The sequence below is a fragment of the Anthonomus grandis genome, chromosome 22 (genome assembly GCF_022605725.1).
Source record: "Anthonomus grandis grandis chromosome 22, icAntGran1.3, whole genome shotgun sequence".
NCBI classification, from domain to species: Eukaryota; Metazoa; Arthropoda; class Insecta; order Coleoptera; family Curculionidae; genus Anthonomus; species Anthonomus grandis.
Genome location: NC_065567.1, coordinates 35,406,505 through 35,550,683, shown reverse-complemented (window position 1 = coordinate 35,550,683; position 144,179 = coordinate 35,406,505). Strand labels below are relative to the sequence as shown.

At 32.9% G+C, this 144,179-nt stretch overlaps 5 protein-coding genes across 7 annotated transcripts in view; 4 read left to right on the top strand and 1 right to left on the bottom strand.

The window, feature by feature from the left end:
* LOC126748911 (proclotting enzyme-like) overlaps positions 1 to 4,346 on the top strand; it is an 18,140-nt gene extending 13,794 nt beyond the window's left edge. The window contains exons 2-7 of the mRNA XM_050458452.1: positions 1,572 to 1,879; positions 1,942 to 2,450; positions 3,153 to 3,288; positions 3,644 to 3,785; positions 3,843 to 3,988; positions 4,087 to 4,346. Coding sequence (XP_050314409.1) covers positions 1,572 to 1,879; positions 1,942 to 2,450; positions 3,153 to 3,288; positions 3,644 to 3,785; positions 3,843 to 3,988; positions 4,087 to 4,239 — 1,394 coding nt within the window. The 3' untranslated portion in view covers positions 4,240 to 4,346. The remainder of the gene's footprint in view (positions 1 to 1,571; positions 1,880 to 1,941; positions 2,451 to 3,152; positions 3,289 to 3,643; positions 3,786 to 3,842; positions 3,989 to 4,086) is intronic.
* A 19,944-nt stretch (positions 4,347 to 24,290) lies between these two features.
* LOC126748926 (heart- and neural crest derivatives-expressed protein 2-like) lies at positions 24,291 to 55,325 on the top strand. Its single transcript, XM_050458469.1, has 5 exons — positions 24,291 to 24,499; positions 32,525 to 32,692; positions 38,481 to 38,644; positions 40,233 to 40,445; positions 53,614 to 55,325. The coding sequence occupies exons 1-5, from the start codon at positions 24,418 to 24,420 to the stop codon at positions 53,704 to 53,706; spliced, it is 720 nt and encodes a 239-aa protein (XP_050314426.1). The 5' UTR covers positions 24,291 to 24,417; the 3' UTR covers positions 53,707 to 55,325.
* Positions 55,326 to 77,392: 22,067 nt separating this feature from the next.
* On the top strand, positions 77,393 to 88,687 carry LOC126748502 (solute carrier family 41 member 1-like). The gene is made up of 7 exons (XM_050457771.1): positions 77,393 to 77,619; positions 81,554 to 81,872; positions 84,828 to 85,007; positions 85,547 to 85,838; positions 85,970 to 86,153; positions 86,752 to 86,791; positions 88,047 to 88,687. Exons 1-7 carry the CDS (start codon positions 77,609 to 77,611, stop codon positions 88,527 to 88,529), a joined length of 1,509 nt encoding a protein of 502 aa, XP_050313728.1. The 5' UTR covers positions 77,393 to 77,608; the 3' UTR covers positions 88,530 to 88,687.
* Positions 88,688 to 98,058: 9,371 nt separating this feature from the next.
* On the top strand, positions 98,059 to 114,838 carry LOC126748949 (uncharacterized). Of its 2 annotated transcripts, none has more exons than XM_050458502.1 (10): positions 98,059 to 98,298; positions 106,851 to 107,159; positions 107,220 to 107,528; positions 108,128 to 108,385; positions 108,521 to 108,725; positions 108,943 to 109,077; positions 113,509 to 113,672; positions 113,766 to 114,004; positions 114,155 to 114,407; positions 114,553 to 114,838. In XM_050458502.1, the coding sequence occupies exons 1-10, from the start codon at positions 98,250 to 98,252 to the stop codon at positions 114,789 to 114,791; spliced, it is 2,160 nt and encodes a 719-aa protein (XP_050314459.1). In that variant the 5' UTR covers positions 98,059 to 98,249; the 3' UTR covers positions 114,792 to 114,838. The 2 variants fall into 2 exon arrangements, with proteins under 2 accessions (XP_050314459.1, XP_050314457.1); XM_050458500.1 differs by having other exon boundaries at positions 108,125 to 108,385.
* Positions 114,839 to 115,144: 306 nt separating this feature from the next.
* On the bottom strand, positions 115,145 to 137,496 carry LOC126748863 (dual serine/threonine and tyrosine protein kinase-like). 2 transcript variants are annotated; one of them, XM_050458374.1, is made up of 12 exons: positions 137,056 to 137,496; positions 128,239 to 128,411; positions 127,727 to 128,053; positions 127,472 to 127,670; positions 127,222 to 127,403; positions 126,907 to 127,144; positions 126,229 to 126,659; positions 121,484 to 121,824; positions 116,543 to 116,789; positions 116,218 to 116,467; positions 115,717 to 115,872; positions 115,145 to 115,554 (listed from the first exon to the last, which is right to left on the bottom strand). In XM_050458374.1, exons 1-12 carry the CDS (start codon positions 137,171 to 137,173, stop codon positions 115,487 to 115,489), a joined length of 2,730 nt encoding a protein of 909 aa, XP_050314331.1. In that variant the 5' UTR covers positions 137,174 to 137,496; the 3' UTR covers positions 115,145 to 115,486. The 2 variants fall into 2 exon arrangements, with proteins under 2 accessions (XP_050314331.1, XP_050314330.1); XM_050458373.1 differs by lacking the exon at positions 115,145 to 115,554 and having other exon boundaries at positions 115,561 to 115,872.
* Between the last annotated feature and the right edge of the window lie 6,683 nt (positions 137,497 to 144,179).

The following is a 144,179-nucleotide window of genomic DNA, read 5'->3' as shown; positions in this document are numbered from 1 at the left end:
GTTCTCAGCGACCCTTTCATTGGCATGACGGCGAACAAAAACTCGCCTCTTCATTCCTAAAACCTCGAATTTCGACTCGTCACTCCAGAGAACTTTCTTCCAGTCATCAATGATTCATTCTTTGTGTGATTGGGTCCACTCAAGTCTTTTCTTCTTATTAACATCCTTCAGTAGCATACAGCTAAACGTCCTTTAAGACCAGCATTATAAAGTCGCCGTTTTACTGTCGAAACACTGACCGCTTTTTTACGCTCCTTGTTGATTTTTGCTGTGATTTCAGGGGCGGTAAGGCGTCTATTGCGTTTGCTTGTAATTATAATATTTAAATCCTCCTTTGAACTTGTTGCCTTTGGCCTTCCCGATCGAGGTTTGTCGCTAATAGTCCCTTCTCTGGTGAATTTCCTAACATTATAATCGACAGTCCGCCTTGGAATTCCCAAATCCGTCGAAATTTGACGGTTAGTCTTTCCCTTATGAAGTCCAATGATAATACCTTTTGTTTCTACCGATAACTCTCTTGTTTTAGCCATTTTAAAGAATGTTGAAAAACCAGCAAAGAAACGGTGACAATCGTAAATAAGCAAGCGAAATTATTTACCAATGTTACACAAAACCAATTATTGAAGACTGAACACCTTTAAATGTTTCAAATTTCATCGGAAACGAGCTGTAAACAGATTAGCTAGTTTTTTAGAAGAAGTGCATATTTTCACTACATTGTTTGTTTTTTGCAAGACTATTTCTAAATACTCAGTGTTTTTCAACGAACCATAGTTGATAGGTATGCTGTTTAAGCATATATGCAATTTACAAAAAGAATAAATGGTGGGCGAATACTTTTGAGCGGTAGTTTAGGTATACCCTTTTACACAGAGAGTAATAACCTATACAAAGCAAGCATTATTTGACTGAAATCTTCTACATCAAAAATAAAAAATGACTTTTCTACTTAGCAACATACAGGCCTTGAAATTGTAGCGACAATAGTACAGTTGAAAAAATATATACCCTGTTACTAATGTCACTATGACTACTTAACTCTTTTTGTGGCTCCATCTATTATCATTTTTTTCAGAATGAAACTTTTGGCGGGTCTTTTAAATTTATTATTTATTAATGGTCGATAATAATCTATACAAAAATTATAAGTAAATTTGTCATTTAAATTATGAGCAAATATAAAATAAATGAGATGTTGTTCTAACGGAGTTCTATTGAAATCAATAGATATTGCTCAATATAGAGCTGTCTCAACCGAGTTGAATCTTTTATAAAGATAAGCTGATTTATTCATTCATCAACATCATTCAACACAAAATCGAATCGATAATGCTTTTTTATTTGCACTTCTACATGTCGCTTCACCAACTGCTCAATCTTCTCTTTCTATATACAAATATATTACAGCTAATTGGAGAAGGCGTAATGTTCAGTTTCAACCTCCACCCTTATTAATTATTACTCTATAGTATATCTAAAGAATTTCTATTGTTAGTTAAAAGGGATTGAATTTGAAGGACATGGCTCTAAATGAACATAATAGTTAGCCTTTACTGTTACTTTTATTTCAGACTCATTAGAACTTCAACATAACATTAAACGAGATGGAAAACAAATTTTACTAGAGCCAGCTACTTTCTCGTTGCTGAACTATGTGTCTACAATACCCCAAATCCAGCCTCTGCCCCAACCGTATCAAGCAAATGAATTCAACATAGCAGCCCCTGGACTTTGTTACAATAGTAGAAATGAACTGGGAAGTTGTGTTGCTTTTAAAGAATGTTATCCTTATTTCCAATCTGCTAACGTGGGTAACTTTGACATGTGGATTTTGGGCATGTATGACACGTGCAGCTACTATTCTCCCCAAGGACGACAGGTAAACTAAAAAGAAATATACAACTATCAGAACACCAGATTACAAAGAATATTTGTTTGTAGGTTTTGGGGATTTGTTGTTCAACCGCGAGTCAACCTACACAAATCACAAATCGTCCACTCGTGATAGAGGAAAGTAGCCATCAACCCGAAATTCAAAATAATAACGAAGAAGCTCACCAAAGTGCAAAGATTCCAAATTGGCCCCCACCACTTCCAACTCATCCACCAGATCATACTATTCCTCCTCTACCAACCCATCCTCCTAGTCCCAGTTATCCAGGTCTGCTCACTACTATGCGAGTATCAACCACTCGCCACCCCTTAGGATTTATAACTACAAAACCTTCGACAGCAAAACCAACAACGAAAAAACCACCATCAGACGTAGGATCTGCCGCCTGTGGTGCCAAAAATGGGTTCCAGGATCAAGGAAAAATCGTTGGAGGACATAATGCTGATTTAAACGAGTGGCCTTGGATTGCGGCTCTTTTTAATAATGGAAGGCAATTTTGTGGTGGCTCTTTGATTGACAGTACTCATATATTGTCAGCTGCTCATTGTGTTGCACAGTAAGTATTAATGAAATTATATGTATAATGATTAAAATGCAAAAGATGCTAACTACTTTTAAATTAGTATAAGATGCCATATTATCAGCTAGATTTTGATATAGTAGCAGTTGTTTCAATTTTCCATCATAATCCATCTCTTTACTTTTTAACAGTTACAATATATTCTGGCTTTAAGTAAATTGAGATCATTATTATACCAACCTTGACAAAGATTCTTGGTAACTTTAAATTTGAGTCTACTGAATTAGGTGATTCAGTAAATCCGTAAGTAATATTGTCGTAAGTACTATTCTGATTAGCGCATAGCTTCCTTATTGTCTAAATTTCGGATGAGGAACACTTGGGTGTTCTAGTTATGCGTAAAATATTTGCTGCTTTAAATTGAATTTCCTTAACCTCATCAACTACCCTTAAGCTGATTATTATCTGTCGTTAAGACCAGATCTGTTAAATTCATTAGTGGAATACTTCTCAGATATTGCTTCTTCTTAAGGTTGTCATACTTCCTTATTAATTTCTTCGAAGAATCAATATTATACCATGTTCATTAAAGTTAAGTTAATTACATGCCTTAGAACGTCTGGAGGGTCCCTGTGGCCTTACTTCTATGAAAGTTATCATGCATCCTGATGAAGCAATAAACAATATTCCATATATCGTCATTAAGTCTTGAATCTTTTTTAATTTTCTCATTTTCAGTATGAGCTCTTGGGATGTTGCTCGACTTACAGTCAGATTGGGTGATCATAACATTAAAACCAATTCTGAAGTAAAACATGTGGAAAAACGTGTGAAACGAGTAGTGAGGCACAAAGGTTTTGATTCAAGAACACTGGTAAGTTTACTTATTAGGAAATTAGGTGGTGGGTTTTGCAAAGTTTTTGATAAATTTCATAAAATTATTCATTAGTCATTAACAAAAACTTCAACAATTTATCTCAGCAAGTTTACTTGGACCTACTGGCTTCGGCTCAATTCATTCACTAACTTACTTCTTGAATTGCTTTATTGATTTGTAGAAAAAGAAATATCTCTTCTTACGATTGCTTCTTCAGATCTTCTCAATTTCAGATTAGGTTTAAATACTTTTTTTCTTCTTTTTTTTTGAAACTTCACATTTTCTTCCAGAACATAACTCTAATCTAACTAAGCTCAATCAAAATATTTAATAATAATCAATATTTTTTCAGTACAACGATATTGCCATATTAACATTAGACAGTCCAGTAGAATTTAATTCTGTGATTAGACCAGTGTGTCTGCCATCAAGTGGAGGAAGAGATTGGGCAGGATCAACAGGAACTGTTATAGGGTGGGGAAGCATCAGAGAAAGTAAACGGTCTTGCAGAAGTTAGCTGTATTAGTTTTTCCTGTATCAAATTATTTTAGGTGGTCCACAACCATCGGTTCTCCAAGAAGTTAATATTCCTATATGGAGTAATACAGAATGCAGACAAAAATATGGACATGCCGCTCCAGGAGGTATTGTAGAACACATGTTATGCGCTGGACGAGCCAATAAGGATTCTTGTAGTGTAAGTCTATTATTGTTATTTACCAGTTTAGACTCTAATGGTTCAACTTCAACTTTATATTGTACTGCTCTGCCTTTAAGCAAATTTTATTTCCTTAGGGAGATTCTGGTGGCCCTCTTATGGTAAACAACGGTAGATGGACCCAAGTTGGTATCGTGTCCTGGGGAATTGGATGCGGAAAAGGACAATATCCTGGCGTTTACACACGAGTTGAGAAGTTTTTGCCTTGGATTTATAAAAATCTGAAATGAGCAACTAGACTTTTCGCAAATTACGAAAACAACTTTACTTAAGTATACTTAATTAAATTTTTCTGTGAATTCGATATCTTAAGACTTAAATATAACTTTTGATAAAATATTTGGGTTTTATTCAAATGAAAATTTGTATTTAGCTTTCAGTAGCATTGTCAGGCTTTTGGTCCCATCAGCTGAAGCGGACTACTCGTCAGCAGGTCGATCAGTAGTCAGAAAGAGCAGAACAAAAGAAAAAACTGTCTCAGTATAACCTCTTAGAATATATCCTTGTGGGGGATATGTCATAGGATCAGCGCAACAATCAATTTTAAGGTTCTCCTCATTGATGCACATTTAGATGGTATCCTTGGTCGCTTGCTACGTAGCCATGGGGATATCAACTGAAGTCTTATCCACCTATATATGCTTCAATTTTCTTATTCATTTAAACGTGTTTGCACCTGACGTGAATCGACACCAGCCTCAACCTAACTCACCCTGATTGGGTTTTAACAAATAATATGAAAAAATTAACTCAGCGTCCTGATACATAAGCACATGCGTTCAACAGTACAAATTCAAGGTTTTCCTTTTTTTGTCACAGTCTTGTGTTTTATCACACAAGTCGTATGCAAAGACCCTAAAGTTGATGAATAAGATACAACGAAGAAAATTCAACGACCTGTACCATCCATATATATTTACCAAATATTGCTTGAAACGAATTATTCAATAAATAATAATAAAATTAAACAATCCACGAAATAAATAATAGATTAATGAATAAATTTAATGAAAAATTATAATTTTTCCTAAAGCAATATTTATCAGAACTCTGTGATTTACTACACGATATAAGACATCTAATAAAAGAGGAAAAAACAGACTATTGAAGAGGTGAAAGTGAAAGAGATTAAATTGAAGACATGGATAAAACACTTTGATAATACCCTCAATGTAAACACATCAAGAAAAGAGATTCTACCAAAATGACGATAACATTGAAAATAAAGTAACAATAGAGGAATTTCAAGCGACAATATAAATAATAAACTAATCAAATATAGGGGAATGGACAACAGGAAGAACTCACCGAGCTGGTTAAAAAGACAATTAGATCCGGAACCAGACGAATGGAGAGTAAGTGTATATCAGCATCTACCTATACATAAAAAAGAGAGAAAAGTAACCCCAATAACTTTAGAAACATAACGCTACTAAGCTCGGACCTTAAGCTCTTTACTAAAATCATTGCTAATAAGCTCATGGAAAAGGTGCCAATATCAGCAAGAATTTAGGTCCAATAGATCAATGGTGGCTGCAATATTCATATTACGCCAAATGATACAGACAATTTGATAGAATTTATTGTCTGTTTTGACAGCATTCGGCAACGAATTGTACGAAAAACAAATAAGTTTGTCTTCAAGGACGCGTGAACCAATTTCTTGAAAGCAACCTAATTGAGCAGGTATAAACTTATGCCTCTTTCTAACACAGCTAAACCTGTTAAGCTATAATCTCCTTTATCATTCGGTGACACTCCCTTTGTGACCCGTTACCTTAAACTGTTATCTGTCACTAACTATAATACGAGTATTATTTATGCAAGACTTGTCTTTCTCCGCTACATTACATATTTTTAACTCCGCTCTACGCATATTGTTTTTGTTGTTCATTTTCATTAAGTTTTGTTCATTTTCGTTAACTTTGTTTTATTGTTACTGTTGCCTACTATAACTGGTGCCAAACGAGAAGTACGCCGATATCCTAATGGCATATGGTACAGCTGATGGAAATAGACGAGAAGCAAAAAGAATTTACCAAGACCTAATCGTCATACTTATGAAACGACCTTTAGACGCTTAAGAGCAACTGGTAGTCTAAATCGCCGTGAACCTGGAGTTCGCAGACAACGTAATGTTGCTGATGACGAACGAATTCTGGAAGCTCTTGACGAAGATCCCACAACGAGCATCCGGACTGTAGCTGCCAATCTAAACCTAAGTGTATGGAAGGTCTGGTTTTTTCTTCATGCCAACGGAAAGCATCCCTTTCATTACACTCCCGTGCAAGATCTTGAAGAAAACGACTACCAAAGACGCATTCAGTTTTGCCGCCTCCTGCTACATATGGACGTGGATAACCGCGATTTCTTGAAAAACAAACTGTGGACAGATGATTCCAAGTTTTCAAGGGAGGGAATTACCAACTTTCATAATTTGCATTATTGGGCCCCAAAAGAAGAAAACCCAAAAATGAAAAGTCGTGTCCTTTCAAAGGAAATTCTCAGTAAACGTTTGGGCATGCCTAATTGGTAAAACCCTTATTGGTTTACATTATTTACCGGATAATTTGAATGGGAATAATTATCTAGATTTTTTATTAAATGATCTGCCCGAACTCTTGAACGGGGTTCCAAATTTTCTCAATAAAGAACAAATGACGTTCCAACACGATGGGTGCCTAGCGCACTGGAGATTGGCGATCCGGAAGCACCTAGACAATGCATTTCCCAATACTTGGATTGGCAGACATGGCCCTATCCCATGGCCTGCAAGATCACCGGACTTGACGCCGCTTGATTTTTACGTCTGGGGCCGTGCAAAAGAACTTGTGTATTTCGAACCTATAAATAAAAGGGAACAATTGATAGGAAATTAAAAGATGAATGACGCTCTTGTAATAATGAGACGGGAACTAACATTACAGTATACCACAAGAGAAATAAGAAAGCGATGTTATGCGTGTATTAGAAATAATGGCCATCAATTTGAGCAAGACTTATAAATAAACGATTTGAAGTAAAAAATATGTTTTTTTTAATCAACCTGTAAAGGAAAGGGTCATGGAAACGAAAGGGCACAATAGGTTTAGCTGTTTTAGAACGGTGAAAGAGATAGCGTAACAGATTTATCAGTGTTAGAAAGAGACATAAGTTTATACCTGCTCAATTAGGTTGCTTTCAAGAAATTGGTTCACGCGTCCTTGAAGACAAACTTATTTGTTTTTCGTAACTTAAATAATTATTTTTGTTACATGTGGCACATCGTTAGAAAGACTATTAACTAGAGAAGTTTTTTAACACATTTTAAAACCATACAACTTTTTTATTATTATTTTTTCCATTGTAAAGTTGACGTAACATTTATTTTTCTATTGATTTGAGGAAGTTTGTTACTCCACTATTAGTTTCTCTTTAAATATTTTTCTCAGTTATTACCTAAATCTGAATAAGACAACATTAGTCGTTAAAATAATATTAATTGTGCGCCATTTTGGCCAAAAATTAACAAAAAAAATGAAGGTTAAAGTAAAAAAACAGGGAAAATCTAATAAAAAAAGGAAAAAATATATTAATTACCTTAAATTTGAGGAAAAAAAATACTATGCGTTTTAAATAGCCAGTAACCTCACTTATTCACCATTTTCGTTTGGCTACTCACCTTCCAAACACCCTGTATAAATGCCGTGATATGCTCCCTTGGTGAGAAGCGAATCACCCTGTATTATCCCTACCCTGTGTTATTTCTATCTCTCTTTAAATATATAATCCTTTGGTTTCGTATATTTATTCAAATAATTTGTGGCTAAAACACAATATATAAGGCTAATGATAAAAATGGAAAAAAAATCTATCATATGCTTTTGTGAGGTCTGTGTACACAACATCAACCCGCAAGACGACAGAAAACCAGCCAATAAAAACATGTAATTTAATTTGAAAAATATGAATAAAATAAATTGAAGAACATTGTTGAACGTTGTAAATTGAATTGTGACAATAAATTAATTAAATAACGCCTAAATTAATAACGTTTTAATTTTTCTTAAAACAATGACGATCAGAACCCTGTGATTTACTTTGTCAGATGCCTTTGTAAAGTCTGTGTACAAAACATCAACTTGCTTAACAAAAAACAACCAATAGAAAATATACATGGTAAACTTTTTTTTAATATACCTGCCGTGAGATTTATAGAGTAATAAAATTTATTTTCCCATGCAGCTGAGTTTTTATTACGCTGTAAATTCCATATTTATGAAGTAACATTATTTTAATAACTTTTTTAGTATCCAGTTTGAAAAAAAAACAAAAACAGAAGTTTTTATTTTTAGATTTTTGTTTGAGATAGCTCTTATAAAGATAGATAGATAGATAGATATATAATAAGGGTTATAATACATATTCTTGCATGAGTTTTTAAGCTTCTCTACATGGGGAAAATCTTTAAAAATACCTTCGAAGAAGTTTAAATCTAATCTTTAATTACCTATAATTCATGAAAAACGTGTAATTTACTACATATTTCTTTATAGTATGAGTTTACTAAAGAGCGACGATCAACTAACGTCGAGAAAAACAACATGATTCTTGGATAAGTACTTACATTAAATTGACATGGGCATCCTTTACTAAAAATTAAGTGTTAATTTACCCTTACAGTACCGAGATAAAAAAAATTGAGTTTGGGGTTTATATTTATTTTACGCCGATAAAGTTGGGTCAAAAGGTACGGAAAATTATTTTAAAAAATATTCGAAAGGGTTAAGGAAAAACATCTACACCACCCATGTTTTCGTTGTATGATTTAACAACAGCTGGGCATGCTATGCCTGAACGTTTTTTTTTCTGTTTTATTCCATCTTTGTACCTCAGTTTCCGGCTGTCTTCCAAAAGCTGTGGATATCATTAAAACAGAGTTATTATCTTTCCACTTTGTAATGCAAAGTTTATTATCGGTTCTAACAACTTCTTCTGACTCTCCCCTATTCATTAAACTGTCTTTTTTTAAATCAAACCCTTTCACTCTGTTGGACATAATTGTAGCAGTTGCATCTATATTCAAACTCGTCAATTTGTTCATCAAAGCAATAGTTGAAAAGTATCTGTCAAAATACAGGTAACTTTATATTATTGAGGGTCCCAAGCCTAAATCCCTATCTTTTAGTGGGGTAGTATTGACCTGGTAGATTTCAAAATCCAATACCAGTCCGTCGGATGTCGTAAGAACGAAATTCTTCAGTCCCACTAGTCTATGGTTTATTTTTAACAAATTGTCGAACTGGACATCTTCCCGAAAAAGAAATCATTTGTTCGTCAATAAAAAAAGCTGTCATTTCTTTTCTTTCAATGGCTTTACATCTATTGCGAACCAAATCAATTACCGGCCGTATTCTCCACAATCTATTTTTTTTCCTCTTCTGATACGCTAAGATTGTCAACGACATGTAAATTTATACGTATCATGTAAAACCTTTGTCGGGTCATGACCCCATCAATTAATGGGAACTTATATTTTCCATTCCAATACATATGGATCCTTGGAAGATGAATACATCCCATCAAAGTATTCATTCCGAAAAATTTATTTATTTCTTGGGAGGTAAAGTTGTTTTGTTTTACATTTTGTTGCAAGAAATACTGGGAAGTGAAATTTGCGGCTGACTCAAAAAAATCATCATCCAAATATTTAGCAAAATATTCGTTTGGACTTTTTACGATGGATGGAGTATAGTCCTCTTTTACAGGAAAATCCTTGCTTCTAAAGTTTCCATGCTTCCACTGGAGAGTCTGGAAATGTATGAGGGGTAAATCATCTTTTGAATCTGAAGAGCTATCAGCTTCATTTGGTGCTACACTTGGGATCTTTTCGTGAATTTCAAACTCATCTTCTTCATCCTCGAACTCTATATCCGACTCAACTTCGTCTAGAAGTTGGAACAATGCCTCCTCCTCATCCCTTAGATGGTCCAAATCAATAATTTCCTTACTTCTTGCTATAACAAAGAATTAATTGTATCTAACTTAATTAAAACCAAACCACGTTAACTCCCGTGGCTCACAATTGTGATATACATAACAAAACCATTCTTGGAATCAACAATTTTAAAGATATTTTCAATCTCTAAAAACAATACACTTAATTGAAGTTTATTATACCTATTTAATATTAAGCACTTCTTTTTTCCCCTAAATTCTATAAATAAATAATAACTTACCTGCACGAGCCATTGTTGAAAATAATCTGAAACTTTTCAGGTTATGACAAGAATGCACTCCCGGCAAAATAAACGATTTGCGCGTGCACACGTATAAAATGCACTATTCACAATCATGTCGCACGGTTCTCCACCCAGATTAAACATTTTTTGATCCTTATAACACTAGTAAATAAGGAAGTCACAATTGTAACATCGGGTAGCGTAAGGGTTAATAGAGGATGTTTTTTTTATTTAGTAATTTTTTATTGGTTCTCTTACTAGGTACTCTTCTTATAGGAAACTTCCCGTTTTCTTCACTATTGGACCTCAAGGGTCAGCAGAAATATGGCTGCCTAATGCCTAATGATGACTATATGGGATTTTATGGAGACATTTAAAAATGTACTTAATAATGCAATTTAAGATAGAAAAGTGTTGAGAAAAATTACTAAAACCGGGTTTTTAGGGCTATAAAATCAAATTACGTTGTAAATAGGTACTTGGGTAAAAAAACAATCATATTTGCGTTTTTTCGCTTTCAGCTTTTTACCGAAAAATTTTGTTTGTTTTTATCCTATTTCCACCTGATATAAAAATTATACAATATTTCATTAAATTTTTGGACCTTATTATGAGGTCAGTAGCTTATTTTTTAAACTGGCGCCACTCATACACATGTTGAAGAATTCTCACATTACTAAAACGCCACTTGAAAACCACTAGTGATATGCTACTTTAAAACATACTCGGAATATTAATTTACTTATCTCTAGCTTTAAAAGCGTCTTAATATAGTTTGGGATGCTTCTTGGGAAATATACATGATGTATATACAGGACGTGAGAGATTATTAGATCAAAAAAGTTTAATAAATAATACAAAAAAAGGCGAAAAAATGACAATTTGAGAGTAAAATCGACTACTTAAAAAAATATATATAAAATAAAAAAAAAATTGGAATAATTACAATTGGAGGTTTTTGCTAGATATTGTAAATATATCGGGAAAATTTCATAAAAATAAAAATAATAAAATGTCAACGAAAATATTTAATTCTTTTTCTTACAGTGTTTTTGTTAGATTTTTTATATATAATAATTTAAAAAAAAGATATTCAACAAATTTTAAGTACGGATGAGAGAAAGCAACAAATTTAAATTCCGCGAAATATATTAAAATTAAAATTAATCATCTCACAAAAAATATAAATACTATCAAAAGACATTAATGAATAAATTGAAGAATTTTGTTAGTTCTTGTGAATTTAATTGTAAACATTTTATGAAAAAGTAAGAGTCTTTGGAGATGTTAATAGTTACGAAACTAGACACCGTAAATAATTTATACTAGTAGATAAATGCAACACTAGTCCAATACTTAATTCAGTCATATAGGTAAAGGATTAATTCGGATTAATAAATCACCTGTGATTATTAAAACGTGTTATAATTTGAACCAGTTCAAAAGCTTTTGAGAAAATTCATTTTAATCAAGGCATAGTCAGTTTTTTTGTTTTTTCTTGGTTTAGTTTTAACAATTTTCCCCTAAGCTTAAGTTCTATTTATAAAGTTTTAATTATACAGTGCTTTCATTTCAAAACGATCCACCCCAAAAAAAAAAACACGTCAAATTAGATATACAGGGGGGCGTTTAATTATGCATTTAGTGAAGTTCTGTCAATTACCTCCTCACCACCAGCTAACCTCACTTTAATATGTCAAATGGGAACCCCATCGTGTGATACATCATAGTAAGCAGCGTGAAATTCTCTATTCAACGGTACCAAAAAAAATGAAATCGGTAAATGTGTAAGCAAATAGTTAGCGAAAATGTCTAGAAATAATGAATATTTTATTTACGCCAAACTTTGGTATTTTAAATGAATCCTTTTAGTGTGGTACCTACATCATTTTAAAATTCTTACATTTTTTATAATAGATCATCAAAAAAAAATACAAGCAATTTAGAAGTTAAAATGTGTGGTAGCAAACAGTACATTTAGTTCAAGCAAATTATTAATTTTTTTAAGTAAAGAATGTGTACCGTTATTTGCGAGAAAAAAGAGTGTCTTCAAATTTTTTGCAAAAATCTTTGCAGTCTTATAACTTTGTATGTGAATTTATTTCACTTATATTTTTTGCGAAACCTACCTAATAGGTACAAAAAAACACTGCAATACCTTACATTTTTAAGGCGTTTAAAAAGCAGGCGATTTATTATTGTTAAAACTGTCAGTTTGACGCGTGCAATTTTTCAATTTTAGTTAAAACAGTGAGTTAATAAAATGGTGTATACGCTAGCCGAAAGAATTTTCCTTTATGGAGCTCAAGATCGGTGTGCTAGCAGAACCGCGAGAGCATTTAATGAAAGGTATCAAGATAAAAACGTGAGCCATAAATACGTATTAGAATTGATACAAAAATTTGAAGAGACGAGATCGATTTGCAATAAGAAAAAATATGAAAATAGAGTTGTCGATGAAGCATGCCAAGTTGAAGTACTAGGACAATTTGCTATGGATTCAGCTTTGTCTATACCAAAGGCCGCAAAACTAACAAATATTTCCACTGGTTCCGTACATAAAGTTAAAAAAAAAATAAGTTCTTTCCTTATAAAATTCATATTTTTCATGAACTCGGAGAAGATGATTTTGATAGGAGTATTCAATTTTGTGAAGTGATGTGCCAGCGAATTGACGACGATCCCCATTTATTGAAGAACATTTGCTTCAGTGACGAATCGACCTTTTTTTAAATGGCCTGGTGAACAGACATAACTGTAGATACTGGGATAATGAAATACCCCCAAAAAATTAATGTTTGGGCAGGAATTTATGGGAATGAAATATTCGGGCCATTTTTTTTGGAAGAAAATTTGACTGGCAAAATTTATTTAAATCTTTTAGAAAATGCAATATACCCTTCCATCATCCAATCTATGGAATATTAATCGTAAAAATGAAATTAATAAATGAATAGAACACATTTTTTTTTTAATTATCTTGAATTGAATTTTAATGAATAAATCCGTAAATAATTATAAGAATTAGACAACTGGTAAGAAATAATCATAACAAAATTATACAAAACTTTGTAAAAATTAAGAATTTTTCGAAAGCATAAAGAACAAATTTATGAAATACATCATACAATCCATGAATATACTCATAAAGATTAATAAGTAAATTGGAGAATTTTTGTTGGATTTTTCATAAATTAATTTAAGGAATTTAATTATTAACTCATAAAATAGTATATTTAATAAAGTTTGTCATTATATTTTGTAATCGTAAAAATTCAATGAATAAGTTAATTGAAAATTTTGAATAACTTAATTTACCTTGATACATCTATAAAAAATATTAAAATTAAAGGATTAGAAAACAAAAACCATCATAATAAATAGACGACAAGGTTGTAAAAATTTTTTAATGAATTTATTCGAAGTAATTTTATCAATAAAAAAAATGTTTCAAATTATTACTATAAAAAAATTTTAAGAGGATTTTATAAATAATTCCATGACAAGCACAAATTTAACGACTAAAGTCCACGATTTTTCAAAAGAACAAATTTATAAAATATACTACAATTAAACAACCCAAAAAAATATTCGTAAAAAACGAAATTCAGGAATTTTGAATTTTTATGATTTAATTTAATGAATTTAATAATTAATTCATAAAATAATATATTTAACAAAATGTAATGACCGATAAAGAAAGTTAGTCGTAGTCGAAACTTTGTTGATTTTGGTAGTTTATTCATCAAAATTTAATGAATAACTGAAAAATTTTAATAGAACTTTCTTTAAATTAAATTTTATAATTGATGTTTAATTTAATTTAAGTTATCAAATCCATGAAAAAATATTAAAATTAAAGAATTAGTAAAAAACAAAAATCATCATAATAGATCGACGAAATAATAAAAATTAGAATTTTATTTCATTTCATATTATGAATTTATTTGAGATGATGTCATGAATATTTCAAAAAATAATCAAAATTAAATATTTAATTTTTTTTTAAATTTCAACAAAGTTTAACGACTGATAAAGGAGTCCATCGTTAAATGTCCTTGATTTTGTGAATTTAATTGTGAGAACTGAATCAACGTATAGAATATTTTTAATAAAAAAAATTAACAAATTAATCCATAAAAAGCAAAGTTGTTAAGCAAAATGCTTTTATAACAAATATATGATTTTCACTTTATAATTTATAAAATAAAAAAATATAAGATCCGCGTTAGTGTTTTTTGTTCTACCATAAAATACCTAGTATAACATAATCAAAAATACAAGTAATTTTTGTTTATTATATAACTATTTTATTGGGCTTCATATGGGTGTTATGAATCCATTTGGTTGCATTTAAAAACCTATTAAACTTAAAAACGATGATAGTTAGATTTAAGTTCAACAAACCATAACTCGGTAACTTGAATGATGTTTAAATCTTGAATACCTGCATACAGGTGGGCTTAAGCTCAAGAGATACAGGGTTTATTAGTGTATTTTATAGTATAATGTAAACTTGTGATGAAAACAATTTGTCGCAAAAGGAAAATATACAAAGAGTAAGTTAATGCGATGTTAAAAAAAATTAATAGATGAATCTCAAATTTGAGCAGTCCTGTATTTATGTGTGGTGGTCATAGATTGATTATAAGTATAGCATAAACTAGGGTTTTAATGCCGAAAGTATATGTATATAAACTTGGTTATGAAACACCCAGTATATTTTCATATTTTTTTAATGAAACTTTTTAAGACATTTGTATGAGGTAATATAGTGCCTAGTTCCGATTGTTTTATACATTTTTATTTTACGTTAATTTATAGGGTGATATTAAAAAGCTACACTCTATAATTTTTTAATTATTATAAAATGCAAAAATATAGAGGATGGTTTAAATAAAAAAAGCAAGCTCCGATTTTCCGAACTAATCTGAATTGTAAAATCTGTCGAAGATTTTAAAAATTAGAAGATATTTAGGATGTTCTCTTTAAAACAACATGCTAAAACGTAAAAAGTGCAAAAACCCTCAAAATAATAAATAAAATTTAATTTATAACAATTTACTTGACAACCCTAAAATAAAATTGAAATTTACTCTAAAGAGTTGAAACATATAAGAAATACAACTGTAAAATTAAAATTAAAATTACTGTAAAGGCCTGGAAGAAAAATTAAAAATTACTCCAAAAGTTTATCAAAGAACTAATTCTAAGTATCTTGAATAAGTTGCTTGAAATACCAGGAAGAAATTCCTTTTTAAAATCTAGAATAGAATAAAGGTTAACCTTCGTGTAAACTTGCTAAATAAATTAAACGATTTTTCAAGGTTAACTGAGATTCCATATTAAATAATGATTCCTTACTCATTTAAATTTCGATCCCAGTTTTTAAACGTCATAATTGTCATCTGTGAAGCTGACTAAATAATCTGTCATATTTAAATGTAAATCTATTTTTTTCTGTCAAACACGTCATATGTTAATATTATTTTAATATAATCTAAAAGCATTTACAATATTGCCACATTTGTCTGAAAACAGCGAGTACCAAAATATTTTTATAGCAAATGTTAAATATCATAATAATAATAATATTGTCATGGCGAAAAATGTTGTTTAGCAACAAAAAATTTGATTGCTTCAAGTCTACAGACTAACATTGTCTAAATGGGCCTATTTGTACCTATATCAAATTTCAACATGTTTATAATATAATATCATATTTACATAAAGTGTGTAATAATATAAACCAGTTAATCTGCAGAAAGCATCCTTGGGCTAACCCGGCAAACAGGGATCGGTAATGTGGCTGATAATTTTTCTTTTTATTAAAGGACATGAAATATATCTTAAATTAGGATGAATTTTATTAGATAATAGATAAAATCAACAGCTGAAGCTCGAAATCCACCTAAGTATAGTATCCTATCTAGTATCCTACCTAAACTTAATTTGCTATGATAAAGATAATTGGGGCATTAAAAAAAAATAATTTCATTAAAGACGGCCAGACTAGGAAGTAACCTGCTGTTAGTTATATCCAACCCCATCATTATGCGCATTTCACTACTCACACCTCTATCAAATTTTCTCGTTCCATGTATAAATCTTACGTTACAGTTTTGAATATACTGAATCCATTTCAGCTGTAAACCTGAAGCAGAGAAGGAGACTTTTGTGCATGTATAGATTCCAGATTATAGATGTTTGCAATTGAAGTCGTCGAGACAAAGAAGATTGTTAGAGGGCAAAAAATATCTGCAAATATTATATTTAAACTTAGTCAAAAAATCATTTATATTGGTAAAACTATCTGGTCTATAAAATATCCCTATGGTGTTTAGAATGCCGTTAATGTTAACCCGTATCAATATTTATTCCGCAGCCTAGCATTGGAAGTAATTTATTTTAGTATATTCCCTATATACACCAGAATTTATATTGCTAGTAATAGGTTATCTTTATGAATCTCCCTGTATATAACAAACTCTTATTTTTTTGTGCCAGAACAAACAAAAAATCTATTGACTCAAAACCTTTCACTTCAATGAAGAAACAAATTTCTACGCTTTTTGCTCCAATAACAATAACGTCTGACGCCTGTAACAAAATATGTTTTCGATAATATCCCAAATAGGTTAAGGGTGATGTTTAGGGCGCGCCCATATATCAAGTACTTTGTCAAGAGCGGGCGCCATTTAGTGATTTATTTGGAACCCTTCAAAACATGTGTCTTTTATGAATTACTTTCAGTAGCTTGGGTCCCTTAAGTTGTATAAGCCGCATCTTGGACACGATGGGCCAAGACAGTTCATTTTACAAGTATATTTTATATTTTACTGTTTAATGGTATTTTACAATAATCATCATCTCGTAATAAAAGGTTTTTCAATAAGAGGTGTTATATTCAAAGAAAAATGCATTTTTTTTTTAAATGATCGGATATTTGTTACATTATAAAGAAAAAGGTGTCCTTTTTATGAAATTGTCCATTTTCAAATCGCAAAGTGGATGCCCTTTGTCCTCGATAGCCTCACGAATTTCATCTTTGAGGTCTTGAATCGACCCTGGGCTATTGGCGTCAACCTTCTCTTTTATGTGGCCCTAAAGGAAGAAGTCGCAATGTGTTAAATCACAAGACCTCGGTAGCCAATGATCACAATTGGCTACTGACTATTTCACACCTCTTCAAGATAACACGATCCAGAAAATTTTTCCGTAAAAAATCAATGGTTTCGTTGCTTGTGTGGCACGTAGCGCCGTCTTGTCGAAAGTAAACGTTGTCCAAATCAATACCCTCCAAGTCCGGCTATAAAAAATCATTATTCATCTCTCGATAGTTCAATCCATTCACCGTAACTGTTGCTCCAGACTCATTTTTTAAAAAGTAAGGTGTAATGACCCCGCCGGACCATAAACCGCACCAAACAGTCACGCGTTGAGGATAAAGAGGCTTTTCAACCATAACTCTTGAGTTTTTCGAACCACAGATGCGACAATTTTGCTTGCATCACTCAATGGTTTGATCAATGGAATTCTGGATCATTTTCATGCATTTCAAAGGCCCCCAATCAGCAAAGACGTTGTTGATGATTGACGGCCGGCTTGAGGTCTTGTGTTAACTGAACTTTATAAGCCTTAAGCTTAAGACCCAAATCTTTATGCAAAATACGGTATAATGAGGTTTGTGGAATAACAACGAGGCATGGACGAAGAATGGACAAACCTGGGTTTACTTCAACACTTTCAGCTACAGCAGTAATATTCTCGGCTGTTCTTGAGCGACGTGTACGGATTTTATTCTTCACATGACTAAGTTGACCCAAAAGCTCGAATTTTTCTACCAATTTCTGTATTACGGTCCGATAAGGTGCTTCACGATGACCCAAAAATGTTCGAGTTTTATGAACCGCCTCTGCCAAATTTTCACCTTTTTTATAGTGAATTTTGACAACTTAATGCGTTGTTGAAGGGTGTATCGTTCTATTTTTATTAATGGCGTAGTTTCTACTTATCAAATCTCAACAAATGACAACTTCAAAAGTGACACCTACCAAAATAGCGGGGTATTCAAAATAACACCTCTTATTGGAAACTCCTTTATTTTAATAGCTTAGTTTTTAAACTAGTGTTTGCTCGTGGATTATTTGATAAAGGGGTCAAATAGTCAAAGACACGGCCTATTTTTCCACATTTGTAGTTTTGTTAATAAGTTTATATACAGATTGGGGAATTGAAGATTACGCATCTTTCTTTTGTCGATGAGTGACCATCAATAAATGTCTAATGTCGATGAATGGAGTGGTTATACTCCTTTCGAAAGAGTTCAAATTATTAAATAGTTTTATGGAAGCAATTCAACAGTACAATATAGGGATCTATTTTCAATTACATTTGAAAACAGACCGATTTCTTGCGAAAAAACAATTTAAAATGTGGCATCGAATTTTGACACATTATAGAGCAAGAACCTTCTATCGACAAGGTCCAGAAGCAAGAACGGCTAGAAAAAATGATTTGATGAAGCATTAGAAGTGGATTCAACACGATCAAGTAGAAGTGTTTGAGAGGAACTAGGTAATAGGCCATATTATAGGGCCATTTTTTATTGATGATACTTTAAATGCCCAAAAATATCGGTGCTGTAAAATCAAATTTTTCCTACCATTATCTACCATCCTCAACAAGACGGCTGTCCTACTCATAGTACGATTATGATAAAACAAATTTTAACAAATACTTATCCTAACTAAATTAGTGGGACTGGCGAGATTAAATAACCTCCTAGATCTCCAGATTTGTCCCCAAATGGCTTTTATTTTTGGGGTTATCTTAAAAAGACCATTAACAAACAAAAATTTCGTAGGCCAACAAATTGAGAGGAGTTGCGAGATAAAATTGTTCAATGTGCTCATTTGATTTTACTAGAAACTCTTTTGGAAGTATGAAATGGGTTTTATGATAGGTTTGTTGTATTTCTTAGCCAAAGAAGGACGTTTGTTTGAGGCTTTTACTTAAAGAACTAATTTTTGTTAGGTTTATTTTTAAGGGTTTTAATTTTATTTTCGAATTGTGTTTAAATTTGTCTACTTTTTTCAGTTATTTTTATTAGAATAACGCTTTAATTTTCATTATGCAATAAACAGCATAATAAACATTTTGGGATTACGATTCTATGTGGGTTGTATACTGATGTACTCTGAATTTTCGCGTCATATTTTGTGAAATTTTATTGCAAGTAATACAATTACCCCCATCAAAGTCAGACGTTTACTGAAAAACGACGTAGCAGACGAGTAGCAGATTCCACGCAAATGCATGCGTGCGCGTTGCCATATTTTATTTTTAAGCGACCCTCTGTGCGTAATTATCGATTCCCCAACCTGTATATATTTTTATATATTACCAAAAAATCAGTGCTACAGGCATTTTCATATTTTTAAAAAATGTGTATGTTTACTGTTATAAATACATTAGACACCTAGAAAATCTAATTTTTGTATGTACCAATATTCCAATAATACTAAAAGTTCTTAATAATAAAAATTATTCTGCACCATTTACTTATCTTACAAATAAGGTCAAATACTCAAATTCATAACAAAACTTAATTAGCTTGAACACAACAAACTCGTTGGCATGTTGGAAACACTTTATTCTTTCTAAAAATGATTTTAAGAATGTAATTTTTAATTGTTTTTAAAGTTAAAACCTTTATTGCTTTTCCTAAGAACTTCTCTGTACTATTTATTTATTTAAGGGAAAAATATATACATCCACTATAGTATCCAGTATTTAATAATTTAAAAAAATGAAAAATAAATACTCTATTTTATCAACTGCAATATCAAATCACTAACAATCAAACCAAAACAGCTCTACTATTGTAAAAGGCACCTCCTCCTATATCTTAAATATATAATATCCGCTAGTTTCCTTCTGTTTAGAGTCAAGATTTAATATTTTGAAGTGAATTCTTATATGTTCTATATTATTAGTAACTATATTAAAATTTTGCTTATAAGATAAACTTTTCAATATTTTAATTTGTACTCTTTTAATTGTTGTTAATTTGTATCTTTATAAGTGGAGTAAACAGGACTCCATACAATTGAGGTAAAATTTAATCTATTATAGAAAAATGCATAAGAAAAATGAGAGAAATATATGATTTATCATTTTTCAAATACCAAAACTCTATTTATGTAAGCATTAAACTTGTGAAATATGAGGCAACCCACTTTAATATAGAAGCGCCCAGACCGATTTAAGATAGTTTATTTATCATTATGGAATAATCTACTTGATCAAACGCCTCACTAAAATCAATATAAACGGCATTAATTGGAATACGATAATCAAGGTTATATTTTAGGTACTTAGGATTATATAATATTAGTAATGGATATAAGAAACCACCAATACATTTCTTAACAAAAAAGGAACTGCATCAGAGCCGGCTTCCTTCTTAGGATCTAATTCACGAATAACCACACAAACCTGTTCAATATCCAGGCATTAAGGTTTATAAAGTGGTTTAAATTTTTTTTCTGGGATTGGACGTCATTTTTTATTTCATGTTGATTGTTAATTTTACCTTTAAAATATTTTGGTAATCATAGGATTACCGCTCCTAAAGAAACCTAACAATATTGCAAGCGCATTTTGTTATGTCATATATTTGACACTAATGACGTTTCACGTTTAGATGACAGGGGATGCAGCGAGGTCTTAAATTTTTATTATGGGCATAATTGCAGTCATTAATCAGTAGCAATTATTGCAGCAAATTACATAAAAAGAAATGGATGTTTTATTAATTATTTTATTTAATGTAATATTGGAATATCTTTGCATAAAATGCGATTACGATTGACATTTACATAACATATGAAATTTTATGAGTGCCTAGAGGCAAAGATGAGAACTATGACATTTGATACACAGGTTAAAGAACGTAGCGGTTACGAAGGAGATTAAATGGGGCAAAGAATTATAGTTTAATAATAAAATATCAATAAAGATTAAATATCATTTTATCATGTTTACACGGTTGAGAAAAAAGAGAGTTTGGCTTGTATTTACTGGACAGGTGCAAGACTTGTTTGATACTACCAACATAAAAAAAATCATACAAAATTTAAGGTTTGAAGTGAAGTGAAATTTGACATTTATATTTGACAGTTAAAAGTTTAAACATGACAAATGACTTAGTTAGTAACTTTGACTTGTAAGATAGACTAAGCATAAAAAATTAATAGATGTTAAAACGTAAGAAGAAGAATATATTTTTTAACTGGTATATTAACAAAAAAAAATCAAATAACGTTTCTTACTTAAGACACTCAGAAAGATTCAATAAAATTCATGTCAAAACCACCACTTTTAAACGCTTAATAAAAACGTCATCAGCATCAGCGATTCATCATCAAAGCCATAAACATAAAACACTTATAGGGCACCTCGTCATTTGAGGAATCGGATAATAATAAGGCATAAACAGTTGCGTTTCCATCGATTTATGTCAGTATTACAAGCACTCATTCTTTTATTTTTTTAATAGCATCAGAGTGTCATCTTGACAATCAGGATAGGTTATAACGTTATAACCCAATTTTACACCAAAAAAGGAAACTCATATTTTAATGGAATACGTTAAGAAAATTGAGTAAAAAATAAAAGTAGTTAGAACTTCAAACATTGTAGATATGTTGACATGGTCGCATCAAGTAAATTCTATCATAGACGTTGCCAATATGACAAAATCATATATTTGTGTTCTAGTAAAATTTTTGTGAATTTTGTCTTATTGAAAAAATATTGTATTTACATTAAAACTTGTCTGGTCGACTGTGAACATTTTATTTTCGTTTTCATATTAATTATTTCTTAAGTGCAGAACTTCAGTTGTAGACAAGTTTTGCCGTAATATATTTTTCTTCTATATCTAAGGATAAAATCTAATTTAAACCTAATTTAAGAGAAATTCAAATAAGATTTATTCATTAAATATGAAAAAAACAATGTATTGTGCACAAAACTTGGCTGGGCAACTGTAATAATGTATACGAAAACGAAAATTTAATTTTTCCAATCGCCCAAGCCAGTTTTGCTTGCAATATATATTTTTTTCCAGGTAAAGTTGGATTTATTCCTTAAATATGGAAAAAATATGGCAAGTAAAGCTTATCAGGGCAACTGTAAAAATTTGAGTTTCGTATAAATTTTTACAGTCGCCCAGATAAGTTTTGCCGGTAATATTTTTTCTTTTATATTGAATATGTCCAAATCCAATTTTAAACCAATTTGAGACGAGGTAAAATTGAATTTATCTCTTACCTTGGAAGTTACCCTAAGGAACTTTAAAGATTGCCGTGTATTGTTTTGATAATGAATTACAAATTTTAACTTGATGTGTATGATCTGAATAGTATGAGACAACAAACATACATGTCTTTCTGAAAAAACCATCTCCGCCAGACGCCCAAATAGGATGTCATAGTCAACCAGGTCAAATGCTTTCTGTATATATAGTGTCAAGTTGTGTTTAATTAATTATGGCATCAAAAGCTGGTGTGGTAAATTTTCCCAAGTTTGAAACTGTACAGTTTTCAGCATGCCGTGCGTCAAAAATTTTATCATTAATAATTTTTAAAAGATCTTCACAAATAATACTTTCAAATATTTTGGCAAGAGAATTAAGTATGCTTATTGACCTATAATTTTGAATATTATATAATAGGGACAATCACTGCTATTTAAGGTTTTTTTGGAAAAGTGGAATGCTGTATAGCTAAATTAAAGATGTGTGCAATGGGTTTTGCTAGAAAATCCATGCACCCTTTGTATATACAAGAGTGAATGTTATCAAAACCCGTAGATTTTATTGGGTTTAAATTGTTAACACCTCTTTCGGCCATGTCCTAACTAATTAGAGTCTAGTCGATATTTCCATAACTTGATGATGAAGATGATGATGATGATTGCATAACTTTTAAGACACACACAGTCCTACGAATAAGTGAAAAAAAGAAAACCTTCTTTATATTGCTGTTATTCAAATTAGTTTCAATACATATCTAAGAATAAGATCCAATTTTCAACTAATTTAAGAAAAGGTCAAATGAGATTTACTCCTTAAATATAAGAAAAAATTGTATTACGTGCAGAACTTCTCTGAGCAACTATAAAAATTTATTCGAAAACGAAAATCAAACTTTTCAACCGTCCAGACAAGTTTTGCTTAATATATATTTGTCTTTGCCATTTGTAGTATTAAATAGAACTTTAAACTAATTTAAGAGATGACCAAGTGACATTTATTCCTTAAATATGGGAAAAAAATTTATTGCACGCAGAAATCGTTTGCGCCACTGTAATTATTTACACGAAAACAAAAATCAAATTTTTACAGTCGCCCAAGCCAGTTTTGCTTAAAATATATATTTTTTTCGTATGAGAAAGTCCATATTTAAAACAATTTATAAGAAGGTAAAGTTAGATTTATTCTTTAAATTAAAAAAAAACGAATTAGGCACATAACTTCTCTGAGCAGCCATAGAAATTTATTCGAATAATATTCCAACCAAAACTTGTCTAGGCGCCCGTAAAAATTTGATTTTCATTTCTCTACGCAACTTAATATAAACTTTTTGTTTTATTTTGGAAAATTCAATAGCTTATATATTGTTGACCCTTTATTGTAAAATACAAATTTAAATTTATTTAGGGACTTTTACTGCAGACAAATCCACATAAGCTCCAAAGTAAAACTAAAAAAAAGGGTTCACCTTTTTTATTCCAATAATACAATTAGCACTCAAGCAATCACCATTAACATTCATCAAAATAAAATGATTAAATATAATGAATAAATTCACTAACCTGTTCCCTAGATATCGATTTAAAATAAATTCTGCAACACCCCTTGCGGAGGATGTCTTTGGCTCCCAAGAGCTCCGCCCCCGCATCCAGATTGAACACAATCCCAGTCAGGATACGGGAATAGACTCCACCTTTCCTGGTCCTAATTCTCTTCCAGCATCAAATGTTTAGTTAGTTTTCTTTAGTCCGTTGCTTTGTTATATCGGGGGATATTTCTGAGTTTGTAATTTTTTTTCATACGGGGTGTTTCGTATACGTTTTTTGCGAAATTTTATTCAGTTAGTGACAAACGGATTTATTATCATGTCGTACTCTAACTCACCGTCAAATCGTCAGGATAAAGTGTTTCAGTATAGTTATCCTCATAGTTACCATTATATATCAGGTAAGTAATGCTACATGTTTTCAGGTTAATACGATAAGTATAATAGGTAAATAAATGTTATTGTTTTAATGGCAAGTAGTACCTAAATTTGTTCCTAAATACGTAAATTTTTAAATGTTTAAAAATATTCATAGTTCTGGTATTGTTTAAATAAAAATATATTTCATTGAACGATTTTGTTTATAAATACAAATTAGCCTAAGATTGGCCTGAGAATTTGTCAAAGTGTCTAGATTCCCCTAATTAATAATAAAAATAACGAAAAAATTTAGTGAAAAACATAATGAAATTAAAAAATTAAAAAATTAAAAAATGAATCGATTCTGCAGAATTAAAAAAAAACAAAAACATGTTCTATAAAAATTAAGATTTTAGATGTCTGGTTATGCCGCATTGATATCGCAGAAAAATTTATTTAATCAACCTTTTTATAAAATATGCAATACATGTTCAATTAATTTAATATAAAAAGGTAAATTTTACCCATTTCAATTATGCATTAATTTATTTATTTTTTAGATGATGTCTTTAATAGATTTATTCTAAGAAAGTTTATCATAAGCTCTAACCGTCCTAAATGGTCTTTTTCACATTAAAAAAGTTCAATATTGCATAGAAAACTAGTCATAAAAGATATCTGCTCCAAATAAAATCTGAGTCTGAGACTTCATATTTTTCAACTTAAAAGCAAAATATAAAACCAAAACTCGACAATATCTCACATTGTATAAAAATTGTTCGTAACAACCTAAAGGACAATCGAGTTCATTTCTGGAGATACATTAACGATAAAAAAAAATTAAACAGTGTTCCATATCACATGTACCTAAAACCAAACGGTAGATAATGCCCTAAACATAGCTGACTTGTTTGCTGAACATTTTTCTAGTGTATATGATTCAACGATATACCATAATATTAAAATCTCTGAAATTTATAAGGGGATTTGTCAACTCAGAAATTCGTTTTAACAAGACCAGATTAGATTCAAAACTACTTTCGGAAACGTTGCTTATTCACTATTTAGAAATCCTTAAATTAATTTATCTTTGCTATCATATACCTTTTGCAACCAGCAACACAAGAGTTGTTCAATAAGTTTATATACAATCTTATTATATTGGCAAAGTAAAGGAATATTGTATGCGGTACAACATGGATTGGCAGCTGGAAGATCCACGATTACTAACTCAGCAATATTTGCGGTTGATCTGTTGGAAGCTTTGGATAACAAGGAACAATTTACACTAACTTCTCCAAAGCCTTCAACAGAGTCAGTATTTACATTTTGCATGTATTTCATAACTTTACAACTTAGGATTTATTGAGGAAGCCATAGAATCGATGTCGGGTTTTTTAAAGAATCGAAAACAAAGAGTGAAACTGTTCAATTTTTTTTCAGAATCATTTGAGATTTTTTTAAACATCTACATTACATCGAAAGGTCTTAAAGTTTTTAGTTTTACATTGAGAAATTATAGTGACCTTTCAATTGAGGTAACGTGTTATTCTCTTGTACGGTCTCAACTCAAATATGGAACGCTGGTTTAATCTCTTATGTATGATCAGTATATTAATTTCATCCAGAATTAACATACTGGTCATACATAAAAGTTCAAAATCAGTTGCTTAGGTATTATACCTATAAAATAAAATGGAATTCAAGCTGCAAAAATAGCACAGCACTTTATAACAGACGATTTTAGTTTGATTCAGTATTTGATTTGTACTGAAGTTTTAAGTAAAATAAACTTCAATTTTTCATAGCGTAGACTCAGATCTCTTAAGCTTTCTTAAGTTTCTATCATAAATTGACATGCAACAAATTATGTCTGCAATAATCCATTTGATAGGGCCTTAAGATTTTTTAATACACACTGTGATATAAAAACTTTTTCAACTTTTCTTCTCAACATGATTTATTGTAAACTTTAAAGTTGTTTCCTTAATGTTCCTATTATTATTACCTTATTTTAGAGTGTAATAAATAGGATAAATAATTGGATTAAAAAAATGTTACTATAATGTAATGAGGTGATTATATATATTTAATAAATAAAGCAAATATAATAAATTATTCAATTTTCTTGTTATATAAATAACAGAGAATTAATTACAAAATTAATTAGACCAATTTTTCTTTTTCAAAATTCTAAATCGGATCCACTTTACCCTTAAAAACATGAATTTTTTCTTTTAAGTTAATTTATGTGTAATAATGTTCTTCAGGATCAAAGAGGCCAGGAAAATTAATAACAAAATTTTAAGGAAAAAATTTAAAATTTTTATTTTGAAAAAACTGATTGTTGCCAAATGGCTACATTATGACTTAAATGCTAAATTTATTCATTATGAAATTTTTTGAAACAATTGTTGTTTTTATTTAGGCATAAAGCGACATTACATTTTTCACATTTTGTGCGGGTAAAGCCTTTACAGTTAGGGTACTTGCATCTCAGTTTTAGATTTTCAATGACGGGCCAATGAACAACTTGATCTGTGCGTACTTCTTTTGGAGGCACATGTGGTGTTGGTCCTCGACTGCGCTTCGTCGCTATTTCATTTTCGACACTACTGCTTGGCCTTCCACGCTTATTAGGTGCACCCTTCCCTATGTTGTATAAACATTTTGCAATCTCGGCCCTAAAGTCTGCCTGATTTAGAGTTTTTTTCCTTTTTCTTGGTATACCCTTTTGTAGAAAAGCCAAGCATTTACAATGGTCAAATCCAAGAAATGATAGAATATTCTTATGTACCATTTTCGACTTTTTCTTTGTATCTTATATCGTCCCATCATGATGTCTAATAAATCTACCCCGCCCATGTGCCTGTTATATTCTCGAATTACATATGGGCAGTCTACTTCAATTATTTTCTTCTCTTTTTTGTCATATCTGTTGACTTTTGTTAAGGGTTTTTTCCCTGCAAAGGAAGAGATTAGAGCCACATACTTATTGTCTTTCCATATTACGTTAGAATCATCAACTCCATCAATGGTTGAAACATATTCCTCACTAGTACCCCGGGGGGACTTTTTTAGAGCGGCTTCCGTAGAAAGTTTGCAGTCCGTTACCCTATTGCGCCTAACTGTACCCAATGAATATACCTTTCTTGGCAAGATATACTATAAGCGGAATGCTGGTGTAGTAGTTGTCATGATATAAGCGAAAGTTTTGTTGTCGTGGTATAATTCTTGATAATCTGACCACAATATTACGATTTTTACGAAGATTTTTGTCTGCACAAATAAATTTTACAAAATATTTAATGCACGATTCGTTAAATTTCATATAAAAAGTAAATTCTATCCACTTAAATTATGCATTTATTTAATTATATCCCTAAAATTTGTTTCATATAATAAAGAACTAAGATGAAATTAAGAGTATTTGCATAGCTTATAGCACTAAAATCTATCTCTCTCATCTACTCAAGCACAAGAGAGGAGAAATTTATTATTTTTTTGTTAAATTGATTGTAAAATATTTGTCTTTGAATACATGAATTTATATATAAAAATTATCTTATCAATGAAAATTGCATGCCAAAAATTAATATGTGGATGATATTATTTAGTTTGTTTGCTCCTTTTATAATATTTAGGTAAGGTAAAAATGTAGTACCAATTTTTATATTTCTCTGGAAATTAAATATGAAAATTGAAAAACCCCAATAGAAAGAAAATGTCAAATAAAGGAAATGAAAAAATATTTTTTTTTAGTTTTAATATTTTAATAGGTCTATTTTTTTTAAATGTATTAAAAAATAGCATATTTCCAAACCTAAAGGAATCTCAACGAGTAAATCCTAGATTTTCCCGTAAACATCAGATTAAATTTTTTTTCTTGGTATTTTTTCTATAGATGAGCCTTTCTTAAAAAGCTGATATACGTTATAAGGATAAGATATAAATCTTCAAATTAAATAAATATTTTTTGGTTCAATCCCCCGCTTTTATTTGTCTAACTGAAACTTAAAGCTAAAATTATCTTATTTATATACATACGTGTACAGGATGATAGAACGTTATATGAGGTCAATAAAATTTTATTTATCTTGTCTCAAAGGTTTTCAAAGGAGGAAGTTTCATGTTTATAAAATTTTATGAACTCGTTGCTACGAAGTTGTAAACCTGAGTTATTTTTATTCGTGATTAATTTGTAAAACAGGCCTGTCCTGTTTGGTTTTGTTGTCTTTAATAATAATTTTACTTATAACTTAACTAGCTAAGGCACCTTAACAGTTTTTGTCTTTATTTGAATTATTTTTTTTAAATCCTTGTTTTACCTTTAAATTGCATAAATATATAATCCATTAATATTTAGGTGTGTTGTACAACTTTTGTTTCATTTATAGAGAAAAATTACTTACCACGAGAGACTGTAAATAGAATTAAACAGGAAGTATCTAACGAACTTGAAACAAGACTAAATGACAAACAACAACCACATGAATAAAAAAATCAAAAAGCCATTCAAGATTAATCAAATGCAGTAATAGATAATCAATAAAATATCTTTACAGAATTTGGCATAAAATATCAGTACTCCGACACTATTAGCTACAGACCATCATTGAGACTAAGATTGAGAGAACTAACAGAGTAATGGAATAATACATGAATGACAATATAACACTAAAAGAAATACACACCATAATATACTGCGAAGCGGCCACTGTTCTTCACCTAAACGAAATTATTATAAAAAAGTATTATAGATGTAAAGACCTGAGATCAGAAACAGCAAGAATATAACAGTACACAAATGCAAATAAAAGGAAGAAGCTTAAGAAAAAACTGGGAGCACAATTAAAACTCCAAATACTTCCCCAAATAAGAAAATACCAATGTCTACATTTCCTAGACACACCAAAACAAAAACTGGCCTCATATAGCAAACGTTGAAAAAGATGCAAGACAAACACTGAATGAAAGGAACCGAATAAATTGTTTGCAAACGACGAAAAAATTTTACAGAATTCTCACATAAGACACCAACGAGAAAACTAATGTTAAACCAGACCCCGCTGAACTGGAAGAAAATTGAACAAGCTGGGCCATGGCAAGTAAACACAAAGAAGATCAACAGTGGATACACAACGAAGAAGAGAAGTTTGAAAACCATAAACAGTGTGAAGTATGTTCATGGTACACATTTCTGAAAGAGATGTGACCGACACTATCACGAAAGCAGCAAATTAGAGAGTCTGTGAAAAAGACAATATCCATAACTTCTGGATCAAAAGATTCTATTTCATGTACAAATATCTAGTAGAAGTATTTAATTAAGCCTTAACGCATTCCTAACAAGGGGAACAACGTATCTAATTTCAAAGTCTGAACAACAAAAATTAAGATGCGAAAATATCAGCGAGTGGCAGTGGATTTTTTTTAAATTTCTTATTTAAAAGGTGTTTCTGACTGTAAATAAGTTTGAGGTTGGAACAGGCTTTTTTATACAATGATTTATCTGCTCAGAGAATCTAAGATAAATTTGTGTATCGTCATGCAGACGATGTCAGATGACCGATGCACTATGGCACACCATATTCAATATGTCAGTATTAAGTATTCAGACTGGGTACCATTTACCTTAACTGCCATCTATCAGCCACTGAGCCGAGTCGCTCCAAGATATGATAAAATAGCCAACTGCAATTCATGATTTATCTTGTCGAAAGCCTTCGAATAGTCCAGGAAGACCAAAGCAATTAGTCTTCTACAATCGGAGGCCTCAAGAATATTATAGATTACTTTCAACCGGATAGTTCCGCAACTATGATCCTTTCTACACCCAGACTGAAAACCAGGGAGTAGACTGTTTGTCTGTACGTGCAGATTAAATAAATTAGTAATAATCATGTACTTTAGAACAATAAGCCTGATGAGCCATCTACTGAAACTAGCTCTAAAAATCAAACACAGAAGAATCTACAGGATATGTTAAGTACAAATAGCACTTACAGAGTTTGCTTTCACAGATATGAGCAACACGAGAGGCCATATATAGCAAGTTTGATTTCAACGATACAGACACATGAACTGTAGCATGTTTGCATGTTTTGTTGACTACCAGAATAATTTTAATAGAGTAAAACTTCAAAAAATGCAATCTTGAATGAACATCATTGTATTGGAATCAATCAGATTTTGTTAGAAACGGATATGAGGCAACAAAGCAAATGAAGATACTGAGGCAGGGATGCATTCTCACTCCATTATTATTCAATATTTGTTTAGAATTCATAGTTACAAAAGCCTTAATGCACACTGATTCAGAAATATTTCTGAATGGAGAAAGAGTGAATAATGTTCATTATGCAGGCGACCGTATCATTTTTGCTCACAGCATAGATTAAAAAGTTACAAAATCTTGTGAATAAAATAAGAGAGTTCAGTTAATTATATGGCGTGGACATTAAAATTAAGAAGATAAAACTAATGATTATTAGCAAAGACAACAATAACAACTGTCAGCTTATAAGAAATCAAGAACCGATCGAAATAGTGAGCAGTACTACTTATCTAGGAACTCTGGTGAACGAGCAATGGGAGCTATCTTGCAAGGAAATGTACTAGGAAAACGAAATGTGGCTAGAAGACGAATCTCATTGTTAAAAACCTGGTTTGGTATGAGTACAACTGAGTTGCAGTGAACAATGTTAAGATAGCATGTATGATAATTACCAATATCCGAAATGGATAGGAACTATCAGAAGAAGAATAAGCCTATTTAACATGTTTAACTTTTTATCAATCGAAGGTAAATAAATCGTGTTTCCAAATGGAGTACTTAGAAGACTTTGGTACAAAGTATCATTGTCATAGTTTTCAAAATCTCTTGAGGATATGGGAAATGGTTTAATCTTCCTATTAAATGAACTGAGCTTCCAAGCATGATCGTCAACCACAAACGAAAGGTCGATTGCAGAATTGAAATCAGAGTTTTAAAGATTTAATTAGGTTAATGTATAATTTAAAAGGATACGATATATTAAGTGTATATTACCTATTTATACAATATGAATAGGTAACGACATACAGATTTAATTTTTTATAGTAGCGTTAGGAAAGAATTAAATAGAGTTTCCACAGGAATATCTGTTGTGGAAAATTCTTAAAATTTATTAGTTAATTTTTAATTTATCTTGATATAAAATACTTTCAAAATTGGGTGACAAATAGTACAAAATATTAATATAATTTTGTACTATTTAAAAGTTGGTACTGAAAATGCCTGTGCGAGGCCAGAGGTCTCGCATCACCCCGCAATTCCTTCATTTATGTTATTTGTGCATTTAAATTTTTTTAGAGTTTATAGCAGAGCCATCACTTTCAAATGAGACATTCTTTTTGATACCACTGACATGATAACATCCAAAAATGCCATTATTTGTAATATTCTCATTTTTTTTAACTTATTATTCTTAATTTGTAAAATAATGCGCAACTTAAAATAAAAATCGACGGGTCCGAGCGTTTTTTCAAAAAATCATGTCTCTAATTTTTATCGAATTTATGCGGAACTTTAGGCGGTCACTGTATATTTGATGTTATTCTATTTTTTATATATTTATATATTTGGGTAATTGTATGTTACATTATTGTTGTCTTAAAGAAACATACAAAAAACATTACATAATAAACTATATGTCAAAAACTAGCTGTATAAAACTTAATACTGATCCAATTTTTAAAATATTTATTTTGATGTTTAGATAACAATACTAATTTAGTATATTATACAGGATTAAGGACTGATGGCTGGTACGTTACACCTATATGGAAAATGGGACACATAATTTTTTGTTAAAAATTACGTGGTTACTATGGTAACATACTTTGTTCTATCTTGTTTAGAAAAGAATCAAAAAAGTCAAAGTTGCTTTTACTTTTTGATGTAAGCAGCAACGTTGCAATGCTAACAATATTTCAAATTTACCGAGTAATATAAGTACCATTGGGCATCAATCAACCTGTATTTTCAAATTCGTTTACATTAAGAACAGACTTTTTTTTATTAGATGGAAGCACTATAGGTGGAGAGGAATCAAATTTCTGGCCAAATAGTCCAAGGTCAGAATGTGCCTCACCAAGTAATATTTTACATCCAAAAGATTCACTTAATGGCACTTATCTCTATCCAAATGGAGGATGTTCACTGCAAAGCCATCAATCGCCTTATCGCAACAGTAAGTATTTATTCGTAAAATATGCAGCAATAATTTGTATTGATCTAATTTAATTTTTGGCAAGGCACATAATAATTATTAATTGTATTTGGATGCTTTATATACTTTACAAGGATTGCTATAAGTATCAGTATATCATAAAATTCAGTATATAATATATATAATAAAAAATTAAAGATATTTTTGTTCTGATGTCAAAAATATGCAGGTTGTCCCAAATTACATTGTCCAAACTTTAACAGCAAATTCTGTGTTCAGAATAAGCCTTTTTTTTTTTATAAATATATATCGAGGAACGCTGATTTTTCTAAACACATTGTGTTAAAATTTGAAGAAAAAAAACTCTTTTAGTCATAACTTTTTTATTACTTAAGATATTTTTATAAAATTTAGTACATCCCTTTAGAGTAACAAAGGACATTTTTTGACAGAGTTTTTAAATTTTTCATCAGTGGTGCCCGTAAGAGATTTTTAATTGAATACTCTATGGAAGAATATTTTTCTAAGAAAAAATAGTACGCCATTGCACTTTCGGAAAACAGAAAAAAATTATTTCTAAAATCTTTCTTTACTTTAAAGGAAATTTGATTATTTGCCTTTCTTTCGTACGATTTAAGGTTTTTCGAGTAAAACAAATAAAAACTGTGTTTTTTGCTAGGAAATTCTTCATTTCTGAGAAAAGGATGAGACACGCCTCATTCTTTATATCCAGTTTAACGTGAAAACAAGATAACTCATTAACATTTTCAAGTTCTTTGGCCATTGATAACTCTTGGTGAGGCTCCAGAAATCCATCAGGAACCTTGCATAAACTTCTGGTCTATGTCAGTATCTCCAATGAGCATAATTCATTTATTAATCAATTGTTTTTTAAGAGAAAACTCTCAGTTCCTCAGATTGCCTTTCAAAACATCTTCCACGCTAACGAATGTGAGCTCCAGTTAGAATTTCCTTCCAGAAATTTGAATATTCGGCAAGGAAATTCTTCATTTAATTGAAAGAAGGATGAGATGGGCTAATACCTTTACACCAAGTTTACATACGGAAAACCAATGTAACTCATTGACATTTCTAAATTATTTGGCTTTTATTAACTCTTGGTGAGACTCCAGAAATTCTTAGGTGAAGTTATGGCCCTATCAGTAGTTCCAATCGATGGCATTCATTCATTAATCAGTCGTTTTTTGAAAGCTAACCCTGAATTTCTTAGATTGCCGTTCAGGATGTCATCTATGCCCTAGTTACAATTTCTTTTGAGGAGTTTGAATATTCTGTGAGAAAATTCTTCATCTAATTCAGAGAAGGATGAGACCAGTTCAAGCTCTTTAGACCTAGTTCAAGGCGTAAAACCAAGATGACCTATTGCCATTTCCAAGTTCTTTGGCCTCTAATAACCGTACGTGAGGGTCCAGAAATTCATCAGGATCTTATTTGATTAATTTCTAATTTATGTCACCTCAGAATCTATTTATGCTTTACAGCTTGCTCAAGGACATGAAATCCATGAGACAAGGATACTTCATTGGCTTTTCCTTAACTCCTTTTCACGTGTGGAATCAGAAGTCTTATGTAAGTAAATCTTTCAAATTTTGGTCCTTCTTCTTCTTATGATTATGATTCTCTTTTCTTAAGAAGACGTGTAGCAATAAAGCTAAATATTCCAACCTATTCACGATATCCAGGTATTCTTCATAATTCAGCTGGCCTTAATAAAATTATGCTAATAATCATTCTCTTCAACTTTGGTGCACTCTTCGAATAAATGGAATTCAATCGTTTTTGACAGTGAATTATGAAGAATCAGAATCATGGATGCGATAATATATCCAGTAATATTTTTCTTTAGGTTTATTCTTTGTCAATCTTTGCAAGAAAACTCTTCATTTCCATGTAAACTATTATTATAATTTATCCCATGAGAGTGTACACAGATGAAATATAGATCTGGAAACCTTCATAAGTTAAAACAATTATGATATAAAATGAACTAAATTATCGTTTTTCAATACATCGATCACGATTAAATACACTTTAAATAGTTATTTAATTTTCAAAATTACTTTATGCAATGCATGGCATTCACTGTAATAAATTCAAATCGAAGAGGATTAAGGCGTAAAATGTAAAACATGGTTTGAGTGAAAGTTGATATGCTTACTATTACGTCGTTTTTTTTTGCCATTTTTTGTTCAGTCAAGTCCCATTATTTTTTTTTTGCTTTACGGTCAAAAAAAAATGTTGTAGATAAAGCTAGTAAATAATAAAGAAAAAATCAAAATGAAAAAAAAAATAGAAGAAATACACTAAGCTTGCTATCATCCGATTTTTCAGATGGTTCTTGATCCTCTGATCACGTCACATTAAAAAAAAACCATTGTTGGAGAACCACTAGAAAATTAGCTTTTTTTGACTTCTCCTAATTTTATGGAGCCATAGGAGCTTTTCTGATAAAAAAATGACTTGAAGGCTGAGAGCTTCAACTTCATCTGTACTAATACCATTAGCATTATGGCAGCCAGGTCGCTAGGAAGTCTCTCTGATACTAAGATTAATTTAATGCTGGTGTTTGTGTGCTCTTCAAAACATTCACTTGGAGTTGGTCATAGAGGAAAGAAAAAGCCTGAGAGATTTTAATATGGAAGGATCTCTTAGTCTAGCCAACGTATAGCGACTAGTTTTCGCATCCGATATTCGGGACAGATTCGCTATTGGATACGTCATCGGGTCCACAAATAGTCCATATTCGCTTTTCGTACTTTTCTTGTGCAAATTTTACATTTTTTCAAAGAATTACTTGCGGCTATAGCTTCCTTATAAGAATCTGAGTGTATTTGGTTTCATCTGAACTTGTTACGGATGATGTGGTCGGAATATGTGACACTGGCGATGTTGTTTTTAAGAATGAACCTGAGACGTATGCCCATTCAGCTTTGATGAACATCCGTCAGCATTGGAGAACATGGGCTAAAGTCATTAGTTCAATTTTTTTCTTCTACATATTGTGCAAGCTGCTTTGTTTTATAAGGTGATAAAATTTTGGACACTACCACATAATGCCACTCTTCTTTTATGGAGGGTTTGCAGGTTAGGAAAGTAATTTGGTTTGAGGAAATGATTTTTCTTCGGTCTTCTTTATCTGGATGGTCGGTTTGTATTGAGATGGACGTTTTTACTGGTGGTAATTCTAATATTAGGCTAATATTTGGCAGGTAACTTATTTACGGTGTCATTTGGTTTACAAATTTTACGCAGATCACTCCATTCTTCTAATAGATCTGCCTGGGATGAATCATGAATCTGAATCTTAACAGATCCATTGCAAACGTAACTTACTTGAACGTTTGTAATAAATCAGTTTACTATTTTTGTGCATCAATTGTTTCAATTCACAAGATGCAAAGACACTATCCTGATTGTGAAACCCAGTTACGAGCTGTTGGTATGACACAGGGTGGTATGAACATCCGCAACGTCGCAGAATTTGTAAATTTTACCAATTATAAGAAGGGTATGGCAGAGATTTGAAGATACTGGCGAGAGAAAGATCCTGGTCCAACAAGAGCAATAGAACCTATACATAATAGGTTTCTTCGCTTTCAGGCATTACGAAACCCCAATATTATTTTCAACCCGCTAAGAAGTGAGCTTTAAAATCTTCATGGCATTAGTGTAACTGCTAAAATAATAACATTAGGTTCTATTAGAATAATCGTTACTTATTAAAATTAAAAAGTAACTTAGTAATAGCTCCAGTGGAGAATCGCGCATAGAATTGGCAAGAGCGCTCATTCACCCATGAATCCATCTCGTTTGCATAGCATTCAAGAAGTTGACAGGTACCAAGACAGATCTTTGATGGTCTGGACTGAGGTTTCGATGTATTTTCAAACTAGTGTGGTTCCTATTGAAGGGTTTTTAACAGAAAACCAATATTGGGAATAAATTCTGTAACTGATTGTTCATCTACGCGCTACAGAATTTGGTCAAAATATGTAGTTATGCACAACAATGCACGACTCTTTATTAAAAGTATCGCTAGAAACTTTTTGGAGCAGCACAATATTCAGGTATTGTCATGGCCTGCGGAATCCCCTGACTTAAATCCTATCAAGCATTTTTGGGATTTGTTGAAAAGGCGTCGTTTCAATCAAGGAATGATGTTCCAGACGAAGAAAGGGTTGCTGAACTTCTTTTATATACCTATTTCAAGCAATGGCTATAAATTGAGCAAGACAACATTGACGATTTAAAGCTACTATTAACAATAACAAGGACTATTTCTTTTCTATTCACTTTTCTCAAAATTTTGTTATTTCATTATTAATCCCCTAATACAGGGTCCGGCAAAATGATCTCCCACATTTTGATTTTTAATAAAAACGCCAATGTAAATGCTATTTATATTTTATTTTTATTAACTAAAAATATATGGTATGCCATTTTGTTTTGAAAATTACAGAGTCCAAGTGGCGACCATTTCTTTCGACACACATTCGAAGCTGATTTCTGAAAGTTTCCATTACTCGAGCAGTAATTTGAGGCGATATTCCTGTAATTTCTTGGCGTATTGCTGCTTTCAATTCGTCAAAGGTTCGGGGATGATGTTGAAAAACCTTCTCTTTCAGATAGCCCCAAAGGAAAAAGTCGCATGGGGCAAGATCGGGTGAACGCGCAGGCCACCCAACGTCTCCACGTAACGAGATTACGCGTCCTGGAAACATTTCCCTTAACAGGTCCATTGTCCTTCTTGCCGTATGAGCCCCATCCTATTGAAACCACACATTCGGATGTTCAAGTTCCCTAAGTTTTGGTTCCAAAAAATTACGTAGCATGTCGACATATCGATCAGCAGTTACAGTAACCGTTACCCCTCTTTCTTCAAAAAAATAGGGACCACAAACACCAAAAGAACCAACAGCACACCCAACGGTAACACGTTGGCTGTGAAGTGGCCTTTTATGGAGCTGCCCCGGATTTTCTGGTGCCCAGTAGCGAAAATTCTGCTTGTTCACACAGCCAGACAAATGGAAATGAGCCTCGTCACTCGTTATTAAAAGCGCATTTTATAGGACGTTTTGATGAATATCATTGGAACATTCTCGGCGATTTTCCCAGTCCCGTTCACTAAGTTCTTGCACGATCATCATTTTGTATGGGTGGAACTTCAGATCAGTGTGCAAAATTCTTCTCACAGAACGATCTGACAAACGCAAAGCAGAGGCATGTTTAACAGCTGAACGTCTAGGAGATCGTTCAACTGCTTCTCTTACAGCTGCAATGTTTTCAGGTGTCCGAACACTTCTGGGTCCAGTACCAGTTGATTTTCTTTTTAAGGCTGAACCTGTAGCTCTAAAATTTGAAACCCACAACAGTATTGTTTTGCGATCTGGAACTGGATCATGTCTACCAAGCGCGAAGTGAGTACGAAAATTTCTTTGTATCGTAATCACAGATTCGTTACTTTTGAAAAATGTTTCGATAACGAAGGCACGATGTTGGCCCGTCCAGTTCATGGCGACAACAGAAATGGCAAGGCGCGCGCAGCCAACCGACTACGCTAAGCTGGCTCCCTCTTTAGTGATTCGGGCTCAGTGGCGGCACAAAATGTGGGAATCAATTTGCCGAACCCTGTATACTACGATGAATTTTTGTGTTTTTGATAAATGAACGTTCAAAAGTGTTGTCTTTTAATACCTTTGTCCCCTAGACCATTTTGACGTATGTATGTTAAATATTTTTAACTCCAAACTATTTAATGATTTTTTTTACGGGGTTATTTTATTTTCAGCATTAACTTTGGAAACCGAGCTAGGAACACCTTTCGTAAGAGTCGTTAAAAGGCGAACGACGGCAAACAAAAAGGAAAGACGAAGAACCCAAAGCATAAACAACGCTTACCATGATTTAAGATCCTGTATTCCCAACGTGCCAGATGACACAAAACTATCAAAGGTGAGTTTTTAGGGCCTAAGTATATCAATTTCTTGTGTTATACATATGGTGTATACAGTATATAAACATGTTGTCGCTCTATGAATAATATGCTTTTTTTTCTCAATGTGACAGTTTCCTATGAAACAGTAGGAAAAGAAAAGAGTATTTTAATTCATTTTATTTCCCTTATTTTACACTAATTTGGATAACAATTTTTAAGTTAATTATTATTAAATTCTTATGTCATTTTGGCATAAATATTTATTTCAAAGAAAAAAGATAAAAGTAAAACAATATTTTTTATTTTATCGGGATACTCTGTAAGACGATTAGAAGAAGAAGTACATGTTTCTGCTATTTAGCTTCTTCAGGAAAAAAACAGAAAAGTAAGAGAGGAAAAGAAAACAAGGAATCACAAACAGGAGCGAATAACCTATGTGTGATGGTGTGATCAGCTCTAGTATCTCTGGGTTTGGAGGAAAAATACAGCATCCACACTAAGGACGCTTAAACTTCCTGGTTGAGGTACTAGGGTTGAGTGCATAAATTGATTGTTTATATTTTTCCTCGCTCTTTCCGTTGGTTTTTTTGGTTGCCCGCACTGAAGAAGCTAAAAACCAGTAAAACGTATCACCTTTACTTCTACTTCCCATCTTACGGAGTATCCTGATAAATCTCTCCTTATAATAAATATTAATTCTTACTAGTAGTTAATTGAAAGTTTGATCTGCGACTTTCTATCTCCACTGTTAGATCCAATAATGTTGCAACAACAATTTGAATTTAAATCTCGTATATCTACAGAGTTAAACCTCCTTACTCACACGTACTTCACATTGGATGCTTTAAGACCCTACTACCCAAAAATGCCAATACTTTCAAAATTTCTCCTTGAATTGATTTGGATCCGTAATAAGCTTTGCAAACAATATTGTTGACAATATTTTGCTTTTGTTTCATGAAAATATGCCTATTAGCTTAAAACATTTCAGACTTTAAAGCGAATGAAGAACCAAAAAAAATATGGGAATTAAAGGAACTTTTAAATCCGATAATTGTTATCTTTATACGAACGCCAAGTTGCTAGCTTAGTTTTAACTGAAAGTCGCTAGCTACTATTTTATCGTTAATTCTAGAAGTCGTAAGTTCTCGGTTGTCTTTGGTAAAGTGGAAATTGATTATTTTCTCGTTGGGGATTACGCCTTTTAACGGCAACGCTTCACTTCTACTGGACCACCCATTCCGTCCTTGAGCGACCTACAGCATTATTTAATCGATCAATCATAACGATTTTGGAGAATAACTCTTAATGCTTACAACATTTGTCGTTACGGTCAATGATAAAAATTTGGAGTTTATAGAAACAAGGACAAACTGCAAAAGAATAAGATTTGAGGACCTTTTGTGACCAAATATCAGTCAAACTGATTTTCTATATATGTATTTAGTAATGCCAGCTCAGCATCATTGTTTAAGTCCAGACAACGTTTAACCATCCGCATTTGGATAATGGTTGAAAAAATTACGTACTGACGTTAGGAAAACTTGCTACTGCAACTTTTTAACTTAATTATGCAAGTCTTCTAAATTCTTAATATTGTTTCAGATAAAAACGTTACGACTAGCGACATCTTACATCAGCTATTTGACCAGAGCCTTAGAAACTGATGATACTCCCGGAAACTTTAAGGCGGAACTAGGAACACTTTCCAAAAAATCAAACAAGAACTACAGTAGCTGTTGCAATCTGAAGAGTAGCTCTAGTAATAGTTCCAGTTTTACGCCTAGTATCTACGATTCTCCTAAAAGTGACAGTTCTGTAAGTACATAAATGATCATAAGTCATTGATTCAAATCTTGCTTAATAATTACTTTTTAAATTATTTATTGATTCCTGCATTTCCAGATAAATTATGATATTTTTAAATGGTATTTATACTAAATAAGGTACTTCAATTTTTTTTTTATAATAAATTTATTCTTTTCTTTTTTATTTTTTTTGTGTTATTTTTTAGTTCTTTTCTTAATAAATGAACTGAGAAGAAATAACACAAAATTCAATCAAAAAAATAGAATAACAGTGAGTGATGATGACTCTTAAGGAAATCTTGCATAACAAATCTAAATATACCAGGTAGAAGTCTTGGTATTCTTTCGTTTTATCTTAGTATCTCTTTTAGTTATTGCAACCGTAATTGATTCGGAATTGAAACATTCTGTATATAACAAAACTAATTACAATTTATTAACATTTTCTATTTTCATATGTGTGTGGGTGTACACTTAAAGTTGAGCACATCCAATACATTTTACAGGTCTTTCTTTAATTTGATTCAGCGTATTTTCTGTTACGTAATTTAAGATTTTTAAGGTTTAAATATAACTTATTATAGACTAGGCAAATGGGCACTGCTTGCTTTGCTGGATTTACAGATTGTTCATTAAAATCTTCATCTATTATTTTCAATTACAATACCTAAATATATTTTTATTGAGAAAGAAATATCCATCCGTATCCGTCCAAATTATATATAAAATACCAAATTCACTTGACTTATTTTAATAAAATTGGTTTTTTCATGTCTCTTCAGCATTTCATTGCTTCATTAATAATTCTACTGCATCAATGTAAATTGTATTTTTCCTACATGAAAAACTTACTTTATGTGAAAATATCTTTTTACTACAATTCTTCAGGAATCTTGAGTTTAAGATTGGCTATCATATTTTTTTATCATATTAATTTAGCTAACTTCAGTCAAAAGAATTATTTGACGATTATCCAGGATACCTGTTATTGTGTCTAAAAATATGAAGAACAATATTTTAACAGATCATCATCACTACCTCATTTAGTTTCTGCAATAGTGCCTAAAACATCTTCAAATTTTACGTTTTCTTACATAATTTGACTTGCTTTATACGAGAAGCATATTTTAAGTATGCTCTCAATGATATTATTACTGATAATAGGCATGTTATTGAATTACGAAAGGAATTGGTGAATTGGAGTAAAAATAGAATAAAAGCCTTTTTATTAAAGTATCGACGTTTCAACTTTAAAAGATCATCCTTAGGACATTCATTTGCTTCCATTGTTAAATTGAATTATTATCCTGTCTACCTCAAGTACCTTCATCTTCTATCTCAATCATCTTAAAATTATAGTTTTCTTACGTAACTTAACTGTTAAGGACTTCATTAAGGATGTTTTTTCATGATATTCGAACTTGAAATGGGTTAGCTATCATGTCTGACAAGAGGGGCAATACTCAGTATTTCATCTTATTGTCATCTCTACGAGAGTATATGAGACCATTATTTCACTTAGGCAAATTCTCATTAACTCCAGTTGAGTTATCTATATAAGAAAAAATGTTCAATATTTCAATTTTTTCCGTCAACTACCTTGGATTACTGCCTGTTAGCTCTAAAACTCTACAAGCTATCCCAGGCAAAGAAAGTATTCTTGGACTTTTCGTACGTAATTTAATTCACTACGTGAAACCAGCCGCATTTCATTTGGGATTTCATATGATACGTGAATTTCAGTTGGGTTATTTATCATATCGAATAACAAGGATAATATCGAGTATTTTAACCTCATCATCATTATCTTCTTCAACATCATCTCTACCTCATTACTGCGTAAATCATCTTAAAATTGTATTTTTTTAAGTAATGTGAGTAGGGGAACATGGGGAAAGACGGGGACGCTAAGCATTTATATCAATAAAAATGTAACATTACAATAAAAAAATAACGTTTATTCAAAAATCTCTTTCATTAACATCCATAACTGTCTTGGCATAAAAACAATTAATTTATCTTACACCAAAAAAACAAAAAAAAACACAATTTTCTTTACAAAGGAAAAATGCCCCGTACCCGGGGTAAGATGGGACAGCCCTCGGGGTAAGATGGGGGTAACGAGTTTATTTACAAACATCACATACGAGTATATGGCAGATATCTAAACAGTCATCTTCTTCTACTCCGGCGCAAGAATTGTGGGACCATCCTCCAGTGGACCCCACATACCTATCACCACAGTATAAACATTTGGTGTCATCTTCGGCTGTATTTAGTTTTATTTTTGACCTATATTTTCTTTTTAACCACTTTTTGCTTTTTTTCCTTCGGAACTAGAAGTTTTTAAATCTTCAAGTTCTCTTTTATACGGCGTTGGCGTAAGGATGGCCGTCTTGCCTCGACGGCAATTATTTTTTCTGGCTTTTATTTCTACAGTAGGAACAGGCATCATCTGAGCTGGAGTACAGTTTTCAAAGCTGGTACTTAAGTCACGGCAAACATTTTCTGTAAAATTCGAGCAAACTCTTTTAGGTGGCGACCCACTTGCCTCTGGAGTTTTATGTAATGGACTATGAGATAATGTGGCAAGCTTACTCAAAGGGCAATTATCTCCATCATCTGAGCTTTGGTAGTTGGGAGATGTGAGATGATGATCTGTATGGGTTTGATAGCTGGTAGATGGCTGAACATCATCACTAGAACCTATGGTTGAGTGATTACTAGGAATAGTAACCGGAGTTACATTCTTAGTTAAGTTTGGCTGATTTTTTTCATGGATGATAGAGGAAGGACCATCTTTATTTGCATTTGCTTGTGATAGAGGAAATTGTTCATCCTCCGTTAGGCTTATGTTTGTTGCTTCTGCAGCAAGAAAATCCATCTCAGAGTTGAATGGCCATATGCCGCATTTCCGAAATCCGTTAATCGCTGTAGTGGCAGCTTGTATGAAAGCTTTACCAAAAATTTTGCTAATTTGGAACATGCTAATAACTCTACCTGGATTAGATCTAAGCCATGCTGTTGCAACTTGGTCATAATATACACTCAAAGGCTTCATAAAAGAAACATCCAACGGCTGAAGCCGATGAGTGCAGTGAGGTGGAAAGCAGATTATAATCACACCGTTATCTCTAGCAACGTCTATAAGTTCGATGTTCTTTGTGTGCGTAGAGTTGCCGTTGAGTAAAAGTAGCACCGGGGGCATATAATTCCCTGCTGCGCTAACACAAATCTCGACCGTAACTGGTTGTCCTCGTTCAGCTGAGGATAGCGACCCGAAACCGAAGAGACTCCCGTTTCATCACAGTTATAAATCCTATCTGGTCCTAGTTTATAGTTATCTAAAACATCACCCAAAAGCTTATAAAATTTTGCGACGGAAATTTTATTAAAGCCCATAGCCCTAGCAGCTGAGGTTGCCTCAGGCTTTTTTATAGATAAATCACTGTGACGTTTTAAAAATCCTTGAACCCAGTCAACACCAGCGAGTTTGGCTGTTTCATTAAATCTATGTTTCTTGCCATTTTTGACGGCCAGTTGGTATGCTAAACTTCTCAGTTCCATTATGCTAAGTCCAAATAATCTTGCTTCCATTTCTTTCAAATATCCGACCAATTGATTTTCTTCCTTTTCAGTGAAAACAGTTGTAATTGGCCCTAAAGGTAGATCCAATTTCATTTCATCTTTGGTTTTAATAGCGTTGACATGTCTCTCCAACGTTGTTTGTGGCACAGAGTATTGCGACGCAGCTTTACGATAACCAATTTCTTTGGTCAATCGCTTGTTTCATGCTTTCCTTGGACCACTCTCCTCTCGTTGTTTTCTTTTTATAATTGCGAACCATTCTGCTGCAAATAAAATAATATTTTTATTGACCAATATTTAACTAATCAATTTTTCCGTTGAATTTTTCATGAAAAAATATATTGGGGCAAGATAAGGTACTTGGATACCCCATCTTGCCCCAAAGCACGTGTTTTTCAAAAGGTATTTTCTTACCTTTTATAGGCGAATATAACCAACAAATTTTTTTGTGAAAAGATGCTTCTATACAGGTACACTGCAGTAGGAATAATAAGTTTCACTTTAACTTCCTACACACTTTATGGCAAGCGATATAATATGCCATAAAATAAGATCAACGAAGGTCAAAATGGTAAATTGGCTGTAACTCGAGCAGACGCGCACCGAATGAATGTCTCGGATGCACTGAGCGCGGGTATTGTCCCGACATGTGACTCTAGGCAATAAAGGTGGTCACACACTTTTAGGTTTTGATGTAATCGGGGTACCCCATCTTACCTCATGATCCCATCTTGCCCCTAGTTCCCCTAACTACATACGAAGATGGAGAATTCTTTCTTATAATGTTTGACAAAACAGGCAATACTGAGTATTTCAGCTTCTTATCATCTCTACCTCTTTCGATTTTCCGTGAGAGTCAGATGTATATGCAAGTGAGAGTATACCGGGCTTTGCAATTACATTTAATTGAATAATTCAAGATTCGCTTATTAAAATTTTTTGAAATTTTGCACGAGGGTTTGCCAGATTGACGTCTTCAAAAAGTTAACTTACATTTTTTCTGTAAAATGTACAGGGAAGCCAATAATTAACGCCCTTAAAATTTACATGGGATTTCCTGTGTTCCGCTCGGCGACGCATCACCCGGTATGACACCAGAATCATTTCATTTAGAATGATTAATAATGACTTTAATTTCATGCATGAAATATTAAATTTTTTTATCGTCGATAACTGGCTCGTTTAAAGTTCCACGAAATACCGCAGAAGCAGAGTGTATTCCTTCGACATTTTTTACGTAATTTGATTTCGGATGATTCATGATTTTCAGTTGGGTTATTTACCACGACTAATAACACGACTAATAACTTTACCATCATCATTATATTCCTCAACATCATCTCTACCTCATTTCATGTCTTAATCACTGGCTGAATCATTTTATTTATTTTTTTTGGGACACACTAGATAAATATAATTTCATTCAGTATGATTCTTCTTTCTACTTTGGTCTATAATAAGGAAAATATTTCATCATCTCCATTTGCTACATTTAAAACTCTACTAAATATTCCTGGGAAGCTTCATAGATTAGGAAAAAACCTGATAAAATCGTTTCACCACTAGTAACTTGCCGAAAATAAAATAAATAAATCAATTTGGTAAATTACTTTGGTCACAATAAAGAAGAATAATCAAATTATGCAGAAAATTGTATTGTTGGGGTTGTCTCTCCGGAGCAGCCTACTGTGAAGAGTCACGTGGCTTCGTGTCTGGCAAATGTAAAAGGCAAGCCATCCCACTTAGATAAATTGAGGGGTCGGTGTTAATAGACGATAATCACCCTAAAATAGAATTAAGGGGATAATTTATGTAGAATAAAGACGTTATTTACTTACTGTTTTTTTTTTGGGAAATTTCATCGAAATTGGTTTAAATTGCTTTTTTTTTCCTAGAAATTTTAATTAATTAAGTCACTTCAATTGATTTATATAATTAATTATTTTGATTTTAAAGGAGTTTTCTGTTTTTTTTTCTCTCAAATTTTCATCACTGCATTTTATTGAGTACCCAACAGTCCAAGCACTTCAAACAAGAAAAAATCAGTAAATTTTCAGTTTAGGAATACATACCTGGTAATAGAAATATTCCGAAAATATTCAAATAGGAGAAACAAAATATTCTAAAAAAGGAAAACATTTTTTGACATCAGATATGCCTATCTCGACTACCAATTTTTTTAATACGGATCTGGATTTTTTATTTCATTTCAAATATAATTCATTTAAGATATATGACTTAAGTATCGTCGTAAGTACCTGTTTTTTGCACACCATTCTTTGTTTGCTTTTATTGCACAATATTTTGCAAAAAAAAGCAGGCCCGTGCTTACGAAAAAACCCTGATAATGACTGTTTTTTGCTGGTAGAAATACTTTATTATTAAGTCGTTTATCGTAATATTTGAGTCGAAATATGAATATATATGAATATATAATATTCCTAATGTTATCAAATGCTGGATATTCTTTCCAGGGTATTCTAAAATTATCCTTAGAAGAAAACTCCTAAAAATATTTGCTACTAATTATTTTTTCCTTATTTCATATAAGATGGTTATCATCAGTGAATATTTCAATCAGTAATTAAATATAAGTATAGATATATACAAAATTTTTGAAACGGCTTCAATAGTTTTTACATTACATTAGGTTAGAATAGAAAATGATCGAAAAGTAAAGCATCTTGAAATAAAAGACAGACGATTTACCAGAGCTACGCCCAACAAAATCAAGATTATGCATATAATGAGATTTTCAATAAGGGTAGAAAATCTCATGATAATGAGTCACAAATATCACTTTACTATCCAGTAACACACCCAAGTCTCTAACGGTAGTAATATATTTGAGAACTAAGCCATTTATTGTGCAATAATTTACAGCTAATGTTAGAGAACGACCAAATAAAATTCTTAATTTTTAAATATTAAGCTTCAAATTGTTATTTACTAACCATAAAAAAACACTATCAACATCAGTTTGTAAAAGCTGCGCATCAATTGCAGATTTTATCACCTTGTACAATTTTTGGTCGTCTGCAAATAATAAAAATTCTTAGTGACAGAGAAGACAAGGAAGGTCATTAATAAATAGAATGAATAAAATAGGACCTGTGGTACACCGGAAAAGACCAGAATTTCTTTTGAAAAATTACATTACTTATATGTGTTGTACGCAATTGGCGAAAACGGTCACTGCCCGAAATTTATACCCACAACACGATGTGGATTTTACGAATTATCCACATCGCGTTACGGATATATTTTATATACCCAAAACGAGTTGTGTGTAAATTTCAAAAATCCACGACTCGAAATTACGATTATCATCGAAGGCACGCGACGGTTTTCGTGTTATGGGTAATAATAAATACCCACAACCCGAAAATTCATAACCTTACTTATTTTTATCGGCAGCAGTTGTTTATTTTGTTTATTTGTTTGTCCTTTGTCAAAGTTTTAAGTAAAAATTCGATAAAAATGAATGAATCAATCGAAAATCTTTAAAAAAAATTCGAATATGGTTTAAATAAACTTTATATAGAACCAAACATTAGGTCTACACTCCTCTTAGAAAGTGATTATAAAAACATTATTAGTGAAGTTAAAGAAGCACATAAATTACGCAGATTGGGCAAATCACTTTCATCAAAACTTTATCGAAGGTTGAATCGATATGAATTGCTAAGTATTGGAGAGGAGGAAAAGTTGATAGCCAGAAGAATCACTAGCGAAGAAGATATTAAACTTTATGTTCATCGGGAACAATTATTCGATATTGTGCATGCAGCTTATCACAGCTTATCACTTCCTCTTATCGCAAGGAATTGCATTATTCCACTCTCTGGCCTGGTCTTAAAATAGTTCATGGCCGACCAAGACACTCACAGAGCCAAGGCTCGGTAGAGAGAGCTAATCAAGATGTTCGCGATATGCTGATTACCTGGGTAAACGATAATAACACAAAATGGTCAGAAGGGTTGAAATACACTCACAGAAAAACTGATCTTTTCATAGAGGAATTGGCAGAGGTCCTTATGAGCCTATGTTTGACAGTAGACAGGTTAATGGTTTAGGAGATGTCGACCTTCCACGAGACGTTATTAATAAATTGCAAAGTGAAGAAGACTTAGAAGAATTAATAAATAGTATAGAAAACGAACAAAACGACAACAATAATAATAATTTGGGATCTCCGGGAGGAGGCTGGTCGGAGGATCAAAAAGCCTAAAAATCAATTTCTGCAACATCAGAGGCCTAAACACCAATATTAATGCAGTACACCAACACCTGCAATCAAATAAGCCTCACATTCTAGCATTGGTAGAAACAAAGGTGAAACCTTCAACAACAAATGTTCACCTCATTTATCCTGGATACGATCTACACACCCGATTTCGACTAAACTTTGGATTGACAGTATTTGTCAAGAACGATTTGAGTTGCCAGCGGGAGGAAACGCTTGAACCTGCAGACTTCGACGTCATGTGGTTCAAAATAATAGCCAGTGGTGCCACGAAATTTATCTGCTGTATCTACAGACCACCAACCGACACCCAATATAGACGGCTCTTTTTGAACCTGGTTGATTGCATTAACCATCTGCAAATTGACTACCCAAGCGCAGAAATCATCGTCATGGGTGATTTTAACGTTCACAATATCAACTGGCTGCTCTTCTGCAACAAGAAAGACGATGAAAAACGAGAAGCTGAGCTATTTGCCACCATATGCGGGCTTACGCAGCTTGTGAAGGAACCTACCAGAATCCCCGATCGAGACGGCGAGTTCGCGAGTCTCCTAGATCTGGTCTTGGCATCAGACCCTGACTCGTACACTGTATCAGTACATGCCCCCCTAGGAACATCGGACCACAAATTGATAACAGTCTCTTGCCAGTTGGAGGTTAAAACGCAGGATCCTCCGATGCCGCGGAAGGTATGGCACTATAAATCAGCAGAATGGAACCATCTTCGGGAATTTTATCGCTCATTCCCTTGGAAAGAAGTCTGCTTTAGAACCAATAACATCTCAGAACGTGCAAACCAAATTACAGAGACGATCTTGGCAGGAATGGAAGCTTATATCTCTTTTTCTACTAAATGCAGATCAAACAACAAGCAATGGTTCAGTAAACACTAAAAACGCAGCATATCGCAAATGGCGTCAACATCCTTCCATCGAAAATCGGAGGAACTTGTTAGCCTCCAGAAATAGCTGCAAGCGAATTATTGATGAATGCAAAGAGAGTCACAACAACAGGATCAAAAACAAACTGCTAAGCTGCCCAAATGGAACAAGATCTTTCTGGTCGGTATCGAAAGCCGTTAGTCAAGGATTTGCTAAGTCGGCCTTGCCACCCCTAACAGCAGATGATGGTTCTATTGCGGTAACAGCAAGGGAAAAAGCCAACTTACTGGGTAAACCCTTCGCGTCCAATTCTACTCTGCACTCGCAAGGCAAAACACCGCCATATTTGCCAAGGGTGTATTCATCGATAGGAGAAATTTCGTTTCCCCAACGAATTATAAATAAAATTCTTAAAAGCGTAGACACCAACAAAGCTTCTGGACCCGATGGAATTCCAGCCCTAATTCTAAAACGTTGTGCAGACGAATTGACTCCTCCCTTATGTAGACTGTTCACGGCATCGTATAAGCAGGGCCTATTTCCAATAAGCTAGAAAACTGCTCGAGTGCAAGCTGTACCCAAAAAGGGTAAGAAGACGATGCCCTCCAATTACCGCCCGATTGCACTAGTAATATCGAAGATTATCGAGAAAGCAGTAAACCAACAACTGTTAAGATATCTGGAATCATCTGGACTAATCAGCGATCATCAATACGGCTTCCGAAAACTTAGATCCACCGGCGATCTTCTGGCCTACGTCACACACTTATGGACGGAGGCCATGGAGAAGCACGGCGAGTTCCGCTCAGTCGCTCTTGACATTTCCAAGGCATTTGACAGTGAGTGTGGCATGAGGGACTACTAACCAAGCTCTCCTCAATCGGCATACAAAACTCATTATTGAATTGGATCAAAAGTTTTCTTGAACAACGAACAATCCAAGTAGCCGTCGATGGATACCTCTCCGACAAATTTAAAATTAACGCTGTCCCTCAAGGATGCATTCTATCCCCCACCCTTTTCTTGATATATATCAACGATTTGCTAGGAACCACTGTCAATCCAATCTACAGCTTTGCGGACGATAGCACACTTATTTCCACATTTAAGTACCAACGACAGCCGCAAGTTCTCAGAATCTTAGGCAGCAACAAGTAGCTTCAACCAACAACGATATTAGAACAATCTTGGAGTGGGGCGATTTGGTCAATTTTAACGCTAAAAAAACGCAGGCTGCAGTATATACGATGAAGACTAACCTTGGTGGCCCGGAGCTGGTTATGGCAGGGAAAACATTGCCAATGAAATCATCTTTACATCTTCTAGGAGTCGAGGTCACCAACAGTGTGTCCTGGCATGACCACGTTGCCGAGGTCACCAGGGCGGCTTCCAAAAAACTCGGTGCTTTTCAAAACGAAAAAACTGTATACACCAAAACAGCTGCTGACTCTTTATAAGGCTCAAATACGCCCTTCCCTCGAGTATTGCTCGCATGTCTGGAGCTCTGCACCCAAGCATAGTTTAAACCTGCTGGATTCTATACAGAAGAGAGCTATTCGTCTTATCGACAAACCAGAACTGACAAAGAGTCTGGATAGTCTGGAGCATAGGAGAAAGGTGGCCGATCTCTGTTTATTCTACCGTTATTATCACGGTAAGTGCTCCTCTGAGCTGGCAGGCTCAGAAGGCTGCCAGTTCCGGCAAGAAGGACGCGTCTAGCAGTTGCGGCTCATCAACATCGAGTCCACCTGCCTACCCCAAGGACGTCGCTGTATCGGGACTCATTCATCTGGAGAACATCTTCTTTGTGGAACGGGCTTCCACCTCACATATTTCCCGACGCATACAACCTACAGCGATTCAAGATAAATGCCCACAAATATCTTCGCGCAAGCACCACTCCAAGAGTGACATAGGACTTTCCTCTTGTGCTTGTGTTTGCCATAAAAAAAAAATATTTTAACAAATAGAGAAAATGTCGAAAATTAAAATAACAAGGCCGACCACAAAAATCAAGACAATAATGAAAATGAATCTAATGAAATGGTGGACAACAAACAATGGCAATAATGATGAATATAGTATGGCAGAAGACGAAGTTGAAAATAGCTTTAACTATCAGATAACACAAAGGGGTAAAAAAAATTTGAATTAAAGAGAGGAATCACATAAAATGATGAAAATTCAAGCAACGAAAATGCTGTGTGAGTCAAATAAAAGATATGCTCCTTTAGAAATTGATACAAATATTTTGATCCAAATACCAGATGTTGACAGAGGCCGACTAACTCCAAGAAATGTGTTAGCCATCGTTTCTGAAATGAATAATGATGGCTTGTATAAACTGAGTATTGAGAATGGGCCGCTGGACAGATTATTTTCAAGAAATAAACTTCTTCAAGCAGATTCGCAGTTCATGTCGCAATCAAATGATAACAATATCAAAAAAATACCCTTGCGAACTGCAGCAAATATGTCATCTAAAGGTTCCGGTCAAGGTTTTCTCAAATGCAATTGTTGAAGATTTTGTGGTGATAATAAATGTTCCTGCAAACAACGAGACAAAAAGTATAACTCAAAATGTCATGGATCACTAACATGCAAGAATAAATATTAGAATAAGATTAGTTTTATAAAAAATATGTATTTCATAAATACATCTTTAAAACGTGCCAGTATTTTTATTTTACATATTTTTTGATTGATTTCTTCACATTACTTACGAACCTACATATTTTTTCGTCTTATGGTTATTCTTTATTACCCATAACACGAAAACTGTCGCGTGTTTTCGATGATAATCGTCATTTCGCGTCGTGGATTTTCGAAATATAGACATAACGCGTTTTGGGTATATAAAATATATCAGTAACGCGATGTGGCAAATTCGTAAAATCGACATCGAGTTGTGGGTATAAATTTCGGGCAGTGATCGTTTTCGCCAATTGCGTACAACATATGCACCAATTCATCAATTTATTTTAAAAGACTATCACTCAAAACCTCTGAATTAGATATCCAAGGCTCACGCCTAGAAAAACGCCTTCGAGAAGTCAGTAAATACTGTCCACCTGATATTGATTCTCAAAGGCGTCAAACAAGTACTGCTGATATGGAAGCAAATTAGTTATACTAGATTTACCTTTAGAAAAACCGTGTTTTTGATGTATAATTACGTTCCGACTACGCCATGAGAGATCTTGGGCAAAAAGACAATGGTCAATAATTTTGGGAATTTCAGATTAAATGCTTACACCATCATTTTTATTCCCACTATGTACTGGAGTCAAGAAACTTGTTTCTGAATTAAACGAGAGGCAAAATAGATAATGTAGGCATTTGGTTAGGGAACACACACTATTTTTCTCAAGACTGGTATGCAATCAGGCCTATAAGAATAATAGAGTAGAATCAAAATCAAGCTTGTAATCGAAATTATAATTGGAAATTGTACCTTCTTATATTTCTTGTAAGTTGTTGAAAAATGACGGGCAAGCAAATTAACTATATCCTGACCACCTTTAGCAAATCTACCATTTAGCTACATACTATTGGGAAAGAAGTTTGATTTTCGTAAGTTGCGTACATATTTCCCAAAGTTATTTGAATGTTGGGCTACATCATGATTAATTTTAGTAATTTAGGATTTAAACCAATTATCATTTACAACTTTGCACCTACTTCTTAAAGTGGTAAATTCTATGTAATCTACTTGATGTTTTGAAGTTGTATCTTTTTATGTGCTGTTTTTTTCTCTATAGTTAATGTTTGTAATTTACGACTGAACCAAGGAGAAAATTTAGATGATAATGCTTAACTAAAATAAACATTCCAAGAGTAAAGTAGAGAATACTGTAAAAATAGTTGACACACTTATTTACATCAGTTATATAAAACTCCAGTTTACACTCACAACGTTTTGTTTTCTTCTACACTCACAATGTTTGTAAAAACAATATATAAAAGTTTCCCTATGAGCATGAGTTAGGAATATGATTTATTTGTAACTTGTTAGCATAATTGGAGACTAAGCACAGGTAATTACCTGAGGTTATTGATTGCAAACTATCAATACATAATTTGTCTTTAGAACTGAACCAAGCAATTCTTTTAAAATATTCGATACTGAATATTTGTATAGTGTTTATAGAGTATTTCGAAGGTTCTTATAGTTATTATTGGGCGGAATATATGGAATATCTCTTCTAAAATAATGAAAATTCGATTTTTTGCGTATGATAACATTTATGGGCTTTTGGGGTTATAAGTTTTACTTATCTTTATGTTATTGAACGAATTTAAAGGTTCAGCTTGTCAAATTAGACATTAAGGTTATTTGTGCCTACTAACTCACTTCCTATTGAATGTATTTATTTAAATCTCAATACACTCATTAAAAACCGCCCAATAAATGATCTACTGTAAGTACTGTACTGTACAAGAATAATTGTTTATTTCAGGGTGAAATGTCAAACACTAGGAAAGCAAAAGGACGGACAGGCTGGCCTCAACATGTTTGGGCCTTAGAACTAAAACAAGAACAAGCCCTTTAATTAAGAGAATTTTTTGATACATAGTTTGGTAAGATACTTTAATTACCAGGGAAGGGAAGTCGTTCCCAAACGGTTGCAATATCAAATAAATACATAATATTTATTAAATTAATATGTGATTAGTAAATTAGTACTACCCAAGGAATATTTAGGGGTTGCACTTGGATGGAATTAAACCAAAACCAACGATGGTGTTTGCAGTCAAACAACGACAGATTGTTAAGACCGAACTCCAAAAATTAATTGAAAATATAAATCAATACAATTTTATAGATCTCATCATGTCATATTTACAACATCGAAATAAGTCAATATAGAAGACACTCTTTAACATTCTTGTTATGTCCAAATACTCCTTGGGTCTTAAGTAGTACTTTATTGGAAAAACAATATTAGCTATTCTGCCATATGATGATTGCATTATATACTCATTGTTGCATAGCAGCAAAGGGCTGAATTGAAAGGGTTTTAACAACAGTTTTTCTTTCCTCTTAATTTATATAATAATATTTAAATTTCAAATACTTACTGGAACTTTGAAAAAAAACTAAGATAGCCAAAAAACCATCAACTCTTTTTAATGTAGTTCTGATTTGTTTTATTTTATGTACTGTACCCATGTCTGTCTGACATATTATATTTGTCATAAGTGTACCTTGTCAAACTTGCCATGCGCAAAAAAATGCACAAAATACAATAATTAACTATAAACAATCTAATGAACTTTTAATTAACAATAAAGAATAATTAAAACTTAATTCGCACTTTCTCACGCTTTCTCAAGTATAATAAGTTAGACAAAGATGTTATCTTTTTACATTAATCGTAATTTTTTTTCACTTTTTTTTTATGCGTGTTTATGGACCCAATAGTAAACAAAATCAAAATTCATAAAACCAGGACCGCTCTAAAAAGAAAGACTTTGATGATATATATGGTCGCTAGAAAACCAAACATCAGATTAGTTTTTCCTGGTTGATCTTGAAATTAAAATTTTAAGAAAAATTCATTTTTTGGCCCTGTATTTCTTACGGTACAATGTGCATACCTCTGCGCATTAAAGTCTTATATTAAGCATATTAGTATAAAGGTACATAGCAGGAAGTCAATTTGTATCCAAAAGTAAACGTTATAAGACAATTTAGTTTGTTTGTAACTTCCTTAATATACAGGGCCGGACTTAGGGTTAAAGTCTCTTGAACATATAAAATTAAATACTGGAAGACTTCAGGATTAGTCTCTAGGACGCGAATTAGTTTAAATGCTATTATTTATTACTTCATATTCTTATAAAAAAAAATTAATGTGAAATAACATGTTATATACTAAGAACTTTTTCTACTGTATCCTGGCTAAGTTCGGTTCTGTATCAAAATGTAAATATTGTATCTGGATGAGCTGAACATCACCAGATGGCCCCTTAATGTATATATATTAAATTTACTCACCTCTGTCTAAAAAGTCTTATTTGTAAACATACTATACATGTAGTAGTTACAGTGGTTTATAATTAGATGTGTATATTATGTGAGCTTTGCTCCTGAATTTTTAATTTAAAATCTACTTTTAATTAATTCGATATTATGTACTTAGTTAAATAAATACGTTATTAAAATAAATTTGGTCTTTTATTTGTTGAAAATTGAATTTATGTCCTTTTTGAGTTTTATTTATTTAATTATTAAAAAATGAAGCAAACTTAAATCAATTAGTATTCACCAGAATTTTACAGATCGATCGATCTGAGTTTTCTGAGGATTTTTTAGATTTAGCAGAAATTTTTTAGAAATTCTAAGTAATTTTTTTCAGCTGATATTAGAATACGGTTCACTATCTTTAATTTCATTTGCGTAAAATCGTGGGAGTTAATTTTGATGAGTCTTTAAATATTTTTCGAAATATCATTGAAAGATTGTACTGGTAAAATGTTTTCTGCCTATACTTCTTGAGCTAACCGTCACAAAGTCATGAAATTTAGCAAAGAGCAAAAGAATTGCGTTAGGCATAATCCTCGTACAAGAAAAAGAAACATAGTTTTAAAATTGTCAATGTCATAGAGTGTAGAGGGACACACGTGCTTATTTTTTACTATATAATAATAACGTTAAATAATTCCCAATACATTTAACAATTTAATATTTACATTGCTGTAAAAGAAATAATAATAATATAATTGTGCGGGATTAAATGGCCTAATTACGTAGGGGCTGTTGAAGCCACGAAGTAAACTGTTTATTTATTTATTTATAATTATATATATAAGAATATATTTACAAAATAAAGAGGGAGAAAGAGAGATCGAAAGAAAAGAAGGCGTAAAGAAGAAAAAAGAAGAGATGACACTATAAATGTAGCGTTACCTCACATATTGTATAATTAAATAGGTTACATATTAAACAAACATTTTTTTTCCAAATTGAACTTCTAAATGAGTCCGCTCATGTTAATTCACTTATGTTGTGCTTATTTATCAGCTTTGCAGCATTATAGGAAAAAGATGATTTAACAATTTTCTTATGATGTCTTGGAATGTCAACAAGATATCTTTGTCTTAGGTTTACATGATGTGCTGTTCTTAGTTTAATTTTATTAAAGAGGTAGTGAAGGGTGCAATTTTTTAAAATTTTACATCTTTAAGCTTATAAATAATGCTAGTGCGTCTTCGTATACCAAAAATAAATCTTAGACAGGACTTTCGAACAACTTGAATTATTGTCGTTTTGTTTCATTATCAAGGCATGGGCCATAAATTGAGTCACAAAAGTTAAAGTGAGTTAAGACTAAAGATTCGCATAATGTCTTTTTTGTTGTTTGATTTAAATAATGTCTGTGTGGATAAAGCATTTTTAGAGTTAAATAGGCTATTTTAAGTTTTGTAGTGATGTGTTATTTAAATAGTAATTTATGGTCTATAATTAGACCCAAGTTTTTTGCTTTATCTTTAATTGTTATCTTTTCATTTCCTATTTTTAAGTGTAGATCATTAACTATATTGGTTCGGTGAATGTCACTGGCAAAGACAATTGCTACGGATTTGGCTGGATTAAATTTAAGCTGCATATTGGTTGATTTCTCGTATAAATACTGAAGGTCACTATTTATTTTTAAGTTGGCTTCCTCAGTACCAGTAACAGTGAAGCTGTTAATAATTAATTGGGTATCATCAGCATACATATAGTGATCACAGTATTGAAGAAATTTGTAGATGTTACAAGTGTAAATAGAATATAAGAGAGGACTCAGAATGCTTCCTTGAGGAACACCAGCTGTTATTTTTGCACTACTTGAAATAGAGTCACCGATGCAAACCCTTTGAAACCTATCTGTTAAATATGATTTAATTAGCCTTAGTGCCATATCAGACAACCCAATATACGGCAGTACTGCCAACAACAGTTCATGGTTTAAAGTGTCAAATGCTTTAGAGTAGTCTAGCATAATACGAACAAATGCATTTTTCAAATCTAATGATTTAAATATTGAATCGGTGACCTCAGCAAGAGTTGTTTCACAACTATGCCCCTGTCTAAAACCCGATTGTTTATCGGGTAAAATATCGTTAGAATTTACAAAAGTGCCAATCTGAATCTACATTACTTTTTCTAAAATCTTGGATAAGCAAGGAAGGATACAGATTGATCGAAGGTCGCTAAATTCCTTAGGTTGTTACATTTGCACAATGGACTGACTTTGGCTGGCGTCAATGAATCAGAAAATGTATCTGATATCAAGCAAAAGTTTACCAGATGCCTAATATGAGGAATTAAAAATGGAAAACAGTATAAAATAAGATTTAAATTTAATTTATCTTGGCCAATTGCATTTGATTTTAGGTTATAAACTACTTTTAATATATTGCTGTCTACCACAGAAGTAAAAGAAAATGAATGTGTAACATTGAGCTTGTTATTTAGATAGGATAATAATGTTTCATTATGTAAGTTTTGATTATTGGTATTCATCGACGAAAAATAATTATTTAATGCATGAACGTTGGACAGATGTTCTGGAATGTGGTTGGAACTATTTTGAATTATGTTTATTTTTCTTATATTATATTTGTTAAGTTCTTGCCATTCCTGCTTAGTGGTACCTTGCTTAAAACCGCTATTCAGATAAGCTTTTTTTTCAGCTCTTATGGCCGATGTTGTAAAACTACGAAGTTCTTTATAGTAAACCAAGTGACTGGGGTTTTTAGTGGCTCGGAATCTATTAAGAGCTTTATTGCGAAGTTTGATCATAAGACGAATATTATCTGTAATCCACGGTGAGTGGTTTGGTTTTACCATTGACACTGACGAGAGGGGCATGTTTGTCAAACAATCTTAATAAACTTGAAGTTAGAAAATTTACCTTTTCATTGGCGCTATTTAATTCATAAAAAATGTTTCAGGAAATGTTTTCACGATCGCGTTAAGAGTTTTTTATTAATTAGGTTAAGACGGCTACATTTAAAACTATATAATAGTTTTACATTTTTATTTTTTTTTTTGAATATTACAAAAGATTAGGTCAGTAATATTTTGCAAAGATTCACTTAGTTTGTTGCCCATATTTCCCATGTCAATATAAAAATCCCCCAAGCAAAAGAGTGCATCATTGCTTGAAAATAATTGTGTCAATATTTCCTCATAATAATTTAAAAAAATTTTAATATTGGATGAAGGTGGTCTATATATATTTCCTAATACGAAGCTTTCATCACTCAAGCATAACTTAACCCAGATGTGTCCAATAAATTCGGTACTTGTAGTATAATAGAGTATTTCATATTTTTCTTTATGTATAGGCCCACGCCACCACCCCTAGAATTTCTGTCCTGGCTCACAATTATAGCCCGGTAAACTAATTAGATGATCACTAATATCACTATGTAGCCATGTTTCAGGGACCCCGATGACACTATAGTTGTGTGCGAGTCTATATCTCTGAATATATCAAATTTATTAGGTAAGGAACGTGCATTTATATGTGCCAAGGAAATCATAGTAAGAAGAAAATAAATAGGAGAAATAAAAGTAAAGCGAATAAAAAGGAGATACTAAAGAGTTCTCAAAAAATAGAAAAAAAAAAAGTTCACACCAAAAATTATTATACACAACCCGTGCATGCATACTGTTGTTTAATTTGTGGCTTTTTCTTAAAAACAAGTTTTACTTACATTATAGAATACATTATTAAAAACTACAATTATTATTTTAAAAGATATGGCTTAAAAATAAGAATAATAACAATAGAATAAATCAAAGGAGAACAACACAAGTCTCGGTCTCAAAAATTCTTTAATTTGTTAGAATGGTGACACGTGTTTCACTCCTAAGAGCATCATCAGACCTAAAAAATAATGTAAACAAAACTAAATAATATTACAAAAAGACCTTAAAGTTAAACAAAAAAGTATACCTCAAGAAGGTTAAAAACACGCCCGACTGGGTCAAATATACACACACACTGAACGGTAAAATATAAGTTTAAAAAACTGACGTCACAAATATATAAAAAACAATAACATAGAACTTAAATACAAGAAAATAATAAAAAAGTAAAAAGAAACTATCGAGATTTGAACCTACAACCTTGCAGCAAGACTGTTACTGTTTGCTGCGTTGACCGCTAGGCCACACCGTTCATGCGGTAGCTTGGAAAGAAAGGAGGGGACTACAAGATGTTATTAAAAATGACTCCAGGCTCAAAATTGAACACGTCGTTAACGCAAGTTAAAACTGGACTCTTCTTCGCTCTTGTAATCTCTAGCTTCTCTAGAAGATCCAGCTTTTTGCCCTTCTGGCAGTCATGAACCACTGCCACATTATTGGGGTAGGAAAAATTATGACCTGTTGACAATAAATGATTGGCAAACGCTGACTTGGTCTCGACAATATCGGTGGCTTTAAACTTATTCACCAGACCTAGATGTTCTTGTACTCTTGTTGAAATTTTTCTCCCGGACTGTCCCACATAAATCGTAGGGCAATCGGCACAATGCAAACTATAAACTCCCGATTTCGAAAGCGGATCTGGCTTATCCAATGGTTTAACTAGATTTCGCTTTACGGAATTAGAAGTCTTAAAAGCAATTGAGATATTAAAAGTTTTTAAGAATTTCGGCACCCCCTGGGAAATACTTTCAAAGTAAGTTAAACATCTAAAATTTTTATTATTACGTTCCCTTTCCTCCTGGTGTGGCTTGAGCGCATACATCACAGCAAATGCAAGAAGTGGCTGCCACCTGCATCAATACACTTATCCGCACGTCTTCTACGCGATCTTGGGTTCTTACTTTTTCGCAAATACTTGGTATGTTGTGTATCTGATGCAATTCATTTTCAATTCGCCCACGAAGATAATTCATATCGCCAACAAGTGTGGAGTAGACAATTTGTTTTAAATGACCCCACAAGCAAAAGTCCAACGGGTCGAGGTCGGGAGATCTAGTTGGCCAAATCACCCAAACTCCTCGACCTATCATCGCTGGTGATAGTTTTCATTCAAACATTGCCTAGCAGGTGCACCATCGTGCATTATCCACATTAGCTGTCTCGTCATCAGCGAACAATTTGAAGTCATATGGGTAAATTTATTTCCAAAAAATGTCTGTATGCTTCTGCTGTCAACCTCTGACGTAAAAAATCCGGACCGAAGTCACATATCATAATATCATGAAAACAGATTCTAATGGAAAATTCTAATGAAAGCGTAGCATATATTAAGAGTAGAGCTATGATACTAATCTGAACAGAACCTTATATTTTAAGTAAATCCGCAATTTTCCTCCCCAAAGAGAAAAACATTGCTGATGTCTCAACTGAATAATGGCATGTGGATTTTTAACTTGCCGCTGATGCATTCATCGGTGAACAGTATAAATGATGGAGAGTTTTGATTTTCTATTCAACTTTGCAATCGCTAATTGCTATTCTTAGAGCGTAATCCACAGGAAGCAAACCTTGAACTCCTTGGTAATGCTAGAGATAAAACTGATATACCTTTAAAATTCATCAGATTTGTATGTGATTTTTTTCTTCTGCTAAAGCAATTTGCCTAGTACTAATACTGAATCATGTAAATTATCATTCATCATCCACGTTTGGTTTTCCAACACGCGCAACTGTTGAATTCACATAATCGAGAATGAATTTTTTTAAACATTTTTTCTCTCGGCAGATATCTGTTGGGAAAACGGTCGGCATAAAGGCGTCTTGCTTCCACGCGATTGCAGTTTGTAAGCCCGTACATCAAATGCATATCAGTCATTTCTAGATTTGATTAATTAATGATTGCAAAGTATTTAAAAATTACGAAACACCGACACAATTTACTTATAACAACGTGACACCTGTCAAATAAAAAACTCGCGGACTATTACAAATTTAAATTCAGTTTCCATTGATCAACTATTAGAATTTCATACGCTTTACAGATTTTCTTGAAACTCTCTTTACTTGAAAACGGTTTAACCGACTTTTTGTAAAAAAAGAAAATTTTGTCGCTTTCTCCGAATTATACCTTTTCGTGCCAAATTTTTAGAGTTGTAGCAAAAAAAAATATGTGTGTCCCTGTACACTCTACGCCACTGACAATTTTAAAATTTCCGTTTATGAGGACTATGTCTAATGCAATTTTTTACCATTTGCCAAATTTCATGATTTTACTTAAGAATTATGAGTAAAAAATCACTTTCCCAGTGCCATCTTTAAATGGTCGTCTTTTAGGAGGCGGTTTAGGAAACAAATATACAGGGTGTTTCATAACTATGGGATCAAACTTCTGGGGGTTGTTCAGTGCAATAGAAGAATCCATTTAAGTATAGGAACCCATGTCCGGAAATGCGTCACTACGCCACTACGGCCCTAAGACGCGTTAAAATTTATAAAAAACATTAATTACCTAAATAGGATCTGCTGCATTTATTTTTACCTTTTGTACATGATACCATAATAACAATTGTTTAAAACCAACGCTTATCAATGTCAATTCTCAATTTTATCATGTCATATTTAAAAATTTTATAGCTTATAATTTTTAAACATTTATTGCTAATGGAAAACTTTACCAATCAAGAATTGGCGGATATGCATTTGGCATACGGAGCAACAAACTGCAATGCACGAGCAGTATCGTTTAAGACCAAGATGCATGATACTGGTGTTGCTTGAACCGTAAGAACGGTCGAATTTGAAGAAGAGGTGCTTCAGCGAGTTGCCGATGAACCATCAAATAGCACACGTGACGTCGCTAAGAATATGAATACGAGTAACGCTTCTGTCTGGCGGGCGAGCAACAACTCCATCCTTACCACTTTCAGAAAGTTCAAGGTATGACTGCAGCCGATTATCATCCTAGAGTTCAATTTTGTCGATGGTTTCTGGATCACATCATTGCACAACCAAATTTTTTACGATATGTTTTGTGGACCGATGAAGCCTCTTTCCCAAGAGACGGTATTTTTAATAGTAGGAATAGCCATGTTTGAGACGAAGAAAATCCTTATGCAATTTTTCCAAGAAAACATCAGAATCGTTGGTCTGTTAACGTATGGGCAGGCATTGTTGATGATTATTTAATTGGGCCATACCTTCTACCGGAACGGTTAACAGGACCTATTTATCTGCGTTTCTTCGAGGAAGTTCTCCCAGAACTCCTTGAAAATGTTCCACTAAACGTTAGACAGCAAATGTGGTTTCAGCATGATGGAGCGCCGGCTCCATCATGCGATACAAGTACGCGATTATTTGGTTCAGCGGTTTGGGCACCGTTGGATTGCCAGAGGTGGAGCAGTTTCTTGGCCTCCTAGGTCACCCGATTTAACATCGCTCGATTTTTTCTTGTGGGGACATGTAAAGTCTTTAGTCTACGAAACTCCAGTAGAATCAGAGCTAGACTTAATTGGACGAATAACAGCAGCATTTAAAATCATTCAAAACGAGGATCAAATTGTTAGTGTAGTCCGCCGAAATCATGTGCGGCGTTTAAATCGGTGTATTGAGGTTGGAGGAAGACATTTTGAATAATTGTTGTGATGGTATCATATACAAAAGGTAAAAATAAATGCATCAGATCCTATTTAGGTAATTAATATTTTTTTCTAAATTTAAACGCGTCTTAGGGCCGTAGTGGCGTAGTGACACATTTCCGGACATGGGTTCCTATACTCAAATGGATTCTACTGTTGCACTGAACAACCCCTAGAAGTTTGATCCCATAGTTCTGAAACACCCTGTACATGTATGTTACGCCCCTTTAGTACCGATCCGGAGTTTTTTAATACCCTTTATAACGAATTAAAAGCATTTTACAAGGGATCCTCATATTTGATCTTATGGGCTACGGTTGCCGTGGAAACGAGCCTTTCTAGCCAATAAGAAACTACGATTATCCACTGCCATACTGCATTTATCAATGGAAATTGAACTTGGATTTTTTTTCTTGGTCCAAGAAGGATTTTGCGCAGACTTTATAGAAAAATTAAATTATAATATTCTTGCAGGCATTCGAGATGCATTCCAGGGATTCAGAAAAACCTTTTGTTTTTGGAAAATCACTACTGCTTTAACCATTTAGAAAATATTATTTCAAGTGCCTGGAAAAAAAAATAATGACGTCAACTGCCTGGTAGTAACAGAAAAATTCATTAAACTTGTATTCTTCCAGGCATTTGAATTCTTATTTTATAAATACATTAAAAAAAAACTGCCAAAAGTCAAAGCTTGACATTGAAAGTTTTAAAAAAATTACTGGAAAATTTGGTAAAAAAAATCGACGTTTTTTCGTTCACCAGAATCGACATTCTATAATTATTTGCGACCAAAATAAAAAACCTTATAGAACCTTGATTCTGGTAAATTTTTAAATGTATCGAAATTCCTGTAAGCAATTTTTTATGGAAAAGTTGGTCGACTTTCTATTTTAATAAAAAAAAAAGGAAGAAAATTGATTGTGGTTCTTGGAGAATTATACAGGGAGTCTGTGAAAAGTGTTTCTAAAACAAAAACCTACCACATATCAGTCAATTTAAGTAAACTTACCTTAGTGCAAAGTTGCTTCGTTTGGGCGCTAGATGCCGCAGAAAAAACAATTTCAAAATTATTTTCTTGATTAATTCAGAAGCTTTTGATACTATTCTCACAAAATTTGGTACATTGGCTTGCGGGTCAAAAAACCCATCTCACAATTATGATTGATTTTAGTCCATAAACTTCGTTTTTTAATAATTGCTTCATTAATATTTCTACACCAACGAGGTTCAAAATTTAGATCTACCAGCTCATTTGCTACAAAAAATTTACTCTTAAGAAGATTCGATTTCTCTAAAAAAATTTTTTCGATAAAAGATTTTATTTCAAACAGTTTAAAAAATCCATAGCTATCGAAAAAATTACCTGATATGTGCAGATTTAATAAGGTAATAATACATTTCAGTGTCATTTCTAAGGTTAAACATTTATTTTATATATGTCCACATATATTATATAAAATTTTCAAGCGGTAAGTAAAAAAGAAACTTAGAAATCCTTTCTTCAAAATACGTTGCTTAACGTAATCGCTCAAAATTCTATTTTAACGATGATAGATTGCGACAAATACGCATTTAAGGAGGAACTTGTTAAGCAATTTAGTTAGTTCCACTAATGCAGACAAAAATAATGTTATCATTAATAAACGTGATGAAATTTTTTTAAGAAGATATATTTTTACAAATGAGTAAAAGTATATATTTTTACCTACCATATAACAATACTTTTAGAACAATAACTCTATCTTTTATACTTCTTAGAGCACAGTAAAACTGCATAATATGTCTATACAAATAAAATCTAATTTGATCTGATTGGTCAGCGTCATACAGCAGTTTGTTCTGCTCACTATGGTGCCATACATATGTACGTTTTGGCATTACTCTTTTTCACGCCTTATTGATAAAATAATTATAAGCGCTTATCTTGTTTTCTCATAGGATAGGTATTTTAGGTGATTTAATCAGGCACTATAAGGAAACATGCTAAAAGATAATAATATATTTTAATCCTTGGGCTGGATAATATTCGAAATATTGAATTAATGCAAATTGAATGCACATGTATTTGGTACCGTTATGAGCAAAACGGACTTATATATGGCACCAATGAAATACAAGGAAGGGTTTTTAAATCGATTCGAAACGGTTGTGAGATTTTGATTTTTAACATTTGTGGTAGAAAACAACACTTTTGTTAGAAAGTCAGTTTGGTAGTAATCGCAATAAGCGTCTTGGTTCCCAAAAAAAAACGATATTTTTACAGGTCAGAAAGAGGTTGATGGACCACTGAGAGCTCGGACATAATTAATGCAAATCGACAAGGCAAAATGTCAATCTGATCTTACTAAATAGTATTACTTGACATTTTTTAGGACTTACACATAAAGGATAATACTTAGAAGCCTTTATTAATGAGTTAAAATTATACGAGAGCTTTGTATTTATCCCTTTTAAAAAATTGAAATTAAATATTAAAAACGAAGACGTTCCGATGAAAGCGTAGCATATATCACATTGTACATATGTACGTTTTGACTTAATTTTCACAATTTACTGATAAAAAATTATAACTGCTGATCTTCTATTATCATACGAGAGGTATTTGAGGTGTTTTAAGTTTAAATGTTAATTATACAGAGCAATGAGTTACTTATTATATTGGGTATTACGTCACTTATAGCAAAAATCAATTTAGAAATGTTTATCTCACACGCTCAACAATTATTGAAAAGAAGAAGAAAATAGACTTATTCACGTATTTAAAAGAAATATGAACTTAAATCTGTAACGATACCGTTCGATATACTTAATTTAATTTAAGTTCAATATAAGTTTTAAATACAATAATTTACTTGAGGTATAATAGATTTTTTTATATAACTAGGAGCTGAGGTTCAATCTATTAATCTCTGAGCTCGTTTCTTCTTTTCAATATCCTACCTAACTTTGTTATGAATATTATAATTAAAAAAACGATAAAAAACAACAAGAAGACCTACTTTTTTTTTAAAAATACCTAATTTGAACCAACGTTTCGGTAGTTATATCTACTACCGTTATCAAGGTAATTAAAGTAAAATTAAATTAAATTAAAAATAAAATATACTTATCCTTTAAATTTTCATTTCTTATGGTTATCCTTTAAATTTTCAGTAATCCAGTCTCATCAAAATTTCTTCCTAATTCGAAAATACTTTATATACTTTTTTATATGATTTGACGGTTTATTAATAGTTTGACAAACTATTTAAAAAAAAAAAAATAGTTTGTCAAACTATTAATGTACATGCACACTCAGACATAAACTATCTAAAATATATTAAATAATATTTCATAATAACTATTCCTAAAGTAAACCTATAACAAAAGCTGTCCTACATATTAGGAAATTAAATACAATTAAATACAATATAAAATTAAATATAATTTGTTTAGACTAATATGTCCTAGATCTATGTTACATTTATTACTACACCTATTACACCTCCCGGGGAGAAAAAAGAACCAATCCAATTAACACTTTCATTAGAGACACGCATACAAAGAAAAGCAGTTAAAGTTTTATGCGAATTTTCCAGCGCGCCTAAGGTTTCATGATGATAGGCCGTGGAATTGAGATGTTTAATATTTAAAATTTTGCAAGATTTCTGAAAAACTTCCGCTAAAAATTCTAACCCTTGATCGGTAACAACTTCCTGAGGTATACCATATCTCAAAATTAAATTACTGACAAATGATTGTGCAATTACTGACAACGAATTTAGTTAAGTCACATTGCAATGTAAGAATGTACCTATTACCCTGAATATCCGTAGGAAGAAGACCAACCAAATCCAAAAACACATTTTGAAACGCGGAACTCGCTGTTGTGGGAATCGTCATAGGCTCTTTTGCCATTTTTGAATATTTATGCCTCTGACAATCATACACCGCCTAACAAATTCTTCTACATCCTTACGTTGACCTGTCCAAAAATAATATTTCTAAATATTATTATACATTCGTTGAATACCTGCGTGACCTCCCGTTGGTAACGTGTAAAAATCATTTAATATTAATTGAGGTAATTCTTTATTATCAATTTGCTCTGCACTTTTAATAATATTTATTTTAAGAGACATGTCTTTCAGTAACTTTTTATTGTTTAATAAGTATTTAATAAAATCAGCACTTTCTACATTTTTTATTATGCATGATTCCGGAATATTATTATCTGCACATATTTGACCCAGTTCCCTCAACGACGTACCTAAGTCAGACGTTTCTCGGGTTTCCTGGTTGCAGAAATTATCTTTAGAGTCATATCATATATAAAGTTACCTTGATTATAATTACTATTATCATTCAATTTAAGTTGATATTTTCGAAATTCTTTTTGGGTAATTAAACGCAACTCAATAGATTCTGTCGGACGTTTTAATATTTCTGCAATGACAGGGTGATCACCGATGTATTAATGTCATCCGATTCAACCACCGCTTTATCTCTCACTTGTGCCCGTGTCATAACACTCATACCTTCACTCAATCTACCACTCATTCCCTTCAACTCATCAGAATCTAAAATAACCCGTGATAAAGCGTCTGCTGTACATTTTCTGCGCCTTTATAATAGCTCGCAACTCGTCGCTTTTTAAACCATTGGCAAATGAATTAATGGCCAATTTTTCATTTATTGGTTGCAAAATTTGAACTACCCTATCATCGTTATCCGCTTGCGCCAACGTCAAATCAACCAACAATTGTTCTACTACTTTAGCAAATTTTTCAATACTCCTATTTTCTTGTTGAACATTGTGTAGTTGACATGAAATTGCCACTGGTGCCTTTCTAGTCAACAAATTGTTTTTCATATCTGTGATTCGTTTCAGAATATTTTTGTCCTAACTCATTAAATGTAGGTTCTAATTTTGCTAAATCTGAAAATAACATATTGATTCTATCTGGCTTTCCTCGTCTATCTTTCGGCTCTTTTTTAATATTATCACAAAATTTACTAAGCATATCCTTTAAATCTAAAAATTCCTTAACAATAGTCATTTATCTAATTTCCTACACAAACATAATAATTAAGATAAAATATAACAACGCAATTTAAACGACTTACTGCTACACTTTTATTCCCTTCTGTCCCATTCCTTCACTACGTAGCCTACAGAAGTTCTTCGCTGGCTCTGATTTCTCTCCTTATCTTTTTTTTCCAACATCTTCTTGCCTCGTCGCACCAAAACCCATACCACAATGACCAAAATGAGGCAGAAGGCTGCTATGCCCAAACCTTCACTCACAGAAATTCGTGACTTTCCTACAGAAACATTGGCCGTTACGCCACCACTATTACCAGCTTGCGTCATTATCACTTCTTCCTAAGATTGATTAGTGCCCATTTTTTAAAAATATGTAATTTTTTGTTGCTCTAATTAAAAAACTTATTCATCCTTCCAATACGACTGGCAGGGTCGCCATGTAATATCCAGTTATAAGATAAGGGATATTTTGGTAACCAGTTCTACGCATGGGAGGAATAAACGAAAACCACTTTGAGGAACATTTTACTACATTCTATTACAGCGTTTGTAAGTAACTGTCCAACATCAACCTTTAATAGTAGCACCCTCTTAGTTCTACTCAAAACTAGTTCACACTAATACACTGGAACCTAATTACCTCAATCATACGATGTATACATTCAAAGATCAAACATGTACACTCAGACATAAACTACCTAAAATATATTAAATAAAATTTCATAATAACTGTTCCTAAAGAAAACCTATAACAAAAGCGGTCCTACAAATTAGGATATAATTAAATACAATTTGTTTAGACTAATGTTAAAATATGCCCTAGATCTATGTTACATTTATTACTACACCTATTACAGTACAAAATACAAGGAACTTGAAAATTTTTTATTTTTGAAAACCTACCATGAAGGTTCAAATCAAATATAAATAACGTTGAATTCTGATGGAAACGTTGCATACATTAAGAGTAGAACGGTGACATAAACCTACTAGTACATGCATCTACATACATAGATACGTAGACCTAAAATACTTTTTTATATTAATCTCGAAATAATTAAGTCCTTGTAGTTTTAAGTAAGTACCTGTCACATCATAGCATAAATACTCAGGTCTCTCATGTTGTCATGAAATGCGCGCAAGTTCTTTAGGTCGAAAGGACAGGACCGTATCCAAGACCATGTCCGACCAGGAAAATCTGAGAACAGACTAATCTACTAGACACTTCAGCATCTTCATGAAAGGCTCTATAAGAATATTTGTATATTTAGAAATTAACATGGTTAGACACACATGTTTATATTAAAAAAAATACATCAGAATAATGGATAATTCTTGAAATGGTTGGTTGCATGAAATCGCCTTTGCAATTGGTCAGCATTATACCACTTTCCTTACAACGGTGCCGTATTCATGTACATTTTGACTTAACTATTTTTCTCGCCTTACTAATAACAGAATTATAAGCGATGATAATAAGTATTATAATGGAATAATATAATTAAGTGCTATAAGGAACAATTATGCTAAAGTACAATTATATGTATTGTGTTCAAAACCGGCTAAGTGATTATACTATAAATAACATGTTATATTCCGCTCGGTATATACAGGGTGTCCCAACTCTATTTACACATGTTTTTTTTGTCCCTGTAGATGACATGAAAAAAAAGTTAGATAAAATGTGTTTGTTTGGAAATACTAATTTTGTTGACAGTATTGGTAAATGTAGAGAGTGTCTCAAAAACAAATTTTTTATCATCAAGTAAGTTTTTTTTTAATGGAACGCCCTGTATATTTTACCAAATTCACTGTTCATTTCTTCATAAAATAACTATAATACACTATACGTCAAATATTAATGGTTTTTGAGATAATTGCTTATTATGATGATATTATTTAATTCTTATTCAATCTACTATTAAAAAAGTTAAAAACGATTATAAAACTAGAATAATTTAAAAAAACTTAATAGTATATAGTAATTTATAGTAAATGTTCAAACTGGTGATCGTTTTCGGTATATAGATAAATCTACCCGTAGAACCAAAAATAGAAAATGAAATTGTCATATGCGTGCTAAACCAATTTAAGTAAAGTTCTTGTTTTAGTCGACTTTAATTGTGAAAAAGCGTTAAATACTCCCCAACTATTTTTTTATCTCGCCTCCGCCTTTCTGCCCATTTACGAATACAATTCGGCTAATTGGACGACAGAAAGACTGGGAATGGAAAATAAATGCTTTGTATATATTTCTCAGTCAATTGGGTGAAACTTGATGCCGGTAAACTAAATCAATGTATCTTTGTTCCTCTGACACTTTAGAACCCGGTGGGCGGTAGTGATTTTATTTCAGATAAGGATTAATTTCTGTTTTTGGAATTTTTTTTGGATTGATCAATTATTTAAGGCTTGGAAAATTTACTCTTCTAAAGTGGCTGCTTTTTAATTAAATTTATTTAGAGAAAATTCACGTTGGTATCCCATAAACATATATATTTACTTTTGTATGAAACATTATGCAAATTTTACTAAAAACATTAAAAATTAAATTTAGTCATATAGAATCCTGTCATAGATACCTAAAGAAAAGATTTTAAATGAATTTTGTTTTCAAACAATTGCATTTTAAGCATTTCAGTGACCTAGGTTAAATTATTTATTGGCATCATTTTTTAATTTAGAGGATTCTTATAAAAAGCAGAAAAATCTTATCTAAATCTATTGATTCAATTTTTAGGGAAAAAGCCTCTACAGCTATCTGTCATAAAATTTTCTTTTTAGGTGAAGATGACACAGGTAAAATTATTTCATTTATACATCTTTAGTAAGAAAGCGCATAATGATGATTGAGTTATTATTACATTTATACCATAAAGTTCGATTAGTGTCACAAAGATATATTATTTACAAACATATATTATATAAATATAACACACAAAGCAGGCATAATATATACAGGGAATAATTTTTTTGCAAAAAAACATCGGACATCAATTTTGTACTTTGACATCAAATGGTATAAAGAGTGTTGCAAAAAAGTGTGACAATTTTTTTTTTCTTAAATGTTTTCCGGAAAATTCTGGACATACTTTATGTATAATACCTATTTTTAACTATTTAAAACAATAATTACGTTTGAATAAGAATTATAAAACTTTATTGCAATAACATTAATATATTACAATTCACATTCTTAAAATTTATTTTATCAAATACTGAAAGTGTCCCCGTCCCCTTCAGTACCGTACAATCGATAAATTCTTGTATATTTTCAATGGATGCGATCATGAGGACATCAAGCGTGTGTGGCTTATAGCTTGAACACCTCATTTTTGACATAAACCCAAAGAAAGTAGTCCAATGGATCATGTCGGGTGATCTAGATAGCTACTCTATTAATTCACATATGCCTATCCATCGGCTTTTGAAAGGATTATCTAGGAATGTTCTAACCATCGCAGCATAATGGGAAGGGGCCTCATTCTGTTTAAGCTATAACGCTTAGTTCGGCATATCTGGGTTATTTTCATCATGATATAGTGTTTACTTTTAAAGTCATGATAACTCTGTCCCTTCAAAGTTCCTTCAAAGAAGTATGGTCCTATTGCTCGGTTATTAATAATCCCTGCCCGTACATTCACATTTTCATAATTCTGAGAATGACTTTTCCTAATCCAGTGTCGATTTTCAGGTGCCCAGTACCTAAAATTATGCTTATTTACTTGTCCATTCAAACAAAAAGTTGCCTCGTTTGAAAAGTATATCTGGTTCACTCATTTACAGTTATTATCAGTTTTTCGGTCATGGTCTGGCAAAACTCGTTTCTGCAATCTATGATCCAGATTCTAGTTCTTCTAGTAGCTCTTGAAGTAATGGAATTTTATAAGGGTGCAACTTTTCCTTTCTTAATAATTTTGTTACAGTCGCTCTGTAGGGTGAACCCTGTTATTTAAAGCGAGTTTAGTACTTGAGATTTTCATGTAATGGACCTTGAATATCCAGTTTTACATCATCTAAAAAATCTATGTCTTAGATTTTGAAGTATGGTGGTAAAGTTCTAAGAAAAGAAGTAATGATTCGGAAAAGAACTGCTTTCTAGCTTCTTTTTCAAATAGAAGAGGACACAATTATTTAACTGTGCCACAGTACTAGTGGATTGTATTTATTTACTTTTTATCTTCATCGAAGGACTACAGCTATATGGTCTACATATACTTAATTTAACCGTATTTACACTAATTTTTCTTAGCAAGTAACTTCTCTCACTTCTTACTACCTAGGAACACTAATAAATATACTCTTATCACAACGCATTAAGTACTTTTGCCTATTGCATCAACACACGACGAGCAAACTTAATAATAACTAAAGACATTCTTCTTCTTCTTCTTCTTCTTCTTCCTCTAGTAGCCTCACAACCCTTCATGGGTCTTAACTGCATCTCCATCTACTCATGTCCAAGACGATCTCCTGCCAGTCTTGTACTACCAAGATTCTTACATCCTCTCTTATATTTTCATATCCTTCATCTGAGCCTTGGTTCTTCCTAAAGTTCTCTTCCTCACTGGGTTTTCCTCTTAGATCTTCTTGTTAAGATGTTCATTCGGTGATCTCTGTACGTATCCGGCTTATCTGTACTTTTATGTCGTTTACTGAACTCGGTCATGTTCTTGAGCTCCCAATTTGTTCTTATTCGGTATTGAACCATTCTTTGATCTAATGTAGGTCCAAATATTTTCCACAACATCTTTCGTTTCAGCACTAGTTTGTTCCTGCATTGACATTATCCATGTTTCCAAACCGTACATCATAATTGCCTTGATTACTCAGTGCGAACCTAAATAGGTTCTGTAAGGCGGAAAAACATTTATTTTCCTTTTGCATTGTTGCTTTTATTTCACTACTAATATTGTTATCCGAAGTTATAACTGCTTCTAGGTACTGAAATTGGTTTACGCAATCGAAATTAAAGGTTTTCATGGTTATATTTTGTCCTATTCTGTCCATTCCTGTTCTTCGTCTAATTTGGATATATTTGGTCTTGTCTCGTTGATCCTGAGGCCTACCTTCTTGGTCTCCTTCTCTATGTTTATTAACATTTCTTTTATTTTAATCGAACTGCTTCCCACCGTGTCAATGTCATTGACATATGCTTATAATATTATTTCAGGTCCCTTACTTGGAAATATTTCCAGACCAATATTCGTTTCTTTAATAACAATGCCAAGCACTATGGTAAAGAGCATTTGTGGCAGGCCATTGGCCTGTTTTAGGCCATTGTTGATGCATAATATTTCAGAGTTGTTCTCTCCGATACTAACCTTAGCTTTAGAATTTTTTACGCATATCTTGGTTAACTTTATGATCTTTTCTGGGATTCCTATGCCTTCCAACGCTTGACAAATACTTCCTCTGGTGATGCTATCGTATGCCTGGCAGAAATCACGAACAGTGTGGTGGACCTCTCTATTTAGCTTTTCTTTAGGAGCTGTGTTATGGTGAATATTTGATCTATTGCTGATTTAGTGGGTCAAAATCCGAATTGGTAATTCCCTAAGTGGTTTTCTTCATTTGGGAATATGCGTCCTCTTAGCACCTTGTATATCATATTTAGTAGAGTTATTCTTCTATAGGTTTCACAGGCCAGTAGGTCTCTTTTCTTATGAATGGAAATGGTGATATCATTATTCTACTACTTTGATAAGGTTTCCGTTTTCCATATATTTTTTAGTAGCTCTAGTATGGCAGTATATAAGCATTCTCTTTATGGAGTCTTCATCCGGGGCCTTGTTATTATTTAATTCATTTACCTTCTTTATGTTCCTTAATTTTTTCCATGCTTGCATTACTTTTCTTATGTCAGTTATGAAATCGTTGCGTTCATTTCCTATGTTGGTCTTTGGTATATAAACTTATATTTTTTACTTGTTTGAAAAAGTCTCAGCCGTTTGTATATACATTAATTCTCATAAAAGTAGATTTTAACTGGAGTATAGGGGCATTTACGGACCTTCACTAAGAGTGTAAAGATTGAGAGACCCGTCTTGGGTATTAGGGCAAATAGGGAAAACTCCGTGACCGCAACTCGACTGTGCACTGCAGATGGATCTATAATTGCTTACCAAGAGTCTAGAAAGAAATCCATGTTAGGGTTTAAGGAGTAATGAGGAATAGGGGTAACTCTTATGTTGAAAAATAACCCAAAATTAGTATGCAGTTTAGTTTCCATGCATCGAGAGCCATTTTCACATTTCCGTATGTGAAGTATAAATTTTGAAAAGTTGAGGGGGATAGAGTAACTCCGCTATACAAGTTCTAAGTTTGGGGCCTCATCCTACAAGAGACGAGGAAGAAGGAAATGTCGGAGTAACAACTTCATTAAAACACCAAGGTTCATCTGGCCCGAATGATAGCATGAAAACGAACGGAATCACTTACGATGACGCAAGCTACGGAAAAGGATAAAGAATGTTGCAATTTGGAATATGAAGGACCTCTCGAGAAAGATAAGTGAACTAATATTCGAACTGAAGATGTTACACGTAGAATTGGCAGTGCTAACCGAAACCAAAAAGAAAGCTCAAGGATCGAAGAACTTGATGAACTGACAGTACGTTAATTTCTATAGCCAGTATTGCAAGATAAAAGAGCACAGCAGCGCGTTTCAAAATTGATATCTAAGCATCTTAGGAAGTAAATATTTATCATGGGAACTAATCGGCGAAAGAATTATAAAAATTAATCTAGCCACACATGGTCAAAAAGTAACAATATTTGGAGTATATGCGGTCATGGATAGAACATCATAGTCGAGAAAAAGGACGACTTCTTTGAGCAGCTATATCAAGAAGTTACAAAGGTCGGTCAGGGTAGATTGTAATACTCGGAGATTTAAATACCCGCAGATTGACAGGGCCGTCAGACAGAGCTGTTGAAGGTAGTATGACCATAAACATAGACTGAAAATTATGAATGAATTCTTTTCCTATAAATAGATACTTAAATACACATAGACGCCACACGCAATAACCTTCGATCTATTATAGACTATAGACAGAATCTTAATGATACGGAAAAGTAGACTATAACAAATGACCTGGAAGGCTTGGTGTGCAAAGTACAAAAGAACTGTATATACGAAGGTTGGATGACTTGGAAAAACCACAGACTATTATAACTATATTAAAAGAGGCAGCTAAGGAGGCATTGAGATACGTTAAAGAAAGTAAATCAACGAAACCTTACTGATGGGATGAGGATATTGAAAAGAGATAAGAACAAAAAGTATAAATATGAGATATACCTCAAAACAAAACAGAACATAATAAGAGGACGTTTAAAATAGAAGTCAGAAGAAAAATAGTACAGAAGAAGAACGATACCTGGAAAAAGCGATGTAACATACTCAACTTAGGCGGAACAAAAAGCCTCGAAAGGTTGTCTGAACTCAATACTGATCCAAAATAATGGAAAGGATATAATATCGCCCATACTACTTCATAAATGGGATGCATATTTTAATCAACCCTTAACTAAAGATCGTCCTAATCACATAGATAACAATGACAATAATAATATTTAAATATCTCAATCACCCATCAAAATAAACAAAAAAGAGGTTAAAGACGTTAGGATCAGGAAACATTCCCGCTCAACTGGTCAAGTATGGTTCAGATAAACTCTTAGACCACCTGACGGCATTGGCTGAAAACTAAATTAATATTGGTCAAATACCAGAAAAATAGAAACTGTCGTATCTATCACTAATCTATAAAAAGATTGCTAAAGAAAACTGTGATAATTATAGGGATATTGCAGTGATAGACTCAACAAGATCTATGGTTAAGTTTAACAGAATAAAACAAGACTACGCCGACCACGAAACCCAAGAACAAGCAGGATTTCGATCGAGAAGATCAACAACATCACACAATTATTAGATGAAATGTCAGTAGTCAACAATTAGGTACATTTAGTATATATCGATCTGAAGAAGGCATCCTACAACGTGCCACTGGTGTACACGCAGTGAGAAGCCTATATGAAGATTGCCAAATTAAAATCAAAGTAGCAAATAATATCACGACGGGATTTGCTCCAAATAAAGGTCTTAAATAGGGGTGCTGCCTTTCACCAATGCTATTTAAAATATATCTCGAGGAAGTGTGAATGAAATGGAAGCGGAAATATTCAAATATGGGTATCTCGTTTAACTATTCCATATTGTACACATTCAGCTTGTCTGATGATCAGACCGTTATAGCACAAGATTCTGATGATAATGAGTCTATGACTCGGAAACTCAATACGAGAAGTGGGGACTCGAAGTAAACATTACAAAACAGAATACCTGTGTGGGAGGAGAGCACCAATACCTAATTTAGAAAATGGCCAAATAATAAAAAACTGCCAAAAGTACAAATATCTAGGCGTAAATATTACCAATGATGGAACCTTAAACGATGTCAAGAGCATCGGCAGATGCGAGATATGACCACTCAAAGAAAAAGCAAAAAAAAAACCTTGGAAGCTACGCAAATAGCTTTTTGGTGAAGTTTGGCAGGTAGGTCAGTTTTAAAAAATATACACTGATCAAATACAGGAGATTTTGGAAGCTCGGTACAGTGTTATATTGTCGATGACATAAAGATAAAACAACTGAAATGGTACGGCCATGTCTAGAGAATGACGTACGAGCGACTACCAAAACAGATAATAATGTGGACTCCAGCAGGAAGAAGACTGAGAGGAAGACCAAGGAAAAGCTGGACAGAGGGCTGATGAAAAAATAAGAAATTGAAGCCTGGAAGAAGATCTTTAAAATAATCGAGAACAATAGAGACTAGGCGTCGGAATACGTCGAAGAACGTTTGAACATTGAAAAAATTACGGATTATTGTAAAAAGGCAAATGATTTAAGTTTAGCATAAAGTATTTTATGGTCCAGTATATAGAATGCTTTACTACTCGTATAGTCTAAAAGAACAAGTGCCGTAGTTTCACCCCTAGTAACAGATGTTCATAGAAACTGTTTTGTTAGATTTCAATGAAGAAACACCGTCCTAAATTTTGTCGTATTATTAAAAAACACCTTATCTGCTTCCACTATAACCAGAAGTATAAATATTTTGAAACGATGTTACATGGAGCAGCAATGATCTGTTTAGCTCAATTGTTCCACAACATTAAAATTTTGATAATCTACTTCCGGTATATTAATATAAGTGTAAATATTATAGACAGTTACTTAAGCAAAGATTCAATATCTTTTCTAATTATAGTTTGTTCACATTTGCTTTACTTTAACCCCTTAAATAAAACATGACAATTATTGTAATCACAAAATTGTTAAATTTTACCGAAACATAAAATTAAATGTTAACAAAGAAAATTATTTTGGGCATTAAGACACAGCAATAGACTTGACCCATTAACCCCTTTATATGAAGATTGTTATTCCTCATGTGACGAGAAAAAAATACGGAAGGAAACTAAATAAAGACGTTCATATGTTTGATTCAAATAAAGTGACTCAAGGACTATATCTCGTAACAAATTCAGGGGCCATTTTTACGCATTTAAACCATATGAGGGCGTAATAATATAATGACCCATAATAATTTAAAGTAGCCATTGCGACCTAAGTGTTTGTGAAGTAAGACTTTCTATTGAATAGTGTAAAAATATTTGCAAATTTTAAGGCTCCTTATAAGGGATTCAATATTTTTATAATCGTTCGTACTTATACTTCTAATATTGTCAGTGTTGTGCTAGTTTTTAAATGTATAATCACATTCTAAGTGCTCCTTGAAAATGTTTTTTGCAATAGCAGAACGTGTTCAAAACAACATATACGGATGGACGAAAGGTAGGTATTATATTTAAAAAAAAATTATATGTACGTACAATAGGGAAAATCCATGAAAACTTTTTATTATGACATATTATTGACACTGTTATAGTATTTTCTAGAATACTCTTCTAGGTATAGTCAATCATTTTTTAAAGAGTTTATGGAACAACTGAGTTCGTTCTCATTTAAAGATATTATCAATTTTGTGAGGAGATATAATATGTTCAATGGGATTTAAATCTAAGGATTGACAAATATTAAGTACAGATATATTTTTCTCAGGACACCCATCCTGGACCGATGTTTCAGAAGATTATCCGATTAAGGCACCACAAAGTTACACCCCAAACTTTGTCAATGATTTCTCTAATTTCTTCAAAAGTTTTTATGTCAAACTCTTCACCTCCACTTATTAAGTTTCTCAAAATATAGCACTCACAAAAGAAATAATTGAGTTTTAGTTACTATAATGAGAAATCTCAGATAAACTAGTGATTTTCCACAATTTTCACCATTTACCAAATTTTCTAGTGTCAAATATGCTTGCAGACATTTTTTATTGGACTTAAACTCTGGTAAATAAGAAAGACATTGAATTCGTTCTGAAAGTGAATTTATCTATTCAAAGAGGCCCAAAATCTTCCAGGAATCTTAGATTTGATGTTACTAATTGATTAATAATTTTATTTGTATTAGATGCTGTAATTTGACTCATACTTCAAGTCACATTATGATAGCTGGAATATATGTCGATGCAGTTGGTTGCAGCCAAATCAAAAACCACCGCGAAAGTAAGGAAGAGGCCTAAAATAATATCAAATTTAGGTTTTAATTTTAAACTTCTACGTGACTGATTTTTGATATATAAATAAGTTTGGGAAATAATAAATAAAGTATATCAAAAAGTCTTGACAGCGTCAGTTTTTTCTCCGTTTTTTTTTTCAATGTCAATTAGGTATCTGTCAATTAAATGAGCTAGATGTAGTTTAATAAATCAATGTTATGGAATCTATCAAATAAATAACAATGAGTGCTCGAGGAGAATATAGACAGCACTAATTACAGAATTTTCTACGCTGTGCTCACGATTATTCGCCTCGCATCATTCCCCCAATATCCCTTAACGAACTCAAAATTTAAAATGAACGAAATTATAATGGTCTGAGTTGCGCAAACTTACCCAGTTTAATTCATCTTAGTTGACGCAAAATTATTAATAACTCGGCAAAAAAAGCACTAAAGCAGCTGTTTAGTTTAAATATTTACAAAGTTTTTGTGACTCTAGCAAGGGTTTTGATTATGTTTCTCACCAACATCACTCAAGCCTGGCTTTCTTTAGTCTTATTCAGTTATATCTAGACTATATCTATATAGTCAGTATAGATATATCTGGTTCATAATGTACATCAATGATCTTCAACTAGTGTTCCTAGGGAAGTATTATATGAAGATGATAATACTTTGAACTGTAGTAGCGATTAGGCAATATTTATAAGCCTACTTCTAATTAATTATCAAATAGTACGAAGGTAATTAAAGGCTTCCATAGATTATTCCACTGATGGTACTAAACATAAATAAGTATGTATTATATGTATGTAATTATGAATGATATAATTTATTAAAGCTATTATCGTTATCTGTATGATTGTTCCTAATGAGCATGGCACTTTTTTCAACAAGGGTCAAGGAACTTCGCAACATTTGGATATGGGTTAATTTTAACTCAAATTGAATAGAATCCCCTAATTACAATATTTTCTAATAAAACAATATGAGAAATTGGAGTTCTATAAATGCAAATACAAATACAAAAAGGTTTTATTTGTCAGTTTTACAATCAAGTTACATTTTTGTGTTCACTTATTTTATTATGACAAATAGGAGTATCTCTCGATTAAAACAACCGTTTGCCTGCAACATCAGTAAACTGTACAAGTCAGACAACCCTTTTAAAGACCTTAAACAACTATTTACATTCCAGTTGCAATACATTTTAAATATTTATGAGACAAAATTAAAAGAACCTGTATTTGAACAGAAATGTAAAAACATAAAAAAAAGTCAAGAAAAACCACTAAGAAAAATATTAATAAAAAAAGACATGCACACTCATGAAGTGATATACCCTCAATGGGGAATGGGGATACCAGCTTAGATAGGGAGGCAGCGCTGATGCGAGAAAGCGAGAAGGGGGACCGGCATGCAGAGAAATGCAGATGAACGGGCGAAACTAGTCGGAGACACGTAAAACTGTTTTTTTTTGCAGGTACACAAATAAAAAAACAAAATCAATTATTATTTTGACCCAAAAGTATTTTTAATTTGACTTGTTTAAAAAAGCTTTGGAGAGGTAATTCCTTTAGTTCTTGAGGGAACTGTTCCATATTTGAACAGCAACAAATTTAAAAGAACGCTTAAAAGCTGCTGATCTGTGGATAGGTACAATAAAATCGTTATTTCGATTTGCTTGAGAATGGACAAATTCTTAAAGCTGGTGTCTTAAATATACCGGTTGTTCTCTTTTTATGACTCTGTATACAAACATGTGCATGTGCAGTAGTCTTCTATTATTCATATTAAGAATTTGATTAGCGTTAAGATACGGTGTTATGTGATGTCTATATGGAATGTTAAATGCCAATCTTATGCAGAAATTTCGAAGTCTTTGAATAGCCTTTTTGGTGCTTACAGATAAGGAATCTCCATAAATTACGTCCCCATAATCAAACAAAGGCAAAACCAGACTTTGCTGCCAATGTTTTTCATTAAATTATCATGATTTAAAAAAATTTATTGAGATAGTGTACCATATCAGAAATTTTAGATTATCTTAGAAAATTAATGGAACTTAATAGTTCGTTAGTCCACTATGAAGAACTACTTGAATTAACCAAAATTTCCATATCACAGAACGTTTTCCAATATAGCAATTCGAAGTTGAGAAGTGCAGCAATGGGCAATTTCTTTTCCCCTTTTCAAGTAGAGCTTTTAATTAATCGTTTTAAATTAAAAGCAAAAGATATTCTGAGACTTTATAGCTGCTTTATAGTTCCATAAAGCCATGAGCCCAAGTATCTGGAATGACCAAAGAATTGCCTCAACTGTCTGGAGAGACATTTGAGGCAAAAGAATTTGAAGAATTGCCTCAATTGTAAATCTACCTCGAGAAAATAAAGAAAAAATGACTATAACTATCTAGCAAGAGATTTAAAAATATTTCATTTGTCAATACAAAATAAATGTTCAGCGAATTAATTGGCAAAAGAACCATAACATTAAGTGTCTGGAAAAGGATGGAAAAAATAACCTCAAAAATCAGCAACTTTTACACAACTGCTTGGACTGGAGGAAATAAACAACTACCGCAACTGCTACTGGAAAGTTGTTAAATGAATTTCTTTAAAGACCATAACTTAATCTGACCTGGTTAAAGACTGGAATAAAAAAATATCTCGATTGCGAAAAAAAGGCAGAAAAATGGAAAAAGGGAACAAAAAACAACCTGAACAACTTTGGAAGGAGGTAAAAACTACTTTATTTGCATAACAAAAAGTTAAATGAAAAAAATTACAAGAAGTTCAAAAATATCTCAACTGCCTGAAAGAAAGTTGATTTTTCTTCAAAAAAGGTATGTCAAAAGCAAGTAGGTGGGAGAAGAGGAATTCAAAATATGACTCACTATATACATAGATAGATAAAACCTATTGCGATAGTAAAACCCGTAATAATTAAAATACTCATTTTTTATAAAATATAGGTTTGTTATATAATTACATACAAGATAGGAGTAATAAACGTTTGCCTTGCAAAATTATCGTTAATGATTTCGTGAATATTTTTAATGGTTAAAAAAAAAAGGAAAAGGTAGACAACTGCATAAAACTGATTTTTAAGTTTGCCACCATTCAAATATACGTGTATCGTAATGTAGTAATTTGTTTTTCAGCCAAAACAGCGATGCAGAAACTACTTATATGTATGTCAACGATGTACATGCAGCCTCGAGGGGCAATTCTAAATCCTCAGAAAAGAAAACTCTTTCCCTTTCGCCAGTAGAAATGGAGGCAAACAAGGCAGCAGTTACGGAATATGATAATAATGAGAATGATAACGGTAAATTGCCAGATGTTGTAGTGGAGGCCAATACCTTGACCGATGCACTGCCCGAAGAAACATACTTTTCTATTGCCATACAAGTTTTTATACCATTTTTGGTGGCTGGATTTGGCATGGTATTTGCTGGACTTGTTTTAGATAGAATACAGGTAAAAACCAGATGCAATACGCATTTTAGTTGTAAATGGCTTAAAAACCTCGGCGCAACAAACATTGCTTCTAACAACACATTGTTGCGCAACTAGCAACCATGTGTTGAGTTGGTTTTTGTTGTGGGAGTTTTGCCGCCGTTTTGTTCACTCATATGTAATTCACTTTATGTAATAACAATTTGGTGTGCAATTTATTTTATTTCGTCTGTTAACCGTTAAAGTAACTCACACACTTTGTACATATCTAATTGTAGGACGTATGCGCAGTACAGAATATTAGCTTGCAATATTGACAACATTTGTTGTACGACATTAGTTAACTTAAAGCGCTACAAAAGTGCTTTATTTATAAGAGTATACCTAAAAATAAATAACGATAATAACTATATTGGCACGTTGTCATTTCCCGCGGTATAGCCCACACCAATCGTCCAATCTTGAAAAAAATTTAACCGGTAAAATGCAAAATTTCAATTAATATGCCATTAAAACGAAAAGATTTGAAAATCAAGAACCTCCTTGACAATGTAAGCAATGTTGGCCACGAGTTTTAACGAATTTTCCCGACTCTGCTTGACTATCGCAAACAAAAACAAAATAGAAGGCCGTCCTGTATTAGACTCCTTTAGCAGGTCATTTTTACAAGTGGTACCCCATAAGAGAAAATCTTCCTCTCCTACCCATTCCATACGTCAAACTTTGATATTTTTCACATTTGACAGCTAATTAAAGATGACTTCGCCAGCCTGTGTGGCAAGAACTATACAACCAATTGCTCATTCAGTGAGACATTTAAATGTATTTTTCGTTTAGTAAAGATTAAATTTTGTTTACTATCTTTAATTATTTTTGTTTAACTAAGAAATACCTAAAAAAACGTTCATTTATAAATTTCATATTACTACCTGAAATATTCTTTGAATGCTCAGCTTAAATGTGCAGCTTTTGTTTTAGAGGGAAATTTGAATTGTTCGACTTATGTTAACAATGACGCTTCTAATTGCCTCTTTCCCAAACAAATAAAAATTTATAGATCGGTAAATCCACATTGCAAGCTTTATCTTATTTGGAATCGCTAACTGCAGCTAACCCTGATAAAACCGAAATGCCCTTAATTTACCGTCTTTAGTTGAGCAGTTGAGCACTTTTGTCCAAAAGAGAGAGTATCCTTCCTCTCCACTCACCATAAGTCAAACATTGATATTTCTGACCTACATTCTTTCGACATGAGGTCGACACCCGCAGGTTCAGTTAGAACTAAAGGACTAATTGGGCGGAAAATTTAAATTTACTTATTTAATATCTAGGCTTCAAGAGTCCAGATATACAAGGGGGAAAGATTCACTCCTACCTGGAAAATGCACAGTTTTTATAATAAATTAGTTGTTTGGTTTGCTGGATTTAGAATAGTTTTTGCTGGACTTGTTTTAAATAAAATATAGGTAGATACCCACCATACGTCAAACTTTGACACTTGACAGCTGATGATGACGCTACCAGTTTGTGGGGCTAGAACTATAAGACCTTATAACTGCTCGTTCATCGGGAAATTTAAATTTATCATTTTCCTTGTTCGACTTATTCCAACAATGACTCTTCTAATTCCCTCTTTCCCAAAACACTAAGAATTAATAGAATCCTAACTTTAGATCATAGCCTGATAGAAGGGAAATGAGGATTGGTCCCCTCCACTCAATATAAGTCAATCGTTGACATTTTTTACATATATTACTTTGATATATGACAATAATTAATGACGACGTCACCCGCATGTGCAGGTGGAACTAATGGACTAGCTGGGTGGGAAATTTGAATTTACTATTTTATTATAAGAGGATATACAAGGGGAAAGATTCGCCCCTGCTTGGAATAGGCATATTTTTTATAACAAATTAGTTGTTTTGTTTGCTGGATTTGTTATAGATAAAATACATACAAGTTTCCATTGTTCAACTTATAACAACAGTGAGTCTTCTAGTTCCTTCTTTCCCAAAAGAATAAAAATTCATAGGAAGGGTAAATTAACTTTGCAAACTCAATCTTATTCGATATCGCTAACTGGTTCCGAAAGATAGGGAGGTCGTTCCAATCCATTCGTAATAATTCAAACGTTGACATCTTTGACCTACATTCCTATGCCATTTATTTTGACAATAATTAATGAGGACGCCAGCCGCATGGGCAGTTGGAAGTAAAAGACTAATTGGGCGGGAAATTCAAATTTATACTAAAAAAGGATATACCATGGTAAAAATTTACTACTTCCGGGAAATTATACAATTTTTATGACAAATTAGTCGCAAGGAATAGTCCTTGCTGAACTTGTTTTAGATAGAGTACAGGTAGGAAGCAAATCAAGATACTTTATCAGACGCAACACGCGTTTTATCTGTAAATGGCTTAAAAACCTCGAAGCAACACACATTGCACAGAACCACACGTCGTTACACAACTAGCAGCCAACACTTACTATGTGTTAAATATGTAGCGTATAAAATAAACCGAGTTGGTGTTTGTTGCGCAATTTTTGCTGGCATTTTATTTCACTCGGGTTCAATTTATTTAATAATAATTTGGTGTGCAATAGATTTTACACTTTCTTTAGCGTGCAACTCATAATGATAACATTTGCTGTGCGACATTATTTAGCTTCTTGCGTTACAAAAGTATTCAGAAGATTGAAGTCTGAGATTTGACAGTTAATTGATTGTGACGCCATCAGCCTATGTAGCCAGAACTATACAAGACCAGTCGGGCGAGGAATTTAAATTTACTTTTCTTTTATCCGGGATATAAGAGGATAAAGATTCACTCATCTTCTCTTTTAAACGGGTTTAAATTATAATTATTCAATATCGTTGCTATTTTAACTGCACAATATTATACAGTACTAGTCAAGATTTCTAATAGAAGATATGTACATGCAAGTGAGGTTATCACATTTGATTTCAGCATTGGCCAGTTTTTGAAGAAATATCAGAGCTCGTTATATTAATTCCCGCACTACTTGGACTAAAAGGAAATTTGGAAATGACGTTAGCGTCAAGATTGTCAACGCAAGCTAATTTAGGTCATATGGATACAACTAAACAAAAGATCAGAATCATTGTTGGGAATTTAACCCTTATACAGGTATGTACAAATGTACAACTGGTTCTATTTATCTTTAAGTTCAAAGTGGCATAAAGTTTACTGTTTTTGGCATGCTTATTAAATTTAATCTTTGAAAGCATAGCAGTATTTTAAGATGTGAAATGTCTGAACGACGTTTGCGGTATTATTGACGCTCTGAAGTAAGCTGATGCGCATCTAAGCCAATTGACCTCAATGCGCATCATATCTAAAAATATAAACGTCATTTATTGGTATTTTTATTATATGCCTTGTTTAATAATTAGTTAAAAATGTTTAACCATGTGTATGAATTACATCAACTTTTTATCGTGTTTGAATGTGCTTTTTATACAGTAAAATTTGCCACTATTTCTCGCATCATATGGCAACAGCGCTAGCACAATTAGCCACGAGTCCTCACGAATCCATCCGATTACTGACCAATAGCTTGATCAATACTGTTCGTTCAGAACGTAAGCGCTGTTGTCATATATTGTATTTTATATTGTATTTACGTAGTATATAGAAAGTTTTACTAAAAACTCGTTTTTTTTTAGAGTCAAGCGATTGTTGTAGGGTTCCTAGGTGCCCTAATAGCAATAATTATGGGCGGAATTAAAAGTAACGAGGTTGAGCTAGACCACGCTTATATTCTTTGTGCTAGTAGCTTAATTACCGTTTCGATTGCCAGTTTCGTGCTTGGACTTATAACTGCTGGGGTTATAGTCTTTTCTAGATACTGTAAGATAAACCCGGATAACGTAGCTACGCCCATAGCTGCCAGCTTAGGAGATATCACTTCACTAACGTTGCTGTCTTGGGTCTCAACGTTTTTATATGACTCAATTGGTAAGTGTTCATTATTCGTATAAGATTACGTGATTAGTGATGTGAAGGATTTGAGATGTTCGTTAAACGCCCCCCCCCGAACGTACGGACCATAGATGCCTTATTGTTCAACTTGTGTCATATGTTTTTAGGTCAGCAAGATTGGTTAGCTCCACTTATTATAGGGGGTTATATATTACTAATACCATTATGGGTATGGATAGCAAAAAGAAACCCTCAAACGAGGGAAGTGTTGTATCACGGTTGGACTCCTGTTATTGGTGCAATGTTCATAAGTTCTATAGGAGGGCTTATACTAGATTTTATGGTCTCTAGGTAATTTTCTTTAGAGTAGTAACTTAGCATATAGAGAATCCAGAAAGATCTTTGTAGAGTCGCTACTATAAATCACCACCGCTCATCCTGCCTGATTTAGTCATATACACGTCTGGTCAATTTCGTTCTTGGGTGGTTACAAGCAAAAACCACAGGCAAAGCCTTAAGTTAAAGGGAGAACGAAAAAGCTTCACTTGCGCTGGTCGCTGAGAAGGAATATGTGACTCTCCCGGCCTTATCTATGTTCAATTTCGAAATTCTATTCAGTAAACGGAGAAATAGGACAATGCTCTTTTTTTTTAATTGTGACTTAAATTTGTTATTGCAAATTAATACATTGATTTCCGAACCCAATATCTTCATTGTCCAGACCTGTATAAGTCAAGATTCAGTGGAGCGCTTAAAATGAGCGGAGGTTCGGCGTTGATAACTGTTTCTAGCTTCTAAGTCGCTCCTATATCGTTGATATAAAACTCACTATGTAGCAAATGTTTAAAATCTTTAGTAGCTACTCTACAAAACATATTGCAGATTCAGAAATATATTTTCTCTCAATCTATCGATATCTATCGAGATAATAGTTAACTCTATTTTTCAGATTCGAGGGAATAGCTGTCTTTCAGCCTGTGATAAATGGAGTAAGTTTTTAAAAAGTGAAATCTCTTTCTTTGCATACCTTAGCTCTGCTTAATCATAGGTTACTATTCTGATACCGAGATACCTCAGTCAGAACTGCGCATCATCTTGACAACGTGACATGAATATCTAAAATACATAATTCTTTAAACTGAAGTTCAAGTTCAACGATGGTTTCAACTATAACCCACAGAAGGAATCACAAACCTGGTCCTTGATTCAAAGAATTTCCCAGCACTCCTTCGATCCGTCCAATAACTCTGTGTATGTGTGTGATAACTAAAGAAAAGTACTGAAATTAATGTGTCAACTTGGTAAAAACTATCCTTCCCTTCACTGTGAGTCTGTCAATGATCTCTTGAGATTAGGCAATGCCAAGAGTAACATACAATATTTTCTCTAGCTCTAGATAGCCTAACAAGATGTTTGCACCCATTTCCTTATCATCCATAGATATCTTTTACTGAAAACTGTCTGCCCGAACAATCTTATTTATGAAGACCATTGTAGTACCCCAACATCCATAGTAGATATTTCGTTCAAGGTGTTCAAATAGTTAAGACTAGTTCAAATAGTTAAGAAGACGGCTCGTGCTGCGTATTCCAGTATACAAATCGTACAGTAGATTTTTCTTTGTTGTTATGTAGATTGTGTGCTTTACCTGGGTAATATTGATTTAAGGCCAACAATAAGTTTATCTTTGAACTCTTTGTGCTTTAGAATAGTGTGAGTAGACAATCTACTAGTTCTGTTGACTTCCATTAGATATTACTGATTACGACTAAAAGTTTTCTGGCCACAACAACGGATTCAGTAGAAGCATAGAATTGATGATGTTTTCCTGATGAAGATGACATCAAGACTACCAGAAATTCTTTACATTTTTTTGTGAGTTCTTTCTTTACATTTTAACCTTAGCTCCTGAGGTTAAATATATGTGGAAGTCAGCATTTTCCGTTGCCCTTGTGTTCTGCTTTAGATATATTTAGCAATGCTTATGGTACCTAGTTAGTATATTAGAATTAAAGCGCATTCCACCACTTTAAGCTTTTATTTCCATGTCATCGATCAATTATCAAAGAAATTACTAGGTACCACGACGTCATGCATCATATGGCAAACACGTTAGAGTGATCAGCCGCAAAACGCGACGTGTTCACCTACGTGCTCGACAGTTTACGCTGACTGAAGAATGCTCTGTTACACACTGTAGGGAATAATAAATCTGATCCTTTGGAGTGATATTTTATTTTTTAGGTAGGAGGTAATTTAGTTGCCGTACAATCAAGCAGAATATCAACCGCTCTACATAAAGAAGCCCAGTTAGGCGTTTCAAGTTCCGTACACACAGACGAGGAAGAGAACTCCAAAATATTCATATCACCGATGACGGCGTTTTGTGGGAATGATGGACATGCAAGGACTACAAGAGTTTTAATGACATTGGTTATTCCCGGACATTTGATTTTCATATACACAATTGATTATATGAAAGATGGGGATACGTCCCTTAGTTCTGTTTTTGTTGTAGTGTATTTATTAGCCGCTATTATGCAGGTAGCAACGTTGCTTTATATAGCTTATATTCTAATTCACTGGATGTGGAAAAAAGGGATAGATCCAGATAATTCTGCCATACCTTATCTTACATCTGCTGGAGATTTATTAGGTATTACGCTACTGGCTATAGCTTTTCAGTTTTTGTATTTGGTTTCTGATCACGATGTAAATTTAGATTAATGCGCTGTTTTCATCTTACTGGTTATTGTGATATGTATATAAATAATATTTGCACAGATACATATATGCTATAAATAGATTTATTTATTTTTAATAGAAAGGTCTACCTGTGCGAAATATGCTGTTTTCTTTTTAATAAAAAATAATTGACTAATAAATTGATAATTTTTTTCATTTTTTTATAGAATTACTTCTATGCAATTATTTTTAGCTCCAGAATCCTCACCTAAAATTAATATCCTTCTTTAGTATACCGCTTTTATATAGAAGTCGTAGTGGGCGGGGCGATCAAATATCAGAGTTTGCGCATAAGGATGCGCTGAAGCTTCCATATGAAGTCACTGCAATGAGAACAGAGTTGCCAATACGATGACGTTATCCGTAGATCAATAAATTTTTACAATACCTCGATTTTATGCTAAATAGATTTTTATAACAAACTTTATGGTAGAACTACACTGGCACTATCGGCAACACTGGAGCAAGGAGTATCTTCAGGCATCACGCTGAGGAAGCTGGCAGGAGAAACGTCGCTTTTAGATGATTCTTGCTGATAAGACAAATTGTTGAACTTAAGCTATCAATCACTTGGAAAACATGATAGAACTATGATTGTTGCAAAATTAAATGCAATAAAAAAGTAAAATACATTACGTTCAATAGACGTTTTGCTATGGACCACAAAGAGTCCACCCTTGATTTAATTGAAAAAAGTACTTTTGTGAAGTGAATAAAGTGCTTTTGAAAAACCAACTTTCTAAATAATAAGCCACTTACTTAATATAAGAAATATCCCAGAAACGTCGATCGTCGAAGTCAAAGGGATAGTGACCAGAGGCTATTCCCAGGGAGGGGTGTTGAAAGTTGTTTGAAGGGTTCCAACTTTAGCAGTTGTTCCCCGTACTTTTTATGCTCGAGTCCAACCAGTATCTGATATCCTCTTTTCAGGTTTTATCGCTGACACAGCATGTTGGTCTGGATCTATGAGTCTGTTGTCTTCAATACAAATTAGATTACCCTTCTTGCAACCCCATGGTTGTCTATTTTCTGTGATAGGAGTTTCTCTGGCCTGTTTTGCTCTTTGGCTAGGTTATACGAGATACTTTTTAGCAGCTTTGTACAGTCTTTGACCGTTTCAAACTGTCCTAAAGCATTTGTTGCTGCCTGGTCTCCTGTAATGATTGCGAAGGTTCGACCCCTTGACGCTCCTCTCATTAGTTAGACACAGGTCTGGATACCTATTATGTGTGCCTGTAAGTCTGTTGCTTCCAGGCATAGGTTCAGCATGAGTTGCGAACGATTGTTACAACTACGTCGTCTGCTTAGTACACAGCGAAGATATGCTGTCTCTCCAGTCGTGTCAGCAGCCTGTCCGATACAAAGTTCCATAGCAGCGGTGAGAGTACTCCTTCTTGCAATATTCTCCTGCACACCTTGACTTTTGCCATGGTGCCGTTGAGTCTCACTGTTACCTTCCTATGGTTTATCATTTTATCTGATCCAACCGCCTATCATACGATGTATGCTTCGTTCACCTATGGCATGGTTAATTGAGTCATATGACGTGTTGTCAAATACTCCCTCAATGTCCAAAAAGGATCCTAGGGCGATTTCTTTATTTTTCAAAGATTGATCCTCTGGGATCTTGTTTCAACAAGATTTACACATTTGATAGGCATATTAGTGTCGATGTAGAGGGCTAGCTCGTAGTACATCGTCTCGAATATACCTTTCTATAAGCTTTTCCTCTGTTTTCAGGAGGGGTGATGTAAGGCAAATAGGTCGGAAGGATTTGAGTTTCGCGTATGAGTCACGTTCCACTTTTGGTAGGAATACTACCTTCGCTTCGAACTCTCTGGTATGTTCGCTGTTGCTAGACTGGCCCGCATTATTTTGTATAACGCGGATTGGGCAGCTCTTTACCCTGCTGTAGCATGCTAGGTATAATACCATCTATTCTGGGAGACTTAAATGGTTGAAAGGTGTCGCCTATTTTACTTTTTCGTAGGTTACAACCTTGTTTGCCAGTTCTCCCTGTTGCCCCTGTTTGGAATAACAAGAGTCGAGTATTAGGCGTGGGTTGATTGGAGAATTTCCGATCCCGGCAAGTATGTGTTCAGCATTAAGCCAAGCGTTTCCTCCTTTGTTGTCGTATATTCTTCATTGGAATTCATGGTTCTGTTACGGCCCCTGGGCTATTGCCTTGTGCTGTCTTGCATATGCTAGTATCTCAATTAGGTTTATTCTCAATTAAATGCATAGTTTTCTCCACCCTTCTCTTTTTGCCCTTTTTATGGCGTCATTGAATCTAGTTAAGCTTTGTCTACTATTTTGATTCCCCAGTTCTCTTTTCTCTGTTGAAGAGTTTCCTTATTCTAATGGTTTCCAACTCCGTTCATGGTTTCACCAGGAGTTGTTTCCTGCCTGACATGGTTTGCTTAGGGGATATGATTTCTCGAATACATCTCTGCTAGCCTCTGTAACTGACTCCAGGTTGTTTCTAGCCTCCGTTGGACAGTTTTTTAGGTTGCGGCCTAGTATCTCTTTATAGAGACACCAGTTCGTTTTCCGCAGATTCTAGTTCAAATCTTATATACCCATGATCTGACAAGCTGGGTTCGTCAGATACGTGCCACTTTGTCCCAAGATCTTAGATGCTTTCCTTGTCTAGGGTTAGATCAATTACTTCTGTATAGAGTATGACGTAGGTTGTTCGTTGACGAATATCGGCTCGTTCCTCATATTAAGTATATGTAAGCCCAAGGGTGCACAATAATCTACTAGTGATTCACCTCATTTATTAGTTTCAATGCTACCTCAAATAGTGTGGTGTACATTGGCATCGCATCCTATTAAAAGGTTTTTCGATCTTTGCTGGTTTATCAGCCTCCGAACTCTGATGCGAGGTTGTACGGAAATTTTTTTTTTGTGTTGATTGTACGGAAAATATATTAATACTATTGTTGTATCGGACCTCTTCTCCCCTGCCATATTTTGCAATTTTATTGCCGTTGTGTCTCTGTCGCAAAACTTCCACAGCGGTGTCCTTTACTCTTTTCATATGAAGATGCAGGTTCTTGGATTGGGTGCTTCTTTTTGGTCTGACACAAGGTTCCGCAAACCTCTTATTTACCCCTGTAAATATAGAGTTCCTGGATTAGGACTGGATTAGGGCCTAGTTGGGTTATAACTGAATTAATTAATTCCATGATCCTTCGTTCATGAGGAAGGTTGCCAGGTAGCCCTCGCCATTCTGGTCTTCCCTTATAGCGTGTACTTTCCACAGGTTGGTGCTGATGTTATTTTGTATATTTAACTTATTACACAAATATTACTTAAGACTACTAGAAACACTGTATTTATTTTCTACTATTTATTTCGATTTAAACGTTGTGTCAATATTCAGACTTGAACTGGCCTCCTTATGTATTAGCGTTGATTGAATATTTGTGTTGAACCACTGTGTTTTCTGGGAAACTAGGGTCTTAAAAAAAGCCATAAGAAACAGCTCAAAACGTTTTAATTTATAACTAAAAAAAGATTTACACTTTCAAGGCACTCGACTTTTTTTTTTAATGTCATAGACTCTACGAACTTAAACTAGGCCATTTCACCACAACACCTGGTTACAAATAACCGGTTTTCGGTCGCTACCATAATAATATCATTGTTTTACAACACCCCTCCTCAATAAAATTATTTCCTAAAAGTACACATAGAAAATAGAGTACGCAGGTTTAAATTTTAAAAAAATCACTAAACAAATATGATTTATACTAAACTCATCATAACACGAAATTGTAAACTTTACTTTAGACAAGGGTTTTGTCAAAACATCAGCTATCTGGTTATCAGTATTCATTTTAACAACTTTTATTAAACCCTTATCTATCTTCTCTTTAATAAAACTAAACTTAATGTCAATATGATTCAATCTACGATTATTTTCCGGATTATTTGCAATTCTTAAGGCAGACTGATTGTCTTCAAAAGTTTTTATTGACAGCTCTAAAGAGTCTTAATTTAAATCTGACAGTAACTTAAATAACAAACATGTTTCAACTACCGCCATAGATAATGCACAATACTTCGCGTCCGTTGAGGAAATAGCTACAGTTTGTTGTTTTTTGCTTGCCCAACTAATTGTTCAACCATAAAATTAAAACAAAAACCCACTTGTTGACTTTCTATCAAAGATGTCACCACGCCAATCAGAATCTACGTAAGCACAAAGAACGTCTACTTTATTATTTTTTGCAAAGAATGTACCCTTTATATATCTTAGAATTCTTTTTAGAGCGTTTAATACATTCTGATTTGCTTTATCTTGAAATCTTAAAATAGTAAACTTAAAATAGTAACACTTTCACATAAATCCGGGCGTGTTCCTGATACAGCATACATTAAACTACCTACTATCTGCCTACAAAGTCTATTTTTTCATCGGAATTTCCTTCTTTTAATATTTTACAGTCAAAATTCGGGTCCAAAGTAGTACTAATATCATTACAATCAGACATTCCAAATCTATTTAAAACTCGCTTTAAATAATCCCCCTGACTTAATTCAACAGTTCCCTGATCCAAATTTTGCCTTACACTTATTTCCAAGTACTCTGAAATTTGCCCTAAGTCTTTCAAGCTAAAATTTTGCTTAAACATAGATTTAACATTTTCAACATCTACTAAATCACAACCTATAATTAATACATCATCCACGTAAAGCAAAACAAATAATTTTTTGTTATTACAAATTCGTAAGTACAAACAAAAATCATAGTCTGATTTAACAAACTTTTCCTTTATCATTAAATTATCAAATTTATTGTTCCGATACTTAGGACATTTTTTAAGACCATATATAGACTTATTTAATTTAAATACTTTTTGACACACAGTTCGTCCTCGCAATGTCATGTACACCTCCTCCTTGATGTCACCATAAAGGAAAGCACTTTGCACATCCATTTGATGCACTATCATTCCATAATGATTGGCCATTGCCAAAAGAATTCGAAATGTGCACAACTTGGCAACAGGTGCATACAAGTCATACAACTCCTCACTTAAGTACTGCTGAAACCCCCTTGCCACTAAACGCGCTTTATACTGTCCATCACTTTTAATCTTAAAAATCCATTTACTCTCAATTAGTTTTTTGTCCTTGGATCTTGACACTTCATCCCACGTATTATTGTCTCTAAGCACTTTTAGTTCCTTTTGTATAGCCTCCTTCCATTTCACACTGTTCTTTCCCGACAGAGCTTCTTTTAAGTCCAAAGGCTCCTCACTATCTGTATAAAAGCACATATCACACTATTCCATATCAAAGTTCATATCATAATCTTTCATCCACCCTGGTTGTCGAACTTTTCTCTTTTCTGGTTCCCTTAAAATGCATATCTGTTGTTCATTGACCCCTGATGTAGCTTCCCTCACTGATTCAACGAGAGACTGATCGGAACCATTTACATCCTCAAGAATATCAATCTCCACATTAGGTTCATCCAGCGCACTCTCACTTCTATTGTCTCTTAGATCAGCTAGCTCCTGTACTTCTTCGTGGTCAAGTGGTTCCCTTAATAAGCGCCCTTTATTTATTTCCTCCTTTTCTTCTGGAAAGTTTTAAAGCACACGCTTTTCCTCCTTTAGAGTGTCCTTTAACTGAGGTTTGTCATCTCCCGGAATAAACACCACATCTCTGTGAGTCTCAACAGTTTTCTTTTCTGGCAGATATACTCGATAACCATTTACCTCATCACTGTATCCAACAAAAATTCCAAAGATATTTTTAGCATCTAATTTCAACCTTTTTTGCTTTGGAATATGAACCTTTCTACCAAACTCCTGGAAAAAATTTATATTTGACTGTTTATGAAACCATAATTCATAAGGTGTCTTGTCTCTGTGAGTACTGGCTCCAGCTCTATTTAATGTAAACACTGCTGCATTCGCCGCTTCAGCCCAAAAAACTTTATCTAAACCAGAAGAATGAAGCATAGTTCTTACCAGCTCCAATATGGTTCGATTATCACGTTCCGCTCTCCCATTTTGTTCTGGAGTATACCGACATGCCTTCTGATGCATAATTCCTTTCTTTTCACAGATACTCTTAACCTTCTCATTGACAAATTCCAACCAATTATCTGTCCGCAATATCTTCACTTTCTTTCGTGTCATATTTTCTGCCCAATTTAAAAAACTGTCGATTTTTTTCTCAGTTTCTGATTTGCTGTGCAACAAATAAGCTTTCTTATAATTTGAAAAATCATCAAATTTAGCATATACTTAGCCCCTCCTAAAGATGTAACCTGGTCCACACAAATCTGCATGTATCAGCTCATAAGGCATTTGAGCTCTGCTATGGCTTCTGAAACTCAATATTACCTTTTCTCAGCACTTTTCTGACTTGATCAAAGTGTATATGGGCCATCCTTTGATGCCATTTGTCCAAGCTTATAACAGCATTACAATTATCAAACTCTAAACTTTCTATTTTAAACTCCGTTCTAAATAATTTACCCTTTCTCTTTGCTATGGCTCTTATTTTCCCTTCTTGATCTATGATTTCACACTAGCTCTTATCTGAGTGCATTTTATAGCCTTTGTCTAGTGATGTATTCAAAGAGAAAAGATGTACTGCTAGATCTGGAACAAATAATACATTGAGTAAATCAGTTCTTACCCAACTGTTTCCATTGAAAGCCAAAACTTGAACTTTTCCCAATTCTTTTTACTTTTACAAAGTTACCATCACCAACTCTTACTTTTCTTGTTACCAAGTTTTCGTTTCTGTAAACTGGTCTTTGTCATGCTCGGTTGCGCCACTGTTCATCCACCAACCACGTTTAACATCCTCTGATCCAATTATCGCCATAATGTCCACACCACATTCCGATATTAGTGCCTGGTCAGCTGACTTATGGTTGTCCTTATCCTGAGTAGCATCCGCATGCCCTTGCTTCTTAAACCAACATTTCTCCATTAAGTGCCCTAGCTTCTTACAAAAGTTACAGGTTCGTTGGGGGCAATTTCTTTTAAAATGATTTCCACCACACTGAAAGCATTTAATACCTGAACTACCTCTTGTATCAGCCTTATTTTTGAACTTCGACACATTGGAACCTACTGATAAAGCCTGCGCCTTTTCTGTCCCCTTACTTCTTTCCTCTTCCAGCATCAACTTCGACAATAGATGGTGGTGCCATCCACTATGCCAAAATAGCCCTTTGACCTTAATGCTATTTGTACTTGAAACTTCTAAGTAACCCAATTTTCAACGCTTAATTTTGCGATACTTAACAAGCGTATTTGCTTCGCCATGTCTCTGTGTTCCTCTTAGGGTTCCTTTAAGTCTCACAACTGGAGTAATAACTAGTAACACTTTTATAGCCCTACGATGATAATGCGATTAACCGAGTCTAACGATATTCGCGACTGTTAAGATCGTTACAATAAATATACATGCAGCCATTATAGTTATTTGATACATTTTTCTGTAAAGTGTCACATAATTGCCAAAGAAGACATTGTCTAAAGTGTGATAATGACGCATGTACTTTTCAGATAAAACTTAAGCCTCTAGTAGACCAGGTATGTTTGTTTTGACAGACCTAAGAGGAAAGACTTCGAAAACGAGGCTAGATACTAACTTAGTAAGCCTAGAAAACTCGGTATCGATATCATTAGAAAAGAAGTTCTAGTCAGTTTTATGGCATAAGTCCTTGTAATTTAGTAAAATGTTAACGCTCTAGGAGGAAACAGACACTGAGTGAGGAAATCATCGCTAAAATTAAGGAAGTTGTGGTTGGAAATCGTCATTACAGCTTGAGACAAGAGCTAAAAAGTCTCACACGAATCAGTTCTTATAATTGTGGTCAATATTTTATAAGTTAACAAAGCTTGTTACACCTAATAATCTTACCGTACATTAAACGAACACCGTAAAATGTTAAGTCGATTAGAGACATTTTATAAAATATAGAAATACTATTAATGAAGCCATCATAGGAAGATGGTGAGATTAGAAGACTCGAAGAGAAGGTTTTTGCAAGTTTATGACAGTTCAAGACCTTGAGATAATAAGAAGGAGGCTATATAAAGTAACAACGCAGGCGAAGAATCTGGTGAAGTACAGAAAAAAATTATAATTTTTTGTTCCTACATTCATACTTGTTCACATTCCTTGACTCCAAAAAATCAAAGCAAAGATATTGAAACTAAAAAGAAACGCATTTTTATCAACAAATAGCGTTATTTAAATAACAGTGATGAGAATAAGTAAGCAAGAGTGATATATTTGCTCATTGGTAGAAAAAAAAATACTTTTGAGAGTGTCTTGATTAGCACTCTGATTTTCGCCATAGTTAGACCCAGGAAAGGCTGCCGTTTTGGTTAGGTACCCATGATAAATTATAAATATTCATTATCTATTATCTTTGTAATGTTAGAGTTCCAATTTACTTTGGTATCGAGTGTCACGAGGTACTTGACTTGACCAAAGCAAATCTGTATTGTCTCTATTAATTCAAGAGCCGCTTGCATGCGTACGTAAAGCGAGTACTGAAATTGTAGTGACAATCTTTTTATTTAGGCGGATAATATGAGACTACGTATTCATGTTCACATAGTACAGCCTGTACTGTGGAGAACTGAAAATATGGGAGTAAATTTATAGGGCACAGTAGGACTGCAACAGAGAAGAGCGCAGTGCAGGGAACCAACTGGTACCACCCAGCGGAGACGTTTTAGTGGGTAACTGACCACTTAGTCCCATAGACTAACAAGAACTACCGGCGTTCATGAAAAAATGCTTCGCTGATGAAAAAAAATTGTAATAAATCAGTTGACTATTTTTCTTTATCTAGTGTTTTAATTCACACCAAAACAGATAGTAAAAACGCTACATTATTATAATAACAGGCTGGTCAAAGCAGGTCGTGTCAGTAGAGAGACATGATCTATTGTGAATGAATTAGGACATAAGGTTTTTTCGTCCGTTTCAATCCCTACTTCACCTGAACCCCTTAAGAATTATTCTGAAAATGTTAAAAAAAAACAAGAACGTCATCTAGGACAGATGGGCTTATTCTAAAAATGTTTTAAATACCTGCCTGAAGACGGCAATTCTTTATTAAAATCCAATATGTCGATAACAATTTAAATCATAATGCCATTTTCCTATATAATCAAAATCTTGGACATACTGTATGCAACAGTAATTAAATTTTCTTTCATAATATGTAATTCCTTTTCTAAAAATCTAAACATTAAGTAACAAATACTGCGGTAAAAATAATTATACATTATTTTTTATGGCTGCTATTTCCAAATTACATTCAATCGCTTAATTAAATAAATATTAGTTGAAAAGAGGCTAAACAGGTAATGATTTGATAAAGATGTCAAGCTATTAGTAAACGCATTTTCATACATTACGATGGTACCATACCCTTTATGTTTTGACCAAGGACGTTTTACGTAATGCGGATAAGCAATTGTTAATCATGCAGTGCAATATTTTTACAAAACCTACTGGTAGTCCCCTACTATATCGACACACATTTTGATAACATGTCCCTAATACGATTATGACTGAAAACAATTTTCATCAAGTTTTTTCACTTTTACTATTTCTTGTTTATTTTTTCATTTCATAGATGTGATCAATGGATATTAGGGTTATCTGAACATTGGATTTAATGGACTATTGTGCATTATAATGATTTTGTTTATATGGTTTTTAACTGCATTTATTAAAATTACCTTCGGTAAGTTAAAATGTTATTTTATTAGTAAATTTTGTGTTTTAATTTTGTGTCTCTTTTTTGTTTCACTTTTCAAGCAAAAAACGTTTTGGAGAACAACAGAAGCTACCCAAAGTTCCTTCTAAAAATGTATTTATCTATTGGAAGAGATGTAGTTCTATATTTTCTATATTTTCTCCAAAAATCTCAGATTTTATATTGATGAGTAATTGAAAATGCAGATATAGTTATAGAATAAATGATTCAATTAAGCATCTAATTTTACCCAGGACCATTTATTCTGATAACTGGAATACATTTTGATAGTACTAGATTTTACCAGTTCAATCTGTCAAGGGAGGGAATAGCTTGGAATGACACCAAATTTTAGAACTTAATCTTTAAATTTGCAACATCTTCTGTGTAACATAACATGCGTTGAGAGATAAAAAATGTACTTAGTTATCAAAACTGTCAAATATTGACCGCACCTTGTTCTATCCTATAAATCATATCCAAAACAGATTTTTAATTTTTTTTGTATGAGTTAAATAGATGCCTTTTTAAATTTAGTTAAAAAAAAATGTAAATTATCTTTAGGGCTATCTAGCTATGGCTCTGAGGATGATCTCATAGAAATCGAAAGGTCGAATCGAGGTCACAAAAAATCACTTAATAGAAAATGTAGTTGCCAGAATAGACAAAATAATTTGACAGCACCAGTTTCTTCCCTGTTACCTATTTAAATAATATTTAATTTTTTATGACAAAATTTCTTACCAAGACTGTCACATGTAAAATATTTTGACAGCTCTAGTTCGTTCCATGCCAGTTAAAAATCTGTTAAGTAAGGGAAAGTCTAAGAATAATTTCAAATTTTGAACCTTATATCTTTTACTTCTATTTTACTGATTTTTGATATATAACCTATTACATGACATTTTGACATATATCTTATGAGCTCCGTATTCCATCAACTATTACTCAAGAATCACATTTGGAACCACTTCATTTTACTGTTTTCATGAACTATATCGACTCTTCTTTAATATTCTAGATTCTTATATTTTACATGACCTAAAATGTCTTCTAGCTATCTCCTTCCTTACTGACTTTGTCAATTTATAGTCAGATAATTCCAGAGTCGAAGAGTGGTGCGTCTCGAATTGCATAGATTTGAATCCAGCCAAATGCCATAGTATGATTGGTTTTCCAAAATAATACTACGACATGATGTGACAACAATTAGGGATCATTAGGACTCCTCTCTATCATTTAAGATTTATACATCTAAGATTGTTTCAAAAATCCTTAGATTCACAGATTTTGTTAAGAGATGTACAATAGCACCAGTTTTTTCTTTGCTGTCAACCATATGAAAAGCCATTTTTTTTCTTAACATCATTTGTAAACTTTTTTTAGGCCTCGTTCGATTCAAGAAGAAAATGCCCTTGTCAATAATTGTCAATTTGGTTTTCGAAAGACAAAAGTACGGTTCTTGGTATCTTAGATCTGCTATCTGATATTCTTGGGGCTTTTCAAAATTTTTAATATGACAGCTCTTTGCTGCGGCCTAAGCAAAGCTTTTGACTGCGTTAACCATGGGATCCTTCTTCCGAAACTCAGAGCCTACAATTTTCATACATTAAGCACTCAACTCATGATCCTATTTGGATTTCATGAGTTCCCGTCAGCAAATGGAGATATAACAATGGGTGAGCTTCAGGGATCAATTCTACGGCCAATATTATTCTTAATATACGTTAATGATCTACTATTTTTTACAAGCCATGTGTTACAAATTTGGACACATATCTTATGAGCTAAGTGTTATATCAGATATTCGTCAAGGGTCACATTTGGGTCGCTTTTTTATGTTTTTAAGAACAATATCCATACATATTTTCAATATTCCAAATTCTTATAATTTACAGATGACCTGAAATGTTTTCTATTTGTCTCCTTCCTTACTGACTGTGTCAATTTTGTCAGATCATTTCAGACTAAAAGAGTAATGCGTTAGAATTGCATTGATTTAAATCCAGCCATTTGTTTTTCCAAGCATAGAAATGATACTACATTTGCATATGCCTTGTACATGTGTTGCATATGCCATCTTGGAGTTGCATTCAACTCCTCTTTATAATTTGAAATTGTATCAAAACCCCTTAGTTTGACAAGTTTTGTCAAAAGATTTGATAACTATTGCTATCCGCATGCTCTACTTATCTTTGATCAGACCTTTGCTGGAGAATCCCTCTTCAGTCTGCCCTGTTGTCCATTTAAATTTATCAATAACAAAGCTACTTGTCAAGACTGTCACATTCTGACAGTTATAAAACATTTTGACAGTACCAGATTCTTCCATGTCAGCCATTAAGTTCAATTGAAAATCTGTTGAGTGATAGAAACAAAGAATTGAAATTTATTTAACATTTTGAACCTTAAACTTTATATCTTTTACTTCTAGTTAACTGATCAGTTCTCAAACCTGTCAACTCTTAATAGCACCAGTTTTGTCTCCGCTGTTAATGATATCGAAAGAAAATGTCAATCAGACATTCATCTTCTGAACAATTTTTTAATTCAATTGTCTTCTTCTTTCTTCGTGTCTCCTGAGTTCCTTCAGGTTCCTCCTGAGCTACCTCAGAAGATATCTAAGCTGCTGTTGCTATTTAAACCATTTTCTACGTCCTCGTCTCCAATATATGTATACTGAGCATGGAGTTCTATTTCAATCTTTTTGACCCACGCCTCACTGTGATGAAGGTTGTCTGTTCTGAAGCACAGTAATCTCCTTCTCTCACGATGCATCTGGCATGGTGATGTTAGCTAACCACCGGCTAGGGGTGGTAAGGATTCTGGAAACAGGTATGGGAGGGAAGGAAAGGAAAGGAAAGAACAAAGAACTACCACGTGTTGACAGAATAAAAAGTGACGCGAAAATCCAAAATGTGGTTCGATCCATCCAGAAAAAACATGTAGCTGTCATGTTGTGACAGCATGTGTGCTTTTATTCTTGGTTTCTAGAGATTCGTGCCGTGTATGTAATGACTATGAATGGTAATGATTTTTGATAGCACTTTTGCTGTTTATTTTTTACTTTTCACCAGAAGAAGAAATAATGATTCATATTTATGAAAAAATTTACTTGTTCAAACTGTCCAACTTAGACATCAATAGTTTTAAATTTAAATGAAAAAAACTAACCAGAAATTACCATTTGGATGACAAGGATGTACTGATAACCAAGGGCGTAGGCAGGGCACTAGCCTTGCCCCCTTAGAATTTGATAGACATTTTCAATGCATCAACTGATGCAGCTCAGCGATCGCAATAATATGGAAATAAGCTGATTCAACAGTATTGAACGGTTTGTTTTATGTTTATTGAAACACCAAAAATCACGAAGTTGAGCATTTCTCGTAAATATTTGACTGATTTTTTGTCGAACTATTTCAAAATTTATAAACTCTAAATTAAGTATTTAGAATTAAGATTCTGTTTGCAACTGGAAGAACTTACATAGAAATCTATCCTGCGGTTCATGTAGATCTAGTAGCATTTAACAATTATTCATTTTCAGCTGTTAAAATGGAAGCGTGATGAGAGCAATGAATCTGATGAGAGTACTGGAAATCCAATTTAAGATGAATTTTTGAACATTCTGTAGATATTGTTCAACAAAGTTTTTCAACTGAGAAATCTCTCGTTCAGGGAAATTTCATGAAAATTTAGATGTGTATGGTTAGAATTATATTTTCCTTGAAAGATGCCTTGTGTTCGTACTATGTTCTTTTTCCGCTTGAAAATCCTTACACGATATAATACGATATACGATATAATAATATAAATGATGATTGCAAAAGTCATGCAGTCAATAAATGGTACACGGATGCATGCAACAAAGATAAAAGCTGCATGGAAGGAGCATGCGTTACCTGTCTCTGCAGAGTGGATGCGAAAAAAAAAGAAAAAGAAAATAAAAAATGTATGAAAATTGCAACTGCAGGGCAAGGTGGTTCAGTTTGCTGATGATACCACCATACTATGGAGCCATAAAAATTCTGACTATATTAAGACTTGTATCCTTGAAGACCTTCAGATTTTATCAGGGTGGTGTGCTTCCAACAGGCTCGTGTTTAATGTAAGAAAGACGTCTATTATGGGGTTTAAGTGCGATGTTCAGGGTCTGATGTTTGACGAAAATTCCCTCTTGCAGAATAAAGAGTGCTGCAAGTTCCTAGGAATTACCATTGATGGTCGCCTTCGGTTTGAAGATCATATTTTACATTTAGCTGGGAAATTATCTTCTGGATGTTTCGCAGTAAGAATGGCAAAACAAGAGCTGGGAGGGGTGGTTGCACGTTCAGTGTACTTTTCACTTATTGAATCTCATATTCGGTATGGCTTGCCTTCTTGGGGTTTAACCAATAAGGGGCTACTTAACATTATCTTTCTTATTCAAAAAAAAGCAGTTAGATACCTGTGTTCTGCTAAGCTAAGACATTCTTGCAAACCCCTCTTCATTTCTGAAAAAATCCTAACTCTTTTTTCACTCTTTATCTTAGAAACAGCTGCTCTTATTCACAAAATTCCCAAACTACCCTCTGACACTGGCCATTTGACTCGTCGTGTAAATGATGTTCCCCTACCTATTCCTACGTCTTCCCTTACCAAAAACTCATTAATTTACATAAGTAAAAAAAATTACAATCATGTTCCTCTGTGTGTTAGACATATATCGGATGTTAAGAAATTTAAAAGAGAATTAAAGTCGCTTTTATTGGCTAAGGCATATTATAACCTGGATGACTTTTTTAATGATAGGTTTTAACCTTGGACATGTTGGAAAGTTTTCTTTTTTTCCTTTTTCTTCTCTCTCTTCTTCTCTCTCTTCTTCTAGTTTTGTCAACAAGTTTTTTAAAAACCTTTATTTAGTAATTGATTGTTTTATTTAGTTATCTTTAATTTAAGTATGTTCAAAAAGTTTTGTCTTCTTGTGTTTAATTTTGTTCATTGTTTTGTCAATTTTTGAAATTGTATTTGTGTTTTGTTTTTTTAGCTTGTAGGATGCTTGTACACAAGATTATTCTTACGTAATATAGCACATTTTCTTTCTTTCTTTCTTTCTATGTCTTTAGTTATAGAAACTGTATAATTTTGGGGTGTTTATGATCTGCTATTAAGGGGAACAAACAATAATAAAGGTATTAAAAGTTACTTTATTTAATCCACAGTATCAGATTTTTAATATGTGAGATTACTGTAATACTTTGTTTTGCTTGTAAAGATTTTGAAGAAGAAAAGAAAAATGTTACTTATACTTCGCCACAAATATAGATAGAAGATATTATTAAAGATGCAAAAAAAGCAACTGCATACAGTCTCATGGGAGACGAAAGTCAAGACGTAGCAGAAAGGGAACAACTATCAATAGATATTCGATGTTATGATCAAGAAATATGAGTTATCCGAGAAGAATTCATAGATTTTGCCGAATTAGATCCCATGGATGCACACACAATAGTCTCTGCGATTGATAGTTTTATAGATCCCATGAAATGTAAGGGACAAGAGTGTGATGGATGTTCGACCATGTCCGGAAAACACAACGGCGTATAGGTTATTTTGTAAAATGACTACTGTCACGGACTCTTTATCAAATTTGTACTTGTAAACCTTTAAATACCAAAATCTAACTCCTTTGGGTTAAACGCGGCAACCGCGCTTCCCAGCCAAAGGGAGAGAGGCAAAATTTGGGCGTAACGATAAGCGTCATTTTTTTGTACTTGTCTCACAATAAATCAAAATTTAAGTGGAAATCAGCTTGATTTTATTCAAAAAGGTAAACGGGCATCCACAACTACCATCAAGATTTAGACTTTCATTGTACAAGTCACAAGTTGAATTTAGTTAATGACTAACAAATTCGCAATTCTGTAGCGACATTCAAGGACGTCATTAATTTATATCGACATTCTCTTGAAAGAAGGAAATATGTACCTGACATTCCTGCTTTTTGTGAAACAAGATGGTCGAAAAATACAAGAGAATTGCCATTTTTAAAGAATATTTTGTCAATATTGTCGACAGATCGAAAGTACTATCTACAGAATTAAGCAGTGCAATAAGAATGACTGCCTTTCCGCTGCATTTAATAGTAGCTCAAATAACCTTTATTATCAGTCTTTCTCTAACATCCACTTATCTTGAGCCGGTTGTCAATATTTTACAATCAAAGAGACTAGACCTTCTTGGTTGCATAAAACAAATTCATAAAATTCTTAAATTGAAGAAATTTTGATCGATTACAAGTTAATTGCAGAAAAGTCAGAATTGGAAGTGTGAAGACCCAGAACTGTCAATTGCCAAAAACATCGCTCAAATCTTCCTGCATCTGATGACGTTCAATTTTGGAAAAAGTCGCTTCTGATCCCTTATTTAGATTCAGCTTTACTAGAAAGGAGATTTCCTATGCAAGCATATTTCACTTACATGCAACTAACATATAGATCTTTCTAAAAGTTTTATGAAGTTCTACGGTTTTGAAAGCTTCACACGAGAAGCTGACTTGTGGTATCATCTTTGGAAATACAAAAATTCTAAAAATCGTGTGTTTCAAAAGCAACAGTATTTTTTGCAGCTACGAGGTTAGCTCTACATATTGCCATCGCACTTCAAGTTCAATAGACAGGACATTCATTACATTAAAAAGCGCAACGACTTGGCTTCAATCAACGATGGTGAAAAATCGTTTGAATAGTAAAACTTATGGATATTTATAATCTACTATATGCTTTATTGATTGATACTCTGTTTTAGAGGATTATGTTTATTGAGTGTACAGAGATAAATAGTTAAAGAAAATGAGAAAGATTTAGTGAAAAGAGTACCTATAAAGCAGATTTCCTGAAAACACACCCCGTTTAGCATTTAGATAAATTTATAAACCGGTATCTATGTGTTTGGTACATATACACACAATATCGATTGAATGAAATCCGACTTTGATATATTTTGGACATAAAATTAGTTCGTCTACCTCCCCCCTAATCCATTCAAAATGAATTTCTCCCTACGCCCTTACTGGTAACCTTAATATACCTATATATTCCTAGTACATTATAGTATATCTCTGTACATAGATTTAAAAAAAGTCAAATTAAAATAACAGCACCTTTTGTTATTCGTGGTGCATATCATTCCTCCACCTTTCCTAATGAACTTTGAATTTAAAATACACCAAATTGTAACATTCTGAGTTGCGCAAATTTATCCGGTTTAATATTTCATCTAACATGGCACAAAATGATTAATTATTTAGGAAAAACTATAATGTTTGATGCTGAATAATACTAATATGCTGTTTTTAACTTCATTATAAAATAATATTGGTACCTACTAATTCTTATAAGGAAATGTAGACAATTTGAAAGGACTTACTAGGGCTTTACCTAGCATATACTAATATTAGAAGGTCTTAATAGGGAAATCCAGGATAAAGCATTAATTAGTTGACGCATGGAATGGCAATAACTTGCGGACATTGTTTTTTAGTAGCGTAGATGATATACAGGGTATTCCTTAAAGATTTGCTAATATTTAAGAGGGTTATTCCTGGACCCATTTTAAGAAAAAAAGTTTCTATGAATATCTTAACTTTTGAGATACAGGGTGGTAAAGTTTTCAAAAAAAAAAGTTTTTTAATAATAGCTTAAACAATATTATAGACATTTTTATGAAATTCAGTACATGTATTCTATGCATCAAGAAGCATTTTTTTAATGTGCAAAAAAAAATCCTTTTCTCTGCCAGTGGCGTCTTTACAGGTCTTCTATTGAATATTTTTAGTGAAAAAAATATTACGCCACTGCTTTTTCTTAAAACAAAAATTATTTTTAAAATCCTCAATTACTTTTTAGGAAATTTGATCTCTTGGTTCTTTTTTCGTCTGACGCATGGTTTTCGCTTAAAAAAATAAAAACAATTTTACTTCCCTAAAAATTTGATGCGGTGTGAAAATGTTGCAAGGAAATTAAGGATTGCTATGGGCAACGAGCTGGCTTTTTAGGGAAGTAAAATTGTTTTTATTTTTTTAAGCAAAAACCATGCGTCGGACAAAAAAAAAACAAGAGATCAAATTTGCTAAAAAGTGATTGAGGATTTTAAAAATAATTTTTATTTTAAGAAAAAGCAGTGGCGTAGTATTTTTTTTACTAAAAATATTCATTAGAAGACCTGTAGGGACGCCACTGGCAGAGAAAATATTTCTTTTTGCATCTAAAAAAATGCGTCTTGATGCATGGAATACATGTACCGAATCTCATAAAAATGTCTACAATATTGTTTACGTTATTATTTAAAAACTTATTTTTTTTGAAAACTTTAACACCCTGTATCTCAAAAGTTAAGACGTTTAGGACATATGTTCATAGGAACGTTTTTTCTTAAAAGAGGTCCAGAAATTACCCCCTTAAATATTAGTACGTCTTTAAGGAACACCCTGGATATTGATATAGCGGTTATATTCAGGACATTTTTTATTAATGCTACTATTTTCTTTTAACCTTTAGGTATCCAAGACAACATTTTGAATTGTGCACAAAAAGATTTAACATTTGAAAAATTAATTGGACTACCCATTCCTGACGTACATAATCAGCAGATTTTGATCCAATCAGATAAAAGCAATCATTCTTATTCAATTACTCTAGATTGTATAAATTCTTGTCGAAATAATGCTACATGTCGAAGCTTTATTATCTTCTATAAAGACATGGTATGCTATTGGTTTGACACTGATTTAACTAAAGTCAATTTTAATGACAGGACTGAAGGCGATGCTGATAGTGCTTGGTTTGTTAAAGTTTGCTTATCTCACGGTAATTTAGTTTTAATTTAATTGTTTTTTTGAAGCAAATTGTCCGTGCTTATTATTTCAGATAGTCAATGCAAAAAAGAGTGGATTTTTGAATCAATTCGTGGAGCTACCTTAGTTGGAGACGATACGAAAATATTACCAAAAAACATATCCAAAACCGACTGCGAACAAAAATGTGTGGATGAAGAAGAATTTGACTGTAAATCTATTGAATTTAGAACTAATACAAATCATTTTGCCCAAGACAATTCTATGGGAATGTGCATTTTAAGTAATAACAATAGATATTTAATGCCAAATGCTTATAGAGTATCCAGTGACGATGACTATTATTTAGAGAATCAATGTAATTTAAAAGGCGAAAATAATGGTAAGTACTACAAGTATTGACCTAATTGATTTTTTAGTCAAGTTCCGTCAGGTCATTTTGTCTTCTGTTTGAAATGTCCACCAGCGTGCCTTTAAATCATCATTTTCCATTTAATCGGATAACATATACCAAGTTAAAGAAAACGCTCTATGGTTTTAAGTACGATCCTGTCGCATTATGTGTGCGCGCAGCTTCTATCGAACAAAATAGTGATAAAGTTAAATGTAGTGAGACTACAGGAGCGTACTAAGAATTATTTTACACTTTACTGAATATTTTGCTTACGGTCGCTCAATTGAAAATATGATACAATATCCCTTAAGTACTTTACGGTATATTTAAACATATTCCGGGTATATTTCGATTGTTTTTGTTGAGATATGATTTTAGGTCTTTACAGAATATTTCTGTCCTTCAGGATATTTTCATATATTATAAGTGTATATTCGTTCCTGAACAGTCTTTGTGCTAGAGTTGTCTGACACAAAGCTTTTATTCGCGATGTATTTTGGTAAAAATTCCCATTTCACATAAAATTGACCCCTTTATTTATAAAATATTAAGGAAATTGTTTTCTTTTTTTAAATACTTTTCAGCAGAAAATAACAAATACTTTTGTGCCTATGAAGAATACCAGGATATGTTATTCCTTCATGGCGACTTAACATTTCAAAACACATCGAAAGAAGACTGCAATGATCTCTGTGAATTCAATGAGGCGTTTACTTGTAGAGGATTTAGTATTATGAAGCCATTGACTTGTATTTTACATAGCGAGGATACAAAACTTAGAGGACCTAGAATGCTTACCCCAGCAAGCGGATCCTCGTATTATGAAAAAGCCAGATGTCTGAATAGTAAGTAAAAAACTTGAGACTTCCATAAAGAACTTCTATCTTTTGAGGTTAAAATTGCAATTTCAAATTTAAAAATGGAGGATAGGTGCCATCTTGGGGTAAACTATAAATGGAATATATGTTGATACTTTTTAGTAAACATTACGTGCAATGACACGTCTCTAGGCATATCTTACCAACCAGAAAGTGCGGAATTCCGTGGAAAACTGTATATGCAAGGGTATTCGGAAAACCCGAAATGCCAAGCCTCAAGACAAGAAAAACTAAATCTGGTTTCGTTAAATTTGCCCTTAGAAGAAAATGATTGCGGCATCATTAAAGCCGAAAGCTCTTCAAATAGGTTAGTGTTTACAGTTTGATTTGATAGGGAAGAAGGTAATTTAGGCTCTTACATTTCATTTAGTAACCAAGATGATTTAAGTAGAATAGAAATGTTAATCAAAGACCTTTAATCTTTAATATTTAAAAGTTTTCTATAATGCAATGAGTATAGTGGGACATTTTCTTAAATATATTTATTAACACTAAAATAAATATAAAACATTATTCTATTTCAGATCGCTTTTAACGGGAATGTTAGTAATCCAGTACAACCCATTAATCCAGACTCAATCTGACAGATTAATCAAAGTTGGATGTATTTTTACCAACGAAAATAATATTCTGCTTGGGACAGGTATATCAATTTCCCCGTAAGTAAATTATATTGTTAGGAGCTTTAATTACCTATTTGTGTATTTATGTTAATACGGAAAATCTATTATTGCAATAATGAAACTTAAATGCCATTAAAACTATATACTTTCCAACCGAAAAAAGACAATAAATGAAGTTCGAAAATATTTTACTACTTTACCAATGTCTACCACTTTTAAAAATAGTTTAGATAACCGGTACGGACCCGGAACTAGCAACCTATACAGAAACTTAGAAAAATCAACAAACAAAATCAAGATCAGCGGAAGGCACATCCGGCAAATGGCTGTGAACAACTGTAGTAAGAAATCAAAGAACTTACCTTAGATGAAGACTATCAGCCAATCATTGCCAAGATTGACTATACGCCAACCTATATCCTATATTACCTGGGTTCGCTAACATCTGAACTTTTCATGTTGAGCATTCTCAAAGGATCACGGAGTTTCTTGTACGAAACTTTTCGCCGAACTCCTTTAGGACACTAACGTTAGACACACCGATAAGATAGTAAGCTTTGATGTTGAGTCTTGTGCAATCAATCACAAATGTGCTTATCGGAGAATCCCTTAACACCCTTAACGCAATGAACTTTCACTGCAAGAAGTGATCGATCATTTGGAAGTTTGTCTTCATAACACTTAGTTTCAATTCAAAGATAGGTTGTACACCTAGGACGAAGGATTTCCAATGGGCTCATCATTAACTTTATTACAGTAACCAACATATACATAGAGTGGTTTGAGGACCACGCTATAAGGACAGCTTGATCCAAACCCAAGGTATGGCTTCGATATGTCGATGACACATTTATTATTTTGGACAAAACCTGCTGAAGGACATTAATATTATTAGGCCAAGCATCAACTTCACATGGAGTTGCAAACTCAGCACTGCCCTTCTTAGGTGTTCTTGTAAAGATCAACAATGGACGCCTAAGGACAACAGTGTATCGCAAACCACCAGACACCGGGCAATACCGACTACAACTCCAATCATCCTGGTTTAACGAAGGTAGGAAATATTCAAATCCTGTACAGGAGGGCGACAATATTCAATAACAATGAAATAGAAAATATTACCAAAGACTTATAGCAGAACGGAATCCAAGCAAGACTAATAAAGACAACTATTAGGAAAGGAACTACTATAAGAAACCACAAGTAATTGGAGAATCCCACAGGATTTTTAATCACTCCGAACATCAAGGGAACTTCGGTATAAAGTATACAGCAACTAGAGAAGGATGCCAAAAGCAATAATAATAGATTATTTTAAAAAAATAGTGCATATAACAAAAGGATATAAACCTATAACAAGGTGTATCCCAAAAAGCGATGGAGACGACCTAATAACAGACACGTACGATGAAAATACTTAAAACATGAAAAGAATATTTCAACAATCTTCTTAATAAGTAACTGCAGAGGCCACAACATATAAGACGGTGGAAATAGAAGTAGAGCATCCAAGCTTTCAAGAACTAATAGTGGCAAACCAATAAACTTAAAAATAAAAAACTCCTGAAGGGTATTATTATCTCCATCCATAAGAAGGGAGACTGCCTGAAATGTATCAACTCGAGGGGAATATCGATACTACAAGATACTCTCCAATGTGCTATTGAGCCGTTATATCACCATATGCGGAGGAACAAATTGGCGGCTATCAGTATGAATTCAGACCAAAGAGGTTAACAGTGGACCAGATATTCACAACCCGACAACTACTAGAGAATCACTGGGAATTCAATAAAAACGTGCACCAGGTTTCCATGGACGTCAGACAAGCTTACGACACCATTATACGCGACAGTGTCTAGATAGCTATGGAACCTATATCGGTACCTATGAAACCACAGAAAATCATCACTCTCACGAAGCATTATCACGTTATGCATAAACGATACGAGGTGTCGCGTTAAATTAGAACACCATAGGGCATGCTAGGGCACTACATGCTACTATTTCTAATGACTTAATTACCATTAAATCGTGGTGCGATTCTAATCTTCTGTGCCTAAATGTCTCAAAAACTAAAGTCTTATCATATAAAACTACTATTCAACCCTTTGTACTTAACAACACCAGTTTGGACGTCGTTGAATCTGTGAAGTTCTTGGGACTTAATGTTGACTACTCCCTAAAATGGGACTTGCATATTGATGCCTTATATAAAAAATTAATTTCAGCATGTTTAGCCTTAAGATCAGTTTCCAGGGAATTAAGTTTTCAAACATCAAGAACAGTTTATTATGCCCTTTTTGAGTCACATCTACGTTACGCCCTTCCATTCTGGGGCACATGCGGTGTGACTCAATTTGAGCGCATCTTTAAACTCCAAAAGAGAGCAGTTCGGTATCTGATTGGACTAAATAACAGAGCTTACTGTCAAGAAATCTTAAAAAAATATAAGATACTTACTCTTCCCTCTTTATTCATATTTGAATCTATTTGCTTAGTACGCAAACATAAGTCAGAAATGCCAAGTATGCCGTCTCACAATTATTCACTTCGCAACGCAGTGCATGATCTTTATCTGCAGGTCCGAGTTAGTAAAAAGCTCTATTCTATATAGAGCCAAAAAGATGCATAATCATTTGCCTTTGGAAATTAAATCAATTACTTCTTTTCCTCGATTTTATAATGCTTTGAAGGCGTACTTTCTGGAAAAAGCCTTGTACGCAGTGGAAGATTTTTTTTTAAGATAACTTTTTGGGTATCACACACACACTGGCTCTTTTTATATCTTAAAATAGAGAATATATTAGTTTTTTTTTTAGTAAATAAATTGCACTTTCATTCTGTATTTAATTAATTTACTGTTATTGACTATTGTGTTTATTTTTATTGACATTTTATACATCATGATGTATATTGACCAGGTACATTGTTTTTGTACAGTTTTGCATGTATTTATTTTGTTTGTATATTTATTTTTATTTTTTTATTTTGTGTGTTTTGTTTTGCTTTTATATGTTTTTTTTAATAGCTTTGTCTACAAAATTTTGTAATTTTTTGACAATAAAGCATATGATTGACATATATATCAGAGGAATTTTCGATCATGAGTGGATTGAGACAAGGAGATCGACTGTCGCCACTACTCTATAATATAGTCCTAGATAGGGCTATCAAGAAGACGAACATCACAAGTATTTACTAACCAGAGGCCACAGATGATCTTGGCATTCGCGGACGACATTGACGCGGTCAGAAGAAGTACTATCGAAATCAAAGACAGCTTCCTAAAAATCTAAAAGGAATTTATGAAAATGGGCCGTCGTTGAGGTTGAACGAGGAAAAAAGGAATACATGCACATTACCTGACAACCATTCAGGAACAGAATCAGTTAGAATATAACAATGGATACCTATAACTTCGAATGCGTCAGATAGTTTAAGTACCTTGGAGCTACAATATTCTCAGACAACGACATAAACAAAAAGATTAAATCACGAATACACAGTGGCAATAGGTGTTGCTTTGCGATGCGAGCCCTCATGCAGTCCAGAACGGTGTCGAGAGGGTCAAAACTTAGGGTGTACCAGGCTGTAATTAAACCGATCATCTGCTATGGATGTGAGACGTAGACTCTTACGAATCGCAATGAGCTTCTTCTAAAGCGGGCTGAAAGGAAAATCCTGAGAAGAAAATTTGATGAAGGACGAATAAAGAACTCTAGGACTTATACCGAAAACCGGATATAGTAAAATCAATAAAATCCCAGCGTCTGAGATGGGCTGGACATTTACAAAGAGCACCTGATAACCGACTTATCAAGATAGTAGGGGAAGGAAATCTAGCAAGGAAGAGACCGCTGGGGCGGCCTTCCAGTCATATATCTGCATATCTACAGATCATGATGAATCAAAAAGGTCATGATGGATCGGAACCAATAAAGGAAAATCGTTAACGCAGCCAAAACCTACCAAGAAAACTTAGAATTACCAAAAAATTCAACATCAAGACTGTCTTTACTTCGAAGACAACCATACAAGGCTTAGTATCGAAGACTAAGGCAGAATGCCTACTGGACACCAAGGCGTATACCAAATCCCATGTGTATATGGAGAGTCATACATAGGCGAGACAGAGTGACTACTGGAAGTTAGGACAAAAGAACTTCGCAAGTGGACTCGAAACAGAAAAGATTTCCAGATCAGGAATAGAAGAACACGCTTGATCCAATGGCCACAGCATATATTGGACAAAAGCAAAGATTTTGTGCAAGGAGCCACATTAAACGAAAAGAAGATTCCTGGAAGCAACTTACATCACGCAAATCCAAGGAATCTTCAGCCAAGCCAGTGTTGATATTCCCAACATCTACTTTTAGGACAATGCAAAATTTAATGCGCTTCACGCATGACCAGTAGATAAAACTGTTTTTACACAAAGATTTCAAAAAGAAAATCTTCTTTTAGGAACTATTCCAGTAAAGGTAGTATCTTAATAAACACATATCCAAATGTAACAGTAACTCCAGTAGTAGAGATGCATGTTGTTGATATGGAAACACAACAGGAAACCTCCAACACTCAGATTGGGCAAATACTCCAACTCATCATAGAAATGAAGGAGAAAAATAGTAAGTTTTATTTTAAGCTGCATCTGAACTATATCACATTTAGTTAGAATTAAATGGACAAAATACGAATATCTTAATCTTTATCTTATCTAGATTCGTACGACTTTTGGGCAAGTCGGTTGATTGCCATGACGGAAAAAGGAGAAGAATCAATATTTCTACTAGATGACAGAGGTTGTCCGACAAACCCTAACATTTTTCCACCATTACAAAAAATAATGGCCAATGGTACTCGACTGCTAACAGGAGTTTTTCAAGCCTTTAAGTTTGCATCCTCTCCGGTAGTAAGACTGAGCGTTATGGTACATTTTTGTTCTATCAAATGCCCTCCGGTAAGAATTTTAATTTTTAACTTCATATTTTTATGTTTTTGTTGATTTAGATTAATCAAAGTGGCCATTCTTCACATAAGTGCTATCCATTATGAGAAACCCCAAATCATTTTAAATTGCTAGACATGGAATATAATTTATTATTTACAGATAGAATGTGTTGGAGCAAAAACTGTATTTTCAGTAAGAAGGGAAAGAGAGTTACCCGCACACGATATAAAAGCGGTCATGGAGGCTAATTCTTCAGTATCAAACGTCACTAATATCAATAATAGTATCGAAATATCTTCAGATTTAAAAGATCAGATACCTTTAGAATATACTATGACAGTAACAGATTTAAATTTTAATCCAAGCAAGTTTATTTTGGATCATCATGGAACTATTCTTGTAGCTGGATATAGTAAGTTGTAGATATTTATGCGACAATTGTTTCACCCTAAGGATGGTCTAATACAGGCCGAAACGTGACACTTTCAAAAGCCTTTCAGTGTATTTTGAAAATATCATATTAGCGAATGTAATATTTAAATGTTTTTTTTTTGTAGGGTCTGCTACAAATGAAGTATGTATGGATTATAACTTAGTTATAGGTCTAATAATAACTTGGATAATAATCCAGCTGCTGTTTATAATATCTGCTGTAATGATGTTAAGGCGTTACAAGAAGCATTATAAGGATCAATATACAAAGTCTTCTATGGAAGATCTTCATAAAAATTTTGGACTAGGATTTAGTAACCTCAATAAAAAGAGGGTACGATTAGCAGATACAGATCTTATGTAATGTTAAAGTTTGTTTTGTTAAATAAAAACCGTTTTTATACATTTGAATTAGTATTTTATATTCTTGTATTTATTATCCTTTAATAAAATAGATGTTTTAGGAATTTTTAAAGATTTATTTTTAAATCAAATCATAAAGGGTTCATGATTAATCTAATCGAGTGACTAATCGGCTTAACTTATCAAATTAAAAACTCAACAATACTGGAATAAAAAAAATTGCGAGGTTTTAAGTAACATAATTTAATCAAAACTTTAAAAGGTATAAAATTTTAAATACAAAAATATACAAACGATTTTCTTCCAATTTTTTTAAACTATACACAATTAAATCACAAAATTTCAAAAAGCACAGCAATGAGTAAAAGAATACCTATTAAACTTTAAGAACTAGTTATACAGTGTCCTAAAGTAAGCAAAAATTTCATTATTTCGCTTTTAATGTAAGTATTAAAAAAAAACTTCATGTAAATTTTTCGCTTAATAGAACATAATACACATAATACACAATATTTGTTTGTTCTTCTAAAAAATCTTTACTTACAAATCGAATTTAAAATGAGACATTTTCCAAACTAAAGTGATATATAAAAAATGGTTATATTGGAAAAATAATAAAGTTTTTGCTTAGTTTGTAAACATCTGATAAACAGCTTCGAGCGTTAAGTAATATAGTAATCACATAAATAAAAAAAGTTAAATTTGGTTTTTACATAAATTAAACTGTTGATAACCTAATTTCACATCCTCCTCTGATAAGGCATCTGGAATAACAAATAAAATCAATAAAACTAACTATAAAACAAAAACTTTAACTCGTTAAATTGTTACTTAGTACTCTCTAATATTCATATAACTATAATTTGTAAAATCCTGGTCTTTGTAATAATTATAACATCCAGTTGGACTACAAGAAGGAAACTTGCCTTGGTTTGCCTCCAACTTCGCGTTATTGTAAATTTGCTCCAGTTGCGGCTGGACGTGGCCCAAAAGAGGTCGCTCTGAAGGCTCTGCAGCCCAACACTGTTCCATGAGATTCCAGCAGGCTTGATTAAAATGTGGTAAACATTCAGGCCTTATTCCTAAAATATACAAGTTACAGACCTTACAAATTTTCTTAAAAACTCATACATGTGTATAAAGTAAATACAAGAGTAATTTTTATAGAAAACTTTTTCAAGTTACTGGGGTTTTAAATAAAATGCTCTTCTGAGTTAGATCCCTAATACAAGTCTAATATGTTGTACCAGTTTTCTTCAAATTAAATTTATTAAAAAAAATTATACAGAAAATATAGATATGATTTGTACCTTATTATTTATCACTGCAACTTTCAAAATATTTAAAAATTATGAAAGTGCTACTTTCTACCGTCGTAGAAAGATAAAATCAGTTTTATTTGGCGATTTTTACTGAATATCTCATACCTTTCCTAACATTACTCCACAATTGTTCCTTATTTTGGAATTGGTCAAACTGCGTTGGAAGTCTTACTTTGCCAGCACATATGTACCAAAAGAGAATGCCGAAAGCATAAACATCAACACTTGAATCGTAACGGCGACTGTGTAATTCGGGAGCCATGTGCACAGGTGTTCCAACTATACTACCAGACATCATGGCCTCCGGTATGCAAAATCCAAAATCTGTTAATTTTGCCCTATCCTCATTATCCAGCTTAAATATAAGAAATGTTATATTAAATATAACCTATTCTTACGTATGAGAAAAAACTTACAAAAAATAACTTACCAAAACATTTTTCAATTTAATATCTCGATGTACTAGTCCCTGCGAATGCAAATAGCGAATACCTTCAATGACATCAATGGCTATACGTAACCTTTTTATCCATGAAAGACCAGTCTTTAAACCACAATAGAGATCTCTAGGCATTCGTTCCATTATAAGGAGAACGGCAGGAGAAGAACCTCCTCCGTATGTGTAATCTATCACAGATCCTCTTAATTTCACTATTCGAGGGTGTTCAGGAATTGTTCTAAAAGAGGACATATATCTTATTTTTGCTATAATTGTAATTTTATATTCAGGATGTCATAAAAAAATACAGGCGCTTGAAAATGTAACCTCTGATGGAGTTTCAGGAATATTGTCAATGCATTTAGATAGTGCTACATTAAGTCTTTAGATTCTGGGAATAAAATAGAAAGTGGTCTGAAATCTATAAAAAAATTACATCACAATTACTTTCTTTAATTCTGGAAATAATTTACGAAATCACTACACAGAAACACCTGGGGGATGTAAAAAATAATTTGCCAATACGAAACATACATAAGAACGTTAAATACATAGCAGTGTTACGAAAACCGACAATAATTATAAACGAATATGAATAAATCTATAAATACTAAATTGAATTTTAAAATTAATAATGCGAGAGATTTCTTAACAGCATTTTATTTGTTTTAAGCTTATTCTTTTTTACTTCAAGCTGAAAATTTAGGAACAAAAATAATATTTTATATTCACTTGCATGTTTATAAATAATAAGAAAATTAAAATGGGAAATTAGAATCCAATTTTCTGGATTTTTATTTATGTTTTGTGCTTATGTAATGCTTAATAATTTTCAAATTTGTTTTACTCGATCACGATGCATTGTAACGAAATAAACTTTGAATATCATCTGTATAAATAAGTGTATAACACTTTTTCTTAAACGTCTAGATTTTTTAGGTCAAGAAAGAACCTAAAATATGCAAAATAGTAAATTATTTTAACCCTTAATTGGCTAATGTATCTACCAGGATACATTAGTATTGACACGCTTTTAGCAAGATATCGTAAAACGGGCAGTGTATACTGAAAGATACAAAAGCATGTAGCAAGGCAATTCGGTAGTGGGGATGATCGAAGCGCAACGTTTACCATGAGCGATGGCGGGCAAAACAGATATTGACGAGGTAAGTTTTTTTGTAAAACTATGCAGCTTTTTTGTTAATGTTTGTTATTGCGTGTTTTGCAATGTAAAGTTAGGGCTTCCAAAAGGTGTCTTTGAACATTTGTTGCGAAATATCTAAAGTTTTTTTTGTCTATATTTGAGGTTATTTTTGTTTGTATCTGATAAGATACATTGCCCATTAGAGGCACCTGTCTTTTAAAAATATAAAAAAAAAATTACGGGGTGTTTTACTGCATTATTTATTTATTTCAGTTTCTAAGCAGTATCAATAGCCATAGAAATAGAGGAGTGGACTATTTTACGCTATTACCACCCGAAGACTGGTACATTTCCGATGTTGGGTCCTCATCAGATGATGAAGAGGTGGACACAAATGTTTTGGATTTGAATAATCCTGAAATTCATTCACCACAGTAGATCAATCTAATGATTTTGATAGATCTGATTACAATATACCATTATCCGTTATTACGGAGAATTTAAAAAACAAAAACAAAAAAAAGATAAAAAGGCATAATTTCAAATGGGAAAAGGAAGATTTTGAGTATTATCAATTGCCCATTGAGATTGAACACGAGTCTCCAGATGATATACTTACTCCCCTAAATATTTTCAAAAATTTTGGGACGATTCTGTTATTGAGTACATTATAGAGCAAACCAATATCTACTTAACAGGTACGTCAATAAACACGTCTTTTAGTGAAATAAAAGCCTTTTTAGGCGTGGAACTTCTTATGGGAGTTGTAAGCATGCAGTCCTTTGAAGACTACTGGTCTCTAAATCTTCGATATAACCTTATTGCTGATGCTATGCCGGTAAAAAGGTTAAAAAAATTTAAACGACTTATTCATTTTCAAGACAATAATGCTGATGCCCATAGAGATCGTCTTTTCAAGATAAGACCTTTGTTAGAAAGAATTAGGACTAACTGTATAAAAACCAAGGGTGAGAACCTTTATTCGATTGACGAAATGATGATAGCATATAAATATATGCCAAAAAAACCTAAAAAATGGGGCTTCAAGATGTTTGTAAGAGCTGGGATATCTGGAATAGTGTACAATTTTTTTTATATATACTGGATCTACTACTTTTGACAACATGATTTTTTCTGGAACCGAAGCTGAACTTGGATCAGGCGGAAAAGTAGTTGTACAGCTTTGTAAAACGATTCCAAACCCCACTGAGACTTATGTATATTTTGATAATTGGTTTACTTCTTTAAATCTGATTATTTTACTAAAAAACGAATATGGCATAAACAGTTTAGGTACTGTGCGGAGTAACCAATTGCAGGGTTGTACATTAGAACAAGATAAATCTTTCCTCAAGAAGGGTAGGGGGACTTTTGATTATAAAGTCGATAATAATGCAGGCATTGCAGTCGTAAAATGGGATGACACAATGGGTGGTGTAGACTTAGCTGACATGCTAATAGCTCTTTATAATAGACCTTATAAGTCACGGCGTTGGTATTTGGGGATATTCAGACAACTTATTGATATTTGTGTAAATAACTCTTGATTGTTGCACAGACGAGACAGTGAAGTCCTTGGCCGGAAATATGACCATTTGAAAGAATTCAGAGTAAGTTTGGCTTTATCGTTGCTTAAAACCGAGCAAAAGACCAAATTTCGAAAATCTGACTTGCAAACGATCAGTCAGCAAAAAAGATTAGGGCTCCAGTAATGGCAAGACCAACTGATGATATCAGATATGACCAAATTGGACATTTTTCCACATTTACACGAAAAGGAAGATGTAGGCTGTGTACTGATGGACAAACCACGGTTTTTTGTCAAAAGTGTAATGTAAGATTATGTTTTGTGCAAGGACAGAATACGCGCAATTGTTTTTTAATATACCATGTTAAAGATGCCTGAGCGGTCAATGTATCCCATAGGATACGTAATTTTTCTTTGTATGTAAGCAAAAAAAAAATTTTTTTCGTATTTTTTGTACTCTGTATAATGCAAATAAAGAAAATGCAAATAATTGAAATTAAAAACTTGCCCGATTAAGGGTTAAAAACATTTATATTTAAAATCGGCGTTAAATTCAGTAGAGTAAATTCACCTTTAGTCTTTACAGGAATAAATAGCGACGCCACATCAGTATGTAAATTGTCTGCCTAGAACGGCATGCGAGGCAGCAGGTTTTTGCTTTTTCGAGAATCTTGAATGCATTTATTTACATTATTTTCCAAGTGTTTAGCAGTTTACCAGTTTTAAAGTTTTATTAGTGAGGATTTTTGATTGTATATCTTGTTAGGTCTCAAAATATGCCAAAACGCAAATGCACTTATTTAGATACAATTTTTCGGTTATACCCTTTCTATAAACTAAAGAAAAACAACCAGTGATGTAATTTGCAATTCTTTAATACCAAATACTCATAAAGCCAAGCTTGATATTGAGACTCATATAAATAAGCAAATAAGAGCAGGAAATTTTCTAGTAGCTTTTGCAGAAATCAAGTCAATACAAGCAGCTGAAGCCACATTAGCTTTCTATACGGTCTGTCATCACCAATCTATAAGTCGATGGATTGCACGACCAAGGTAAATTTTTAATTATTATCTTATATGTGTCGTATATGTAATGGTATATTTTTGGTGTAAGTTAAACAAAGCAATTTACTTTGATTCGGTTATAGCCAAGAAGGTTTCTCGTGGACGGACTAAGATCCAGAATATTTTAAATTAATTGGACCATCTACTCTTGAAATGACTACACAAAATAAACAATCAATGCAAGAAATCATAATGCACTTAAAATGTTTGCAAGGCTGATACAGTATTTTGATTATAAAAGTTGAGGAATTCAAACTAAATTATTAGACATTAGTACTGCTCCAATCAAAAAAGTAAAAACAACTTGTGACTTGAAAAAAAATGTGTCGCATTCTCAGGGGATAACTGCAATAAAAAGTTTGGTAGCATAGGCAAAAAAGGTGAAAATTATGCTTTTAATAAATTCAAAGCTGAAGTTAACCAAATTAGATTGTCCCAGTAATAATGCAGTGCACCATAGTTGTGTAAAACTAAAAGTTGATATATAATCCATAATACTAGTATTTACACTGTACGATTTAAATCACTAAACGAATTTTGTGAATTTGTGAGCACAGAATATGAAACTCTCTTATATATAACCATTTTAAAAATGTTTCATGCTCTTAAGGCAGATTTCTTGTCTCAAGATGTTCCTCATATACTTAAATCATTTTTCAGAAGCCTATCTTTTTCTTGTTCATTCTTTGATGTCTGTTTTCCATACAATGGCAATTATAAAAAATGTTATTTCTAGTTTAGATGAAAGAGCAGCTAACAAATTCATACCTTTAAAAGTTCGAGAAATTTTAAATAAGTAATTTTAGTAATACACTGAAAATGGTTTATAATGGATATGGATCTCTATATGGATTATAGAGTTATTTAGTTTAAAACATATGAGCTATTTAGAGTTTTATGATTTTGCGCTCTCTTCAGAAGATTTAACTATTTTAAACAAAATACAAAGCAGTGAGGAGTATCTTTAAATTGATTAAATTATTTGTGTTTAATGTAATTTAAGTTAATGTTTATCTGGTAACAAAAAGAAAATTTAGTCGTTTTTCCGGATTTTTGCTAGGGCTTGTCTTGAATAGGCAAGTTTTAATCTGGTAACCCTATCATTCCCAGGTTGGTACAAAAGATTTAAATTTGAACGCCCTGTATGGTATATGCCATTATACTCAGCCTCCAGCATACTGTAACATAAATACCTTGTGTAATAAAACTCCATTGCCAAATCAGTCCAGTGTCGATCATCTGGAGGAACCACAGACTTTATCGCACAAGGATCAACTCCACCCCATGGTTCGCAAGACGAAACTACCCCATACTGGCCTCGTCCAATTTCCCTAATTAGTTTAGGTCTACCCCATCTAACCAAATCACACATCGAAGTACTCTCAAGGGCCAATTTTGCCAATTTTGGGGCGTGTTTTTTCCTTATGGCGATTCTTTGTTCTTCAGTATGTTCAAGGTGGCCAGAAAGCTGGTTGTCTAAGCTGCGCATTGCTGACAAGAAAGTTTCATGTGACGACTTTACATGCTCTTGAAACTACAAATTAATAAATGAATGATTAGTAACTTTGTAATTTTAGTTTATAAAAGGTAGGCAGGTCTTTAAAATATCAATGATAAGTAATTTTTTTATGTTTTCTGTAATATGATGAATCTATTATGATAAATGATCGTAAAAAGACCAGTTAATGAATTAATGATGTATTATTTGAAAGTTATGCAAGAAAATGAAAAGGTTATTTTGTTTAAGAGCAGTGGCGGCTCGCGCCCTGTAATCTAAGGTAGGCGACATATTATTATAACAGTGCGCACACCGAAAAAAAAACTGTGGTGCCACGGCCACTTTTCATTAATAATTTACTAAAAATAAGAAAAAAATAACGTTTTCGAAATCTTTAAAAAAAAATTATCTAAAAATATATTTTTTTAAATTTAGATTTCAATCAACAAAAAAAAAATGCGGAAACAAAAAAAACAAAATGAAACACACCTTTCAAAGTTGTATGAATTTAAATTATGATCGTAATTTTTGTGTTATATCCATATTTCATTTCATTTCACTAAATCCTTAGATATATACACTACCTACTGTTATTGACAGATACCTACTATAAGATGCAAAGATGCAGTAAATATTCTTCTATATTATAAACAAATACAAATAAATTAATTTTTATTAACGATTTAATTTTTAATTTTTGTACAAATAAATTATCTTTTTTACTTACTTACCAAAAATGCATGGTTATTTAATTATGCACCTTTGAACTTATGTAGTTTTCTTCTTTTTAATACTATTTCTAAAAAAGATTAAAGTTGAATACTACTTAACTAAAAGATATCATAATATTCTTATACTTAACATAGATTTTGTTTTTAATTTTTGATTTTTAAAATTTTTTTTTGTTTTTTTTATTTTTAAAATTTTTTGTTGTTTTTTTTTAAGTTTTTTATTTTAGTTGTAAAACAACTAATTTTTATGAATAAGGTTTATTCTTTTGTCCTTTAAAAGCGCAAACCTACTTATTATTAAATCTGTAAAATTATCAGATCCCTGTAAAGAGCAAAAGAGTTCCTTTTCGATGGAAATTAAAACAAGTGATGATAAGCGCTCATTACCTATTTTATTTCGGGAATATGTTTTTATGCGTTTAAGGCATGAAAAATGTCTTTCAACTGATGTACTTGTGATTGGTATTGTAGCAATAAGCGTAAAAAGTGTAAAAGCTTGGGGAAATATTAAGACCATTATCTATAAAATTAAAATCGACTCTACATTTAATGTTGTTAGTTCTTCATCGTGAAAAATTACACTTAACTCATTAATTAGTTGCTGTTTGTCAAAAATATTTTTATAAAGGTTGGTGACACTTGTAACTAAAGAAGTTGGAAAACTTTTCTTATACTCTTGGAACTTAGAATCAACCAATGCAAAATAAGTTAACTGCGATAGATCTATTTGCGTCGAAATATTATCAATAATCTCATAAAATAAAATTCGCAAACAAGACTTTTCATCCCCTTTGATAGTGTTTGATAATTTTATTCTTTTTGATGGTGTAGGATTATCCACGCTATCTATCATATCGCCTGAAATTCTAATTTTTGCTTCTTCAAAAAATTGTTCGAAGGTTAATTCATTCCGCAAGGACTGTAGACCCTCTTTTGTTAAAAATACCTGTTTTTGACAATATGCTATATCTAAAGACTTTTTTTGCAAAATACTAAATAGTGGATCCGTAATATCAAATACATTTTTGTAAGCCGCGGTTAAAAAAGAAAATTTTAAACCTTTCACAAATCTAAGATATCCCTTTGCCCCGTTAATTGACTCGGATGATGAAGATTGATCGTCAATAATTCTTTGAAAAACTTTTTTTAAGTCATTCCATTTTGAATCTAAAAGATGAACGATTTTTGAACGTGAAGCCCATCTGGTATCTACAGCAGTCGGTATCCTTTTTCCAACTATAGAGTCCAAAATAAATGTTCACTTTGCAGATTGATGGAAGAAGCCGGGAATTGAAGTTACGCTCGCAAAAAAAAATTAGGCAATTTTTAATAGTTTTTGCACCATTCTGTAGAACTAAGTTTAATCGGTGCGCACTGCAATGTGTAAATAAAGCTAATGGAGCATCGTCTTTAATTTTTTTTTGCAAACCATTTAACGAACCAGCCATTACGCTAGCGTCATCATAACATTGACCAACTAAATTTTTCTTATAATCGAAAGGACTTAAAACAGAAACAATTAATTCGTACATCGCGTCTGCCGTTCTATCTTGACTTACATCAAAAAATCCCAAAAATCTCTCTTTAATGTCACCAGATTGGTTTACATATCTGACCGAAATAGCGCATTGTGATTTTTCTAAAATGTCAGTAGTGTCATCAGCTTGTACAGAAAAAAATAATGCTTCTTTTATTTCTTTATGTATTGTCTCCAAAAGGTGTTCAGAGATACAACCTATTATATCGTTTTGGATAGTCTTAGACAAACCAGAAAAATTATTGCCTATTTTTTTTTAATGGTTTTGCATTTCGATGTCACGTTTAACTAACAAGTTAAATGTTTCCAGAAAATTGCCAGTGTTAAAAGAATCGGATTTTTCATTGTGGCCTCTAAGATAATTCTTTTTTGCAAGATGACAAGTGACATCAATCAAATAGCTCAATAAATTTATATTTTTTCTTACATCCTCGTTATAGGATTTTAAAAACAAAGAAGACTGTATTTTTAATGCATCCTGTATAGTGCTACTATTTTTTTGCAAGCGCTTTAGACTAAGGTAGCTACTCATATGCTCCTCTGACGATTCATGTTTTTTTATGCTAGCTGACAGATTTTTTAAATCGCAAAAACCCTGAGACACCCAAACATTATTTCTATTACCTCCTAAAAGTATACAAGGCCAACAAAACAAACTTTGTTTAAAATAACTACCTCATAACCATTGATGGGTTTCGAACCACTGGGTCTTAAAGGATCGCGAGAATGCTTGGCCTTGCTTTTTGTCAGGTTTTAAAATTGAAAGGGGGGTGTAGGGCAACCAATAGAAATTATTTCCCTACGATCATTTTCATTTAGGCGGGAAAATGGGGTTTCTTGTAAAGAACAAATTACATCATGCACAAGGGTTTCGGCGAGATTATTGGCCATTCTAAAAAAAAATAGTAAAAGGATCAAACAACTAGGGTAGGTATGCACCTCTACTTCTACAAAAATTACCTACTTTCTACTCTATATTATAATATTCTCAAAAATATACAACCCCTTAATAGGTACCTCTACTACCTCTACAAACTTTAATAGCACAATTATTATTCTAATATACTTATACTTATCTAATATAAACCAAATTCAAAATTCAATGGAGAAGCAACCATACGACGTACGACAGCAGAAAAATCGTTCAAAGCTGAAAGAAACGGAAGAAACCAGCCACAAACCGTTAATTAATAAAAACAAAACCCCGCCAAGAAAAATCTGGAATTATTTTCCTCCTATCATATTATTAGTATTAGTACCATCACCATCTTTATTGCTCCTATGTAGTTTTAAATAAGTGCAACAAAGTCGCCACAGCAGAAAATCCCGCCCCACCATTGATTTTCCATTGAACGAGGGCTCATCTCATCCGTGCTTTAATTATCATACTGAAACTCACCCAATTGTTCTAAAAATTAAATACGTTATAAAAATCGTAGTCATTGCTTGAACATTTACAACAAAAAACCTAGACTGCCATGAAAAATGTACATTTTTAATATTTTTTACATTTAAGTAAGAAAACAGAATTTGTATTGCGTGCTAAATTTTTTTCCACTTGTGCTAGATTTAGTACAATCGTACTCTAAAATCACCAGCCCTTTCCCCGTTATCGATCGACGAACGAGCGCTTCGAGCGAATTGACGAAGCCGGTCGAAGGCGCCCGAATTGTCCGCCTAACAGTGCATTTTGTCGCATAGAATAATTTTGTTTCACGTCGGCCGCTGTAAGTTTTGTATGGGAGATTGCCGCCGTAGAGACCATTAAATACAGGCGGTTGGAAATATCGCCTTCCTATATATAATATCGTATTCATTTGATTTTATGAGGCGAGTCGCTTTAGACTAGCTCAGGTTTCACGTAAAGTGGCGATAGATGCATGCGTATTAACATTAGACTAGGAGGTTTATCAGATATTTTAGTATTACATTAAAAAGAATGATTATATTATATAAATTATAATGGTAATTTTTTTTCAAATTTGTGAATTTTAGTGACAAACAAGTGAATTTTATAAGGTAGGCGGCGCCTACCTTGCCTACCCTGACGAGCCGCCGCTGTTTAAGAGATCGAGAATGAGATTTATGAGGATATTTACATCATTTTTTAATAAGACAAAGATCTTAATATTTCCTAGGCCTAACTTATCACAAGAAAACAAACTAGTTTACCTGCGTTGATATTGTTTTAGCCAATTTAGAAGCACTCAGCGAATCAATAATATTAGTAACAACTTGAAGCTGCCACTGTAGGGTGCACTGGAATTGGCTATTTGACGACCAAGGCGAAGTAAGTGAGCCTAGCAACTTCCTCAATCTATCCATAAAGTTGTGAATAATAGAGAATGATGTGGGAGTCTTTAAGTCGACGTTGTAAGCAGCATGAATAATTTGCTTAACTGCATCAGAGGCAGACAGATTATTTTCTAAATCATGGCAGTTTTTTTCCAGGCTCTCTAAACATCTCTGAAGGGTTCCAGTAAAGCTCTCCTGTAAACATCCTACTGATTGGACTAATTGCGTAGCTACAGCTGTTCTTAGCCTTTGTAAAACTAATTGTTGGATTTCCATCGTTGCGACTTTAGGTGAAACCTGGAGTTGACCTAATTAAAACCACAAACTAAAATTATTACACCACAAAGGTCGTTTCTATTCATAACGTCATTTTACAGAGGAAATGCCGTAACTAAAATATTATATTCAGTTAAACTAGAGCTTTTTAATGTAGTTTTTTTGCCTGTAGAATATATAAAATGTTCGTTACGACCCATCGCCTGGAAAACGACAATAATGTTAATAACTTCCATTAGAATGTAATTTTAATATGCACTGCAGTAGACTCATACTTACCGGTATTTGAGGAGTTATATCCTTCTAATACTTCTGCTACATTAGACTTCATATCTTGCAAATTTTTTTGTATGATATTCATGATTTTTTCTTGTTCCTCAGTCGTAATTTTCATAAGATCCTTATACATTTTTAACTCAATTTCTTGGGCATATAAAATTCGTCTTGGAGTAATTTGTATTTCTCTTGCCATGTCAAATGCACACAGTATGAATTTTTTCAGGCAGGAATTATGAATCTAGTAATTAATATAGTTGCTTATATTTGCTACTTTAAGTTAATTGCAAGTTAATTTTATAAAAACATTAATCTTACCTCACTTATTGATTTGGCCATTTGAAGAACTTTTGATTTTAAGAGGTCTTTAATAAATGGAACAAAATCTTTGTTGATGGATTTATAGCACATCACAGCATTATCTAATGAACATTCCATGCAAAATGACTTTTTGCGGAGAATTTTATCACTTTCTTTTTCTTGATTGCTATTGAGAAATCCTAGAATATGACAATTCATATTAAATAAACAAACTCGCGAAAATTCTGGATTTTCGTGAAAATGTTACCTAATCTGGTTAATTGCTCTCGCAAGCTGTGTAAATGATTTTCACTCCTTTGACTTTCAACGAGATGTTTTTCCGATTCAGTAAGTGATTCAGTACTATCAGCTAACATAGCTTCTGCTACCCGAGTACCTGATGAGACACTCACAAACAAAAATGGAACTGAATAAATATCTTTCAATTTTCTTATCTCCTGTATATTCTAAACAAAGAGCTTAAGTAAGTTTAATATCATTAATACTAAAATGTGTTACTTACCGCATCACTTAACGTGTCTTCAGATACCACATAGACTATCACAGGCAAAACTTTTTCAATTCTATTAGATATTATTTCAACCAATTGTTCTAACTGACAATCAGGAGGAATACTTATGTTAAAGTTTTCTTTTAATATTTTATTTTTCAGGACAACTTCTACTGATGGGCAGTGGTCTAATAAGTTTTCAGTGTCATTTCTTTTTAAATCCTCTTCGGGGATTGTCACCCATGACGAATCTTGATGAGCATTTAACTTCTCGACTATCTCTATTTCATGTTCAAGTGTTAGATAAATACTTTTTGTGGGGCCATACATAAAAGTTATCTAGAAAATGAAAAGTTTATTAAATTATATACAGTTTGAATATACCAAAAACGACAGAATAACCAAGAGAGTAAATACATCAAAATCAAAAACATCAAGCAAAAGAATAAAAGTTTGATTTGGCTTAAATCTGCTTATTATTAGTGAGGTGATTGGTATTGGTACTCTTTATGACAGAAACTTACATGTCTCCATTGGTTGCTAAAATAAGGAAGGACTACTTGTTGTAACAAACGATTGACAAACAAAGCTTTCGCATGACAGGATTGTCCAAACACTATTAAATTGGGAATCTTTTTGACATTACGTGATAATACTTCCAAGGCATCACAGATCAGTAATTCTCTTTTAACATCTCCTGCAACAAAAACAATGAGTTAATTTTATGGATTAAGGACTTGAACTAAAACTAAATTAGAATCCAATTAAGATTTATTATTGTAAAAACTATACAGGATAATTTTATTAATTTATATCAAATATATCACTTGAATGGATAGTTGTTAAATTAGTATGAATTCATTTGCCATTATGGGGCATTGCCTACTTAAAGGTGATTATTTTACAAACTATTTTAAGTAACCAATGTAGGAAATACCCATTTTTGTTGCAAGTTTTGCATATTAAATATTCTTTTTATGGTAAACTTATATAAATAAAACACATTATTTTTATGAGCCTCTAGGGCGTAAAAATTAGTCACATAATCCTAAATAGATAAGGAAATAATACTTATTCGAAAAATTCACCAGTTAAGTTCCGATGCCATCAGAGTTACATATTTAAAGTCTTGTGATTGTAAAAGCAATTCAATCCACTTCTTGACAAATTCATTTACAGAAGAATTTATCATTGTTCAACTGAACCAATGATCCTGTAAAATCACATTAAGAGCACAATAATAAAATAACAACCATTAACATCTCTAACAATCAGGATCATTAATAATACATAGAGAGGCTAACTTAAGAATGCTTGAGGTGTATATAATTATGTAACTCAAATTTCCCATTAGTAAGTATCCTACATAGTCAAAGTCAAACAAACTTTATGTTATTTTTTATCTCCTTTTTGACACCAGACTAAATCAATTAAGCATTACCACATGACAGAGGGAAGAATAAGAGAAGATCTTACAGCTATAAGATACTCAATGGTTAAAAGGTTATCACCAAAAGCTACAGACAGTAAAAGGTAGATCGACTAGCTTCGAAATAGAAATGTCCTCACAAACAGGGTATTATAACACATTTCAGTGATTTATTTTTTATTTATTTATTTACACTCTACAGTAAAAAAACAATTATAGGGTAGGTTATGAATCAAGTCAATAAGTTACAGTATTCCTATTAAACTATTTGTCTTAAATAAGTAATTGATAAATTAAAAATATCATATTCACTTTCCAAATTATTGTAGAGGCAACACATGGATATTACAGGAGAATTTAGGTAATAGTTGCTTCGAGCAAGGTCCACAGTAAATAGCAATGGATATCTTGTCCAGTACACAGGTACATTAAGAGCTAGCATACCCAACAAATTGGGATGTCTATTTCTCTTCCAATTAATTTGGACAAAAATGTCTGTTCTTCGCCTTTCCAAGCTCACTAAATTAAATTTATTAGTTTTTACTGACATTAACTTTTCTGATGATTTAGAGTGTTTATTTATTAAAGTAAATATAGGCAAAACAATTTTTCTTGTTGGAACAGTCTATAGACCACCAAGGTCAGATTTAGGGCGTTGTGTTGAATGTTTTGATGATATATTATCACATGCATGTCTACAGTATGAGAATATTATCCTGGGTGATGATATTGTTAATCATTGAACAAATAATATTTTACTTGATTGTCTTACAGCTTATGATTTTACTCAGTTAATAAATGAGCCTACTCGTATTGCTGCTATGGCATAAACACTCATTGATGTTACCTATTTTAATAAACCCTCAAATGTTACAAGTACAGCACTACTTAACGCTGATCTAATTAGTGACCATCAAGCTATATTCTGTAGTATCGAGATTGCAGCACAGAGTAAGGAGATAAAAACGAAACTCTAATTTTAAACATTTTAATTAAAAAGAATTTTTATAAGGACCTGAATAAAATTGTGTGGGATAATGTGTACTATATCAATAATCTAGATGAAAAAATTCAGTATCTTACTAGTAATATTTGCTTATTATTTGATAGACATGCATCCTTTACGACGTCAAAAATTTCTAAGCCTTATACCCAATGGATAACTGCAAATGTGCAGCTTTTTATAAAAGAAAAAAATAAGGCATTGTCGAGCTTTAAAAAATCTAAAAATTTAGCGGATTGGGCATATTATAGACAGATGCGTTATCTTGTGGTGGGAATGATTAGGCGAGAAAAAAGAAATTATCTGCAATTTCATCAGAACATCAGAGATAGTAAACAGTTATGGGAAGCTATTAATAATATAAGTCTAAAAAATGTCTCTAATCGTTCTATTCCTTTAAATCTCCGAGATCCAAACAAAATTAATGACTATTTTGCTTCAATTTATAGCCCGTTAGGTAGTTGCCCGGAAGAAGTTGCTAATTTTCAGAATAAGCAGTTTAAGCATGATCTAAATTTTTCATTTCGATTAGCCAAAGTTGAGGAAATTTCTAAAATAGTCTTAAACCTAAAATCAAATGCACACGGTTGTGATTCAATATCAGCGTCAATGTTACAACACTGTATTCCAAAGCTATCTCCACATATTACGCATATTATAAACTGTTGCCTAGAAACTGGGTATTTCCCTGGTATGTGGAAAATTTCTCGCTTAACACCTTTGGCTAAAGTTAATATTTTGACTAATTTCTGCGACCTTAGACCAATTTCAATTATCCCAGTCATCGCTAAAGTTTAGGAGAAGTTTATACAGCCGCAAATTTATGATTTTCTCACCTTCAATAATATTATACCGCATAAACAATCTGGGATTAGAAAACAACATAGCACGACATCTGTCTTACTAAACGTTCCCCAAGAGATAATTTCTGCAATGGATAAAGGTGACTTCACAGCACTTATAATGCTTGACTTTTCCAAAGCATTTGACACCTTGGATCATCATTTGCTTTTAGCAAAATTGGCTTATGGGCTTTGATAACGTTTCTCAAATGTTTTTTAGATCCTACTTTTATTTTGTTTATTTATCTGCAATTTGGGAATATGCAGCTCATACATACCTGTATCCTTGTAGTTATTATATCTTAATAAGTTATTCAGGACTCTCTCAATATTTAAAATATGCAGGTTGTAACAAGGGCACCAAACAATGGAACAATACTCCAAAATGTTTCTTATGTATGACACATAGAGAGTTCTAACACAGTTAGTATTGGTAAAACTTTTAAAACTTTACAACTTTTTAGTAAAAACCCATATAATTTTGTTGCCTTGTTTATAATGGTATAAATATGAGCTTTAAAATTGAGCTGAGTATCAAAAGTAACACCCAAATCTTGCATTTCATCTAATCGAGATAAAATCACCCTATTTATGCTATACTGATATTGAATTGAGATATATTTTTCGGGAAAAACTTACTACATAGCATTTATTTATATTAAAATGTAAGTTGTTAGCTACAGACCAAGAAAAAATATATAGAAGTCTTTTTGGATCATTTCACAATCTTTCACATTATTAATTTTCTGATCAGAGCTTTAGAATTTTAGTGATTACTTCAATTAAGTCATTGACGAACAAAATGAACATTAGGGGTCCTAAATTTGATCCCTCACACCAGATGAGGCACGAAAAGAATCTGAGTGATAGCTCTTGATGACAACTTTCTGACGTCTATTTTTTAAATATGAGTGCAAGAATCGTACCAAATGATTGCTAAAGCCATATTGATTTTCAAGTTTTTTTAAAAGTATAATGTGTGATACTTTATCAAAGGCCTTAGTAAAATCAGTATAAACTACATCCACTTGTGATTTTTTATCAAGACAAGCAATAAATTGAGTATTGTTAGCCAAGTTGGATACAGTTGACCTTTTCATAAAAAAACCATTTTGGTAATTACTGACTTTAGTTTTAACAATGATGGACAAGGAGGAACATCACTGAAATATGATAAACTTACCGCCCTGATGTGAAACAATGAACTGAACCGCAATAAACCAATTTAAATATTGGATCAGGTAATGAAAAGTTGGATTTGGAACTATGCACTTCAACGAGATTCGACAGGAGTAAGTCGACACTACAGCGTTGCGTTATTCCCTTACAGCTTTTTATGTGTTAAAACTGAAAGATTTTCAAGATCAAGTCACTCTAACGAGGAACTATCTGAAATTTGTTATAGGTGATCAAGCAATACAGTCTGACAGATGTAGGTATGGATGTCAAACATCGGAGTCTATACAGCACATTGCGGGAGGTTGTCAGGCATTGGCGACAACGGAATATAAACGACACGATTTAGCGAGAATACTCCATCAAAAGCTAGCAAAAAAAATAAACCTTCTGGCATCAGATAAAATACTATATTACAAGCACGCCCCGGAGCTGATAGTTTAAAATCAACACAAATTGTACCGGGACCGGACTGAACTTACCGGTTATTGAATTAGTTTAATCATCTCTATGTATGTATCAGGGAAAAACTGCTTCTCAGACTGTTTGAAAGAAGCCATCTTTGTACTAATATTCAAGAAGGGAAGTTCAGATGATGCAGGCAACTATAGGCCAATGTCTCTTGTTTCTATTATATCAAACATTATTGAAAAATGTTTGTCTGCACAGATGGTGCAGTACTTTGAGGAAATGGGATGTTTAGTGAGAGTCAATTTGGGTTAAGGAAGAATAGGAAAACAACACAGGGTATACTTAACATGATAGTTAATGTAATGGAAGCTTTTGATGAGCAATGTTATAATACAGTTCAGTTTTGTGACCTCAGCAAAGCTTTTGACTGTGTCAACCATCAAATCAAAGGAGCATCCAACTTTTGGAATCTTACTAACTGACAGGTATCAAAGGGTTCAGTATGGTGGTGTGGAGTCATCAAAGAAAGAAATAAAAATTGGTGTCCCAGGATTCCATTCTCTTCTTAATTTTATTAATGATTTGCCCCTTCTGGGCCCCAACATATTTTACACCCTTTTTGCTAATGACACCACTATCTCTATTACTGGCAGTTCCCTTCAAGCTTCTCGATTGGATTCCTTAGTCGCACAGAAGATGGTTGAGAGGTAGTTTATATTGAACAGGCTAATGTTAAACAAGAAGAATTGTTTTTTCTCCAAGAAATGTTGATGGCTGTAATAATCAATTTCAGCATATCAAATTTCTTGGTGTACTCATTGATCCTACAACACAATGGTATTTACACACTGAATGGATAACTTCAAAGTTATATAAAAAACCAGTACATTCTTTGCCACCTTGCCTACTTTTTAACTTTTGATTGTGTTTAAGTTAAAAGAAAAAATAAAACTAATTTTTATAGAAAATGCATTTTATTCAATAGAATTATTTGCATATTTGTGAAAAACCATATAATCTGTAGTTAATTAATTGCCTAGTGCCTATAATTAAATATATTATTATATGTGTGTATCTCTGTAATTAAGTATTTTAGCTTATTTTATTATAAAAATAACCTTATTTTTAAAAACCTTTTTTAATGATTGCTGATGGCGTTTTTTGGCACTGCACTGCTATCAGCAAGTTGCATTGTTGCTTGTGGGTGGAGTTTTCTGGATATTTACTATTTACAGCATATTGTCTTAATCATTAAACATCAAATACTAGTATTCTTGATAAAGACATTGTATATGATTTTGGCAGGGGTGAAGGGTTTGGGGGGCTAGTTTATTATTTTAGTAACTCGCATTTACAATGTGGGATGATAAGTTGTAAATACTTGTTACAGTTAGATTGTTTTTAAATCAATGAAATCTATAATTTACTCTGTATTCTTCTTATTGTTTTTGCTGTCTTTTTTTATTTTTTGTAACTGCAGCAATCTTTGCACATACGGGTGTTGTGCAAAGGTGCAATACCCTATTTTTTTTATTTTTTCTTTTTATTATCTGTCAAATTAATCTTAGAAGTTATTACATCTCTGAGATTATTATATTGTGGATAGAAAAATGTGTGCAGTGCAAATTCTATAGAAAATAATAAATATGGAAGGGTGCAGGGCTACTGCATTCTCCAAAAATATAACTATGTATTATTTTTTAACTAATTCATATACATCTTTCAAATTGTTTATTTTAGTAATAATCAGGCAACAAAACTAGCGTGATTTTCATTATTGTGACATATGTACATTACTTCTGTGATTTTCACATGAATTTGAATTAGTAATTCCAGTTTTGGAGGAAAAATACAGCATCTTTACTAAAGATAAGCTAATTGTGTGATACATTCTTCTAAAACATTTTTCATTATTGACATGTAACCTTTATGTTTTCTATATTATACCTGGAACCAGTGGTGGATTTGAACTTTTATCGTCCCTAGGCAATTTGAAACTCCTCGCCCTTATTTTAACAAAAAATATGATTTTGATAATTTTTTTTGTCTGAATGCCTAATCAATATTGTTGATTATTTTTAAAGGATTACAAACATAATAAACAATGCTCGGAATCTCATTTATTTTATTTCAATTAATACCGCCAAGTCAAAAACCCGTTTTTCTAACACTCGCATTCACAGGTTGTTGCATCTTATTACTTGTATATTTGCAAGCCAGTTACTTTTATCTGCTGATGACTGACGTGATCTGACGTTGTATGCAACTTAATCTTGCTAAATGTTCTATAATTAGCTTTTTAAGAAAGGAAATTAATCATATGTATGATTATACATTAAATGACACTTAACCTCTTGGATTATATAAAAGACCTTGGTGTTTCTGACCAAAGTCTTCTTGTCTTCTTGCACATTGATCAACTATCGGGCTGTGCTATAAAGCTTCTTGTTTTTGTTAAATGCATACTTGCGGATTTTAATAGTGTAAAAAGCTTTAAATCTATATACTGTTCTATTGTATGATTAATGTTGGACCATGGGTCTTCGGTCTGGTCTCCAAGCTATAATTTCTATAAAAGCAAAATTGAAAGAGTTCAAACATATTTTTTATGTTTTGCTGCTTTCAAGCTTGATTCTCCATTGAATTTTATAAATGAGCACATCAAGTTATTAGCATTAACAACTATACATATTTATTTAGATCTCTGTTCTATAAAATCGTAAATTCCTTGACTGATGATGCCAGAGCTGTTAGGTGTTGTTGGATTCTCTGTACCTCAAAGGGTGCTTCGCGTTCACTTTTAGTGAGTCACATTTCAGAACAAAATATGCATTTAATTCTCCATTAGCCAAAACATGTAGGGAAGTGAATTTGCTACCGGAAACCATTGACATATTTAAACTTTCCTTAAAATCATTTAAGAGTAAAGTCAAAATATTTTTAAATAGTTAACCTTTGTAGGTAATATTTTTATTATTAGAACTTCCTATAGAGAGACTTCCTATATAGAAGAGCCTATATTATTCATTTTTTTTAAGTAAATTTGACAAGTGTAGTGTGTATATATCATGTAATGAAGCCTATGATTATTCCAAATTTTTTAAATTGTCTATAGTTAAATATTTTTACATAGAAATGGTTGTATCTTATTACCATTAATAAACTATTACTGTTATTATCATTATTTTTCAGCTGCAAAATCACAGATAGTTTATTCTATCTATAGACAAGAACAAATCTGACTACTGTCAACAACGCAAGAGCATATAACTTTTCTCAATGTGTTTTTTCAATCAAGATCAATGATAGTTTAAAACATGTTTTAAGGCACAACATCTTTCAGTACTACAATTTGAAATAAAGAGTTCAAACCAATATTCATGAATGCAAAAATTGTTCCAAATTTTGCCACACCTATATTCTGCCACCCAGGCAATGGCCTATGTTACCGTTATGGTAAATCTGCCACTGCCTGGAACACTGTAGAGTTTGGTTTTTTTTATATCAAGTGTAATAATAGTATTGTAATACTTTAAGTTTTTAGATTGGACAATGTAACTGTTTCTTGGATATTTTTCTAAACATTTATGTAAGCCATTAATCAGTCTATAAGAATTTATAAGATGACTGAGATGTTTATATTTCATTGTGCCATTTCCTTTATGCTATATTACTGATATAAAGGCACATTCAAAAATAATCATTGGATTAAAAACAAGAAAGTGTAAAGCAGTTATCACATTAGCTATCAATGTATCAACATTTATTTTTATTTTATGACTACCGTGTTGATTATATTGTTATACATTTAATTGGACTCTCTAAATTCCAGGATAAAAGACAGTTTAAGATTTGTATTTTTACTTAAAATTATTACTTAGAATAATCATTAATATAATATGTTATTTTAGTGACCCAGTTAATTGTTTTTACTTTTTTAGATATAGTTGGATATAGAGCCAAATAAAACTTCAAGCCTTTCTCATTATGCCAATGTTTCAGCCAATATTAAACCTTTTTCAGGTCTACAGGAATAAATAAGTCTTTTCTTTGTATTAGTTTCAAAACCAATACTTGGTTAATTTGGATACCTTGTATGCTAATATTGGGGTTGTTACTATGTTCTCCAAAAATATACCCTTTAGGGCATCTTAAAGCTGTATCAATGTTCCGTTTCATAATTGATCATGAATATTTGCCTATTCACTTTTCACTACTATCACTATATTGATGGAGTGTCCCTTGAGGAATACTGTTATATTTTGTTCTATTTTGGTTAAAAGATTAGTGTAACTATTGCAGTAAATAAGTAAACAAATTAACTATTAAGACTATGTAATCTTTATTAGTAGATAAGCCCTCAGACAGTAAGATAAACCATGCAAATATGGAAAAATCTAAGAACCATACTATCATTTAAAAAACTGGGTGAGATAAAGTTAAGATCAAAAGAAAAGAGTAACAGTATGTTGATACTTACTCCCCAGTTGAAATAAATCATTGATATCATCCAATGATGAATTTGTGTCTCTCAAAAGTCTTTGTAAACTTTGGCAATGCCTGAAATAACATTTCAGTTCCTTTGGCAATTCAGACATTTTTCTCTCTGTATTCACAACATTAGTAATCAACGCTAAAGAGTCTTAACAACACTGACTCATAGATTATTGTTATTAATTTACAATACTATTTTGGTTTATAATCAAAATGTATAAAGTAAAAAAAAAACAGTTTTTTTGGCCCTTGATTTGGGATTTATTCTGATTTTTCTCTGTGGCTTTATGCTTTATGCTTGCTAGAGTACCGGAGGCTTTTACAAATATACAGACACTATCACGGTTTTCACATCTTTTTTGAAATAAATATTTTTTTTACTTTTCTTGTAATTTTTTTTATTTTGTTTTGGTTATTATTTGTTTGATTTGCGAAGATGACTTTAATGACATATGTCGTATGTTCCTTTTTGTGTGAGTGATTAAGGTGATTTTTCATGCACCCGTCATACACTGATCCGATAATCCGACAATACTACGATTAGTTAGACAAATTTCGTGCCAAATTCCATACAAAAAGTTTTTTGTGTGTTGTCTTTGTTATATATAAAGTTGGTAAATTTATTCTTGTTTTAAATATTTATACTTTATTATTTATAAAGGATTGTTTATTATTTTTTCATCAAACTAGCAGGATAACAGCTGATAACACCGTAATTTTTTCCGGAAATTTCGGAAAAACTTGGTCGAATATTAAAAATACTGCAGAGGCAGATCGAATTTTTGAATGGTTTCAATTTTGAAAGAACAAGTTAACTTTAAACTAGTCTAAAACTAAATACGGTTCTTTTGCTTTAAGTGCAAATACCCTACCTGAATTTCAATTTTTGCGGACATACGAAAACGTCAGAAAACAGAAAACAATAAATATCTAAAGGTATATTAACAGATCAGTATTTGTGTCTAGATCAGCAAAGAGAATATATTATCACCAAAATTAGATTTTTGATTGGACGTTTAAAATTGCTACAAACTTTTTTATTGATTGAGCAATTAAAAATTGTATACCATGCCTTGGGTTAATCCCAACTTAGCTATGGAATAGCGGGTTGAGGTACAGTACCTCAGGCAATGTCATTTGGCTAATTTGGATGTGAAAAATTGTGCTAAAACCTGTTTGGCATATTTAAAATACCAGGCAAAATATGGAGGTTCCCTCTGGGAGTGAAATTTTTGAGAAATCATTTAAAATTTATATTAAGCAACATATAAATCGGACGGACAGAAAGGATATTCATCGCTTTCTCTATGAATGCGATAAACTGATTTACTAGTAATGTGGTTTTTTTGATAGCATTGTGTATCTTGTGAGTGATTGTAATGATTTGAGAGTATTGTGATAGTTCTGCATATAAAGAGAAAAATTGAAGTATAAGTAAAACTTTTGATCCATGATAAAAAGTGACTTTAAAAAATCCCTAATAAACACATTAAACCCGGAGGGACCCATATAGCGCTAACAAGCTACAATATTGCCGCTGATGGAAGATATTTAAAATAAACTATTATTAATAATAGTCCTATGGTTGGAATATTTGGTGTGACCCTCAAATCCAAAACAGTTTTTATCTTCAATGTTTTAATTTTCTCCCGAAGTCATCGCTAGCGAAACATGTGTCGAGAGTAAAATAAAGAGTTTTGGTTAGTGGTAAAACTGTCTCGTGATTTTAGCAGGATAAAATAATATGAATTGTTATAGAAGGATTCTTTAAGGGAGATGCCTACTACCTGAGCATAATCCACACCCTTAATCTTGCCTCGTACTTGGAATTGTTTAGATCATCTATTCCAAATTATGTTTAGATTTCCGGTAATGTATTTTTTAGCTCGATTTTTAGGCTACCGGATAGAGTTAGACATTTTCTGATTTCACTGCCTAACTGGCCGACTCTATCTTTACCATATATACGAGTGTGATTGGTTATGCACACTACTTGGGTCCGCGGACTGCTGACAAGCCGACTCTTAACTATTAATTAAGATTACAATTTCTACATAATTTTTGTATTTTCCGATTGTAACACTCCAGTAGAAGTTCAGATCCTTTTGAAAGCAATATCGATATGCTCTGAAACAATAAGCTAAAATCAAAGCCAATGACAATCATATTAAAACTGAAAAAACTCTTCTAAATGTGAGTGAGCCTTGTAATTTCCGTCCAATTTCTATATTATCTACCCTCTCCAAGATAGTTGAAAAACTTGCAAAAATCAGAATTTTGTCTTTTTTGCAACATAATTGCATTTTATCTGCAAATCAGTTTGGATTTCAAACGGGAAAAGGGACTCATGACGCTGTTTTCGGCTTTTTGGAGAGTGTCTATGTGTCCTTAAATTCTGGAGAGTCCGCGGAGGCAGTGTTTTACGATTTATCCAAGGCATTTGATTGTGTAGATCATGGAATACTGCTGTCTAAGCTCAATAATTATGGCTTTAGAGGTGTGGCATTGCAATGGCTGGAATCCTATCTGTCTAATCGTACCCAAAGAGTTACAGTATCTGGATGTTTATCTGATTCCAGATTCCTTAAAACTGGAGTACCTCATGGTTCAGTGTTAGGACCACTATTATTTTTGCTCTATGTAAATGATTTGGGTTCATTAAAACTGCAGGGCAAAGCGGTTCAGTTTGCTGATGATACCACCATTTTATGGAATCATAGAGATTCTGATAATGTTAGAGCCCAGGTTTTTAAGGATCTTAAGATTTTATCGGAATGGTGTGCTGCAAACAGGCTTGTATTTAATGTGAGCAAAACCTTTATTATGGGATTTAAGTGTGAGTTTAAGTAAACGTTCAGGGCCTTATGTTTAGTGAAAACTCCCCCTTGCAAAACAAAGAAAGCTGTAAGTTCCTTGGTATTACCATTGATGGTCGCCTTCGCTTCGAAGACCATATCCTAAATCTTGCATCAAAATTATCCTCTGGATGCTTTGCAGTAAGAATGGCGGGGCATGAGCTGGGAGGGGTAGTTGCACGTTCAGTGTACTTTTCTCTTATTGAGTCCCATCTTCGTTATGGCTTGCCTTTTTGGGGTTTAAGCAACAAGGGATTATTAAACATAATTTTTGTGATTCAAAAAAAGGCAGTTAGATACCTATGTTCCGCTGGGTTAAGAGATTCTTGTAAACCTCTCTTTATATCTCAAAAAATCCAAACTCTTTTTTCTCTTTTTATCTTAGAAACAGCTACTCTTATTCATAAATGTCCTAAACCTCCCTCTAACACTGATCATATGACTCGCCAGGTTAACGATTTTCCCTTACCAATCCCTACATCCTCCCTCACCAAGAAGTCACTTATATACCTTAGCAAAAAAATTTACAACCATGTTCCTCTATGTATCAGACAAATTTTAGAAGTTAAGAAATTCAAAAAGGAATTAAAAATCACTTTTATTATCCAGGGCATATTATAGCCTTGACGATTTTTTTAATGATACCTTTTAACCTGTGCTCTGACATCATTTTAGTTGAAAGAACTCGTCCATTATCTCAAAGAGACCTACGTAACTAGAGAAAAAATGAAAACTCCAAGTCTCAGTCTCAAAATGTCTTTTTAATTAATCAGGTGGTGACATGTTTCGCTAATAAACCATCATCAGACCTTATAGCTAGATGACCTGCTAAGTACTGTCATTTAGTGTTTTAGTTTTGTTTCCTATTAAATAATTTAATTTACTTCCTCTAAATTCTGTTTTATTGACAGCTTTACTTATTTTTTAATCAAATTTATGAAACAGATGCTTTTTTTTCTCAATCTGTTTTGTTATGATTAATTTTGGTAATGTGTGTAAATTTTATGGTAAAGTGTTTTAGATGTTATGTTTGTTTAAAATTTGAAATTTAAAGTGAATTTGGAATTTTTTTGTTTTTAGGATGGTTGTACACAAGATTTTGTTGTCTTACGTAATATAGCACATTTTCTTTCTTTCTTTCTGTATGTAGAGAACCATTAACACTCAAAGGGCTGACGATATTAATATAACAGTAGAAAATGTTAGCAACTATTTCAGAATAATAGTCAATGATATTACTTAGAAAATTTCCAAACCTTGATTCATTGAGAAATATTAAAAACTTTAACATACCAAACAACAATTTTTTTTAGTCCTCTCTCAGAAATTGAAGTTCATAATATCATCATAAACCTTAAGAATATAAAAAAAGAGTTCAGATATTTTGGTTTTATTATTTATTATTTAACAGTCAGTGCTTTCAATCAGGTATTTTTCCAGAAACTCTAAAGAAGGTCTATAAAGTCACAAATCCAATTTTTAACACATGTGTCAAACTGTAGGCTCATTTCTCTGCTTCCAATAGTTGCAAAAGTTGTGGAAAAGTGCATGTTAAAACAAATATCTGGCTACTTTGAAAGCAATGGCATTTTACGAATTGTCAATTTGGCCTTACGCGAAAAAGAAACACAGTTATGGGAATTTTGAATCCCATGTCGCTTCTCATGGATGGCTTTGAGAGGGGTGATTAAAATGTCACACAGTTTTTCGACCTGAGTAAGGCCTTTGACTATGTCCGATATGACTTTCTAAAATTTGAATAACCTTATATGCCATAACTTTGAGAGCAACAATGTTAAACTAATAACTTCATATCTTAAAGAAAGGCCACGAACTGTTAGGGTGGAGAGTGTATCGGAGGAAAAGATAATCAGTCTTAGAGTACCACAAGATTCACAAGACTCAGGACCTCTATTACTGCTAATATACGTTAATGATGTTCTGATATGTGATCCTAATTCAAGATATTATAGGTTTCTCGATGACATAACCATCATAACTGGCAGCAATGATTGTTGTCTTGCTCAGAGACATCCATGACACCGATAATAAGAAAAGCGTTAAATTTTTGTGTATTCACCTATGCCCAAAATTAAAGTGGGATGTTCAGGCAGACACTGTCTGTAAAAAGTTAAAGAGTACCGCTAATCTCTTGAGATGGTTAGCATCTTCGGTATCTCTAGAAACCCTTAAAGGCTACCATGCTACTGCTACTACTAATCTTTAAGTCAATAATGTCATATGAGATAATACGGAATAATCAAGCAAAATATATTTAGAGCAAAATGTTTATTGGCTTAGCAGAATGTTTTCGGCCTGTGAGCCATCATCAGTGCTAATTGCCAGTTACGCACAAGAGTTCCTTCAAAAATATTTAAGATTATACATATTACATACACTAAATGCAGAAGGACCTACAATATTAAGGAATCTTAACATTTCCTTCCTCATTTACATATTGAAACACATTTTAATAATTTCACAACACATCATGACACTCATTACCACCAAACGCATTATAATGGTTACCTGCGAGAGCGGCCTTTTGTCGTCTGGAGTGTCAATCAAGACCGGAGTTCACTGGAGTAAAATCTTGTTCTCATTGCTACTACACTGCTGTCCTAACCATACTAACAATGTCACTTTCCGTGATTTTCTAAAGTGCACTTTTGCTGGGCCATCAAACATACTTTTATATTTAAAGACATTAATCAGACATTAATAAATACATAAAGCATAGACTGTTATTATATTCAGGGCTCTAAAACTACCTCAACGTGTGCTTAATCTAACTTCCTAATAACCCGCATAACTTTTTTCTGTACAACAAACACATCTGATGAACTTCACCCGAAAATGATATCATATCTTAACGTAGATTCAAAATTTGCACCGCATATTATTTTTGAAGGTGTTAAGTTTAGATATTTAGATACACCACTAATCCCATACACCACTGTTTTTAAATTTAAACATATTTTGTCGATTTTCTGGTTCCAGGAAAGATATTCCTTGATCTAATAATCTAATTCCTCGATTCCTCGGATTAGACCCAAAAAATCAAAAATCAATCAATCTCCTATAAGAGGTATGGCCCTCTTCTGAACGGAATGAAGCAGCTTTAAAGTGTGTTTGGGTCCAGACCTCCATATGTAAGAGCAATGCTCAAGAGATGGACGAATCTGAGCCTTGTAAAGCGTTAAAAGCTGTTACGGTGTATACAGCCTTTTCATTTTAAAGAGAGTTCCAATTTTTTGGCAAGCTGCTTTAACTATTCCCGCTACATGTTTATACCAAGACATATTGCTTTTAATCTCCACACCTAACTAGCGAACTGATGACGATAGCGGCAAAATAAGGTTTAGAACAATATGGTGTGGGGCGGCAGAAGCACCCTTTGTAAATACAGCAGCCTGAGTCTTCACTGTGTTAAATTCAATCAGATTACACTCACTCCACTTCAAAACGATATTAAGGTCGGCAATAATAGTTATCATCTGGCGACACCTATGTCAGCTAAAATCATCTGGTTCGGCGACTTACAGGAAAACACCATGTAGTGTCAGCAAAGCTGTAAATTGGTTAGAAGTCTTGTCTAGACGATCGTTAATATATAAGAGGAAGATGGCCGGAGACAAGATGCAACTTCGCAAGGTATGTCCATCAACCAAACTGGTTCAATCGGTTCTTGAGAAAGCTTCCAAGCCAAACAACGAAAATTGGTGGCAGACCATAAGAATTCATGCCAGACCCTATCGAATGCTTTTGAAACATACAGAGTTTGCACGGCATCCACCATATTTCTCAATAGCTTCAGTCCAAATATGCCTGACATAAATCAACAGATCGCCAATAGATCTGTGTTTTCGAAAGCCATACTGACGGTCGCTAATGATGTTGGTGGACTCCCGGTATTTCTTAATTTTCTGGTTGGCAAATTGTTTTATTACCTTGACGATTGCTGGGACTAAAGCAATCGAACGGTAAATGATAGGCACCGTCTTTTTTCGTTTTTGGGTTATCAGTTGAATCCGCGCAAGCTTCCAGTGACGTGTGCAATTGTTCGCGATATGCAGTGTCTGGAGGAATGGTGTAATACCAATAGTCTCGCCCTCAATATCTCCAAAACCATTATTCTGAACTTTAAGTGCCTCTTAGGTGACATATCTATGAACAATAAAATTTGTCAATAAAAATTGTTCCATTCATGTACTGCAAAGTTCCTGGACCTGCACATTGATGATTCCTGAAAATT

Excerpts from the sequence above, each read along its gene's own strand:
- LOC126748926 (XM_050458469.1), top strand. The coding sequence starts at position 24,418 with ATGTCGTACTCTAACTCACCGTCAAATCGTCAGGATAAAGTGTTTCAG. Across the intron at positions 24,500-32,524 it reads TAGTTACCATTATATATCAG|ATGGAAGCACTATAGGTGGA; the intron begins GTAAGTAATGCT and ends TTTTTTTATTAG. Across the intron at positions 38,645-40,232 it reads ATGACACAAAACTATCAAAG|ATAAAAACGTTACGACTAGC; the intron begins GTGAGTTTTTAG and ends ATATTGTTTCAG.
- LOC126748502 (XM_050457771.1), top strand. Across the intron at positions 85,008-85,546 it reads GGAATTTAACCCTTATACAG|AGTCAAGCGATTGTTGTAGG; the intron begins GTATGTACAAAT and ends GTTTTTTTTTAG. Across the intron at positions 85,839-85,969 it reads GTTTTTATATGACTCAATTG|GTCAGCAAGATTGGTTAGCT; the intron begins GTAAGTGTTCAT and ends ATATGTTTTTAG.
- LOC126748949 (XM_050458500.1), top strand. The coding sequence starts at position 98,250 with ATGATTTTGTTTATATGGTTTTTAACTGCATTTATTAAAATTACCTTC. Across the intron at positions 108,726-108,942 it reads GCCGAAAGCTCTTCAAATAG|ATCGCTTTTAACGGGAATGT; the intron begins GTTAGTGTTTAC and ends ATTCTATTTCAG. Across the intron at positions 113,673-113,765 it reads AGAAATGAAGGAGAAAAATA|ATTCGTACGACTTTTGGGCA; the intron begins GTAAGTTTTATT and ends TATCTTATCTAG.
- LOC126748863 (XM_050458373.1), bottom strand. The coding sequence starts at position 137,173 with ATGTCTGAATTGCCAAAGGAACTGAAATGTTATTTCAGGCATTGCCAA. Across the intron at positions 127,671-127,726 it reads AAGACACGTTAAGTGATGCG|AATATACAGGAGATAAGAAA; the intron begins GTAAGTAACACA and ends CTCTTTGTTTAG. Across the intron at positions 116,790-121,483 it reads ATGGAGTTTTATTACACAAG|AACAATTCCTGAACACCCTC; the intron begins GTATTTATGTTA and ends GTCCTCTTTTAG.